Source organism: Eptatretus burgeri, chromosome 13 (genome assembly GCF_056783735.1).
Source record: "Eptatretus burgeri isolate ZD-2024b chromosome 13, Ebu_testis_v1, whole genome shotgun sequence".
NCBI classification, from domain to species: Eukaryota; Metazoa; Chordata; class Myxini; order Myxiniformes; family Myxinidae; genus Eptatretus; species Eptatretus burgeri.
This window is the reverse complement of record NC_140973.1, coordinates 70,541,670-70,685,848: the sequence shown is the minus strand read 5'-3', so window position 1 is coordinate 70,685,848 and position 144,179 is coordinate 70,541,670. Positions and strand designations below refer to the sequence as shown.

General features: G+C 43.1%; 4 protein-coding genes across 9 annotated transcripts; 2 read left to right on the top strand and 2 right to left on the bottom strand.

The window, feature by feature from the left end:
* Window positions 1-13,149: 13,149 nt before the first annotated feature.
* Window positions 13,150-20,359, top strand: LOC147014738 (epithelial cell adhesion molecule-like). The gene is made up of 9 exons (XM_085852929.1): window positions 13,150-13,445; window positions 13,617-13,754; window positions 15,101-15,356; window positions 16,628-16,696; window positions 16,814-16,877; window positions 17,486-17,578; window positions 17,847-18,029; window positions 18,319-18,369; window positions 18,621-20,359. Exons 1-9 carry the CDS (start codon window positions 13,376-13,378, stop codon window positions 18,651-18,653), a joined length of 957 nt encoding a protein of 318 aa, XP_085709055.1. The 5' UTR covers window positions 13,150-13,375; the 3' UTR covers window positions 18,654-20,359.
* A 5,997-nt stretch (window positions 20,360-26,356) lies between these two features.
* On the bottom strand, window positions 26,357-71,221 carry LOC147014737 (peptidoglycan-recognition protein SC2-like). Of its 2 annotated transcripts, none has more exons than XM_085852930.1 (6): window positions 71,069-71,221; window positions 41,272-41,431; window positions 41,078-41,141; window positions 37,631-37,832; window positions 32,229-32,347; window positions 26,357-27,031 (listed from the first exon to the last, which is right to left on the bottom strand). In XM_085852930.1, the coding sequence occupies exons 3-6, from the start codon at window positions 41,118-41,120 to the stop codon at window positions 26,847-26,849; spliced, it is 549 nt and encodes a 182-aa protein (XP_085709056.1). In that variant the 5' UTR covers window positions 41,121-41,141; window positions 41,272-41,431; window positions 71,069-71,221; the 3' UTR covers window positions 26,357-26,846. The 2 variants fall into 2 exon arrangements, with proteins under 2 accessions (XP_085709056.1, XP_085709057.1); XM_085852931.1 differs by lacking the exon at window positions 71,069-71,221 and adding an exon at window positions 65,715-65,788.
* Window positions 71,222-71,905: 684 nt separating this feature from the next.
* KICS2 (KICSTOR subunit 2) lies at window positions 71,906-93,449 on the bottom strand. Its single transcript, XM_085852928.1, has 5 exons — window positions 93,123-93,449; window positions 79,098-79,377; window positions 74,905-75,166; window positions 73,269-73,472; window positions 71,906-72,514 (listed from the first exon to the last, which is right to left on the bottom strand). Exons 1-5 carry the CDS (start codon window positions 93,340-93,342, stop codon window positions 72,158-72,160), a joined length of 1,323 nt encoding a protein of 440 aa, XP_085709054.1. The 5' UTR covers window positions 93,343-93,449; the 3' UTR covers window positions 71,906-72,157.
* A 321-nt stretch (window positions 93,450-93,770) lies between these two features.
* Window positions 93,771-124,586, top strand: THUMPD3 (THUMP domain 3 tRNA guanosine methyltransferase). 5 transcript variants are annotated; one of them, XM_085852923.1, is made up of 12 exons: window positions 93,771-93,889; window positions 94,428-94,566; window positions 103,598-103,738; window positions 103,880-103,957; window positions 107,550-107,730; window positions 109,042-109,283; window positions 113,351-113,481; window positions 113,918-113,987; window positions 114,084-114,199; window positions 114,498-114,602; window positions 123,869-123,992; window positions 124,101-124,586. In XM_085852923.1, the coding sequence occupies exons 2-12, from the start codon at window positions 94,480-94,482 to the stop codon at window positions 124,311-124,313; spliced, it is 1,488 nt and encodes a 495-aa protein (XP_085709049.1). In that variant the 5' UTR covers window positions 93,771-93,889; window positions 94,428-94,479; the 3' UTR covers window positions 124,314-124,586. The 5 variants fall into 5 exon arrangements, with proteins under 5 accessions (XP_085709049.1, XP_085709050.1, XP_085709047.1 ...); XM_085852924.1 differs by having other exon boundaries at window positions 93,772-93,889; window positions 94,428-94,527; XM_085852921.1 differs by having other exon boundaries at window positions 93,888-94,013; window positions 94,428-94,527.
* The last annotated feature ends 19,593 nt before the right edge of the window (window positions 124,587-144,179 follow it).

Below are 144,179 nucleotides of genomic sequence, written 5' to 3'. Positions count from 1 at the left end.
GCCTACTTTCCCACCACCAACAAAACGACCTCCATTTTTGTCAATTTGACTAACCCCCTAACTCACATTACTCTGACCCCAGGGTCCCTTGGGTGGGAATCACTCCTCCCCCCAATCACTTATCGCACCATGCATTCTACAATCACTCCATACACTCAGGCCCGCTGGCCTCACTCACTCATCATGTTTCCTTTCACAACTCGCAACTCACACATCGCTGATTTCTGCCATCCTGCTCACTACATCCCCTAACTACCTCGTGCTCCCACGTCGTCCCTTAAACTACAGCACGTTCCATTTAACCTACGTAGCTAAGCTACGTCTCCTCTACACATCCACCGTCTGTCTCTGTCCTCAAATAATTCCATTAAAAATCAATTCCCATATTCCATCCTAAATCTCAACTGCAATCCCTCTACCTAATCCATTCCACGGGCCCAGTGAGGACTTATCCCTGCCCCCATGAGACTGGTCGAGCTAAACTAACCCTTCCCCATAACTAGTGGTATCCTGTGCCCAAGCAAGGGGGTCTTCCACCCCCTGCCTGGGAATCCTGTTCACCCGAAGCGAGACTTGCTTTTTTTTTAATCGCGCAGCACCAGCGTGGCAACTCGCAACCTGCGCTCCTTCCCGTGCCGTCATGGCAGCTGTTCGTGCACCTCATCCCTTCTCGGACGGCACCATCCGGCAGGGATACCCCTCCTTCCTGATTCCAACCACACGTGCAGCCACGACGTCACCCTGCGCATTCAAAAGCAAGCCTCGCGTTTCGAGGGGTTCCCCACACGAACACATGTGCTCTGCCCGGTGGAGCTTCACATACACACACACACACACACACACACACACACACACACACACACACACACACACACACACACACACACACACACACACACACACACACACACACACACACACACACACACACACACACGCGCGCGGAGAACCCATCCATTCCGAATCCGTCTATCCAGCCTAGCTTTTGTCCGTCGCGGGATCGGCAACATTCACCGCGGCGTTTCCGGACTGGGCTTCACTCCCGCAAGCGCGCACGTGGCGGCCTCATGCGTACCACAGCACGGACCCCGCACGCGCTGCCGTGCAAACCCTGCACGGTCCCCAATGCAACTACGGCCGCTACTCGGCTTTTGTCCCTCTGTCGCAGTCGTCGTCTCCATTCCATCCACGCACTCCTGCGTGTTGCGACGCTCACGCACCATTCCATGATATTGTTGCGGATTTGCGCCCGCCGGCGTGTGGACGGCCACGTAACTCGAATCGCGGCACGTCGCCCACCGGACGGACAATCCCGTCGTGACCCTCTCGGACTAACGCCGGGAACTAGTCACGGGTGGGCCTTTCGGCCTCACCACGATCGTGCCAATCGGCCCCCCGCGTGGGATAGGGTTGCTCGCCAAATTCGACCTACCTAAGTACCCACACGGAGGGTAGACCGGGCGATCGCACCTCGCCGCAGGTCGACTTCGGACACGGGCCACTTTACGCGACCCGTTCCGTACTATCGGGATAACTGAGCGGTGTTATCGTCAACCTGGACGGTTCGATTAATTATCGGGCGTTTTAGCCCACGACCAACCCTTTACGTGAAGTAAGATGGAGATTCAATTAGAGAAAAGACGAAGCGAAACGGGAGAAACAGTTCAACATAGAGCACATTTATTTCGCGGCAAACGGAAAGCACACATATACAATTACACCAAAAGCAAATGTAAAAGAAGAAGAAACACACAATAATACACAAAAAGCAAATGTAAAAGCAAAACACAATGCAGATATACCACCGACTACCGAGCACACGGCAACACTTATACAGTTTTACTTCACAGACAGCGCCGACAACACATATACTCAAAGCAAAAGAAAAGGACCACCCTCAAGGATGAGGGGGGCAGGCGGGCCTGGGGCCGAGACCGCGTCGGGCCTACCCGTCTGGTGATGAGCCGCAAAATGGCGCTGGCGCCTCGACTCCGCGGGCCTCGCTGGGACTGCCTGGTATGGGGTGGGAACGGGGCCCCCTTCTCGCACTATCTCAGCGCGGGGGGAAACAGGAGGGGGTTGTTGATGCTCGGGGGAAGGAGGATATCTCCCTGTCTCGGGTCCCGCGACGAGCGTCTCCACCACGACCTTGGTCGCGTTGCTGGCCTCTCCCTCCGCAGCTCCCCGACTCTGACACGAGCACCCCCTCGACCGCCTTCGCCGCCGCCATCTCTCCAACTCTCCACAGCTCCGTCCAACCGCCTTCTCCGACTCCTCTCTTGACTGGCTCTTCCCAACTCAACTCCAAACTGAACTTGACTAACGAACGCGGCCCTTTATATCCCTCGTGGCCTCGCTCCTTCACCTTCGACCCTTTACCTTCGACCCTTCACCTCTGGCTGGCTCCCCATTGGACCGAGGAAAAGTGGGCGTGAATGCTTTTTGATCCATGAATTTGAATATAGCGATATTACTCCAACGCACCTGGAGGCGGGGCCAAATCGCCCCACGCTCGCCGATAGGACGGAACAGAAGTGGGCGTGAGTCGTTTTTGATCCGTTTTCTTCGGAAAGACTGTGATGTTTCTGCACACGCTGCTCGGTGCGCGCCCTGCACGAGTCCAGTATCGGTGCCCACAAGCGGCGCGGAAATGGCGGTGATGCGATGGTTGCGAGGGCGAGTTGTGACGGTAAAGGTCGTGGCTGTTGTTGTGAAGCGGCGTTGCGGTTGGTGGTTGTTGTGTGATGGCTGTTGAGACGTGGTTGGTGGTGGTAGTAATGGCGGCTGGTCCAAAATAAAGATAGTAAAAGAAAAACGGCTATCCAAAAGGGTCGCAGCCCGCATGAATGACATTTATTCCCTATAAACAACGGGTTTGGGCCTAACTACACATATACTTACAGAGATATCTCACCTAAGGGACCTGAATGGTGGTTTGCGAATTTCGTCAACCACAACACTACCCCCTCCCCTTTTTACAGACTCGTCCCGAGTCGTCAAATTTTCGTGTGCCATCATGTGTAGTTTTCCCCTAGTACATTTTACCTACGGATCCCTGAGTGCGACATTCATGGTATTCGTGTCCCCAAAATAAATAACCTGAGGGCTGAGTAACTACCTAAACAAACTCACTCACACGGACGACTTAAATAAAATTGCCGGCGCTAGGACAGACATGCCCGGGGCGCACTCATATTTACAGTACATCTTACCTTAACTTACAAATTTTACACTAAACCATGGCCCAGGATCAATGAACTCTGCAAAAAGAAAGCAGTCAGCAGGGAGCCAGGCTACTCGCATGCAGTCTCTGACTCAAACAATGCAGGTGACAGGGAACGTGGCCAGCTGCTCACACGCAGTCAAAGGCCTTCCCTTTTGAACTGAACGCAGTGAACCACAACGGTGCATGGGCTGCACAAACGCAGTCTCCGTGCCAGCTCAAGTGGCACACGCAATGAACACAACGAATGGATGGATGAATGGTTTGAACTTTACGCAAACACGGTGCACGGGCCGCCACTGCAGGCCCGTGTTGTAGCTGCCAACAGGGCAGTTCTCGCAGCTTGCAAACTGTTGCTTTCTGATCCTGGCGCACATGGAAATGAACAGGGGGGGGGGGCAAAGCAAAAATTGAACGTGGCTGGTGAACAGGGGCAGTGGGCATGGCATGGCAAAGGCAGCAGGCAAACACAGCCCGCAGAAGAAGGCCGCTGCAGGCAAACACAGCCGGCAGATGAACTGGCCTGGTGTAGGCCTTGAAGAAAAACAGCCAGCCGGCAGATGAAGTGGGCCGGCACAGGCCTTGCAGCAACACAGCCAGCAGATGAAGTGGCCGGCACAGGCCTTGAAGCAAAACACGGCCAGCCGATGGCACAGGCCTTGCAGAAAACAGCTTCAGATGAAGTGGGCCGGCCTTTGCCTTGCAGCAACGCAGCCAGCAGATGAAGCTGGCCAGCCTTTGCCGTTCAGTGGAGGTTGGTGGAGGGAGTGCCGTGGTGCTGGCCACTCGGAAGGCGGGCTCGGACCTACCCTACGGTCTCCCTCCCAACCTATCGCAACACTTATACTGTAAGTCTGTAAGTTCTACTTACAGACGGCGCCACACCATGCAAGCAAAAGTAAAAAGAAAAGAAAGGACCTCCCTTTCGTGGCCGTCCAGTCCCCCTCCCACGACCGTTAGCAGGGTCGCGCCTGGTTCCGACCTCCCACGCGGCCGGCGAACCCTCTACGGCACCCCTCGTCCAGACACGCAGGTCCACCACAGGCCGCACTGCGGTGCCTCCCGTCCGCGTCTCCACCAACAGGCCGCGCCAGGCCACGAGCGTGGGAACGAGCGAGGAGGAGGGAAGCGCGAGCCAAGTAGAGAGCATGAACCGTGAAGAGAGGAGGAGGCCCAACGTGAATCACCGAGAGCCCAAGCCTCGTGTCTGTTCGCCTTTTGTAAGGCGGGGCTCCGCCCTTCGCCCCTCCCCGTTTTCGGCTCCGTCTCCCTTTGAGAAGCTTCTTGAAAAGGGGCCTGCCCTCACTCCGACCGCCTCACGCCCCGTGTCCCACCAATGGGGAGCGAGCTGCCCCACCCCCCTTCCCTTCACACCAAGCGTGGGGAAAACAGGCGGGAAAACCTCACAGGCTTCACAAGAGCTTTTGTTCTGCCAATCCTTCTTGGACGGTTTCCGACACGGAAACCGTCTTACTGTGGTCTGCGGAGGATGGCATTCGTAAGCGGGCGAAGTGGCGAAGATGGTGGTGATTGTTGTGGGGGTGGTGTGAGAGTGGTGGGCGTTGTGGCGTAGTTGGTGGCAGTTGTTGTTTGCGTGAAGGTTTGTTGCAATGGTGGCTCAAAATAACGATAGATAAAGAAAAACGGCTATCTCAAAGAGTCGCAGCCCGGTGACACGAAGAAAGTCCTTGAAACAACGGTGGGGGTGGGGACCTATCTGAACACTCACTTACCGGCATAGCTAATCTAAGGAACCTTTACGGTGTATTGCGAATTTCCACAGCCGTAACAATATATAAATATAATTGAATGAACTCTCTGCGACACACAATACCGCCCGGCGCCCTGTTACATCGACTCAACCCTGTGGGGCTGGCCCAAGGCCACCCTGACGATGGAGAGTCCAGGGTTGCTCTTCCCAGACGAAGACGCCAAACGACTTGCAATGCGGCAAAGTCAATCCTCGCGCTGACTGGGTGCGCCTCAAGTGTCGATCAGCGCCGGTTCGACTGCCCAGTTGTCTGCTCCGCCGGCCGTATGTATGTAATGTCAGGCCATGGCTGACTGGCTATATATATATATATATATATATATATATATATATATATATATATATATATATATATATATATATATATATATATATATGAAGCTGTCTGAGGCAGGGTCAATGGCGTTCATTCGATGGGTCGATGCGCTGGCATTGCACAATGGTTAGTCCTCCCGCGGTGGCACTCCGGGTACAATCGGCCCATGATCGAAGTTGGTCCTCCCACACCGGCACTCTCTGCAAAACGTCGTTCGTGACCGTCGAAGACGAGCCATTTGTTGACACTTTCTCTCCATTTATCCCATCTTACAGGCCTACAGGGGTAAAACGTTTGACTTATTCGTTCGCTACATTGTCCTGGTGAATAATACACTGGGGAGCGTCCTCACTGACCATATTCATCAAAGATTACCGATAAATCGCAGACCAGCTGCCGGTGATTCCTCCCTGCAGAATGCTGCCATCTTGGACAACTTAGCTGGTCACATGACAGTCTGACGAAATTTGCATACAATGTCAGACGATCTATTGGCTGTCGAGGCGTCACGTGGCCCACACGTGATCCGAGTGGAGAAAATTCAAATGAAAGAGCGCGGGGAATGCATCGATTTTCAAGATGAAAATACACAATAACTGCAGCTATTTGAGTGGAGAACTTTTGCATACGTATGTATCTGGATATATACTATCATATCATCAAGGTTTTGTCTACCCCCCCCCCCCCGATGAGTGGAACGAAACTTGATTCTCAGGCACTTCCTGAGCCATGGCTGATGGCCGAAACCCCGAAGGGCCAGAATGTATGGCCATACAATTGGACCACTCAATAGGAGCGAGTCTCCATGATTTCAATGGAATGTCACCCTGAATTTCATCAGGATGGCATACTGAATTTAAATCGGAATTTCAAAGTTGAGAAAGACAGAATCGATTCCATTATAGTGGTCAGTAAACTTGGTCAATACGTCATTATGGCAAGATTCGCCGGCCATGAAATGAAAATGTTTATCACTGCTCTTGGGCCTTACTGGCCTTAAATGCAGTGAATGATAATAATAATAATACCGTGACCAAATTACCGCGCCCCGGATTGGATATATTGGGTGGATTGGATATATTGGGTGGATTGTGGATTGGTCATATTGGGTGGATTGGATATGTTGGGTGGATTGTGGATTGGTTATATTGGGTGGATTGTGGATTGGTTATATTGGGTGGATTGGATATGTTGGGTGGATTGTGGATTGGTTATATTGGGTGGATTGGATATGTTGGGTGGATTGTGGATTGGTTATATTGGGTGGATTGGATATGTTGGGTGGATTGGATATGTTGGGTGGATTGTGGATTGGTTATGTTGGGTGGATTGTGGATTGGTTATATTGGGTGGGTTATACAATGTGCACCAACTCATGCATCCAATGGACGGGACACGCAGTTGACATCGACGCCTCACCCTCCTTGCCCAACACCAGCAGTTGACAACACAATGGAAATCCTAACCCAGGCGAAGACGTTAAAAGTATGGACCACAACCATCTCGAAACCTCACAACCATGTCGCAACCTCCCAACCATGTCGCAACCTCACAACCATGTCGAAACCTCTCAACCATGTCGAAACCTCTCAACCATCTCGCAACCTCGCAACCATCTGGAAACCTCTCAACCATCTCGCAACCTCGCAACCATCTGGAAACCTCACAACCATCTCGCAACCTCACAACCATCTCGAAACCTCACAACCATGTCGCAACCTCTCAACCATCTGGAAACCTCACAACCATCTCGAAACCTCACAACCATCTCGAAACCTCACAACCATCTCGAAACCTCACAACCATCTCGAAACCTCTCAACCATCTCGAAACCACACAACCATCTCGAAACCTCACAACCATCTCGCAACCTCTCAACCATGTCGCAACCTCTCAACCATGTCGCAACCTCACAACCATGTCGCAACCTCACAACCATCTCGCAACCTCACAACCATCTCGCAACCTCTCAACCATGTCGCAACCTCACAACCATCTCGAAACCTCTCAACCATCTCGAAACCTCACAACCATCTCGAAACCTCACAACCATCTCGAAACCTCACAACCATCTCGCAACCTCTCAACCATCTCGCAACCTCTCAACCATCTCGCAACCTCACAACCATCTCGCAACCTCACAACAATCTCGCACCCTCACAACCATCTCGCAACCTCAAAACTTCACAACCACCTCGAAACCTCACAACCACCTTGCAACCTCACAACCATCTCGAAACCTCACAACCATCTCGCAACCTCACAACCATCTCGCAACCTCACAACCATCTCGAAACCTCATACCATCTCGCAACCTCACAACCATCTGGAAACCTCACAACCATCTCGCAACCTCACAACCATCTCGAAACCTCTCAACCATCTCGCAACCTCTCAACCATCTCGAAACCTCACAACCATCTCGAAACCTCACAACCATGTCGCAACCTCACAACCATCTCGCAACCTCACAACCATCTCGCAACCTCACAACCATCTCGCAACCTCACAACCATGTCGCAACCTCTCAACCATCTCGCAACCTCACAACCATCTCGAAACCTCACAACCATCTCGAAACCTCACAACCATCTCGCAACCTCTCAACCATCTCGCAACCTCACAACCATGTCGCAACCTCTCAACCATGTCGCAACCTCTCAACCATCTCGCAACCTCACAACCATCTCGCAACCTCACAACCATCTCGCAACCTCACAACCATCTCGCAACCTCACAACCATCTCGCAACCTCACAACCATCTCGCAACCTCACAACCATCTCGAAACCTCACAACCATCTCGCAACCTCACAACCATCTCGAAACCTCACAACCATCTCGCAACCTCAAAACCATCTCGAAACCTCACAACCATCTCGCAACCTCACAACCATCTCGCAACCTCACAACCATCTCGCAACCTCACAACCATCTCGAAACCTCACAACCATCTCGCAACCTCACAACCATCTCGCAACCTCACAACCATCTCGCAACCTCACAACCATCTCGAAACCTCACAACCATCTCGAAACCTCACAACCATCTCGAAACCTCACAACCATCTCGCAACCTCACAACCATCTCGAAACCTCACAACCATCTCGCAACCTCACAACCATCTCGCAACCTCTCAACCATCTCGCAACCTCTCAACCATCTCGCAACCTCACAACCATCTCGCAACCTCTCAACCATCTCGCAACCTCACAACCATCTCGCAACCTCTCAACCATGTCGCAACCTCACAACCATCTCGCAACCTCACAACCATCTCGCAACCTCACAACCATCTCGAAACCTCACAACCATCTCGAAACCTCACAACCATCTCGAAACCTCTCAACCATCTCGCAACCTCACAACCATCTCGCAACCTCTCAACCATGTCGCAACCTCTCAACCATGTCGCAACCTCTCAACCATGTCGCAACCTCTCAACCATCTCGCAACCTCTCAACCATCTCGCAACCTCACAACCATCTCGCAACCTCTCAACCATCTCGCAACCTCTCAACCATGTCGCAACCTCTCAACCATCTCGCAACCTCTCAACCATCTCGCAACCTCACAACCATCTCGAAACCTCACAACCATCTCGCAACCTCTCAACCATGTCGCAACCTCTCAACCATGTCGCAACCTCTCAACCATCTCGCAACCTCTCAACCATCTCGCAACCTCTCAACCATCTCGCAACCTCTCAACCATCTCGCAACCTCTCAACCATCTCGCAACCTCACAACCATCTCGCAACCTCACAACCATCTCGCAACCTCACAACCATCTCGCAACCTCACAACCATCTCGCAACCTCACAACCATCTCGCAACCTCACAACCATCTCGAAACCTCACAACCATCTCGAAACCTCACAACCATCTCGAAACCTCACAACCATCTCGCAACCTCACAACCATCTCGCAACCTCACAACCATCTCGAAACCTCACAACCATCTCGCAACCTCTCAACCATGTCGCAACCTCTCAACCATGTCGCAACCTCACAACCATCTCGCAACCTCACAACCATCTCGCAACCTCACAACCATCTCGAAACCTCACAACCATCTCGAAACCTCACAACCATCTCGAAACCTCACAACCATCTCGCAACCTCACAACCATCTCGCAACCTCTCAACCATGTCGCAACCTCACAACCATCTCGCAACCTCACAACCATGTCGCAACCTCACAACCATCTCGCAACCTCACAACCATCTCGCAACCTCACAACCATGTCGCAACCTCTCAACCTCACAACCATGGCGCAACCTCTCAACCATCTCGCAACCTCACAACCATCTCGAAACCTCACAACCATCTCGCAACCTCACAACCATCTCGCAACCTCACAACCATCTCGCAACCTCACAACCATCTCGCAACCTCACAACCATCTCGAAACCTCACAACCATCTCGCAACCTCACAACCATCTCGCAACCTCACAACCATCTCGCAACCTCACAACCTCACAACCATCTCGAAACCTCACAACCATCTCGCAACCTCACAACCATCTCGAAACCTCACAACCATCTCGAAACCTCACAACCATCTCGCAACCTCACAACCATCTCGCAACCTCACACCATCTCGAAACCTCATACCATCTCGAAACCTCATACCATCTCGAAACCTCATACCATCTCGCAACCTCACAACCATCTGGAAACCTCACAACCATCTCGCAACCTCACAACCATCTCGAAACCTCACAACCATCTCGCAACCTCACAACCATGTCGCAACCTCTCAATCATCTCGAAACCTCACAACCATCTCGAAACCTCTCAACCATCTCGCAACCTCTCAACCATCTCGCAACCTCTCAACCATGTCGCAACCTCTCAACCATGTCGCAACCATGGCGCAACCTCTCAACCATCTCGAAACCTCTCAACAATCTCGCACCCTCACAACCATCTGGAAACGTCACAACCATTTCGCAACCTCACAACCATGTCGCAACCTCTCAACCTCACAACCATGGCGCAACCTCTCAACCATCTCGAAACCTCTCAACAATCTCGAAACCTCATAACCATCTGGAAACCTCACAACCATTTCGCAACCTCACAACCATCTCGCAACCTCACAACCATCTCGAAACCTCACAACCATCTCGCAACCTCACAACCATCTGGAAACATCACAACCATCTCGCAACCTCACAACCATCTCGCAACCTCACAACCATCTCGAAACCTCACAACCATCTCGCAACCTCACAACCATCTCGCAACCTCACAACCATTTCGCAACCTCACAACCATCTCGCAACCTCACAACCATCTCGAAACCTCACAACCATCTCGCAACCTCACAACCATCTCGCAACCTCACAACCTCACAACCATCTCGAAACCTCACAACCATCTCGCAACCTCACAACCATCTCGAAACCTCACAACCATCTCGAAACCTCACAACCATCTCGAAACCTCACAACCATCTCGCAACCTCACAACCATCTCGAAACCTCACAACCATCTCGCAACCTCACAACCATCTCGAAACCTCACAACCATCTCGAAACCTCACAACCATCTCGAAACCTCACAACCATCTCGAAACCTCACAACCATCTCGAAACCTCACAACCATCTCGAAACCTCACAACCATCTCGAAACCTCACAACCATCTCGAAACCTCACAACCATCTCGCAACCTCACAACCATCTCGCAACCTCACAACCATCTCGCAACCTCACAACCATCTCGCAACCTCACAACCATCTCGCAACCTCACAACCATCTCGCAACCTCTCAACCATCTCGCAACCTCACAACCATCTCGCAACCTCACAACCATCTCGCAACCTCACAACCATCTCGCAACCTCACAACCATCTCGCAACCTCTCAACCATGTCGCAACCTCTCAACCATCTCGAAACCTCACAACCATCTCGAAACCTCACAACCATCTCGAAACCTCACAACCATCTCGAAACCTCACAACCATCTCGAAACCTCACAACCATCTCGAAACCTCACAACCATCTCGAAACCTCACAACCATCTCGAAACCTCACAACCATCTCGCAACCTCACAACCATCTCGCAACCTCACAACCATCTCGCAACCTCACAACCATCTCGCAACCTCTCAACCATCTCGCAACCTCTCAACCATCTCGCAACCTCTCAACCATCTCGCAACCTCACAACCATCTCGAAACCTCACAACCATCTCGAAACCTCACAACCATCTCGAAACCTCACAACCATCTCGAAACCTCTCAACCATATCGCAACCTCACAACCATCTTGCAACCTCACAACCATCTCGAAACCTCTCAACCATCTCGCAACCTCTCAACCATCTCGCAACCTCTCAACCATCTCGAAACCTCTCAACCATCTCGAAACCTCTCAACCATCTCGAAACCTCTCAACCATCTCGCAACCTCTCAACCATCTCGAAACCTCTCAACCATCTCGCAACCTCACAACCATCTCGAAACCTCACAACCATCTCGAAACCTCTCAACCATCTCGAAACCTCACAACCATCTCGAAACCTCACAACCATCTCGCAACCTCTCAACCATCTCGAAACCTCTCAACCATCTCGAAACCTCACAACCATCTCGAAACCTCACAACCATCTCGAAACCTCACAACCATCTCGAAACCTCACAACCATCTCGAAACCTCTCAACCATCTCGAAACCTCTCAACCATCTCGAAACCTCTCAACCATCTCGAAACCTCACAACCATCTCGAAACCTCACAACCATCTCGAAACCTCTCAACCATATCGCAACCTCACAACCATCTTGCAACCTCACAACCATCTCGAAACCTCTCAACCATCTCGCAACCTCTCAACCATCTCGCAACCTCTCAACCATCTCGAAACCTCTCAACCATCTCGAAACCTCTCAACCATCTCGAAACCTCTCAACCATCTCGCAACCTCTCAACCATCTCGAAACCTCACAACCATCTCGCAACCTCACAACCATCTCGAAACCTCACAACCATCTCGAAACCTCTCAACCATCTCGAAACCTCACAACCATCTCGAAACCTCACAACCATCTCGCAACCTCTCAACCATCTCGAAACCTCTCAACCATCTCGAAACCTCACAACCATCTCGAAACCTCACAACCATCTCGAAACCTCACAACCATCTCGAAACCTCACAACCATCTCGAAACCTCTCAACCATCTCGAAACCTCTCAACCATCTCGAAACCTCTCAACCATCTCGAAACCTCACAACCATCTCGAAACCTCACAACCATCTCGAAACCTCACAACCATCTCGCAACCTCTCAACCATCTCGAAACCTCACAATCATCTCGAAACCTCACAACCATCTCGAAACCTCTCAACCATCTCGCAACCTCTCAACCATCTCGAAACCTCTCAACCATCTCGCAACCTCTCAACCATCTCGAAACCTCACAACCATCTCGAAACCTCACAACCATCTCGAAACCTCACAACCATCTCGAAACCTCACAACCATCTCGCAACCTCTCAACCATCTCGCAACCTCACAACCATCTCGCAACCTCTCAACCATCTCGAAACCTCTCAACCATCTCGAAACCTCACAAACAAAGGAACAGGTATTTTTTTTTTACTGATGACTCATTGCCGTTTACTTCCGTTGAAAGTCAAACAAACAAACAGCTCAGGCGTATCGGAACTCTTGCCCAAATAAGGCGAAGAAGGTGTGCCGGATGTGATGTCATGAGTGAACGAAATTTATTCGTTAATGAGGGTTTGTGAATAGGTATTCGTCAATCGTTATCCCCCGTTACCTTCGTTCGATATAAAGCAACATTTGACGTTCGGATCCGGAATTTGCGCTCATTTTACCGCCCGAAAGGAAGAATTTGGCCACACGAGGGGCGGGGCGTGAGTGACGTCACGCATTACCTGTCGTGACGCTTCCCGGGTGTAACCTTATCGGGGGTTTTTTTTTGGCGGAGGTGACTTGGTTAACGAAGGTTTGCTTTGACTTGCGCCGCGTTCATCACTGTCGAAGGGAGTTTTTCCATCTGATTACGAAGTTTCTCTGTTTGTCGGAGCAATGGCCAAGCTGGTGGTGGTGGTCTTGAGTTGCCTTGTTTTCCTTGCGGTTTGGTCAACGGCGCAGTCTAGTGAGTTTTCAATATGGAGGAGATCGTCCCGACCGGGAAACGCCCTCATTTTGTGTTCTGTGTCCTTTGTCTCGTTTGTTTCCTCCTTGATGTTATTAGGTCTTCAAGGTGTTGGGGTCTTCACCCCCATTGTTGTTTTTTTTTTGGTTCCCATTGTTTGTTTTCCTTTAGATCCTTGTCCAGCTTGTACAGGAGACCCCTGTGAGAAGAAGTGTCCGTTCCACATCTTCAGCAGGTGCAGGGTTGATTGCGACGCCTGCGCTGCTGTCTGGGAAAACCCTTCGGGTGAAAAAGTGAATTGCAACGAACGTAAGACCTTTTGATCCAATGATCTCTCCGTCTGTTTGGCGCTCTGTCTCATCTTTGGCCAAATTCCATTCTGGATGACGTCATTACCTCGCCAATGACCTTTATTTATGTCCCAGGACGAGCATGCCAGTGAAATACACCTTTCAGGTGTACCTTGATCTCCGTTTTTTTTTTTTTTTTTTTTTTTTTTTTTTTTTTTTTTACGATTTTTCCCCCCCCCCCTTTTTTACTTCAGTACTATCTATAAAATTCCAGCAATCTCTGTGTGTGTCTGTCTGTCTGTGACCACTGTTTCTCGACAACCACTGGTCCAATCTAATTGAAACTTGCCAGGTATATTGCTGGGGACCTGAGTATGTGCCTTTTCAAAGTTTGATATCAATCGGACAAGTGGTTCCCAAGTTATGGCTATTTATTTACCAAACCAATGACAGGACACGGTGCTATGACGTCACGATTGACGTCACAAGTTTAAAAAAATGTTTTTTTGCACGTACTGGTATTCCAAATTTGCAATTTTAAAACTCATTCGCGACATGAATTGTAAACTAAATAAAATGCTAAGTCGTCATCGATAACACTGGGCTGCATTTGAAATATTTTTTTTCAGAAGTCTCGGTTTTCTCAACAGTTCATATGAGTTTTTTTTTGCATGCTGAATTCAGAAATGTATCTAATTTCACTCAATCAGGTCAAGTTTTTATGCTTTCTCAATTTTAAGGAAAAAAAATTTTTTTTTTATTTTATTCAAAATCAGACTTGCATTGACGGAAAATTTACAAACTATACATATAATGACACACAAGCACACTTAATGTGGAAGAAAGTGCCTTTTAAATTACTTTCATTTCAATTTCAGAAAAATATCGATAAATCGTTGTTTCTGGCAACACCCAACTTCAGTCGCTCCAGCAGTCGCTGTTTTCCTTCGTCCTTTTAATGTTTAATTTCACATTAACGGTACTTGTGCGTCATTTTATATATAGTTTGTACATTTTCTGTCAATGTAAGTCTGATTTTGAATAAAAAAAAAAACAAATTTTGATTATTTTTTTCTTTAAAATTGAGATAAAATTAAAACTTGACCTGATTGAGCAAAATGAGATATTTCTGAATTCAGCATGCAAAAAACATGTATGAACCGTTGAGAAAACCTAGACCTCTGAAATGACGCAGACCAGTGTAATGAGCTCATAAAACGAAATCTCGGCTTCCAAGGAATTTGTGTCTCGAGGTGTGTTCGTCTGGGTTTAAACCCAATTGTTTGACTCTTCCTTCCCCAATGTGACTTTTTTTTTTTGGCTGAGTTGTGACGTCAGTGCTAAGTGACGTCATATCGTTTGCAGTGTCACACCGTTGTAAGCTCATGCAACAGGAATGGGATATTCTGAACAAGAAGGGCAGTCGCAGCCTACCATCAGGTGGCCGGCGTGATACAGATGGCCTCTACAGGCCCGAATGCAACAATGATGGCACGTTCAAATCCAAGCAGTGCAATGAAACCCTAGACAAGTGCTGGTGTGTGAACAGTGCAGGTGTGCGGCGTACCGACAGGATCCGTACGGACGAGCACACTGGCTGCACCCGTCTTGTTAACTGCTTGTAAGTTATCAATATTTCATGTTCTCTTTGTCCTCTTTTTTTTCCCCCCCCACCCCCCTCCCATTCATTCCCTCAAATGCATTCTCTAATTTAATCTGATAGAATCAGAGGTTGAGCCTCATCCATTCCTGAAGGGATGGATGCATTTCTCCCTTTTTCATAGATCTACTTTAATGTAGACAGTCGGTCCTCAGATTTGTGTATGTGTGTATATATCACTCACACACACACACACACACACACACACACACACACACACACACACACACACACACACACACACACACACACACACACACACACACACACACACACACACACACACACACACACACACACACACACACACACACACACACACACACACACACACACACACACCAGTCATGCTCTGTATTGATGAACTTTTTGTTCCATTAACCATGTGCAGTTTGCATTTTATTTTGTCTGTGTATAAAAGTATTTTTGAGTTTCGGATGTACTTGTTAACAACTAAGATAAACACCATTTGGGACAAACACCACGTGACTGAAGAGACAGGCTTGTTTTAACTGGCGATAAGTATGTGAGTTGCCATGTTGTCATGATTTACACAAAGCAGAATTCAAACATTTATTTTGCAAATTTATCTGTAATATTTGTGGTCATACATTTTATAAGCAATTGAAGTTGAAGATTCAAGTGTTTAAAAGAAAAAGTAGATTTTTTTTTTCTTCAAAAAATACCCTTAGGACATCTATACACATGGGAGAGGTAGGTGAAGTTTGGTATGATTTCACAAAAGTTTGAGGGAGTAGTTCAGTGACAAGACAGACAGGTGTGTGTGTGTGTGTGTGTGTGTGTGTGTGTGTGTGTGTGTGTGTGTGTGTGTGTGTGTGTGTGTGTGTGTGTGTGTGTGTGTGTGTGTGTGTGTGTGTGTGTGTGTGTGTGTGTGTGTGTGTGTGTGTCAGTCATGCTCTGTATTGATGAACATTTTGTTCCATGTGCAGTTTGCATTTTTCTTTGGTCTGTGTATAAAAGTATTTTTGAGTTTTGGATGTACTTGTTAACAGCTAACATCAACACCATTTGGGAAGTGGCTTGATCACACACATCCATATCTGCACACCACTCATTGTTCTGTCAAAGTGTATGAAGAACTTGATGAGCCATCATTATGGATTTATCAACTTGTATGTTTTTATTTTTGTTTCTCCTTTACATTGTCTGTTCAATTTGAGAATGATTGGTTTCATGCCACAAAGCAATATTTCTCAATGTTTTGTTTGCAGCCAAATTGTGGTGGATTTCTTTTTGAATACGAAGCATTCTGCCGTCCAAAACAAAGAGAAGTTGAAAGAGTAAGTTTGGCTTTGACTTTGAAATTGTGTTTTACTTTTAATTTGATCCTTTGCACTTACCTGGCATCACCTGCACAAAGGTAAACTCGCATCGACACTGCTTTGCATTGCTTGCAGGGAAATAAAAGAATCTTTTACAAAAGGCTTCAAGGTGAAATCTGCCCAGGTTGAAAAGGTTTCGGTATGTTGGTGCACCCTTTCTGATTATTCTCGATTTATTATTATTATTATTATTATTATTATTATTATCATCATCACATTTTTCTTTTCAACAACTTTATGTACAAGTGCTCGAGCAGATTTGGGAGGGTTAAGTCTAGGTTCTAACGATGCTCATTTGTCTTAGCATGAGTTGTGTTGAAAATAACCATCTTTTGGTGATTTAAAGGTGGATTATTTTATTTTGTGTCTGTGTTAACTACTGATATTCACCTTGGATGGAGGAAGGAGATTGCTGGTTAAAGTGGCTGCCACCTTCAGGTAGGGAAAATGAAAGCGGCTTCATCTCGCCAAGGAGCCACAAACTTAACCAGGTATGTGCAAATCTAGACTTTGTGATCTGCATTGGTGGCCAGGTAGAGCAATGATGGAATCGACAAGACGTTGATTGAAGTCCACGACAACGTTTCGGGTGTTAACCCTTCATCAGATATTTTAGTGCCCCCAAAACGTCAGCTTCTCATTGGTTTCCACGGTGGTTAGCATTCTTCGATTGATGTCCCGTTGATCCTATGCAATATTTAAGGTGAGCATGTGATTATTTTTTGTTTTTCATAACTGTGTCCACAGATCTCTGATGAAGGCCGAGTGATGGTGACCATCAGTAATAAAACTGCAAATCCAACGGATCTTGGCACCGTGGCTTACTATGTGGAAAAACAGGTTTGTACGTCATCCATTATAGATCATCTAGTATGTATGGTATGCATGCTAACAGTCACAAGGTTATGTGTGAGCCAACTAGTTATTGATATAAACCCTAAGGCCAAAATTATATCTCCTAGATTTTGCTTTTTTTTTTGTTTGTTTTTTTCTGAGAGGAAATGTTTAGTTGTTGAAATCTTCCACCTTGCGTGGATTGTTTTGAAATTACCATTGCAGTCTTGATGAGACACTAAAATATGAATGTTGTGTACTCTTCATCTCCTAGTTCAAAAGTAAGAAGAAGTTGGAAGATTTCGATGAGGACATGTTTGATTTGGGGAAACGTGAGGCTTACGTGTGGTATTACGATGACGAGCCACCGACCATGAGCATGGAACGCATAACCCCCGGTATAATCGCCATCGTTGTCGTGGTCATCCTTGCACTCATCGCATGTATCATCGTGTCGGTGAGTTGTCCATTAAAAAAAATGTTTCCCCTCACTCGCACTATTAAACAATTATATGATATTCATTATAATTGGTTTTTTTCTTTCTTTCTTCATTTATTTATTTTTATTCCTCTCGTGACGCTAGTCAGTTGGTAAATTCCTTCTCCGTTCACATGAAGCAGTTTGGTTTTTTTGTTTGTTTGTTTGTTTTGTTTTCAAATTGTCTCCAAAGAAAGGTTAATGTACCATTTATTTGGGGACCTTTCGGATTTTGTTTTCTGATTTGTTATACCCGCTCCTTCCCAAGGTACTTGTGTACAAGCAATCCATGAAGAATAGGAAGGAAAATCCTTACGCTGTAAGTAACTTTTACCTGTACTTGTTCACCATAACAGCCAAATGTCACACTTGAGTTGTAGCGAGGTTAAACCTGTGCAAGATCACCCAGTTTTCCGAAAGATTCCAAAAATGTAACAAAAGGCTCGTTTCATCAGCGATTGCCTCAATAGTAAAGGTGTAATGCTTGCATGTAAACCCGTAAGTGGATTTTATAAAGGTAACACGATCGGCATTGCTGATCAATCTTGGACTCTTGTGTTGTACTTTCAGGGTCATGAGTTAAATGAGAAGTTAACAGCTTGAAGAACCAGGGTGAAGGGTGCTGGGGGAGAGAGGGCAGGTGGGGAAGACATGTACACAGTTTTTCTAATATTACCCTAGAGAGCTCCATTTTACTTTTTAACATTATAAATCCTTTTTGAAATTTTACACTTGCTGCTGATGATATTTACAAATTGCAGTCTTTTACTTTTCTTGGTTCTTTTGTTGATTTTTATTAATGAGGTTTCCTTTTGATTAAAATTAACTTTTTGTTTTATCAAAACGTGTAGAATGTTGTTGGGATTGATACGAGCGGGAACATTACTGATTATGTTGTACAGTTGAGTCTCGGATTGTAATTGGTTTAAAGTATTGCTTGTTGTGTATAAATTTGCTTGAGGTTTACCTTGTATGTTGACTTTTAACTTTTTTTGTTTGTTCGTTTGGCATGAAAACAAACTATCTTGATTTTGATCATTCGCTTTTGGTTGAACAATTTATGTCAATAGATTTCCAATCTGCTCTCACTTAATGTAAAAGTTAATTTAAGAGTTCAGCGCTGATCACCAGTCGATATTTGATTTGGATTGGTTTTTAGTTGTTGTACTGTTGCATGACATCACATTCCGGTTTGAAATTTGGTGATAAACTGGTTTTGTTTTGTGCTTGCAGATTTTGTACAATTTGATTTAACCTTTTTTTTTGTTTGTTTCCACAGGTAGAAAAAAAGGTAGAAAACCTTTTTTTATCTTTTTTTTTCCTACCTGTGGGTTTCCCACAGGTAGAAAAAAATGGAGAAAAAAGGTTTTCTACCTTTTTTTTTTTCTCCCACAAGTAGAAAACCTTTCTTTTTCTTTTTTTTCTACCTGTGGGAAACCCACAGGTAGGAAAAAAAGAAAAAGAAAGGTTTTCTACTTGTGGGAGAAAAAAAGGTAGAAAACCTTTTTTGCTCTTTTTTTTTTTTTTTTTTTTTTTTTTTTTTTCCTACCTGTGGGAGAAAAAAAAGGTTAAATCAAGTTGTACGAAATCTGCGAGCACAAAACAAAACCAGTTTATCACCAGATTGTACTTTATGTTTATGTTGATCTCACTTTATGTAAAAGTTAATTTAAGAGTTCAGCGCTGATCACCAGTCGACATTTGATTTGGATTGGTTTTTAGTTGTTGTACTGTTGCATGACATCACATTCCGGTTTGAAATTTGGTGATAAACTGGTTTTGTTTTGTGCTTGCAGATTTTGTACAATTTGATTTAACCTTTTTTTTTTTTTTTTTTTTTTTTTTTTTTTTTTCCACAGGTAGAAAAAAAGGTAGAAAACCTTTTTTTATCTTTTTTTTTCCTACCTGTGGGTTTCCCACAGGTAGAAAAAAATGGAGAAAAAAGGTTTTCTACCTTTTTTTTTTTCTCCCACAAGTAGAAAACCTTTCTTTTTCTTTTTTTTCTACCTGTGGGAAACCCACAGGTAGGAAAAAAAGAAAAAGAAAGGTTTTCTACTTGTGGGAGAAAAAAAGGTAGAAAACCTTTTTTGCTCTTTTTTTTTTTTTATTTTTTTTTTATTTTTTTTTTCCTACCTGTGGGAGAAAAAAAAGGTTAAATCAAGTTGTACGAAATCTGCGAGAACAAAACCAGTTTATCACCAGATTGTACTTTATGTTTATGTTGATCTCACTTTATGTAAAAGTTAATTTAAGAGTTCAGCGCTGATCACCAGTCGACATTTGATTTGGATTGGTTTTTAGTTGTTGTACTGTTGCATGACATCACATTCCGGTTTGAAATTTGGTGATAAACTGGTTTTGTTTTGTGCTCGCAGATTTTGTACAATTTGATTTAACCTTTTTTTTTTCTTTTTTGTTTCCACAGGTAGAAAAAAAGGTAGAAAACCTTTTTTTCTACCTGTGGGTTTCCCACAGGTAGAAAAAAAAACGAAAAAAGTTTTCTACCTTTTTTTTTTTTTTTTTTTCTCCCACAAATAGAAAACCTTTCTTTTTCTTTCTACCTGTGGGAAAGCCACAGGTAGGAAAAAAAGAAAAAGAAAGGTTTTCTACTTGTGGGAGAAAAAAAAGGTAGAAAACCTTTTTTTGCTATTTTTTTTTTTTTTTCTACCTGTGGGAGGAAAAAAAAAAGGTTAAATCAAGTTGCACAAAACAAAACCAGTTTATCACCAGATTGTAAAAGTAGATTTCAAACCGGAATGTGATGTCATGCAACAGTACAACAACTAAAAACAATCCAAATCAAATGTCGACTGGTGATCAGCGCTGAACTCTTAAACTAACTTTCAAGGAAACAAGGGAGCTTGTTTTTATTATTATTTTACAAAACTGGTTCAAGAGTACAGTTTCTGTGAGGATTGGAGGTTAGGCGTATGGAGGGGTTGCATTGCAATCTTGATTAAAGCAAACGACTCTTATAAACAATGTTTTCAAACACTCTTCTGGTATTTCTATTGCATTTGAATGAGAAGTTGTAAAACCTGAAATACAATTAAAAACGTTCTTCCAAATGTGTTGATGAGTTTGTAGTTTGTTTTTAAAGTTAATTTTTACTTGGGTTGGGAATTACCGTGTTTTGCCGTATTTGATGGTGAAGCATCACATTGTAAACGTGTCATCCAATGTGACGTGCATTCGGTTGATTGTTTGTTTGAATTTTTATTTGATTCGGAGCAATGTCCCCTATCTTTGTTTGGTAGATTATCCAAACCCATCTCTTAGCTGTCTAGCCTGGGTTTGAATCCTGACGAAGCTATAAACTATCATCCCAGTGTTTCATTGGTAGGGTGATTCAATAATGTGTGTGCCGTCCCTCAGATGGACGTTAAACTGAGCGTCCCATATACGGGTAATGGTGGACATTAAAGGTCCCATGTTGTCCTTCATGAAGAGTCAGCAAGTTATCGCCAGCACTCTGAAAAATTACAAGTTTGTTCCCAAACTTCTGCTGGTAGGCAATGGCAAATCACCCAGTGTAACCATTGGCAAGAAACTGCTTCAGTAGCAAACGCATCGGGTCGGAGTTGTATAACATATGGTTAACTAGAATGGTGCCGTTGTGTGGAGGGCATGCTGAACTCCACCAGACTGAACAGTTTTTGTATCCCACTGATAGACTGGATCTGCATCTGGACTTAAACCAAAATCTAATCAGCTTGTTCTTGTCACCTACCCAACTCATCCACCAAGTTTTGTCATAACTTGTCCACAACGTTTTGAAATATCATGCTTCACAGTATATCGGGTGTTTATTATTTATTTTTTGTCCCATCTCAATCATGAAGAATCATTTAAATTCATGTATCCTGATTGGGGTCTTTGTCAAAATGGCCAATTCTTTCTTGTCACACAAACAACCTGTCCACCAAGTTTAATCTGAATCTGTCCACAACTTGAGACATCCTGCTTACAAACAGACAGAGGTGAAAACACAATTTCTGTCCAACTTCAGTGGTCGAGTGGTGTAGAACAGCACTCAAGAGCATGTATCCACGCCAGGCTGAACAGTTTTTGTATCCCACTGATGGGCCGGATCTACATCTGGAGTTTAACCAAAATATAATCGGCTTATTCTTGTAACTTACCCAAGTCGTCCACCAGGTTTTCATTCTCCCTCCATAACTTTTTGAAATGTGTAATGTCATATTTTTGGCCCGATTGTATCTCAATGGTGGAGATTTACTTAAAATTCTCAGATCCGGATCTTCTCCGAAAACGAATTTGTCCTGGCCACACACTTAACCTGTTCATGAAGTCAGAATTCGTCCATAACTTTGAGATATTGTGCTATATGTTGGTTTTGGCCCCAACACTGATGAAGACTCACTTTAAAAAATACTCAAATAAATAAAAACTTGATGGCTTTATGGTGAGGGTGGCTGGCTTAGGGTCTTGAGTTCCAGCCCCGATTAAACCGTTGAATTAACACCAGGTGGGTTCACTCAGCCAGCCATCCTTCTTAAGTCTGAGTACCAGCCATCCTTCTTAAGATGAGTACCAGCATTCTTGTAACGGGGAATTGCATCGGTGGCGCAGACGTGCCACCAGAAAATGATGCAGCCACAGGCTGCATCCAAATAAATAACTTTATGAAAAACCAACAGGCTCAGTAGAGCGCATATCTCCACCAGGCTGCAGTTTACGTTTCGTACCTCACTGATACGTGGGAATTGAATTTGGACCTAAACCAAAATCTAATCTGATTGTTCTCGTCATCTAACCAAGTTGTCAGAATTCATCCACAATGTTTTGAAATCTGCAGTAGTTTTTGGCCCCATCCCAAAATTGTGAAGAATCGCTTCAAGAAATTAGATGGTACTGTCTTCATCGAATACTAACCCTGCACAGTCTTGAGAAGGATTTGGTGCGAGCCGACTCTTCTGACGGCAAATTTGTAATTGCATCTTTCCACACTTCTGAGATAATAATAAAAAAACATTCCTTGTGTGTCGTAAAGGCGCATGAGGCTGCCAAGGCAAGGAGTGCAGTCCTGGACGGGTCACCATCTGACACAGGTTACCCCGAATGGTTATTACCCGAGAACACTGGTATTCATTTCACCAATCTCCTAAGGATGACAAGCTGAGTCAAACCCACTTCGTCTTACTTCAACAGCCGACAGGGGCTCAAACTCAGGACCATTCGGTCCCAAGCCAGCCACCTTAACCACAAAGCACACTTCTGAGTTAATGTGTACAAATTATACTTTTAAGTCTGTTAACGAGTACATTCATAATCCTTTACAAAATCTATTTCATTCTCGTTCTCGAGTGTTTTAATAACTACCAAGGCTGATGAAGATGCCAAACGAGATCGCTAAAGTATAAATCAGGAGATAATTAAAACCGAATTGTACGCCATCATCTTTGCTTTTTCACCAGCCAACCACAATAAAGCTTGAAAGGATTTACACTGAGACAAATTTCCAATGGTTTTCGATGTACACTCAATCGGCGCGATATCAAATGGTCATGTAAAGTTTCAATTTCCTCCTTTGAAGGGTTTTTGATATTCACCCTTACCAAAATGAAGACGCGTACGTATGCGACCGATTCACTTAACCCTGCTTTTATAATACCTAATTAATAATACAGTAGTTATATTGTTACAGCTGTGGAAATTTGCAGAACACCATAAAGGACCTCAGATCAGTTATGATGCAAAGTTCATGTGCAGATAGGACCCCAACGTGGTTTTAAGAGTTTTGTTCGTGTTCGCCGGGCTGCGATCCTTTGAGATAGCCGTTTTTCTTTACCTGTCGTTATTTTGGAACAACCACGCCAACCATGCCATCCCAACAACCACGCCATCCACACCGAAACGCCAACCACGCCATCCACACCACAACGCCACTAAAGGAGCAACGAAACCAGCCCCACCCCAAATTCTCCTCCAGTAAACAAGTTTGACGGTTGGAAACCAGCCCCACCCCAATTTCTCCTCCGGTAAAAAAGTTTGGCGGTTGGAAACCAGCTCCCAATATCTCTGGAATGTTCCTCCCCCCACTCGCGCGCCGCGAAGGGTAGGGTGGGGCGGGGCGCAGGAGGAATAAAAGGGCATGGGGAGCACCTGGGAGAGAGAGCGGATAGCAGAGACTTGGGGCAATCGTGTGGAAGTCTTGGTCGTCGAGGTCGTGGTCCAAGTCTTCGTCGTAGACAGACTTGGGGCAGTCGGGTGGAAGTCTTGTCCTTGTGGCTGTGGGGAGAAGGCGTCACTACCTGCCCACCATTGCAAGGCCCGAGATCAGGCGCGGCTGTCCTCGTAGCCATGGGGAGAAGGCGTCCCGACCTGCCCACCGTTGCAAGGCCCGAGATCAGGCGCGGCTGTCCTCGTGGCCATGGGGAGAAGGCGTCACGACCTGCCCACCGTTGCAAGGCTCGAGATCAGGCGCGCCTACGCTAGTTGTCGTGGGGACGAGACGTCACGACCTGCGCACCGTCGCACCACGAGGATGCGGGTAAGACCCTTCGGTCTCGTGGGCCTTTTCGGCCATCCACGGCCCATGACCATAAAGGTCTACGGACCCCGTCTACCCCCTTGCCTGTGAGGGAGGTCTTTCTTTGTTTTTGTATGCATGCTGTGGAGCAGTGTCCTGCCAAGTAGAAACTGTGTAAGTGCTTGTAAATAATAATTAGTCGGTCGAATTGCTTTTGCATTCTATTTGTTGCTTGTATATTGCATGACTGCCCTTGCTTGTGTTGTGCTGTATAGTGAATAAATGTCCTTGTGTGAAATGTATCCCGTTCGTCGTGTCCTATTTCCCTTTTGAAAAGCCATCTTGCATCGTGGAACGAGTAGTGGGTTTTGAACGCCCGGTAAAGAGAATCGGATCGGTCGAGGTCGGCGATAACACCGCTCGGTTAGCACTGTGGAACGGACCGCTTAAGCGGTTCGTGTCCCTGGCCGACCTGCGGCGCGGTGCAGCCCCTCGGTAGGTTACCCGCGCGGGTATTTAGGTACATCGACATTCGGCGATTCACCCTATCTCGCGCGGGTAGAATGCGGACTGGGCTGTGGTGAGGTTAAACCCCACCCATGACTGGTTTCTGGCGGTAGTTCGAGAAGGGTCACGACTGAATTGTCCGTCCGGTGGGCGACGCGGCTGCTATTAGTTACGCGGCCGATCGCACGCCGGGCGGCCCAGAATTCGTAACAATATTATATGTAACTGTAATAGCCAGATCTTGAACTTCATCCAAATCAAATCAATTCATCTTTGGCACACAACTAACCTGGCCACCAAGTCTCGTCTGAATCTGTCCAGAACCGAGATATCATGCTCAAAGACAAACAAGAAAGATGTCGTGCAGCGCACGATACTTGCGAGATCCAAATCGTTGCCATGGAAACAGGTCAAATTTTCCAAATTACCAAAGTGCTATCAGGTGTTACATGATGGAATGTTGTGCATAACAAATTTGGTTGATACCTTTTTTAATTGTCATCTAAAAGGTGTTTTAAATGTTTTGGATGGCAATGACCTTGACCTTTCACGAATTTTGATCAGATTTTATACACATACACCACCTATGTGTACAATTAAGCTGTGAAAGTTTTGATCTGATATATTGAAAATTCCTGAGGTTTGGCAATAAAATCTCAAAAATATCCCATTTGATGATATAACAGGGGTGATATTGTCATGGACACCGTTTTCTCTTTGGGAAGTGGGACTTTTCCCTATGCCACGAACCAAGATGTACAAAACCTGAAAATAAAAGAAAATTAATTAAATTTTGCACCCTCTTAGCCTTACTGAGGTGGTTTACCAACGAGCGGGGAATTTGATTATGACTGGTAGGCTTCAGACAGGAGGTTGAAGGGGGTATTGAGGGTCTTAAGGTTATTAAGGGTCTCTGGGTTATTTGGGGTCTAAAAAGTCTGAGGCGTCACGGTCTTACAGTTGTAAATGTCTAAGGTATCTAAAAGGTATGTTTCAATAGTCCGTAATTAATAGACGTAGTCAAGGTCCAATAACAAGTAAATAGATGTACTCACGGTCCAACTCGCGTTCAAGCAGTATGTAATTAATAGACATACTCGCATGGGTCGACTAAGACTTCACCTTGACGAAGCTTCACCATCAACCCATGTTTTTTGGTTTTATATACAGTTTAGATATCGAGTGAATCGATTGAAAATTGTCTTGTGACCTTGATCTGTGACCTTTTGACCAACAATATGTCTCCAGGTGGTTAAGGATTGTGAAGATCAGAGTGTAAATGTGACCTACAGGTGATTGACAGACAGACCAGACCAACTAATATACTTGCAAATGTTCAATTTTTAAATGAACAAACAAGCGGGTGAAAGCATAACTTCTGTCCACTTTCAATGGCAGAGGTAAAAATTAAAAAAAATTCCATCCAGATCTTCACCAAAATAAAATCGAGTCGATTTGTCCTTGTCACACACCCATGTCCACCGAATTTCGTCCAAATCCGTCCATAAGTTTGAGATATCCTGCTCACAGGCAGACAGATAAACGGGGGTGAACACGTAATCTCTGTCCACCTTCGGTGATGGTGGAAATTAAACCGATAGAGAAAACATGGAGCAGCAGGTGATTTTTTTTTTGTGAAATGTATTTGCATTAAAGTTGGGTTAACTGAAATTTAATTAATTTTTCTAAAATTCAATTCAAAACATCATTAATCACAACGACAATCATAAACATCATGAGATAATTAAGCTTTCTTTAGAAACCAAAGTTTCAAACTTTGTTTTTTCCATTTCCTTTTAGGGGTTTTTGACCCAATTTGGCCATGTAGATATCTCACTGAAGAGAGCATCACCAGGACATTCAGTGCGCTTGGTCTGACGATGTCCAATGAGCTTGTAATTCATCTTCAACATATTGTGATTGATGGCATAACGGATCAACTCTTTGGCTGCAGTCAGAGCTTTCCAATTCGGTTTCTTGTCTGTGTGACAAAGGACAGGTTAATGACTGGTGAGCCTTCAGGATTGACCAAGATATCAGTGCTTTGAATTCATATCTGCCTGCCCATGTCCTTGTGTGAAGATCACTTTTTAAATAATTGCAAAAAGGCTAATTGGTATTTCATTCAGTTCCACTGATGCTACCTGACTTTAAAAAAATAAAAATAATAATAATACTAATAAAAGAGGGAAACCCTTTTACCTTCATGGGGCTCTGAATACCTGAGAGCATTTCTGAATAAGCAACTATCTCGATTAGTTTCATCATTCCTGTGACAAGTGAGGAATTCGGTCAGAGTATCGGCACATCGGAATATTCTGAGCATCCACAACCGAGATTGGTGGGATAGCTGGACTTGTGCATCCATCTGAGCCGTTAGCGCAGTGCCAGAATAGACTTTTTGAGTTAAGACCGGCCCAAGCAGCAGTCAATCTCAACCAAGGTTGCTCATTACCGACCAAGCAAAACCCTACATCACCGTTTGGCCACCTTGCCAAACCAGAATCAGACAAAAATCAGGCAATTATTTTGGTTAAAAGTTTAGGCTCATGGAAGAGCTCGTTGGAAGTAGCTCCACCACTTAGACCTCATGGGATTGTGCATGTACTTGTCTGATGAAAATATAATCGAAAACAGCTGGGCCAATCTCCACAAAATTTTGCATACGTGCTCAGGTTACCCAGGGTCACGTCATGGGCACAAAACAATCCCCTCCCCAACCCCCCCTTCCCCCCTCCCCTCACTCTCTCCTACCACCAGTAGGAATGGGGAGACTTGTGGTTCTCGCCTGTTCATGGAGAATAGTGTAAGTTGTTTAATCACCGACCACTGTCGAAGGAAGTGACTGTTGACACTTTTTTATTCCCAGAGGGAACAGGTGTTGCTATTACTAAAAGCAGAAGCATTTGTCCATCCATCATGCAAAGAAGAAGCAGGACCTCGAGCTTTGATGTAGTGCTTCCTGCTGTCATCGAATAATTAGAATGGTACCATTGGAAAGCTAATAATCTAATTTTGCATTCGTGCATGGGGTACCCAGGGTCAGGTTATGTGCATTAGATACATCACCCCCCCCTCCTCCTCCTCCTCTTCTCTTCTCCCCACAACCACAGATAACATACCATTAGAGAAACAAGAAGCAAACATCCTCATGGACCATTGCAGGCTGTCAGCCCAAACAACATCTCACACTTACATTTAAAACTCCTTGAACCATGCGGCAAATCAGCCCTTACAAATATAGCAACTTCGACAAACTCAGAAAAGTCATTACCTCCTTCAACCAAGCAATGCAGCCTCTTACAGACCAATCACATTACTTTGTGCACCCTCCAAAGTTATAGAACACCTTCTTTCATGTGGTGCCTCTGAGTTTCTAGTCTTAAACATGAAGTTTCCTGTTTTTAGACAGCCTCGGGCCCTTGTGGTCAAGTGCTGCAGTTCTTGCCATCCTCCTTCTAAGTGATGTATGGGGCAGTCTTGCACAACATGATCTTCAGTCTGGGGGAAGCCACACTCGCAGTTGGGTGAGTTAGCAAGATCCGAGGAGAACATGTGAAGGAGCGGCTGAAACTCGAATTCTATCCAGGTTCCTCCTGAAGACTCCATCTTTGCTCTTTACTTATTCGGGTTCCTTCTTGGTCTTCTGTTTGATGATGTGATGGAATCTGCCAACACCCGTTTGGAGCCAGTTAAGACAGCACCATTCTTTTCTAGATAGGTCACAACCAGGCGGATTGGTGGTAAAGTGGAGGTGGTGTAGGTGGCCACTGGGATGTGAGGGACACCATTGCTTCATCTGCCATGTGTGTTTTCTCAAGCCATCGTCTGCTGTGATATTGGTATGAGCGAGTCGAGTAAAGGGTTTGCGGCTCTTAAATATTTGGGGAGGGGTGAAGGGAGGGGGGAGGGAGTAGGCAGTAAATCTTCTGTTAGATTGTTGTGTGGGGGTGGTTGGGGTTCTGAGATGCATGGAGGATTGTCTCGTAAAAGCTGCTCATCTCATGTGATGGGGATGAATGCCCGCAATAAATGGGAGGTGATGGGTGTGAGTGTGGTGAAGGCATCCATTGATTACCTTTAAGGAATATTTTCGGTGCACATCTACCTTCGTGGTGTGGTGGCTCCTTCCCCGTGCACTAAGGCAAGTGTTGAGGTGTGTAAAGGCCCAGTCACACCTTGACGTTTTAGGCAGCTTATGCCGATTTTTGCAAAAATTTGTGTAAAACGCTGGTACACGTCGAATACGTTATGGGTACGTTTTGTATATGTTAAGACCATGCTGAAAAACACTGCCATAAGTGGTAGTATGCTGGCTTTAAACGTTGAACTTTTGGGTTTTCCTCAAATTTTTTCATGCTTGAAATTTTACGACATATGCCGGCGTATGACTCACACGTTCCGCTATGCTGGCCATAAGTTGTAGGCACGTTATGCGATCGTTGACACACGTTGAAACACGTTACTTGTAAGTTACTCATAAGTCGAAACACATGGAGGTAATGTTTAGCGTACCCGAAACTTATTTCTAATCTATGAGTAACGTTTTGTAAGCACGCTACACGAACGTTGTTCAAACTTTGCAACACGTTACTTGAAAGTACTACTAATACTACTACTACTACTACTACTACTACTACTACTACCAACATCGACATCACTAAATTCTCTCGAACAACTACTACTACTACTACTACTACCACCAACATCGACATGACTAAATTCTCTCGAACTACTCCTACTACCAACATCGACATCACGAAATTCTCTCGAACTGCTACTAGTACTACTACTACTACTAACATCGACATCACTAAATTATCTCGAACTACTACTACTACTACTAATAACATCGACATCACTAAATTCTCTCGAACTACTACTACTACTACTACTGCTACTGCTACTGCCAGTGACATTGACATCTACTCAACATGGAGTCAGGAACACTGACGGGTTCCTCTTATGAAGCCCATTTGTATATCGCAATTCCACTAAACGCTGCCAATACGCCATCATACGGTAGCTGTAAGTTAGAAACACGTTCAGTAAGTTCTGTGGTCGTCCGGAAGACGTCAATCAAATTCGTCTGCGTACGCCAATGTGCGTTTGAGATACGTTACACATAGGTTCAAAGCATGCTACTCATAGGTTCAAAGCAGGCTACTAATATGTTCAAAGCACGTTACTCGTTGGTTAAAAATTAAGTTTTGGGTATGCTAAACATTACCTCGACGTGTTTCGACTTGTAACGTGTGGCCGACGTGTGTAACTTACAAGTAACGTGTGGCCGACGTGTGTAAACGATTGCGGAGCGTGCCGAGAACTTACGCCAGCGTATGCGGAACTTGTGAGCCATACGTCGAGTACGTCGTAAAATTTTCAGCATGCTTGAAATTTCACGACGTACTAGACGCACCACGTAATATGCCAGCGTACTTCATTGTTTTTCATCGTGCTGCTCACGTATACACAACTTACCCATACCGTATTTGACGTGTCCCAGCGTTTTAGACACATTTTTCATAGGTCGGCATACGCTGGCTAAATCGTCAAGGTGTGACTGCGATGTTGACACTTCCAATTTTCAGGCGGTTATGATTTAAATCGGCGAGCGGCAGGTTTTTAACGGAGAATGCCACGAGTTCGTCGGCGATACGTGCAGCGCACTATGACTAAGTTAAACTATCGTTGGGCATAAGTTGTGAACGCTGACAACAGGCTGAGCATTCATTGGTATAAGTTATCTTTAACACAACGAAACGTTCTATGCCCGTTACTTATACGTTATGCATACGACCAACACGTTATGAATACGACCAAAACTTAAAAAAAACCTCAAAACTTCAGCGTACGCCAGCGTTTTACGTGCGTTTTTGTGCGTTGCCATTCCTGGCGAAAACGTCAAGGTGTGACTGGGCCTTAAGATAGTGAAATCAGCTCTACAGTCATGGTCAGCTCGTCTGTGGAAAAGATTCACTCGCGTCAACTGACTTTTGGACGGTGAGCTGAAGGTGCTATTGGTTGTAGTAGCAGTTCAGACAAGCAACGTCTACGCTGAGCATGACCTTCACCTCCTCAAAAGACTTGCTCAGATGCAGGGTCACAAGGTCATCAGCAGAGAAAAGTTTTGTACCTGTTGTCTCGGTTTGCCTAATAATTATACTGACAAACCCTCACACTACACTCTCGCACACTCTAACCCATGATCCAAAAATGGAGAAAAACCTCAATGTTTGTTTAGTACTCCAAGGGGTGTAAGACCTTGACCTTTAACCCGGAGAGGTATGATGTAAATGAAGCGTGAATGCGCCTTTCCCTAAGCTACGTCGAGAGGGCAACTTCATTCCGATTGGACAAACGTTAGTTGAGTTATGGTGAACAATGTTCAAATGTCTATAATTAGGTCATGGCCTTAAATTAGGTCAAGGTCCAAACATTAGGTCAACCCCACATTCTAGGTGCAAAATTTTATTCCAAAAGTCCCAGCCGGCTCTGAGATACAACTTAGAAATTTGGAATGTTGAGAGAAGAAAACAAAAATAGTAGTTTTCGAAGTTATGGTTTCATACTCATCAGGGTCAAAGAAACTCTGTGGTATCATTAAAACTTGGGGGTACCAATTGTCGAAGCAAACCCTACAACAGCAACAAGCCTTCCCCTATGATATAGGGGGAAAGCTTAATTACTTCCCAGGTCTGATCATGTTCACCTTTCACACCTCCACTGTGGACATCACCCACAGCTTTTACAGTCCAAACAGACTCGACGACACCACTGATGATGCCTGCAACCTCTGCCAGGCCACCCCACACGCAAGAAAAGACATCCTGGAAAACTGTGCGGCTCTGGCTCCATGATCGCAGAAGCACAATATCTTAGATGTGAGGGATGTCTGAGTCGCTCCGGGAAATCGATAGGCTATCATCGTGCTGTGGGCATGTTCGAGCAGAACTGACTCATGCTAGTCAACAACCGTTGACCCCTGCCAGAGAGAGGGCGGCATTGAGGGTGGGAAAGGATCGATGCCAATTCTGAAAACAAATCCCCTCGCTCCGAGAGGACGCGGGTATGATTAGTGTTCTAAATGAATACCCCAGAAGTCCTTGTGGATAAGTGAATCAAGCAAAGCAAGTATTGAAGAGTGTAAAGTCTATGGTTGGAAAGTAAGAACGTACTTGAGAAGTTTCCAATGAAACTCAAACCAATGCTCTTTCTATTGTAGCCTGGTGCATGGGCACCAACGGTTCTCCAACCACGACCTTCATAAACATTGCCATCTTCACCAACGAGGAAACTGCAGGCACACAAACAATGACTCCACACCAACTCACAAGTACTCGAGGTTCTGGCAACTTCACCAAGATCCGACGGGAGAGAGGTCAGTGTAATAAACGGAATAAAAGGAGAATAAGGGTGGAATTGCACATGAAGACTACATTTCTTCAAAGAAACCGACTTTATTACCCCACACACATAGTGCAAAGCGGTGTTAAGCAATAATTAGTTCACTCTGTCTGTCTATCAGTCTCTTTCTGTGGTTGAGGAACGACTCAATTTCAATCGAATGTTATAATTTGAACACTGTAGAACACAAATCGGAACATGAATCGTAACACGAACCTGTAGTTTAGCAGTACGTTAGCAATGAATTTGGCAAATTGTATGAAATCTCATCTAGAGTGTACAGAGAAGTAAGGTAATTGTTTTAGTCTCTTTGCCTGTCTGGTAGACACACACAATTGAAAATCATTCCAAACAGGAAAGAGTTTCAAAATCACTCCCGGTAATGTTAAATACGAAATAAACACTTCCTGTCATGAAAAAAAAATCACTTTCGGAAGTATAAAATTAACTTTGGGGAAAAAATAATTGAATAAATAAATAAATAAACACTTCCGGTCATGATCTCCCAGCATGCATCATTCCTCATGACAAAAACCGGAAGCAAAAGGGTCACAGCCGACGACACGGATTCCAAATTGCCAGGGTATTGTGTTGTTGTTGTTTCCTATTCTCCCAAGTACACGCGTTAAGTAATATGGAATTGACAAAGCCTAGAAGCGAATGAAAAATTCTTCTTACATTCACTTCTGACCTTACCTTTTTCTTGTTCACAACTGTATACTTGCCAACTATACCGTGGTACATGTAAGCGCCACACAGCTGATGATTTTGGCAGATCTGAGGTCAGTCAGGTGCATAGCAGACGATGCTGCAATTTCCAGTTACTTTGGCCTGGATTTGGGATCAGCGACCAAATAATGTAAATCACGATTAAAAATTATTTTTTGATGATGCGGGAGATATCTTTATTAAAATCAGTGGAGGAAATATACACCATGTCTGATATTTGGATTTTTCATGTCTCCGACGATGCCTTTACCTCCCGGGATGCATCATTCCACATGACAAAAACCGGAAGCAAAAGGGTCATCGCCGACGACACGGATTCCAAATTGCCAGGGTATTGTGTTGTTGTTGTTGTTGTTGTTGTTTCCTATTCTCTCATGTGCACGCATTGAGTAAAAAATAATTGAATAAATAAATAAATAAACAATCACTTCTGGTCAAGAATAAAAGAAATTAAAAGTTTCAAAATCACTCCCGGTAATGTTAAATACAAAATAAACACTTCCTGTCATGAAAAAAAATCACTTTCGGAAGTATAAAATTAACTTTGGGGGAAAAAGAATTGAATGAATACATAAATAAACACTTCCGGTAATGAAAAAAATAAATTAAAACTTCCGGAAAGAGTTTCAAAATCACTCGCGGTAATGTTAAATACTAAATAAAAATTTCCTGTCATGAAAAAAATCACTTTCGGAATGATAAAATTAACTTTGGGGAAAAAATAATTGAATAAATAAATGAATAAACACTTCCCGTCATGAATAAAAGAAATTAAAAGTTCTGGAAAGAGTTTCAAAATCACTCCCAGTAATGTTAAATCCTAAATAAACATTTCCTGTCATGAAAAAAATCACTTTCAGAAGTACAAAATTAACTTTGGGGAAAAAATAATTGAATAAATAAATAAATAAACACTTTCGGTCATGATCTCCCAGCATGCATCATTCCCCATGACAAAAACCGGAAGCAAAAGGGTCATAGCCGACGACATGGATTCCAAATTGCCAGGGTATTGTGTTGTTGTTGTTTCTGTTGTTTCCTATTCTCTCATGTGCACGCGTTGAGTAATATGGAATAGGCAAAGCCGACAAGCGAATGTGGAATTCTTTCATTCGATGCTGCAATTTCTGGTTACTTCGGCCTGGATTCGGGATCAGCGATCAAATAATGGAAATCACGATTAAAAATTATTTTTTGATGATGCGGGAGATATCTTAACTATAAAATTAGGTAGACTTAAAACTGCGAGAGTATTTACTCTCAAGTTTTGTTGTTAATTTTTTAGTCAAAAAGGTGTGATTGGGTATACTTTAGATCAAATTAATTATTTGTGCATTTCTATAACCGTGAAGACACTACAGCATATTACCTCAACATTACCTTCACAACAACAACTGCACCGCCTTGAACAGGATCTCATCTGAAAAAAAATAAATATTACTTAAACATTACCTTCACAACAACAACTACACCGCCTAGAACAGGATCTCATCTGAAAAAAAATCAATATTACCTAAACATTACCTTCACAACAACTACACCGCCGAGAACAGGATCTCATCTAAAAAAAATAAATATTACCTCAACATTACCTTCACAACTACAACTACGCCGAGAACAGGATCTCATCTAAAAAAATTAATATTACCTCAACATTCCCTTCACAACTACACCGCCTAGAACAGGATCTCATCTGAAAAAAATCAATATTACCTCAACATTACCTTCACAACGACAACTACGCCGAGAACAGGATCTCATCTAAAAAAATTAATATTACCTCAACATTCCCTTCACAACTACACCGCCTAGAACAGGATCTCATCTGAAAAAAATCAATATTACCTCAACATTACCTTCACAACGACAACTACGCCGAGAACAGGATCTCATCTAAAAAAATTAATATTACCTCAACATTCCCTTCACAACTACACCGCCTAGAACAGGATCTCATCTGAAAAAAATCAATATTACCTCAACATTACCTTCACAACGACAACTACGCCGAGAACAGGATCTCATCTAAAAAAATTAATATTACCGCAACATTCCCTTCACAACTACACCGCCTAGAACAGGATCTCATCTGAAAAAAATCAATATTACCTCAACATTACCTTCACAACGACAACTACGCCGAGAACAGGATCTTATCTAAAAAAATTAATATTACCTCAACATTCCCTTCACAACTACACCACCTAGAACAGGATCTCATCGACAAAAATAAATATTACCTCAACATTACCTTCACAACAACAACTACGCCGAGAACAGGATCTCATCTAAAAAAATTAATATTACCTCAACATTCCCTTCACAACTACACCGCCTAGAACAGGATCTCATCTGAAAAAAATCAATGTTACCTCAACATTACCTTCACAACGACAACTACGCCGAGAACAGGATCTCACTAAAAAAATTAATATTACCTCAACATTCCCTTCACAACTACACCGCCTAGAACAGGATCTCATCTGAAAAAAATCAATATGACCTCAACATTACCTTCACAACGACAACTACGCCGAGAATAGGATCTCATCTAAAAAAATTAATACTAGAAGCGAACGTAGAATTCTTCTTACATTCGCTTCTGACTTTACCTATAAATTGTTCACAACTGTATTCGCAATTTCCGGTTACTTCGGCCTGGATTCTGGATCAGCGATCAAATAATGTAAATCACGATAAAAAATTATTTTTTGATGATGCGGGAGATATCTTTATTAAAATCAGTGGAGGAAATATACACCATGTCAGATATTTGGGTCTTTCATGTCTCCGATGATGCCTTTATCTCCCAGCATGCATCATTCCCCATGACAAAAACCGGAAACAAAAAAAACCGGAATCAAAAAAAAACCGGAAGCAAAAGGGTCATAGCCAACGACACGGATTCACAATTGCCAGGGTATTGTGTTGTTGTTGTTTCCTATTCTCTCATGTGCACACATTAAGTCTGAAGCTCACGACCTTCTTTAATATGGAATAGGCAAAGCCGAGAAGCGAATGTAGAATTCTTCTTACATTCGCTTCTGACTTTACCTATAACTTGTTCACAACTGTAAACTTGCCAACTAGACCGTGGTACATGTAAGCGCCGCACAGCTGATGATTTTGACGCAATTTCCGGTTACTTCGGCCTGGATTCGGGATCAGCGATCAAATAATGTAAATCACGATTAAAAATTTTTTTTGATGATGCGGGAGACATCTTTATTAAAATTAACTTTGGGAAAAAAAATAATTGAATAAATAAATAAACAATCAGTTCTGGTCAAGAATAAAAGAAATTAAAAGTTCTGGAAAGAGTTTCAAAATCATTCCCGGTAATGTTAATATACAAAATAAACACTTCCTGTCATGAAAAAAATCACTTTCGGAAGTATAAAATTAACTTTGGGGAAAAATAATTGAATGAGTAAATAAAGAAACACTTCCGGTCATGATCTCCCGGCATGCATCATTCCCCATGACAAAAAACCGGAAGCAAAAGGGTCATAGCTGAGACACGGATTCCAAATTGCCAGGGTATTGTGTTGTTGTTGTTTCCTATTCTATCATGTGCACGCGTTGACTATGAAGCTCACTACGTTCGCTATAATTCTATTAAATTACTAGAAGGGGACTCGGTGGAGCGCATACCTCCGCTACGCAATGCCTGCCTGATCCATGAGAACATATCAGGCCCAACACATTTTTGAAATATCTTGCGATATATCGTTTTTGGCCCTATCTCTCAATGGTGAAGAATCATTTTTAAAATTCTAGTAGTTGGATTAGGATCTGGATCTTCACCAAAATCTAATCAGTTTGTCCTTGTCACTCACCCAACCTCTCCACCAAATTTCATCCGAATCCGTCCACAACTTTTTGAGATATCCTGCATCCAAACAAACAGACAGGTGTGAAAACTTCCTTCCACCTTCGGTGGTGGAGGTAAAAATAAAGATTGCAAAGGTCGTATGAATAAATTAATCCTGGAAATTGCCACCGTTGACACAGTGTCTATTGCATCACCCTATCCAACACATTACATGAGTTATTCGTGTCTGTCTGTTGTTTGTGTCCTTTATAACATCCTTAAAAACAGGAAGTTTCCTGTTTGGAATGATTTTCAATTTTGTTTGACTGCCAGGTAGGCAGGCAGATTAAAATAAATTATCACACTCCTCTCTGTGGATGTGTGATTGGGACGAATTCAGAGTAAAGTACTGCTAAACTGAAAGTTCGTTTTCCGATTTGTGTTCAAAATATAACATTTAATTAAAAAAGAAATTATTCCTCAATCATAAACCGACGTTTGTAGACAGACAGACAGATGGACGGACGTGAACCATTTGCTTAACCCCTCTTTTTTGCTTTGCGTACACGGGGTAATAAAGGATGAAGAGAACTAGATGCGTGATTTGTTGATCAATAGCCTATATCTCACTTGTAGCCGATATCTGACCATCCCCGACGTTTCATGTGGTCGTTCTGGATTGCCCGTACAATTCTACTGCACACACTTTTGGTGAAACATCTCCCACCAGCCGTGTGGTGGATGACGAAATATTTCACAGGCACGGACATGGATGATCTCCTTGTCGGGTCCTGTCCACCCCAATCCTCTCGCAAAATAGTCTCAAGATGAGCTGTGGTGAATTAAACATCATCATCATCATCATCATCATCATCATCATCATTGTGATTTAAGATACAACTTCAACAATTTATATGAGTAATCGCTGAAGCAATGTAATCCACATTGATCAATATAAAATTCCTCATGTAGATGCAATTGGACAATTAGGTTTTCTGACGTCATGCCTTTTTGGTGTGGATCGGGATCCATCATTCCTCGATGGTTTTCATCGGCCAAATCCCCATTGATCATGTGGTCACATGTGTGTGTCTTCTCACCCACAATGTAAATGGTCACGTTACATGTTAGCGACCAGACCTATATTAGCTGTGAGTTATCATACAACTATACTGCAAGCAACAATCATGGGAAAGCAGGACGATCTCAATATTAGGAAACATGATAATTTGAGTCGATGTAACAGATCTGCCACTCACTCACCTGACTAGTTGGCCTGAACAGAAATACCCATTGAGAAGGTCAAAAAAGTCTTCTTAAATGGCAAGAATTACAGAAAAGCAGCTTCAAATGAAGGGCATGATGGAATGGATCCCACAGACAGACATGGGCAACTCAAAATGAACAGACGTACAGGTACAGTGGAACAAACCATGAAAACCTTCAACGGTGGACATAAACACACCTGTTTCCACTCTAACAATGGGTCTGGAGCCACTGATAATGGGCTTTTGTAGCAGGTCACCTGTGCATTCGACCTCCTCTTCCCTCACCCACATCCTCTTCCTCAGTGCCTTTCCTCCTCCCCCACCTACCTCTTCTTCATCCTCTTCCTTTTACCAACTTTGATTGAGGACATCATAGTCATGACAACGGTATTGCATTTGTACCTCCATGCTCCAAAGTAAAGAGCTGGAAATCAAATTTTCGAGAAATGTCCAGAGAGGAAAAGTTGAGACACTTGCTGCAGTTGCCTTTTCAACATGATGATGAAATAATTTCTTAAGTATTCACCACTGTGGTGAAAGTCGAAAAGATGACTCAAAAGACGTATTTATCTTTGGAAAAGTTTCTCTTGTTGTAGATCGGAGAATCTTAAATGTTTGTGAAATTAATTTGCCCACATGACGTTCTTTGCCAACTTGGTGATGGGAATTTGGGAAAGCTCAGAGTTCCAGATTGGGGCCAAAGGCACGGCACTACTTAGCTGGGTTGAATGATCTTTGTAAGGGATGTTGAGCCAGCTGTGCTGTCTGCATCTCTCAAACTACACAGACCGTTGCAGGTTACAGGTTATGGGTTGGGATTTCGGGTTACGGTGAGGGATGATGTAAAGATTTCTCGTAAATGGGGTACGAGGTTCGCAAACATTCATCAAATTGTGAAAACATCAAACGAGAACAGCATTTGGTAGAGTGCATAGTCTCACCTCGCATGCTCATTCTGAACAAAAATACCATCATTTAACACGCCACTATTATGGCCCATATACCTACATCATCCATGCACCATATTATGTCACATACATTGTCATTATCCATAGCTTTCATGATCAATTATTAGGACATTTAATGACCACTTCTGTGCACATTAAGGCTAAATTGCATCAATGAAGGTGAACATGAAAAAAATTCAAACTATATTCCTCATGGCTAGTCGATCATATTTATGAAATTTCGCATCGATTTGTCAAGCGGTGCTGAGGAAGAAGATTTTAAAAACTTTTTTATTTTCAATCCAATATGGTCACCAGGCCACGTGACCGATGACATCATAAATTTAATTCTTCACTCACATCGGATCGCGGATCAGCCATGTGAAGTTTCAGATAAGCATTTTGATTCAAACAATTATGTCTGGGATACCAATTCACCAATGATGTCATCGTTATCACCCTGTATACCCCATGGGGGGTTGATGACATATGCTAAGTTTCAATTTTTTTCTGTTGAGTGGTTTTGGAGAAGATGATGTCCAAATTTTTTCCTTTAATTAAATATGACTGCCATACCATGTGGGATATGAGGTCAGAGTCATCAGTAAAATATTCTCCCTGGGGAGCCCCTCCTATGTTTAAAGTCTCGCATCAATCAGACAAGCAGTTGCAGAGAAAAATAATTAAAGTGAAAATATAAAGACATGGAGCCGTGGATACGCACACGCACATGAACACACCAACGGAGGTGGATACTTTGAGACCTGCTAGGTCCCCGTTCTATCTCCTGAAACCCACCCACGTGTGGAAATAATAGCAGCCAACAACAATAACTTGCGCGCACACACACACACACACACACACACACACACACACACACACACACACACACACACACACACACACACACACACACACACACACACACTCATATATGCACGCACACACGAAGGTAGATAATGTGAGGCCTGGAGATATGTTAGTTCCCCTTTCCGAAATAGTTCCACTTTCTGAAACCTGTATATGGAGATAACAACCAACACAAATACACACTGCAAGTTTTGCAATCCCTTCAGGGCAACATTCACTGGAAAGACGAGGTTGAGTGCAAAATTCCACCAGGCTGAACAGTTTACATTTTGTACCCACTGATAGGCCAGATATGTATCTCGACCTGAACCAAAATCTAATGGGCTTGTTCTTGTTACTGAACCAACTCATCCACTAACTTTCCTCTGAATCAGTCCAAAACTTCCTTTTGGAAACAGGTGTGTTATGTCCACCGTTGAACTAGAAGGGCACTCACTCGAGCGCATTCCTCCACCATGCCTGATCCACAAGAACAAATCAAGCCCAATGCATTTTTGAAATATCATGCTGTAAACCGTTTTTGGCCCCATCTCTCAATAGTGAAGAATCACTTAAAAAATTAAATAATTAGAATATCCAGAACTGGATTCATATCTTCACCAAAATTGAATCAATTCATCCTTGTCACCACCCAACCTGTCCACCAAGTTTTGTCAGAATCCGTCCACAACTTTTTGAAATATCGTGCTATATAATTGGTTTTGCCCGACCTCTCAATGGTGAAAGAATCACTTAAAAAATTATCAGATCCGGATCCGGATTCGGATCTTCACCAAAATTGAACCAATTTTTGCTCGTCACACACCGAAAGTGTCCAAGTTTCATTCGAATCGGTCCATAACTTTACGAGATATCCTGCACACAGAGAGACACAGGTGAAAACAACCCCCCTCCACCTTGGGTGGTGGATATTAAAATAGGTAACCCCACACAGAGTAAAAGCACACCTTACAGTACCCACAGGTAAACCAAATTATTGAGGAATCTCTCACCGAATGGCAGAAAGAAAACAGAGAGGACGATCATCAAAATCATTTTAACTTCGTGGATTTAATCCTGAAATGAGAAAAATAAATAATTATTTAACCACATTCCTTATATCCATTCATTGATAAGAACAAATGTACTTCCAGTTCATGTACAATTTGTCAATGTTGAATCATAAGAGTGATGAGGGATTGTTTACCTGTACGTTGGTCTGCCAAAGAGTATTCGCTCTGCGTCGCGGTGTTCGGTTTATATACCATGAGTCATGGGTCCCAAGTTTGTCAATCCACCGTGAAGGAGGGTCCACCCACTGGGTGGTCCTGAGGTTGGCCTCGTGGCGTGCCTTCGGATCCACTGAACTGAAAACAGATGGAATCCTCATTGCCATTCACAACACACATTCCACGGTGTTGCTACCGGGCGCCATCTTGGTTGGCACTCGATGCTGGGTGAAGGTGATCTTTTTGCTAACAGCTTGGTTTTCCACCTTTTCTGTGATACTTTTTCAATGGTAAACGTAGCATAGTAACTAGAACACTTTCCGTTATCCTTTGCTTTTCACAATAAAGTTCGAGAACATTGATATTGTTAATTTGGGAACGTGAAGAACTCGGACCGGGTTAGTGAAACTTACCAATAATCAAATCTGTCTTATTTCACAATGATTGTTTTGTTGTTTTTCACAGATTGTTTTGTTGATTTTCACAATGATTGTTTTGTTGTTTTTCACAATGATTGTTTCGTTGTTTTTCACAATGATTGTTTTGTTGTTTTTCACAATGATTGTTTTGTTGTATTTCACAATGATTGTTTTGTTGTTTTTCACAATGATTGTTTTGTTGTTTTTCACAATGATTGTTTCGTTGTTTTTCACAATGATTGTGTTGTTTTTCACAATGATTGTTTTGTTGTTTTTCACAATGATTGTTTTGTTGTATTTCACAATGATTGTTTTGTTGTTTTTCACAATGATTGTTTCGTTGTTTTTCACAATAATTGTTTTGTTGTATTTCACAATGATTGTTTTGTTGTTTTTCACAATGATTGTTTTGTTGTTTTTCACAATGATTGTTTTGTTGTTTTTCACAATGATTTTGGGGGTCCCGTCGCACACTCGCCTCAAAGCTGTCTATCCTGGGTTCGATTCCCGACCCAGCTATAAACTGCCATCCTGGTGTTTGACAGACAGATTGATTGATCAATGTGTGTGTCGTCCCTCGGATGGACGATAAACTGGCATTTTCACATTTATTTGGCTTTTTCAATCTCCATCGTTCAAAAAAAAACGCAGACATTGCAGTCCCTCTCCAGGACTTGTTTTGTGTGGTGTTTGTGCACTGCTGTGTTACATAATTAATTAGAGACACAACTAAAACTGTCACTTTATAACTGCTGGCAGTGATGACCGGGTACCAAAATGTCCCGCTTTGATGCAACCCCACTTTGATCAGACACCTGACCTTGACCCATGACGTTTTAAAAAATTATTATTCAATGAATTTAGAATGAAATTAAAATAAATTCAATTCAAATCAATTGGAAGACCAAATATGTACAGTCGTGCAATTAGAAAAATCAGAAGGAACCCGACCGAACAAGCAAAAAGTAAAGATGAAGTCATCAGGGGAAACCTGAATAGGATTTGCATTTCAGCTGCTACACCCTCAAACCCATCCAGGCACAGCCAAGTGAGCCTTATTCAAAAAAAGAAGAAAAAAAAAGAACCCACATCAAAAATTTTAATAATTCTGGCTGCCAGACCATGTGTCCGATCAAGTTGAAATTTAAAACGTATGTTCCCCATCACGACTAGATCATTGATGTGAAGTTTCACATTGATTGATTAAGTGGTTCCAGAGAAAATGTGATTTAATCTTTTTCTTCAATCCAATATGGCTGCCAAAACCATGTGACCTATCAATTTTTCCTCAGCAAGCGTGTACACCCAAGGCTTGGGAAACATTTGTGTGAAGTTTCCCTTCGATCTGTCCAGCCATTCTGGGGAAGATTTTTTTTATATGTTTGAGGGTAAATCCAATGTGGCTGCAAACCATGTGACCTATGATGTCATATCTGTGAACATTTTGTTCCTCATGGATAGGTGGTCATACTTGTAAAATTTGGCCTCAATCAGTTCAGCCACTTAAGAAAAGAAGATTTTTGAAGGTTTAAATAATAAGAATAATATGGCTGCCGAATCGCATGAGTGATGATGTCATCATTTTTTTTTCTGTGGACCATTTCAGATGTTGCTCAAAAATTTTCATACTGATCAGATGTAGCATTCTACATATGCAATTATGACGTCATAACGAAGCCATCTATGACGTCATAAAAATCACACTCATACCCCATGAGGAGTACGTGCCATGTGCCAAGTTTAAATTTTTTCCTTGGTGTGGTTTTAGATACAGGTCCAAAGTTTTTCCAACATGGCTGCCACACAACATGACCTATGATGTCAAAATTATCATTAAAACATTCTACATGAGTAATCAGTCGCTCCTCTGGTGAAAATTTCATCTTAATCCGCCAAGTGGTGCGGAGAAAAACACCAAAGTTCTGTGCGGACAAACAAACAGACATACAAACAAACAACCAGACGTAACTGCAATACCCTCTCCTTCGGTGAGGGAAATGAGATCCACGACATGAGTCAGCCAAGTAGTTTTAACCAAGATGGTGTTGGTCATGTGACCTCGAGATCACAGTGGCTGCATTGTTTCACAAGTTATGAGCATTCTTTGTGCTGTATTTTCAGTTCAGTGGTTGCGAGTCAGCCAAGTCGTGCTCACCAAGATACCGCCGGTCATGTGACCTCGAGCTCATGGCTGTGACACTTTTCACAGGTTATGAGCATTCTATATATTTTCAGTTCAGTGGTCGTGAGTCAGCTATGCAGTGCTACCCAAGATGGTGCCGGTTACATGACCACGAGATCCTGGTGGCGACACGTTTCATAGGTTATGAGCATTGTATGTGTTTTCAGTGGTCGTGAGTCAGCCAAGTAGTGCTAACCATGATGGTGCTGGTCACATGACCTAGAAATCACGGCGGTGACACTTTTCATGGGTTATGAGCATTCTATCATGGAGTACAATGGTACTCCATATAGAGGGATGATATGGGGGAAAATGGCCGCCCATTCAAATGTGTACACAATGATATGCTTATAAACTACCGCAGAGTGAAGTCAGAAGCATTTGAAAGCCGTAACTTTTATTCTCAAGCGTTTTCTGAACTACCAAGACTTAAAAAGATGCCAGAATACATCGCTAAATCACCATTTTGTACTTTTTCTTCTTCTTCTTCTTCCCTTCTCAAAACAATGTTAAACTGTAGCCCCTCCTACCTCAATAACTGCTGAAGCTATGATGGTGATTCCAACGTGAGGAAGTTACTTTGTCTCTGGGCTTGTGCACGCAACCCAAATTTTAAATATATATCAAACATTAATCGTTTCATTAGGAAAATAAATTGAACATAAATGTGGACTCAACCAAAGCAGGCCAGGATCGTGGGCGGGGGGGGGGGGAATGGACAGAGGACAGAACCATTCCAAAAGCGATACATATCCAACCAAACAATCACCCAAATCAACCAAAACAAGTATTAAAACAATTTAATAACATAGATGGATTTAATACATTCCAAAATAACAAAATATAGAAACATTTAGCATTTTATTACTTAAAAAAAACTTCAGAAACAAAAAAAAATTTTCATGTAAAAACAGAGGGATGAAATCTCAATAAAAAACAACGTAACAAGGTAGGAATGACACCACATCACGATGCCACAATACAACACCCCAATCCTTTTATTGATTACCATCACGACATCTTTTGCCATTTTACTTTTGTTGTGGGATTATGATGGAACAACGTCAAAAGATGTCGTGATAGTAATCCAAAAGAGGATTGTGGTGTCATATTGGGTCATTGTAATGTGGAGTAATTCCTTCCTTGTTTGGTTGTTTTTTTGAGATTTTATTCCTGTTTTTACATTTTTTTAAATGTTTTTTTTCTTGTGTATTTGCAGTTTTGTGGTCATGTCACGAAAGGTGGGGTTCGTGAATCAGGACCCCAATACCTCCTCGGGGTTTAGGTGCTCTTTTCTGCGCATTCTCAGTTGTTTTGAGGAATTATTTTTAAACTGATACAGTCCGTGTTTTCCCCTAATAAATTATTTTAATACTCGTGTGTTTAAGCCACATCGGTTTTGCTGTTTGTGGAGAAAAATACAAAAACTCAGTCACACGGTTCTTCTCGAGACTAATTATTTAATAAATAAGTAAGGATAACTCCACGTGATGGTATGAGTAATCACTTTCGATTAATCTCTCCCCTTCATTGGTCTGCTCACCAAGCATTGTGCATTGTGCGATGGCTGTGTAGTCCAATGCAGACCAACCACTAAGTATTGTGCATTGTGCGATGGCTGTGTAATCCAATACAGACCAACAGCGCCTACTGCAAAAATCGCAGGTATAGGCTGTTCCTTGCGGAGATGGACATTGGAAGTTTTTCTTTTCTTGCCTCCGCTGTCTCTTGATAGCAAGTCTCCCACATTCAAAGTGGTCCAGGCCTTTGTGGCAAATGTTATGCCAAGCTGACGTGTTTGTGGCCTGATGTTCCCAGGTGGCGACTGGAATGGCATAAGACTTGAGGGTAGACTTAAGGACATCTTTATAACACTTCCTTTGTCCACCACGTGACTGTTGACCAAACTTAAGTTGGCCGTAGAAAAGCGCTTTCGGGATTCTATGGTCTTCCATACGTGTGAGGTGTCCTGACCAGTGAAGCTGGGCTTGCATCAGGATATACTCAATTCCTTGGATGCGACAGTGGTCTTGGATTGAGGTGTTAGGTATTGTCTCGCCAGGTGATGCCAAGAATCTTATGAAAGCATCGCATATGGAATTGATCAAGGCGTTTGATGCAACAACGATAGGGTGTCCAAGATTCTCATCTGAACACAAGGACAACGGCACGATAGACACTAATCCTGGTGTCCAGGCGAATGCCACATTCATGCCAAAGGCGATGCGTCAGTCTTCCAAAGAGCACCCAAAGAACAAGACTACATCTTGATGTTACTTCGTCATCAATCATTGCATTATGAGAGAGGACACCTCCAAGGTAGCAGAACTTATCTACAACTTTGAGTGGCGTGTCGTCGATGATAATGTGTGGGACAGTATATGCACCTTCTGGTCTCCGTTGAAGCATAGCCTCGGTCTTTTTGAAACTAATCGTAAGGCCATAGCGATGAGCAGATTGTGCAAAGGAGTTGACAATAAATTGCACCTCTTCAAGATTATGACTGAAGAGTGTGCAGTCAACAGCGAAAAGTAGATAATGGAGCAACATTTCCGTGATTCCAGACTTGACCTTCGGATGCTGAAAATAAAAGACCACCATCGGTGCGAAACTCGATCATCACTCCCCGGGTGCAATCTTAATCTTCAAAAGTATCATGAAGCATAGAGGAAAACACAACGTTAAATAATAGGGGAGCGAGGACACAGCCTTGCTTTGTGCCATTGGTAACAGGAAATGGCCTAAGTAGGGTAAGAATACTGATTCTGGCTCACTTTTCCCCATGTAAATGAATGGGGGATTTTCAGCGATTCCCTTTTTTTTCTCTAAAAATAAACCCCCTTTTTATCCCAAGGTATATTTATTTGTCTCCCCTTTTAACTTGGAGGTTGAACCTCATTGAATTGAACACCTGGGGGTTGAACAGCTCACTCATTGAACCTATAAAGATTTGTTCATTCTCAAATTCCTTCAATAGTTTAATTTTCTTTGCACAATAATCCCCATCTAAAATATTGACAAACAAAACATTTGAATCTTTATATTTTTGAAGATACCCCTTTTGTGCCATTACGAAATGATAAACTTCTCTTAATGCTCTTGTTTGACCACCTCCTGAGCCACAGGTTATTTTTTTGTTAAGCCCCGCCCACTTTTCTTTAAGCCCGCCCACTTTTGCTAAGCCCCGCCCACTTTCCACAAGGTATTTAATAAGCCCCGCCCACTTTTGCTAAGCTCCACCCACTTTTTGTGAGGAATTTTTTCTAAGCCACGCCCACTTTTTCTAAGCCCCGCTCACTTTGCTAAGCTCCGCCCACTTTTCATGAGGTATTTTTTCTAAGCCACGCCCACTTTCCCTAAGCCCCGCCTACTTTTGCTAAGCCCCGCCCACTCTTACATCATTTCCAGTTCATCTCTGACTCACAAAGAAATCACTAGAAAATTACAGGATGTTATGGTTTTGAAAAATTTCCCAATGAAGGCTTGCCTAGGCTTGCCCAGGGAATTTCCAAAGGAAACCACACCCACCAGTCTTTCTCTATAAAAGCTTCAAACCCAGGCTCCATTTTAAACATTTGTTTTTGCTGGCAATGGTGTGCTGTGTGCTTGCCTGAAACTCTGTCTTGTATGGAACTAAACCTTCAAGTTGATGAACTGGATTCAAACCTCTTATCTGTTGAGGTAAGATTTTTATTTTCCTATTTTCAAACTTTGATTGAAGCATACTCATTTAATAATTAAATAACTTAATTAATACATTATTATTTTCTCTCACAGGAAATTGTGTCTGAAATACGAAATGAAAATACTGCTTTTGCTACAACTTGGAGCGAAATTGTTGACTTGGTTGAAGACCTTGTGAGCGACCAAGACCTACAGAACGAGCAAGACCTTGAGTGGGATGACTTTGGGGTTCCTTGGAACTCTCTGTCTTGTATGGAACTAAACCTTCAAGTTGATGAACTGGATTCAAACCTCTTATCTGTTGAGGTAAGATTTTTATTTTCCTATTTTCAAACTTTGATTGAAGCATACTCATTTAATAATTACATAACTTAATTAATACATTATTATTTTCTCTCACAGGAAATTGTATCTGAAATACAAAATGAAAATACTGCTTTTGCTACAACTTGGGGGGAAATTGTTGGCTTGGTTGAAGACCTTATGAGCGACCAAGACCCACAGAACGAGTTCGTCCTTGATGACCCAACCAAAGAGTTATACCTTGGAGACCAGCAAAATCCTAAAAAAGAGTTTTACAGCAATAGTACTCATTGTGAGTTATCAAGACAATACCCACTGAACAAGTTATACGTTGATGAGCCAGAATACAAGTTTTACCTTGGAGACTCACAAATTTTGAAAAAATCAGTAAATGAGTTCTGCCTTGATGGTTTAAATAACTACCTTGGAGACTCAGGAAAAGGGTTCTGCCAAGATGGTTCTAAATATGGGAACTACCTTGGAGACTCACAAATTTTGAAAAAATCAGTAAATGAGTTCTGCCTTGATGGTTTAAATAACTACCTTGGAGACTTGGAAAGTTGGGTTTATTTTGAAGACTTGAAATGCTACCACTCTTTGGGATTTAAACCTATCAAGAAAGTTCTTACTCCCTCTTTCTATGTTATCAAACCTGAAAGCCTTAAAAGACAGAATTGGAAGAAGAGAAAAAAAAAAAAACGTAATATATATATAAATATATATATATATATATATATATATATATATATATATATATACATATATTTATATATATATATATATATATATATATATATATATATATATATATATATATATATATATAGGTGGAAATCTCATTTTGAAAAAGACATTGTGTTGGGTGAGGATTGAGTTGGGGTTGAGATTTTGAATGTGAGGGTTGGGACACACACACACACATACACATCAACAAACAAAAGTTAAGCCTTGACTATTCAGTTGAGGATTCTGTGTTTGGGGTTCACAGATCTAAGAACGTCCACCCCTTGACACACATTATATACTGTTATACACCTCGGACTTGGCCCTCGAGTGTCCACAACGGTGTATAGTAGGAGGGAGTGAAGCGCCAACCTATTGCTCCCATTGCACACACACACACACAAACAAAAGTTAAACCTTGACTATTCAGTTGAGGATTCTGTGTTTGGGGTTCAGAGATCTAAGAACGTCCCCCTTGACACACATTATATACTGTAATACACCTCGGACTTGTCCCTCTAGTGTCCACAAAGGTGTATTATCTGCTTAGTTTTGTCTTTTGTAATTCCTGTGAATAAAATGAACCTAAAATCTCTTCCCCTTCCAAATCATATATTTTAAAAGTCCAAGGAACCGTATCTATTACATCAACAATTTTAAAAAGTTCTTTCGTCCATCGTTCAGTAAAACCCTTTTCAAAATGAGATTTCCACCTATATATTCTTACGATATCACCAACTTTGAACTTAGGTTTTCTGACATTAATCTCTTTTTCATATTTTAATTTTGTAAATGTTTCTGATGGTTTCATATTTGTTGACGTGTGAATCGTGTCATTATACTTATCCACAATATCCTGAATAAAAGATGACCATTGTTGTGAACCGAGTTGTGTGAATTTTTTATATAGTCTCTCTTTTAAGGTACGATTAAAACGTTCAACAACAACTGCCTTCCCTTCATTAAAGGTACTGTATAATGTAATACTGTTATTTTTTAGAAAATTCATAAATGTCTTGTTATAAAACTCTCTACCCTCATCAGTCCACAATTTTTTAGGTTTTCTCTTACTTTTATTAAATATCTGTTGAAAAGCTAACATAAGAGTATTACCTGTTTTGTTTTTTAAAGGGACAACCCACGCATATCTACTCCTCAAATCAATAACGGTTAAAGCATACTTGTACCCCTTATCATTATTGAGTTCATTCAAATCAGCAGACCAGATATAATCAACTTCCTTGGAATAAACTTTCCTTCTCTGAAACTTTGTGAATATTGGTTTATGTAATTCATCAGCTAATTGCTCTTCAGTCTTAATGGCATCATTAGAGCCTATAAGTTTTTTGAATTTCCAAGTCCAAGTTTCAATTTAGCACTAATCATCTTCTTCACGATGAACCTATCAACTTTTTCTCTCAAGGTTGGATTTTGTATCAGAGACAAATTATACAACATTTCTCTATCGGCTTCATGCTTTTCTTCCAACGTTGTGGTATTCCCATAATCAATATCGTGTCTCATGCACACTTCATCAACTCTATTGATTGGTTTACTCCAGGATTTAGGATTGTCTGCCTCATCTAATCTTTTATCCAAGTTTGTGCCTGGACCACAGAAAGAATACCCTGGAAGATGTAATTCCCCTGGTATTCCAGTAGTTGTAAATTTACTTCCTGATAAAAACTTTTATATATCTCCTCCGAGTTTGTGTTTGGAGATAAATTGATTTTTTTTTGAACCACACACCGAACATATACCTTTTTGTATAACCCTGTTATTTTTACTTTTAATATATGAAATATTTTTAGTATTAGTTTTCTTTTTACATTTGAGACAATAACTCATTTATTTATGAGAAAAATTCCTGCAGAGTGCAAAAACCTTTTTAGTTTCCAACATGCACATTTGAATCTTAATTTTTAAAACATAAAGAATCCTAAGAAATGCCTTCACTCTCTCCTCCATTTATTTAAGAAAAAACTTGAATTAAAATGAAGAGCTTGACGATGCCAATAGTTTTGTCAAAAGTATTGCAAATAGACTTGTTAATTCTTTGTATTCCTCCTCGGTGGGTTGAGTTATTTTCTGTAATACCTCTATTCTTTTTTGAATCTCACTGGTTTCCATACTATAATATTTATTTATTCTCTCTCTTTCCTCCCTCTCTCTCTTCTCCTTTTCCTCCTTCTCCTTTTCCTCCTCTTCCCTCTCTTCTTCAACTCCTTCCTCATCCCTTACTATCCTTGAATCGCTTACACCCCATAGAATATTATACATATATTCATCAGGATTTCTTGTTATTCCTGTATCCAAAATATTTTTTTTTACAACAGGAAACCAATAAAATTTCTTTTGAATTTCTAAAAGAGCCTTACCTTTTCTTAACCTTATAATTTTTTCATTATTTAACATTCTAATTAAATCTAAAGTTGTCGGTTTATCAACATCAGCATAATGCCAATCTTTTATTGAAAATACCTCATTCTTATGTTGTAGAACATATTTATTAAAATAACGAATACCCTTTTCTTGAAGGTATGCTTGGACACAGAAATGATAATTTTCTTGAAGCCTTCTTGCTGTCATTTATGTATTAGAAATATATGTTAGAATAATATTATGGCACGAAACACCTCCCCATCTTCCCAGAGTTAAATCATTTTGTATTTCCTTACTTATAATATATAATCCTGTTTTTTCTGTTTTCATGAGATAAACAAGGGCAAAACCATTATTATATTTACCCTTATTAAATTCTTTTATTTGTTGTTTACTAATCGTGGCTCCACAAAACTCATTCTCGATACCAAGTGCATAATATTCTTCCTTACGAGACTGATTTAATTGTTCCAGGTCTTCGAGGTTAATTTTAAATGACCAATTATACCCTAAATCATTCATATCATACCCCCATTGTTCTATTCTCATACAAACGATACGCCCTTCTTTATAAAAATTTATTTTAATTCGAACTGTGAATTCTGTATGACCTGGAGATAATATCAACACTTCTGTATCTTTGGAATACACAGCCGTTTTATTTAAGTATATATATTGTGATAAATCGCTTAATCTCACCAAGTCATTCGCGTCAGTCGGGCTTGGATAATTTTTTAATTTATAAGCATTTTTCATGTTAATATTTTTGTTTATATTATATTTATGTCGTTCAGCCTGTGCCTTTGTATAATAATTTGATAAATCAATATCCAGTTCTTGAGATACACCAAAGATAGAACCATCTTTACCAACATAAGTCATTTATATTAGATTAAAAATAATATCATAAAATTTTTTATTTTTGTTGAGTTGAAATAACACATATAGACATAATTGACCACAACACTTGGAATTTAATTCTTGGACTTGAAATGTATGATAAACACCATTCTGTAAGAATTTTATGACTTCAACAGGTGGTGGAAGACCAAAACTATCAAAATAATATTTGTCTTGACTATTAAAAATACAAACCCAATGAGAACCGTTCCCATCATTATCTTCTAAGTTCATAATAATATTCTTTGTATGTTTCGGCACATTTGTTAATTCATCTCTCATACAAATAACCACATTATGAATTTTTAATTTCTTACAATATTTGGCAAGTTGTAAATTTGATGTTGTATTCTTTCCAAATTCTTTCAACCACTCATCAATGCTCATTTATTTATTAGAAAGATATAATCCATTACCTCTTTTCGTTAATTTTACACCTGCTTGTGCTATAGAAGAAAGCATATCTCCAACTAACAATCTCGCTTTATCAGGCAGACCTTCAAGTTTTTCAGCAAAATCTACAATTACACCACTTCCACTAATTTGTTTCTCCAACTCTTTGTTATGTCTTTCCAATTCTTTTTGAGCCTGGAGTTGAGCCTTCCTTTCGTTGGCAGTTTTCACCGCTGTTGAAATACCACCCGTCAATGCTCCAACCGCACTTAAACCAGCAAATAAAGGAATTAGAAATGGGAGAAATCCTCCACTCGTCTCTCTTATTGAATATTTTTTCAACATTGGTTTTGTCATTTTAATTTTAAGTGAGCCAGTGTCATTCAAGATTTTAACCTGTTCTCTTGTGAGCAAAACATCAATTCTTACTGCTCCTTTTCTCTGAATTGTATTAACGTTAATCGTACAAGGCTTTTGATTTTGAACACAAGATGATAGTTTATGAAGATTGATTTGATTAACATATACCCCAGTTGGTACTTTGCCACTCATTTATTTGACAAAAAATTATGTGAGACTAATCATCACACCATTATCTGTATTAATCTGCAATTCTGTTTCTTCCAAAAGCAAACAATATGTATCAACTTCTTCACTCTCTCCTCTTTCAATGTATAGGGAAGTATCCACTCGATTAGACTTTATAGTTTCCTTTTGAGCGCTCAGGTCAAACGCATAGATTGTATACAAACTTTTAAATGCTGTCATATCCAAAATAGGTTCTTTATTTCCATTACTTTCACACACCTTTTGGTAAGACTTGTATGCTTCAGCAAAATCATTTTTTCCCAATTAATTTCCAATCTATCTCATGGATAAAATGTTCCATCTAGAGAAACGCGAAGTTGTTTCACCTTAGCATTATCACTCAATGCATTATTCTTATCAGTCGCAGTATCACCATCTGGCTTTTTAAAAATCATCCACAGATATCGTGGCTTTCCTTCCAGAACACCTAAATTCCACGTGTAAGTAGTTTGGTTGAGTTTAACGTGTTGACATCTTCTTTTGAGGTATGATACACTGAGTGGTTTCTTTGAGTTAAGTCTTCGATTCAACATCTCTTCTGTTTTAAGATTAGGAGTATATTCACTGATATACCAACTCATCTCCTCAATTACAAATTTATTCTGTTCACCAAAAGCACTACCAATACCAAAAAGCAATCGATTTTCATTATCATTCCTTTGTAGTTGAAATCTAATTTTAAGACCATACAGAACTTTATCATAATCACAAAATCCAAATATACCTTTAAGAGGAACTGCCACAGTAAAACTATTTTCTGCTTTTGTATCATCATTATACATTCCTTTCCTTTGAATATATCCAGGGTCTGTGTTTGTTCCCGTTGACATATCAGGAATAAAACCTTCGACAGACCCCTTTCCCATTCTATCACTGAATGTATAGAGTGTAAATTTCATCATTTCAGAAACAGCAGAGACATAATCAACCGCTTCAACTTCTTGTGTTCCAATATACAATCGCACACTATCAAACATTTTCCAGAAGAAATCATTTACAAGTGTAGCGTTTGTGTTATTCCCAGTCTTAGTGAATTTAAATTTACACAACAAGAAACTTTCGGAGAGATTCAAATAGGTTTGTTGATTATTTATTTCAAAACTTTTTGTACCATTTGTATTCCAGTCTGTTCCAGTTATTGCATTTACCTTGAAGTAATCTTCTTTTTTAGTGGAGTTTGAGATAATAATAGTATCATCCAAATCATAGATACTATCAATTGCTTCCATACTTGTATTTATTTAGGAAAAAAGATGTTAAAACTTTTGAAACCCTGATCCAAGTATTTGAATTATTTTCTGTCGTTCTTGGCGGGACAACTGAGTTTTACCTTTCTTAATTTCTTTTATTGCTTGTAATTTATGAGATTCCTTCTGAGCATCTTTTATACTCTTTACAGCACCTGCTACATTTCCCACAGCAGAAGCAGTTGAACCAATTAGGTCTTTATGTTTAAGAATAGTTGAACCAATACCCATGAGAGTATCAATTATCCCATCTTCTCTAAATTGATGTCCGACACCCCTTTGTCTCTTAGGTTTATAGTATCCTCTACCAAGATACATACCTTCACCCTTGTAGTACGGGGAAAGGAACATCCCATCCCCTGTAATTATTTTATATTTTCCCAACTCGTGTTTCCTCACAATAACCATCGTATTTATTTATTGGAAAACTTCACGTAGGTGAATTCTGATGGATATAACTTCTCCATTAAAAGAAATCACACGATTATCTTGGTCGGTTATCCTAAAATTTACTCTGTGTATGGTTTTTCCTGACACAGGTAGATAAACCAAATTTTTAGGTTCCATATTGAATTATAACCAATTGGGGTTGAGTATGCGCTGAATGAAAATATTGTATTTGTTTTTTTTCCATCATTATAAGCACCATCAATCAAATCACAGTGAATTAACACCGAATTTATTCCTGAGGATATTTGAATGACATTATCACTGTAAAACGTCCCATCAGTTTCAATCTTTTTTGAGGAGAAACCCAATAACTCTCTAAATGAATTATCAATTGTGAAATCAACCTTGTAGTTATTTTTAACTTTAATCGTTGATTTTGAAGTATGTTTTTGAATGTTTATAACAATATTTTTTGGTTCATCACCCTGTTCTTTCATAAGACGAGCAATTTCGGAAGATATTTGAGAAATCTCGTATGCTCCGGGTGAGACTGTTATCGTTTTGTATCCACTTCCCGGATTATAACTAAACTTGTCATTTTTCTCGGTTATATTAAATAAGGTATTATAAGTTTCCATGGACAATAAAGATGCCTCATATTCTTTTGTTGTGTCAAGTTGTAGTGGGTATGGGAATGAAGATGTGTGGTCGCTTGTTGTGAAATTAAAACTCAGGATTGTGCTTCTCATCTTATTTAATATGAGATAAAATGTCTTTATATTGAGATTTATTAATTATTTTCATGTTCATCAACTGGTCTAAAATGGCTGATGCTTCATTAAAACAATTGTTATTTCCAGCCTTCTTACTGCCTAACAACAATAACAGTCTATTAACTAATTGCGATGGGTCATTTGGAAGAAAACTAATACCTGAACCAAGGATACTTAAAGCCTGAATAATGTGTTTCTCCTTCTCATTCTTCCTACTTTTACCAGAAAGAATAACCTTATAATTTAGAGTGTTCAGCAAATCAATATATACTCTATCATCATTATTTTCCATATCCAATGGTTTATCAATATACTTTGATTCATCCCTCACAGTTGAACCTTGTCTTCCATCTTTTGTGAGAAGAAACATTAATCTCGGAGTTAGTTTAACAGGGGTTGAGCAGAACTTAAGAACCTTAATTCATCATTAAATATCAATACCTTTTCTTGAACAAGATGAAATATTGCTGGTTGTTCTGTTGGAATGAGTCCTGCTTTGGTTTTTGAATCCGCTGAATATTCATTGTTTTGAACAGCATTCACAATATAATCAGGGGGTTGATTAATCTCTTCCAGTTGTTGAAATAAACCTTCATCATCATATTCTAATTCTCCTAAATGCTCTAATTCTTCCTCCGTCATTTGACTGAAATCTTTTAACATTTGAAGCTTTCTGGGAGTATATTCTACTGTGGGAACTGTGGAAACATCTTTCATTTTTTCTTGGGAAGTTTTTAAAAGTGGTTTAAAAAATTTCTCTTGTTTTCTTTCAAATGCTTCTTCGCCCGTTAGTTTCTGTCTGCGTTTCTTCTTTATGTCTTCCTGTTGTTTTACAACTTTTGAAACCAACTCTTGATGTTCCTTAAATCTTCTTGCTCTTTCTTTTGTATCCATTTATTTATTGTAAAATATCATTTAATGAATTGTAAAGATTAACAGGGAAATTTTCCTTTTCTTCATCATTCAAGTAGATGTGTTCAAATAAATCCTTTTCTTTAAATATTTCATCAAATTCTTTATTAACATTAATGCGAGTTGTAATTTCTTCTTCACTAATACTTGCATCTCTGCTTTTCATACGTTTGCATTGAGTTTCTTCATCAACATCAAAACCGAATGATAAAATCTTCACTCCGCTCAGATATTTAATAATTTGTCTCGTTCCTTCTGGATTAGTTTCTAATATCCCAACACCACCAGATTTTAGTTTCCTTAACTCACTCTTACAATGTGAATATTTTGTTGTACCAAGAGAAACCTCCTCAAATATTTGTCCTTCATTCCTCAATCGCATATGTTCCTCCACTGAAATATAGTGATAATCTTCACCTTTTACTTCTCCAGGTCTTATTGCTCTAGTTGTTGTTGATACAATGCGTATCACGGGGTGTTTTTTAAGTAAATTTACAATATTCTCATTTGTACTACACAAGAACCTTGATTTATGAAAGTTTTTTCCAGAAGCTGATTTACCCACAAGATTTATAATAATAGTTGTCATTTATATATGTAATTGTTTATAAAACAAAAAATATATCCCTTAATATCTCATCTTGTTTCACAACAATATATTTATATTTTTCAGTCGTGTGCTTCATGTAATCCTCAAATTTCTTTTTACGACATAATGTAGAACAATTATCTCTCCAAAAATTATTGATATCTATTGAATTTAACTTGAATAAAATAAAAGTATTAGCATTGTTTCTGATGGAACGACGAGGAAGTTGAAAGTACGATTGACTAAGATAAATACAATTACAAGAAGAATGTCTCCCTCTTGTGTAGTAGCTGTCCATTACCGTTTGGTTTCTCTCATTAACACAATCATCAAAGATAACGAGGTTCTTTTTTGATTTATCCAAATCTTGGGGAGACGGTATATCATCCGTATTATCACTAAGAATACAAGTTATAGGATTTGATTTCTTTTTACATCTCTGTGTATCACAAAATAGTTGAATTATATCTTCAATGTTATAATCATTTAGGTTTTTTTGACGTTTAAATAAACCGATTATATCTTCTTTTTGAAGACCAGCATTAAAACCTTGTGAAAGTAGTTGATACTCTGGTTGAAAACTCGACTTTGTGAAAATTATTAAATTATCATAATCTAAAAAGTTGGGAGTGAGGAGCATTTTTAAAAGTAAGCAGGTTTTTCCACATCCACTTGAACCAACTATGAGACATCTTAATGAATTTGGGAGATTTTTATGTTTGTTAAATTTTATCTTATTTTCCCAAATAGGTAAAAAATCATTCATTTATATATTTAGAAAACAAGTTATTTAATTTATTATTGGCTTTTTTAGAAACTCTATATTTTATCCTAAGTTCAGGTTTAATTTCAAGATAATCCATTATTTTATTTTTACAATATCTTGTGTTGATATTTCCCTGAAAATTACATCCATGAATAATATATAACAACAATCCTTTGAACATTTCTCTTATACGTTCAGTTTCTTCCCTTGTAAGGAAAGGTGTGTTATCATCCTCATACTTTACATTCATTTCTCTAATCAATCTTGTAAAGTAATTCATTTTTGGTGTAAATCTAAAAGAATTATTTTCCTTTTTATATTTTTTATTATCATTAATTAGAAGATAATCACAGAATATACATTGTTTATAGGCTTTTGACTCTGTGTTTAATCCCCGTCTTTCACACGCAGGACAATTCTCAAATTTGTCATATGGAGAATCAGGAAAGTCTAGCATATTTATAAAGTAAAACTTTACTTAAACTGAAATTCATCTATACTTTCAGTTGTATATTACCATCGATATCGATATACTTTTTTTCATTATCAGATTCAACGACAACATTTTTTATATTAAAGGTAATTTTAAAATTATCGTTAACTACTATTGAACGAAATGTCATTTCACCTGATATATTAACATCCTTTATTTCATCAGGATTTACATCTTTAGGGTTGTTGAAAAAAATACAAATTTCTCCTTGCATATTACAGATGGTCTTATCTTTTCTTTCTAAAGCTTCATCCATAAGGTTTTTGTTCTTTGATACTTTTTCTTGTTTCATTGCTTTTTCTAGTTTTGAATATATTACTAGAAGGAGAGGAGAAACTTTTGTTAGAGATACTTTAATTGATGTTCTACCAGGTATACTAAAAGCCCTTCCACTGAAGGAAATTGAAGAACTCATATTATTTACCATAATAGTTTTTATCCAATAGTTGTTATATTTATCTTTGTTCAATTTTACATCCTTGACATATTTCTCAGTATCTTTAACAGATGAAGAGATTGATTGAAACTTGTCTTTTGTGTCTTGAAACATTGTATTTATTAAGTGAAAAAGTTGGAGGATAAAATGTTTTTAAGCACAGATTCACCTATAAATTAAACGAAATTTTCATCAATAAAATTTTAGTTTAAGCAAAGTTTTATTCTATAAATATGGTGAATACAACGTACTGCGATGTTTGTAATCACGAATATAAACATTATAGAAAACACCTCCGAACCAACAAACACACATTTAATCTATTTCATCAAATATCTCCTCTTGAGTTGGAAAGAAAACATTGTGATATCTGTTCAAAGGATGTTTTGAAGAGTAGTTATAATAAACATCTTCAATCACAAAAACACAAGAAAAATGAGTTTAAAATAAAGGGAGACTATTATATTGAAAACACTGATGGGGCATTTAAAGGGCATATAAAAATAAGGATTTTTCAATTTGGAGAACCCGGTCCATCATCAATAGCTGAATCAATTGAAATAGTGAAACCCGATGTTGAAAAATTTATTAAAAAGACATTAAAAGAAATGAAAACTTTAAAGTTTTATATGGGAGTGAAAATGAATATGAAAAGACAAGATGAAGAACATACTCCTTAAATGAGAACAGGTCTTCATTTTATAACATCATTTCAAGATTTTTTGAATAGTGGGGTTTATGAAGAACTATCAAGACAAGAGGAGGATGTTGATAATACAGTGGTAGGAAGTGGATTCAATATTAAAAAAATCATCTTTTTAGATATACACATTCTAAAATCAAACCCTCTTAAAGCTTCTTCTTACATTGAATTACCAAAAGAAATAAAACTAAAGAAGGCAGTTGTTAATATTAAGAACAATGATAATAAATGTTTTCTCTGGTCTGTTCTTGCTCACTTTCATCCACCAAAATGTAATTCAGAAAGAGTAAAACAATATATGAAATATGAGAATACCTTAGACATTAAAGATTTTAAATTCCCAATGCCACTAACAGATATTCCTAAATTTGAGAAAAAGAATAATCTTTCTATTAATGTATATGGATTAACGGATACAAACAAAGTTCAAAAATTAAAAATTTCAAACAACTATAAAAATGAAGAAACACACATTGACCTTTTATATTTTAGTGTTGGAAAGAATTCACATTACACATACATCAATAATTTATCAAGATTAATCTCTTCTCAGGTATTCAGAACAGCAAACAAAATATATCCTTGTAAGCGATGTCTTAATTCATTTCATACAAAAGAACGATTAGAACAACATTCAAAATATTGTAGTAATCATAAATCAGCTGTAATTACAATGCCTAAACCTGGTGAAAAGATTTCTTTTGAAGATTATAATAAATCTATCATGCACCCATTTGTGATATACGCTGATTTTGAATGTATCCTTAAAAAGATAAATACTGCTTCTCCTAATCCAAAAGAACCATATACAAATAAATATCAAAAACATATTCCTTGTGGTTTCTGTTATTATATCAAATCATCTGTTGGAGAAAAGTATAACAAACTTGAACATTATCGTGGAAAAAATGCTTCACAAGAGTTTGTAAAACGATTAGAAAAGGATTGTATAAGACTCACTAAATTAATGAAAGAAACAAATGAACCGATGAAATTAACCAACGAAGAAAAATTAGAATTTAGAATGAACAATATCTGTCATATTTGTGAGGGGGAAATTAAGGAGTCTAAAGTTAGAGACCATTGTCATCTTACTGGTAAATATAGAGGTCCCGCTCATTCCTGTTGTAATCTTAATTATAAATTACCTTCTTTTATTCCAGTCTTTCTTCACAACAGTGCCAACTATGATACACATCTATTTATAAATGAACTTTCAAAAACACCAGGGAATATTTCTGCCATAACAAACACAAGTCAAAAGTATATTTCATTTTCAAAAATGATATTCACAAAACCTTTAACTCGTATTAGGTTTCTAGATTCTTACAAGTTTATGGGAACACCACTAGCCTACCTCGCATCAAATCTAAGCTCCACGGACTCTTTTCCAAATCTTAATTCATTCTTTCCAAAAGAGGAAATTCTCACTAAAGAGGAAATTCAGATTAAAGAGAGAATTCAAAGTAAAGAGGAAACTCTAATTAATGAAGAAATTCTAACTGAAGATGAAATTCTAATTATAAAGAAAATTCGAACTAAAGAGGAAATTCAGATTAAAGATGAAATTCTGATTAAAGAAGGAATTCTTACGAGAGAGGAAATTCAAACAAGGAATGAAATTCAAAGTAAAGAGAAAATTCTTACAAGTAAGGGAATTTATCCTTATGATTATATGGATTCATTTATGAGATTTAAAGAAACACAACTTCCTTCAAAAGAAAGTTTCTATAATAACCTTTATGAAGAAGAGATAAGTGATAAGGAATATAAACACGCACAAGAAATATGGAAAATATTTAAGATAAAGAACCTTGGAGAATATCATGATTTATATCTAAAAACAGATGTTTTATTGTTAGCTGATGTGTTTGAGGCTTTTAGAACACTCTGTCATAATAAAAATTGTTATGGATTAGACCCTGCCCACTATTTCACAGCTCCTGGTTTAGCTTGGAGTGCAATGTTGAAAATGACAAAACAAGATATAGATTTAATCAGTGATGTTGATATGCTTTTGATGATTGAGAAGTCCAAGAGAGGTGGAATATCACAAGTATGTTCAAAAAGATATGCGAAAGCAAATAATAAATATCTCCCAAATTATGATAGTGAAAAAGATAGTAATTATTTGATGTATTTTGATGCTAATAATTTGTATGGATGGGCAATGTCTCAATCTCTACCTTATGGTAAATTAGAGTGGGTGGAAGAAAAGGATTATGAAAAGGCTTTGATGAATATTGTTATTTCTTCTCAAGAGGAATTGAATGACGAAGAAGAAGGTTATTATTTTGAAGTTGATTTGAGGTACCCGAGTGTTCTTCATAATAAGCATAAAGACCTTCCTTTTGCATGTGAGAAAGAAACCCCAAAGAAAGAATAGTTCAGTGATTATCATAAAAGTTTTAATATTAAAGGCAAATCAACAGAAAAGTTATTAACAACATTCTATGATAAAGAGGGATATGTTTTACATCAGAGAAGCTTAAAACAGTTTTTGAGAGAAGGATTGAGAGTAGCTAAAATTCATAGAGTTTTAAAATTTAAACAAAGTCCTTGGGTGAAAAAGTATATTCAATTCAATACAGATATGAGAGCAAATACAAAAGTAAAATTTGAAGGGGACTTTTATAAATTAATGAATAATGCTGTATTTGGAAAGACTATGGAAAATGTTAGAAACAGGCAAAACATTAGATTCGCAACATCTTGAAAAGAAGCTTCGAGATTGATAAATAAACCAAGTTTTGAGAGAGAAGAGGTTTTTTCAGAGAACTTTTCTGCAATTCATATGAAAAAGGAAAGTATTGTAATGGATAAACCAATTTATATTGGAACAGCAGTTCTTGATTTATCAAAGATATTGATGTATAATTATTTGTATAATGACTTAAAGAAAGAGTATGGTGAAAATGTTTCATTGTTGTATATGGACACTGATAGTTTTATCCTAGATATAAAAACTGATGATGTTTATGAAGATATGAAGAAAAATATTGGAGTATATGATACAAGTAATTTCAGCAAGAAGAGTGAGTTATTTTCCAAAAAGAATGAAAAGGTTATTGGTAAGTTTAAGGATGAGTTGGGTGGAAAAGTAATGAGTGAGTTTATTGGATTGAGAGCAAAGGCATATGCTTATAAGTATGGTGAACAGATTGATAAGAGGTTAAAGGGAATAAAGAAATATGTAATAAAGAAATCAATAACTTTTAGAAATTATTATAATTGTTTGATGAATAAGAAAGAAGAATATAGGAAAATGAATACAATAAGAAGTTATAAACATAACATATATAGTGAAGAAGTAAATAAAAAGGCATTAGGAGCCTTTGATGATAAGAGATTTATTTTAGATAATGGAATAGATTGTGTTCCATATGGATATTGTATGATAGAGTGAATAGAATAGATTGTGTTTTAACGATGGGAAGATGGGTTAGGGATTTGAAGGGCTACCGCCGCGTTTTTTAACAATATATAAATGGTTAAACCAAGTATTAATCAAACTAAAGAGTGGAGAAAATCTCAGTCTTGGTATATAAATGGAAAACATAATGAATGTGAAAAATATCAAATAAGTCTTATTGAAAAAATAACTAAAACAAAGGTAAATAAAACAAATAAGCGAATTAATTTAAAAACTAGTAAGTTAGAGGATGTAAAGAAAAAAATGAATATCCTTGAATGGACTGAAAACTTTGATGGTTATCAATTGAACAATGAAAAAACAATTTACTATAATCTCAAAATGATATGTGGCTCAGGAGGTGGCCAGATGAGAGCATTAAGAGAAGTTTATCATTTCGTAATGGCACAAAAGGGGTATCTTCAAAAATATAAAGATTCAAATGTTTTGTTTGTCAATATTTTAGATGGGGATTATTGTGCAAAGAAAATTGAACTATTGAAGGAATTTGAGAATGAACAAATCTTTATAGGTTCAATGAGTGAGCTGTTCAACCCCCAGGTGTTCAATTCAATGAGGTTCAACCTCCAAGTTAAAAGGGGAGACAAATAAATATACCTTGGGATAAAAAGGGGGTTTATTTTTAGGGAAAAAAAGAGGGAATCGCTGAAAATCCCCCATTCATTTACATGGGGAAAAGTGAGCCAGAATCAGTATTCTTACCCTACTGGCCTATAAGTGCATCCACTGTCCCTCACACGACAACCATGCCATCATGGAAGGATCTGATGATATTAACCAACTTAACGGGGCAACCAACTTTGTACAGTAGCTTCTACAAGCCTTGTCTACTGACCAGATCAAACGCTTTCATGAGGTCGACAAAGACCACGTATAAGTGTCGCAATATTGTTCTCCATTCTTTTCTTGGAGTTGACGAACAGAGAACATCATATCGGTCGTTCCATGTCCAGCACAAAAGCCACATTGGCTTTCTGGGGTGATGTTGACAATTGTTGAAAACATCTGATCAATAATGATGCGGGCAAGTATTTTCCCAGCAATGCATAGTCGGGCCACGTCACGGTCGTTGTTGACACACGTCCTATCACCTTTGCACTTGCACAGGGGAACAATCATGGCATCTTTGAAGACCTGGGTTAATGACTCCTCACTCCACATGGTAATGTAGAGGTGGGTCAGTCGGGTGAGTCGGTTGGCACCACCAAACTTGAAACCTTCAGAAGAGATACCATCTTTGCCAGGGGCCTTTCCAGATGACATCTCATTGATAGCTCTGGTGACCTCTATTTTAGTTGGAGGATGGACAAGGTCTTCTTATATAGGCCACTGGGGGAGAGAGTCAATGGTCACGTCCGAGATGGAGGAGGGGCAATTATAAGGACACCATTAACGTGTTCAGCGTAGTGCTCCAATATTTTGGTTGGATCTGTGATTTGGTGCTGGCCGTCTGAGCTACAGAGTGCGGCGATACCGTGAGAAGAGGGACCATAGACTGCCTTTAGACCAGCATACAAGCGTTTGTGATTATTTGTATCAGGTGCCTCCTGGATTTCTTCCACTCTTGCTGCCCACCAGCTGTCTTTCATGGAACCTAATCTTGACTGTATGAATCTTCTAAGTTGCAGGTAAGATGAGTGTTTACTCGCTGAGCCTCTGTCATCAATCCAGCAAAGATTAGCTGCATGCATGGAGTTAAAGTAAACTTTTGATCTGGGAGACGTTCTTGTCAAACCAGTCTTTGCGACTATACTTAACAGAACCAAGAACGTCAGCAGCTGCCCTGAAGGTGATGTCTTGTAACATGGCGCATCCCACTTTAGCGTTGATAGTAGGTAGATCCAATTGTTCCAAGGTGGCATTGAGATGATGCTGAAGCTGTGATTGCACATCGTTGGGTGTTTTAGCTGTTGGGTGTTAAGCTTTGAAGCAAGCTTAAGACGTCACCTTTTCAGAGGAGACTTGATCTTGAGTGACATTTTACTCCGACCAAGTCTGTGGTCTGACCAACAGTCAGAGCCTTTCATGATGCGCGTGTGCTTAACATCATACCAGTCGCGTTGCCGGACGATGACTAAGTCAAAAAATGAGGTGCCAATGTTTAGAAGGGGGATGCATCCATGTAGCTTTATATTTATCAGTTTGTTGGAACAAGGAGTTTGTGATGAGTTAATTAGTTCAACATAACGTCAGCTGTTAGGGTTAGTGTTCGGGTTGGGTTAGGACTAGGTAGGGTTAGGGTTAGAGTTAGGGTTCTCTATGCCAATGGCGTGGTGCCCGATCACCTTTTTCCACACAGCATAATCACATATGCCTGGTGTTGGCTTAATGGTTCGGATGGTGGGCTTGGGATCCTTCGGTCCTGAGTTCAAATCCTGCCGCCATTGAATTAATTCCAGGTGGGGTTGACTCAGCCTGTCATCCTTCTGAGGTCGGCAAAACGAGTTGCAGCGAGCTGGGATGATTGAGCCATTTGAGTATCCTGTGTCGGAGTGGCGACCTGTCCAGAATTGTGCACAATAGCCCAGGAGACTGCTTCGGCAGGCGATGAGTACAAACCAACACCGACAGAGCGACTCGCACTTCATGGCTTGCCACTCCAGCAGAACTTTAAAAGCCAGAGCCTCGTCCCTCGAGATGGGATACACCAGGTAAACGAGTCTCACCGAGTGCTGCAATATCTATCCCATATCGTTCCAGTTCACGGCCAAGAACGGCCGTTCGACGTTCGAGGGGGCTGCCGTTGTCTTGCAGCATGTGCACATTGCAGGCACAGAAATTTAACGTCTTGATGTTACATTAATTATGTAATAAATTCGCGAGGATAACTCCACATGTGGGAATTATGACGATTGTGTTAGTTTAAGCTTTACTCCCCATACAAGTGGAGGAATCTGACTTTCACAAGGTAAGGTATCCATAAAATTCATCTTTATCAGAAGTGTTAATAATTTGGTAATAGCTATAATATGCACGTGCTGAAGACTTTGCCTTCCTGAGAGTCTCGCTGGGAACAAAAACTCTTCTCCAGAAGGTAAAGTCCAAAGCTGGTGTTACACATAAAATAATTAAATAAACCAATGTCACCCGCAGGGTGACCCGTACCTTGCCAAAAGGTGACCACGTGTGACTTCTTTAAGGTCACACTGAGGTGAACAGAGGAGCGACTCCTTGAGGATTTTCTGCCTACGAGAGATTCCGATGAGAATCGTTCTACAGAGTAACAATGAAAAATATGCTTTTGCCTCATAACCTCACCAAATGACGTCATAATGTCTCAAGCTTGACATATCTAGAAAGCACTCATCGAGGTGTTCAATTTGAGGTACCACACGATATGGTTCCTAAAACTTGAAAATTTAACCTTGGGGTCAAATGTTTGACCTCAGGCGCTAACCATGAAGGTCAAGGCCAATCGCCACCAAAAATTAATCAGCTGAGCGCCAGACCATGAACTATATTCCCATGAAGTTTGAAGACGATCCGATCAAAATTACTCAAAAAATAAGGGTTTCGTCGACTCCCCTGATTTGCGACAAAGTGACCTTGACCTTTGACCTTGACCTTCAAAATTCTGTGCACTGAAAGGGACCTCTATAGGCCTCTGATATGCGAAGTTACAAAAATTTCCAATAATAACTGTGCTCTGCAGAATTTTTTATACGTGATTACAGACAAAAAAAAAAACATACAACCTGACTAACATATCTTGCAAAAACTTCGTTTTGGCAAGATAACAAAAAGCATCGTAATATCATAATTTCTGAACAAAACAAAACAAAAAAAAAGGTTGCACAAGACTCATCAACATCACCACAACCACAACCAACACCATATCATCATCATCCATACTCTATGTGCTGCCAAAGCGGTTACGAAGCTGCAATCCTGGTTGGCTCAGGAACTTAGAGCAGGAATTTGTGATTTGTTCAGGATGACAGCGATAGCTCGCCTACTCTTCACGAAGGACATCATGGGATCTTTAACACCCACTAACTAATGCCGACAGACGGTACACCAGTTTAACGTCCATCCGAGGGATGGCACACACATTGATGAATCGCTCTGCCTGTGAAACACCGGGATGACAGTTTATAGCTGGGTCGGGATTCCAACCCATGCTGGACAGTTTAGAGGCGAGTGTGGGTACCTCTACTGGTCTTGGCCATCCTGCCAGCTCTACATGAGACCACCATGATATGAAATTCATGAAAACTATTAAAAGTACATTTCGTTTTGTTCAATTTCCAATATGATGTCCGACTTGTGTGCGGAATATCCGAACTCGGTCCCAAACACAAGTGGTGCTCACCGACTACCGCACACAATACCTTCTTACTATCCTTGTTTACCGGTTGGAAATTAATAAATTATTTCCCACTTTTTTAGGTGGAGTCACCAGCAAATTCGATCCTTCGTCACTCGAAATTGAAGCCATTACGATCGATAGGAAAAAAAATCGAAGGAAGAGGCCACGGAATGAGAAATGCTGCTGCAATGGTGTTAAACCGTGAGGTTAATTGATGTGGAGAATGGTTAATTCCAGAAAGGTAGTGGCAGTGGGGGAAGTGGAATGGTTTACATGCCAGAAATTATACAGGTATACCTGGATGCCTTGCAGAAAGAGGAACGTGTGTGTGAGTGAGTGTTTTCACTGTCACAATATGCCTGAAAGCCTGCGCTATTATTACTAACCGATGGTTGTTTGTCCGTGCTCTATCCTTTTTATTAAATACTGAACATCAAGCAAGGAGGCAGCACAAACCAGTCTTAAGTACGACTCGGCCAGGGTTTGAACCTCTGATCTCCCAAACTCAGAGTGGACGCTGAAACCATTACAACACCAAGGATGCTGAATCGTTCCGATTGGCTGTTAAACGGTGTTCACCTGTTTGGCAACGCAACGTTCTTTGTAAATCGAATGCGGGTTCATTGCAGCATCAGCAGTTCAGTGGGTTTGGAAGTGAAAATGCGGGCAAAACCTGCCGGATGCAGGTTATTAGGACCATTGCAATATTCGGGTGGTTGCGTTGCTGCATCGGTGCGTTGCGGTGAAACGTGGCCTCTGCAACATCTGATACAGGATGTTTGTTGGACAGGAATGTAAAAAGATAGTGGGTGTTGGGAAACACAAGCACAAAGACATATCACGAGTGTTGTACATGTTGGATGATATTCAAAACTGAAGGCACCACCAAAGTTCCCCAATAAGCAAGACCCAGGCCCTCGTGGGAAGGTAGTTGTACTCACAGGTGTGCCTTTCTGTTTTTACTGAAACTATCATATTACCCGTATGGTGATGCTGTCACCCCTTACAGTGACACACACACACACACACACACACACACACACACACACACACACACACACACACACACACACACACACACACACACACACACACACACACACACACACACACACGTGACCAATTACATTTTTACTATGAGTAAATTTACACATGTAATTCTGACAACTCAACCCCCCACCCACACCAAAAGTCCTCTTCCCCTCCAAAGCTTCAACCCCCCTCCCAACTCCATCCCATCTTGCCTCCCCCCCAACCCAAAGTTCTCACCCTCCCCCTTCAACTCTATAGGATCAATCCTCTCCTCATTTTAATCCTTCAAACCCCTTCCCTACCATTAGAACTCTTCAACCTCTCCTCCATCCCCCACCCAATCCTGATCTCAAAAAGTACTGCTCTCCCGGTGACAATCCAACATAGGGGGGGGAGGTGTGTGTGTGTGTGTGTGTGTGTGTGTGTGTGTGTGTGTGTGTGTGTGTGTGTGTGTGTGTGTGTGTGTGTGTGTGTGTGTGTGTGTGTGTGTGTGTGTGTGTGTGTGTGTGTGTGTGTGTGTGGGGGGGGGGAAGAGAGAGAGGGAAGATATATATATATATATATATATATATATATATATATATATATATATATATATATATATATATATATATATATATATATATATATATATTGTTGTGGTTACCAAATTCGCAAACCACCATTCAGGTCCCTTAGGTGAGATATCTCCATAAGTATATGTGTAGTTAGGCCCAAACCCGTTGTCTAGTGGGAATAAATGTTATTCATGCGTGCTGCGACTCTTCAGGATAGCCGTTTTTCTTTCACTATCTTTATTTTGGACCAACCGCCATTGTTACCACCACCAACCACAACATCAACCACCCACCGCGGCGCCGCTTCACGTCACACCTCGCAACCGTCGCATCGCCACCGTTCATGCGCCGCTTGTGGGTACCGGTGTTGGACTCGTGCAGGGCGCGCGCCGAACAGCGTGTACAAAACCACGGATTTTCCACTTCAAAAACGGATCAAAAACGACACACGCCCACTTTTGTTCCGTCCAATCGGTGAGCGAGGGGCGATTTGGCCCCACCTCCAGGGCGTTGGAGGGCGATCGCTATATGCAAATTTATGGATCAAAAAGCATTCACGCCCACTTTTTCTCGGGCCAATGGGGAGCGAGGTGAAAGGTCGAAGGCAGGGGGTCAAAGATGAGAGAGCGAAGCCACGGGGCTTATATAAGCGACCGCGTTCGTCAGTAGGATAGAGAGTTAAGACTTCGCGGGCGGTGGAGTTGGGAAGAAGAAGCAAGAAGGAGTTGGTCGTCGTCGTGTGCGTTGGAGTCGGAGCAAAAGGAGACGGAGCTGTGGAGAGGCGGCGAGGGCGGACGAGGGGGTGCTCGCGTCGTGCAGGGAGCTGCACACCAGGGAGGCCGACGGCGCGACCTGGCCGAGGTGGAGACGCTCGTCGCGGGACTCGAGGCAGAGTAGAAATCCTCTATACCCCGAGCATCAGCAACCCCCTCCTGTTTCCCCCCGCGCTGAGATAGTGCGACCAAGGGGGCCCCCTTTTCCCACCCCCTACCAGACACTGTCCGCGAGGCCCGCGGAGTTGAGGCACCATCGCCGCTCCGCGTCTCATCACCAGACGGGTAGGCCCGACCTGGTCTCGGCCTCAGGCCCGCCTCATCTTTGAGGGTGTTCTTTTCCTTGGTTTTGGGTATGTGTTGTCGGCGCCGTCTGTGAAGTAAAATTGTATAAGTGTTGCCGTGTGCTCGCGTAATCGGTATTAGATCTGCATTGTCGCATTTGCTTTTTGTGTAAAATTGCATTGTGTTTCTTTTCCTTTTCTATGTGCTTTTGGTGGAATTGAATATGTGTGCTTTCCGTTCATCGCGAATAAATGTGCTTTGTGTTGAACTGTTTCCCGCTTCGCTTCGTCATTTCTTTCATTGAATCCTCATCTTGCTTCACGTAAAGGGTTGGTAGTGGGCTGAATACGCCCGATAATTAATCGAACCGTCGAGGTCGACGAATAACACCGCTCGGTTATCCCGATAGTACGGAACGGGTCGCTTAAGTGGCCCGTGTCCGAAGTCGACCTGCGGTGAGGTGCGATCGCCCGGTCTACCCTCCGTGTGGGTACTTAGGTAGGTCGAATTTGGCGAGCAACCCTATCCCACGCGGGGGCTGATTGGCTCGATCGCGGTGAGACCGAAAGGTCCACCCGTGACTGGTTCCCGGCGTTAGGGTCACGACTGGATTGTCCGTCCGGTGGGCGACGTGCCGCGATTCGAGTTACGTGGCCGTCAGCACGCCGGCGGGCGCGAATCCGCAACAATATATATATATACGAGATGTAGGTATCACTATTTAACATCATGGTGAAAACAGGCAATGATCTTATCTGGTAAGTCCTTATTACTTGGAACTTGGAGTATTTGAATGACATCAATCAGTGACTGCCAAAGCTGGAATACAGTACTCTACTATCACTACTCCTTCAGCAGTTCCCATGAATCTGACCATTCTTGTGGGGCCAGCCACAGGAGAGAGCTGAACAATGTCTTCTCAGACCAAGATGGCCAGGCTTTATATTCAACTACACCCAATTCAGGCAATAATTAATAATTTGTTCAGGGTGCCGGAGATAACTCGCCTGCTCTTCATGAAGAACACTGGGATCTTTAACATTCAAAAACTTATGCGAGAAGAAGGCACACCTAGCGTAATGTCCATGCGAGGGATGCCGCACTCAGTGATGCAACCTCGTCTGCAAAGCACCCAGCCGACAGGTTTTCGTCAGGTCAGGATTCAAACCCAGGCTAAGTGTGCTTAGTTTGGAACAACACCCTGTTGGTGAAGTTGTATCTGGACCTTAAAGAGAGCCGTGTGTGCGTGTGTTGCCATTTTTTCTCAGATAAGCTGAATTGATCTTCATCAAACCTTTCGTGATTCATCAGTGAATGCCAGAGAGTGTTTGAGGCAAAAACAATTATTTTTTGGAAAAATTTGAACAAAAAAAAGTTCGATTTTATTTATTTTAAAATCGCTGTATAGTGCCGAAGCCTTTTTGATTAATTGCCGTGATATTCATGTACACATACGTATAAATAAATACAAAACAATTAACAGACATTGAAATACAAAGATACCTCTTCCAGAAGCGGTCAAAGTTCGTGGTACAACTTCTTCATCCTGAAAGTCACCATATTTATATATCGGGGGGCAAACTTGATCCAGAAACAACGGTACATTCACGAGCATCCATTCGACAAATAAAATCAAATTCCACTTAAAGGCAACACCTTTACAATGCCTCTCAGCCAATAATCTACAAGGTGTTTACAAATTCCTGTTACCCCTCCACAGAACCTGATAAATAAATATAATGAACACAGAAGAGGTATAAATGTAAACTATGAATACACAGAACTTTTATTCTCATAAAAAAGCAAAATATTAACATGAACATACATTATATATATGTAGATATTTGTATATGCGAAACGTACCAGGGCAGATGATGATGGGCGAAGGGGAGGGTGAGCGGACTTTGTGACCACCTTGAAGGGTACAGTACATATCTCTAAGTGCGAAGTCGATTTAGCAATCTCTTGGTTTCAGGTCTCATGGTCATGGTCACTTGACAGTTGCAATTCCACGGGATTTCCGCAAATCTAACGGGATTGTGAGTTGGACAGGTGACTGTGACAAGCCATTTTAATATTGCTGTATAGTGCCTCAGACTTTGTAGCGACGTGAAAGGTAATATTAAATGATCCCCGAGCCCATTCCTTTGAGGGTGTAGGAAAGAGTTTTCAGCCCCCACAAAAAAATATACCAGGCAATGCCAGGTACCCCTGCTTGTTGCCAATGACAGCAAGATATCATGATTGTATGAAGGATGGTAAATTTAACAAAACCTATCAATAAGTAATGCTGAGGGTGCAGGAACATCACGTGTGAAGAGAAGGAAGGAATCGAGCCTGCAGTGTTTTACACATTTACTGTAAACAAACATGGATACAAACTGAAACACGAAGAAAACAATTACTTATCAGCAACCCAATGATGCCAAGCAGAATGGAGAACACATCCTACAATGATTCACAGCAATGCGAGTTCAAGGTTTCAACACTCAAGCCAAATAATTATTTTTATCAGCTGCAAAAGTATTGAAAAAAAAAAAGAAGTCAAGGCTCATGGAAAGACCTTCAGAGTTTGCCATTTCAACGCACTGCTTAATGCTTGGACCCGGGCTTAATGCTCGCGTAAGGTTTGCACGGACGAAGAGACGCACACATTTCCAGAAGAAACGTTTGCACGTGAGAATCTCTTTCAAGCTTCCGGCTCTCGAAAATGGCGGCAATGGTGAATCGAGGTTCGGGCCGCACGAGGTAATAGCAGCTCTGGGTGGTCTCATTGTAAGTAAAAATAACTCTTTCTAACGATGCTAATTCTTTCGCTCGCTCTACCAGGATTGTGCAAACCGTTGCCCAGTGGGGGGATGAACGCTCCGTCGGGAGCGAGACCACAGTGAAGCAGCTCTCAGATGCACCCTTGTTGCCCACCGAGTTGGGATGGTGGTAGCCATGGCCCTAAGATTTGAGAGACACAAAGTAGAAAATAAATTTATGGATCAGGTGTGCAAGCAAATAATTTTTCCCAAATTCTGCTCAAAAAAAATATTTGTTTTATATTTCAATGAGTTGGCTTCAAGTCAATAACAACAATGATAATAACAAAAACACATCATTAGTACTTATCTAGGGCTGACAGGATAGCCGAGAGGTACACACACATCTCTGAACTGTCTCGCCAAGGTTTGAATCTCAACCCAACTATAAACTAGTATCCTGGTGCTTCGCAAGCAGATTCATCAATGTGTGTGCCGTCCCTCGGTTAGACGTTAAACTGCAAGTCCCATCTGCCGGCTTTAGTTGGTGGACGTTAAAGATCTCACGGTGGTGTCCTTCCTGAAGACAGCCATCTATCACTGGCATTTGCTGGCAAGCTATTGCCGGCACCACAACCAGATTACAATTTCCTGCTCTCACCTACAGGGGGGCACTGCATCAGAAGCATAGCGACACTCTCAGCAATGATGCAAAGCTGCAGCCACCTGCTACGTGTGAAAGAATATAACAGTGCCTCTCATCAGGGCCTGGTAGATACTGCCGACTGAAAATGAATCGACACTGTCCCCATTTGAGAAGAATATTTTGAAACTTTGAGTTTTGGTCACTTAACAGGGAAAACATTCATCTGAGCATTTTTACACGTGAAATATTTCATCAGCATGACAGAATCATTTTAAAATAGAGACTGTGGGCACTCAGATTAAAGTTATACCTTGAAGATCTCCTGTGGGCCTCTGACGTCCAGAATAAGCAAGACGTTGACAGCGTCAGTTTTTTTAATAAAGCTGCAGGTTTTGCCGTAGAGGTCAGGGGTGACCTTTGCTGTGAGTGTCTTCATCTCCGATGTTGTTTGTTGGCTCAATATCTCATGGAAGTAGAATGTAAACTTGGCCAAAAGGATCATCTTAAATTTGCTCTGCATTCGGTACAATCAGATAGGAAGAGTGAAAGCAAAACCTCTATTTCCATTGGTTATTAACTACAAGAATTCTGGATATTTGCTTGATCTGACCAATGAATAAATGAACAATTATTTTTAAAAACTAACGTACAAAAAGCGACAAACTCACAAACTTTGTTTTTTTACTGTACACTATCAATTACATAGAAGAGTTAAGATGAGATTGATATATCAAAATGCTGCTACACATGTCGTAAACCAGAGATGAGAGTTTGGTCATGTAAAGAACCAACATGCTCTATACGGAGGATCAGTTCCACTGAAGCATTTTCTTGGCTGGGGTTCACAATCCTGGACATGTCGCCACTCTGACCCAGGATATTCAACCCAGTGTGACAGGAATTTGTGTGCGTGTGTCGTCCCTTGGGTCAAGCGATACATCAATATACCGGTTATGTTGGTATAATTTCTCATATTCATACACCAACATTTGAAATTTGAACACACCGATATATCGAAAAATTCAGCAAACAATATATATATATATATAATTTTTTTTTAAATGGTCATGTGAAAAGCAAGTTTTATACAAAATGCAGTGCAGGGAGTCATTGGTTTCGCAAAAGAAACCGGACCAAATTTGACAGGTATATTCTTGAGGTCACTCTGCAGGCATTAACTGAGCCCAAAGTGAGATTATTGCCCTTTGGGCCGACAAACGGCCCTCTTGGCCCGTTTGAAAAAAAAATTGCTATTTCTCAGTTGTTCGTAAACGGAACTGAACCAAACTTGACAGGTATATTCGAGACCATTCCCCAGGCAATAACTGAGCCCAAAGTGAGATTTCGGCCCTTCGGGCCGAGAAACGGCCTTTCAGCCCATTTTCTTAAAATTGTTGTTTAAAAAAATTAATTAATTAAATGCGCTGGGCGATGCCCAACGCAAAATTAAGTCGCAAATGATATGACACGAGCCTCACTCTTGTGAGGTGTTCTGGTTTCTTTTTCTGATGTGATGAAAATCTTACCAAATTTCAAAACTATCTGTCATCCGTGCTATCGGTCACCTGAGAGTTGTACGAATGAACTCCCACGGGGTATGTTCACAATTCGAACTTGTTTAAATTGATTCTTCACCATTGAGAGAGAGGGCAAAACCGATATATAGCAAGATCTCAAAAAGTTGTGGACGGATTCGGATGAAATTTGGACAGGTTGGGTGTGTGACAAGGAAGAATTGATTCGATTTTGGTGAAGATCTGAATCTGGATCCAGATATGAGAATTATTTCATATTTAAAGTGATTCTTCACCATTGAGAGATAGGGCCAAAAACAATACAAAGCATATTTCAAAAATGTATTGGGCCCGATATGTTCTCGTGGTACAAGCATTGCATGGCAGAGGTATGCGCTCTACTGAGTGCCCTTCTAGTTTATTTTGTTTTACCAGCCACTGATGGAGGTGTGGTGGTTGCAAACTACGCTGTGTTGAACCTCCAAACAGGGGTTTGCGTTGAACCGCTTCACGCGCGTGCTCCGTGCCTTGTGCAGTCCACTTGGCAAGCTTTGTGTGTGATGCATGCAGGTTCATGAGGGAGGGGAAGAAGAACCAAGAGGAGATCTGAAGTTGGGCTTGTAAAAGGTGGGCCAGTATCTCCACCTCAAGTTGAAAGCTACTACTCAATCCACTCAGTGTTGGGTGATGAAACCTGGTAAGGCAGGAGGAATTGGCAATACCATTAAAAAATAAATTGCAGGCTTTGTAATTTTACTCACCAAGTTGGACGAATGTAAAATTGGTACTTTAGAACTTCACAAGTTCTTTCCAACCCACAATCCAAGCCAAAAACTAAACTAGAGAGTTCATAGAACACCTTACCCCATGCAGAGTTCGAGTATATAATTTCATTGAAATAAATAATGATTTTAAAGGTCGTCTTAAAAAAAATATTTCTGGAGGTTTAGCACCGTTGATGCAGTCTTATACACCACCATATGCAACATGTTACACGAGTTCTTCGTGTCTGTTTGTGTCCTTTGTGACATCCTTAAAAACAGTAAGTTTCTTGTTTGGAATGATTTTCAATTTCATTTGACTGCCAGACAGGCAGACAGCATGAAAAAACGATCTCACTCCTCTCTGCGGATGTGCGATCAGGACGAATTCAGAGCCAGGGTACTGCCACATTACAGGTTTGTTTTCCGATTCATGGTCTGATTAGTGTTCAAAATATAACATTCAAGTGAAATCAAGTTGTTGTTTGATCATAAACTGAAGTTTGTGGACAGAAAGACAGACAGAAGTGAACCAATTGCTTAACCCCACTTTTCGATTCACATGCTAATTGACTCGCACAGAGGTTAACCATCAATTCTCTGAAGGAACAAGCATGGACCCACAGGACATCTACGCAATGTAAAATGTGACTTCAAGTCCTCAACTCCCCTTCTCCCAAACCTCAGTCATCAAAGAATTTGCTGTCATGATGTAGATGTTGGTTAAATTAGCTATCTTTGCAAGATCAGTCAATCTACGATTTACAAGCTATTATTGCTTTGTTTGGTGAGGCCCTCAGTTTCAGAATCCACACAAGAGTAGAGTAAACCCTCAAATATCACGGGTTTCAACCAATCGCAGGCAACCTATTGTGTTCTGATTTAGTTATTGCGGTATTTCATTTCGGGAGTCATTGTTGCATTCGTGTGTGCAATTACCTCCCATTACGAGCCTTTTGTTGTTTCCCGCACACCGTTAATTGTAGTAATCAGACCAGCATATGGGAATGAAACTAAGTTTAATAACGAGTAGTCATTGACCAGGAAATGACATACGGAAATCCTGTCATGACAGATCTACAAGAACTATTAACCACACAAAAGTTAATAATGGTGCCAAACGTAAAATTATGGACACAATTAATCTTATTAAAAAAATTAAAATAATTAATTAAAATTAATTAATTATGGACAAAAAAAAAGAAAGGTTATAACATTGTGCGAAAAAAAAAATGGAGTTGTTAAATACACTGGCAAGAGGTGAAAGTGCGGTATCTGTGGGCCGCCATTACGGGATCGATGGATCGACTGTGCGGTAAACGCGAGTCAAATATCCGTGCAAGTATTCCTGGCAGCCGAGCGCAAAAGTCTCATTCCAATCCAGTGATCCTCTTCTTGAAAGGAGGGAAAAAGTGCTTCATGTTTAGATTGATAACCAAACACAGAAAAAGGTGCTTTTGAGTGGATCGGTGAACAAAAGAAACCATTGCGGATTTACTCCTTTGAGTGGACCAGTGAGATGGGAGAAATCATTGCAGATTAACCAACGTTTCCACGAGGCACCCCGGGGCCGAAGGCTCCAGTTCAACCATGGTAGACCATGATGCTGCGCAAAACTACCCACCGCAGCTTATGGAACGAATCAAGGTCAAGGGATTTATGCCGGAGCAGGTTTTTAACACTGAAGACACAGGATTCTTTTGGAAGAGGATGCCATCTCGTACTTTCCTGTCCAAACAGGAAAGATCTGCTCTGGGGTTCAAGATGGCTAAGGATAGTCTTACCCTTCTTTGATGTGGCAATGCAGAAGGTGACTTTGTCGTGCTCTTGATGACCCAACAGCCATCGCAAGCTCAACATCCACATCTTTCTAACCTTCACCCTCACCCCTCTCGCAGCATCATCATCTTCCTCAGCTTAGTCTTGTGATTACTATTTACGACAGAGAACGTTATATCTTTATCATCACCCACACTGCTGCTTTGTAAAAATCACCTCATTGTTTTGGAATAAAATAAAAAGGTTAAATTCTTGTGTTTATGCTCATTACCTCTTCCACCGAAGGTGAAGGAGGTTATGTTTTCACTCCTCTCTGTTTGTTTGTTTGTCTGTCTGTGTGCAGGATATCTCAAAAAGTTATGGACGGATCTGGATGAAATATGGTGGGCAGGTTGGGTGTGTGACACGGACGAACCGATTAGATTTTGGTGAAGATCCGGATCAACTATGAGAATTTTTGGTGCGATTCTTCACCATTGAGAGATGGGGCTAAAAACGATAAATAGCATGATATTTCAAAAATGGATTGGGCCCGATATGTTCTCGTGGATCAAGCTTTGTGTGGCGGAAGTATGCACTCTACCGAGTGCCTTTCTAGTTACCTCTGACACCGAAGGTGAAGGAGGTTATGTTTTCACCCCTCTCTGTCTGTCTGTTGTTTGTTACTTGCCAAACCAAATATTTTTAAAGTATATTGATCAGTCGATTTTGTTATTCTGTCCGTTTATCTGTTTATTGCCTACAGGTCTCAATTTTAAACCGATCTTCACGAAACTTCACCACATGGAAGAGTTTATCAAAAGGAAGAAACCTATTGTTTCTGAGGTCAAAAGGTTAAAATAGGCCAAAGGTCAACAACTTTGGTGAGATTTCTAAATTCCTCAATTTTCGTCCGATTGACTTGAAATTTGAAGAGGATTTACATTTCAGATCACTGAATTCAACTCGCAAATTATTTTTGAGGTTAACATCGATCAAAAGGTCAACATAGGCCTGAGGTCAACAGCTAAGTCGGTATTTCTAAAATCCTCAATTTTCGTCCGATTGACTTGAAATTTGAAGAGGATTTATATTTCAGATCACTGAATTGAACCAGCAAATTATTTTGTCGGTCCACATTGGCCAAAAGGTCAACATAGGCCGGATTTTGAAAATTGTCAATTTTCATCCGATTCACCTGAAATTTGAAGGAGTTGCACATTTGATCATTGAATTGAACCACCAATTTTTTTTTCAGTCAAATAAATTTTATAGATCTTGCAAGTATCGTGCTCAGCACGTCATCTTCTTGTTTGGTTGTTTGTGAGCAGGATATCTCAAAAAATTGTGGACGGATTTGGACGAAACTTGGTGGACAAGTTGGATGTATGACAAGGAAGAATTGATTCAATTTTGATAAAGATTCGAATCTGGATCCGATAATTCTTCAAGTGATTCTTCACCATTGAGAGATAGGGCTAAACTAATATATAGCAAGATATCTCAAAAAGTTGTGGACTGATTCGGATGAAATTTGGTGGACAGGTTGGGTGTGCGACAAGGAAGGATTCGATTTTGGTGAAGATCCGAATCTGGATCTGGATGCAAGAGTTATTTAATTTTTAAAGTGATTCTTCACCATTGATAGGGCCAAAAACGATATATTAGTATGATATTTCAAAAATGTATTGGGCCCGATACGTTCTCGTGAATCAGGCATTACGTGGCGGAGGTACGTGCTCTACCGAGCGCCCTTATAATTTTATTCGATATTTATTTCATTTATATGTTTATTTCAATTGTAATGTGTTATTTCTGGCTGCCACCCATCTTCCTCAATATTTCCTCGAAGCCCAGGAATCTCACCCCCCCCCCCCCCATTTTCCAATTGGCCCTTTGTTTCCACTATCACGGTTTAACTATCGCGGCATTTTCCAGGAACATAACCACTGCAATATTTGAAGGTTTACTCTCTTCCAATTGAAATGTCCTTAGTTGATTTGCATGGCAATGCAGTACAGTTACATAAGAGAGTGTAATAACACCGTTTAGGTAAAACTCCAGCACGCTCACCCTCAATACCAAAAGGGGTTATGGATTGATCACCTGGATGAAACTTTCTGGACTATGGCATCCAGAGCAGAAGGAAGACCTTCTAGTGAACAGTTTCGACCCAGGCTCAAGCTGTACAGCCGTTCATAGAAATCTGCCATTTCCTGCCGGGCACGCACGAAGGCATCCAGTTGTCCGGCCAGGTGGGACAGCAGCTCCTCAAGAAGAGGGACTGCAGCACCTGAGCCCTGTGTGCTCAAACGGTTCAGGTCAGCAGCAAGAGTGCTATAGGAGTTCCGTACAGTGTCCTTTCGACCAAAAAACGATTGTCCACCTGTAAAAGCAACAAGCACCATATGAACCTGCTGCATGGTCTGTGGTATTTTGGGGTTCATTCATATTGTTATAGTTTCTCACCACTCCGGCGTGCGAGCGACCGCTTTTAACGAATCGCCGCCGCGTGCCCACCGGACGTGGCAAATCTAGTCGCAGCTTTCGGATCAACGCCGAAATCCAGCTACGGGTGTGTTTTTAATCACACCGTAAATCAGCCAACTATTCTGTGCACGCGCGACAGGGTCTGATCGCCGAATTGTCGATTTACCTAAGTATGCACGCAGACAGAAATGCCGGGGATTTACACCTCACCGGGACCTTCTTGGAAATGAGCCGCTTAAGCAGCTCGCTCCGTTTGCGATTTGCCGAGCGGTGTATATCGCCAAGCCCCGCCGGATGCGATTACTTTACCGGCTATTTAAAAGTCAGCTAATATCTCGAACGTAATAATGGCAGTCAATTGAGGGAAAGGACGCAACGAACAGGTGGATATTCAAACAATGACATTTATTTATACACACGTAAGCAGTCATACACGTATGCAATCATGTAGTCAATAAAGCAATGCAGGAACGAGCAAGACAAAGAACTACAACCGTTCTATTTATTAAGTACACTTATTACAATTCTACTTAAGGACATGGTGCCACAACATTCATTTTTTGTCAGGTCAGGTTCGATCTGTGACCTGCTACAGGTACCATGTAAACCTGTACTAACCTGTTCCATGGTCGGGTTGTCGGCGACTAAACCGTCTCCCCCACCAGGTTTTCTGGTGAGGGGGGTGTTTGGATATGGACACCCAGCAGGATTAAAAACAAAACTATCAAAGGGCAGAGGAGCTCCTTGTGAGCCAACGGCCATCCATATCTAGTGCCCAACTGTGTCTGCAGACGTCCTCCTGCAGTTGGGTTACTTCTTATTAGGAGGTTGGTGGCAGGATTTGCACTGCGGCCACCGTAAAACCCTTCATTCCGCAAAACGCAAAAACGCAAAAAAATCTGAAAACCCACTCCGTGGGAGTACCTCCTGTGCAGCTTCCCTTCGCAGGGCAGCTCACCGGATGACGGGATTTGGGCAAAGCCTTCGGGACCCCCAATCTTTGATAGGAGGGAAACCACGGGGTAACATCCCTGGGTCAGATTGCAGGAGAGTGTGTCGGAGTGGTGCTGAGGTGTCGTCCACCAGACGGCGGTCTCCTTGGGTTAACATGAGGCGGTCCCTTCGGGTGGGTGCCTGGAATGTCCTATCCCTAAGAGAGGATGATCACCTGTCTCTGTTATCATCTGAGCTCAAGCGTTTGGACATCGGGATTGCAGCTCTCTCTGAGGTTCGGAGACCGGATTGCGGCGAGATAATGGTGGGTGGTTACACCTACTATTGGTCTGGTCGCTTTGATGGTTACCATACCCAAGGAGTTGCTGTAGCTGTGTCCAATAAGCTGACCCCAATGATAATTGAGGTAACACCGGTCAACGAGCGTATTATGAGATTAAGGATTCGTCACTCCTTGGGTGTTATTTCCCTGGTCTCTGTTTATGCTCCGACTGAGGCGAGTGATCTCACCGTGAAGGATGCATTCTACGCCACGCTCGAGTCTGTGGTTGATCAGTGCCCCAGACGAGATACACTTCTAGTCTTGGGGGATTTCAATGCATCGACTGGAACTGATAGGGATGGTTATGAGGTGTGTGTTGGTCCCCATGGGTCAGGAACTATGAACCAGAATAGCACTAAGTTCCTTGACTTTGCAAGAAGTCATGGACTTAGGGTGGCTAGTTCATGGTTTCAGCGCCCACAAGCTCATCGCTGGACTTGGTATTCCAACGCTGGCGGTGTGGCAAAGGAGATTGACCATGTCCTCATTGACAGTCGTTGGAGGATGATCCAGAACTGCAGGGTCTACCGGAGTGCTCAGTTCCTCAATACTGACCACAGGCTTGTTGTAGCAACTCTAAAGCTGCACCTTAAATCCTGGAGAATGGTACCATCCCAGCCTAGGCTGGATGTTGCCAAGCTCAGGGATGAGAGAGTAGCTGAGGAGTTTGCGAACAGGCTGAGTGGACACTTGGGGGGTCTGGGTGCTTTGGGGGGACCTGAAGAGTTGTGGAGCGCCTTTAAGACCACCGTCCTTGATGTTGCCGGTGGATGTCTTGGAAATCACCGCAGGGCAAAGAAGAATTTTGTCTCTCAAGGGACACTGGATACCATTGACCAGAGTCGCAGGGCCAGGCTGAATGGCAGAGCTGAGCTGTTCAGGGAGCTGAGGCGTAAAACTGTACGTGCACTGAGGGTGGACAAGGAGGCCTATGTGCGAGGAATCTGTGAGGGGGTAGAGCATCACCTGTGGACAGGTGATTCTCGTCCCGCTTACAGGGGAATTCGCGCATTACGTTCATCCAAGCCCATCCCTCGGAGCACTGCAGTTCGAGCAGAGAGTGGTAGGCTCTTGACAGAGGAGTCTGAAGTGAAGGCCCGCTGGGCCGGTTACTTTGAGCGGTTGTACCAGGCTGATCCCCCAGCTGTCGAGTTGGACGTCAAGGGTGTTACAATCCCTGTTGCTGACCCTCGAATCAACTGTGGTCCACCTACGCTTGTGGAAACACGGGCTGCGGTGAACCAGTTGAAACGGGGAAAAGCTCCAGGGATCTGTGGCATCCATGCCGAACTTCTCAAGGCTGGTGGAAATGCTGCACTCGTGTCGTTGCATGCAGTTTTGTGCTCTGCCTGGAACACAGGCATCATCCCAACTGACTGGAAGAGGGGCCTTGTTGTCCCTCTCTGGAAAGGAAGGGTGATCGCCAAGACTGCAACAACTACCGAGGGGTGACGCTGCTCTCAGTGCCGGGCAAGGTCTTTGCTCGGATAATTCTCGATAGGGTTCGCCACCATCTGCTTGAGCACCAGCGTCCAGAGCAGTCAGGCTTTACACCAAAGAGGTCAACGATTGACCGTATCCTTGCACTTCGTGTCCTCGCCGAACGCAGACGAGAGTTTCGGCAGGGGCTGCTTGCAGCCTATGTTGATCTCTGTAAAGTGTTCGATTCAGTGAATCGGGATGTCCTCTGGAGGATTCTTGGTCTTCGTGGGGTGCCACCAAAACTGATCGATCTGATGTCTGAACTCTACTCTGGTTCTGAGAGTGCTGTGAAGTGTGGTGGTACCACCTCTGACTTATTTCCAGTTGTTACTGGAGTTCGTCACGGATGTGTACTTGCCCACACACTTTTCAGCACTTGTATGGACTGGATTTTAGGGAGGATGTCAGAGAGATCAAGTTGCGGTGCATCGTTTGGGAATGTCAAGATCTCGGACCTTGATTTTGCAGACGATGCAGTCATCTTTGCGGAGACTTTAGACATCCTTTTGGGGGCCCTCGAGGTGCTGAATGAGGAGTCGGAGCCGCTGGGATTACGGGTTTCTTTGGTCAAAACTAAGATCCAGGCTTTCGGTGACATCTTGGATGCTGTTGTCCTGTCTGTGTCTGTTTGTGGTGAGGATGTTGAGTTCGTGGAGAGATTCACTTACCTTGGCAGTGATATTCATGTCTCTGCTGGCTGCGAGTCAGAGGTCAATAGACGTCTGGGTCGGGCCTGGGAAGTCATGGATTCACTGGATCATGGGGAGTGGCGCTGCCGGTACCTGTGCGGAAGTCCGAGTCTTCAGGTCCTTGGTACTGCCAGTCTTGCTCTATGGGTGCGAGACTTGGACTCTGACCAAGGATCTGAGACGGAGACTTAATTCCTTTGGTACCAGGTGTCTTCGGAGAATCCTTGGCTATCGCTGGTCGGATTTTGTGTCCAACGAGCGGTTGCTGAGAGAGACTCGGATGAGATTTGTTACCTGCATAGTCCGTGAGCGTCAGTTGCGGCTGTATGGACATGTGGCTCGTTTTCCTGATGCTGATCCTGCTCACCAGATTCTCTCAGCGAGGGAGTCTCATGAGTGGAGGAGGCCAGTGGGCCGACCACGTGCCTCATGGTTGCAGCAAGTTGACCACCATCTCAAGGAGATGGGGATGGGCCTGGCATCTGCCTGGGGGATGGCCAGACGGAGGCCCCTGGAGTACCGACGGAAAGTGGACGCAGTGACGCGCTGTTCTGGCACATGCTCCCATACCTGACCCTAACCTGACCTGTTCATACAAAGAAAAACCCCAGGAACGAAAAGGGCAGAACTGGACCTCGTGGGCCTTTAATAGTTCACGGAGCTGTGGGGACCGCAAGAGCTCCGAGAGGCCGTGCTGGTTACCTGCCACCTTCGTGGTGACTCGCTGGTTGACCCTCGACGCTTCATCGACACGGCAGTTGGCGCTGCGCGACTTGCTTGGCCCAGGCCCCGCTGTGCGGTCTGGTGGTTCGGGCCTAGCTGACGACACCTCCGAGGAACGAACGGGCATTTGCTCTTTCGAGAGTTGATGCTCTTTTAAGAGCTCACCCGTTCCTCAGCGTTGGCGACCTCTCTCCGGCTTTCTCCACCTTCCCGCAGTTCTGCGTGGCACGGCAGGCTTGGCTGCGCTCCGACGACCCTGACTGCCCTCCACTGGACTTGAACCTTGGCAGGCTGCTGGCTTCCTCCAACTCAACGCCAGCTCGACTCCAGACTTCCACTCTCTGCAGCTCCCCGACAGACTGCTTGCTTGGCGTTCAGCGCTCCTGTATATGGGGTCCGTGGGTGAGGTCTGATCTCTCACCTCTCACCCCCCTGGCTCCGCCCCATTTGGGATTCTGATCCGATCTCTTCGCGAAACGCAGAGAGAGCGGACGTGGGTGAAATCATCAACCACGCGGACGTTGCAGGAATCATCGGCTCCCGCCCCAACGAGGGAGTCCCCGCGTCTGGTGGCAGAGGTGTTGTTCGTTGGGATTCGCCGTGGCTGGCGAAAAGATGGCGGCGTAATGGAGATGAAGGTGAGGCGATGTTGTGGTTGCTTTGTGGTGGGGATGGCGTGGTTGTTGAGAGGCGGTTGTGGTTGTTGAAGTCGTGGTTGTTCCAAAATAAAGAGAGCAAAAGAATAATGGCAGACTCAAAGATCACAGCCCGGTGACACGAATAATCCCTTTAGACATCCGGGGGGGGGGGGGGAAATCTAATCTGAACACACACTTATCGACATAACTGATCTTCGGGGAACCTGAATGGTGATCTGTGAATTTCCACAACCGTAACAACATTTTCTTCTCTTGAAGCAAAACTTTCAGGAGGGAATATAAATACTACACATGCAAAAAGAATCGATTCGATTTTGGTGAAGATCCGAATCCGGATCTGATAATTACCGCCACCACCGAAAGTGGAGGTTATGTTTTTGTGGTGTAGCGGGCCTGCGGGGGCAGGGCATGATGTGGGGGAGCGTGGTGGAGGAGTGGTTAGAGTGATCACGTGCTTGCGCGGGATATAGGAATGCGCGCCGCCTGAGGCGTCGTCGTAGTTGCTGTAGCCGTTGTGGCCTGGGAGCCTGTAAGTCGTGTGGCTTGTAGAGTGCATCGAGTACGTAATAAAGGGGAGTTACGGGCAACGTACGCTCACGCTCTCGCTCGTGCAATAAAGCAGGGTTGAACTGTTCCCCCGCTCGTGTCTGCCTTGGAGCACCTCTACCACGACACCACAGTTTGGTGACGAGGATGGGATCGGATCGGCGTGTGCAGGGTGGTTGGGTTCGGATCGGCAGCGAGTAACTCAGCGCACCCCGCGCGGTTCGAGGTCGACGCCGGGCGAAGGTCCCGGAGAAGCGCATCGCGAAGAGCGCATCGCAGGTTTCGCGCGCCACACGCACAGGCTCCGGGGCCAGGCGTCTCACCGGCACGGCCGGCTCAAGCATGACAGAAGGTCGCGTGCCCGTCTTTGTCGGGGATGATTCGAATTGTTTTCTGAACAGTTGGGCTGCTATTTCCACGCGAATGATGTGGATGATGAAGGCAAACGCAAGTCGATCTTGCTCGCCTCGCTGTCGACGGAGCATTACCGGCTGCTGAGTGATTTGGTAGCTCCAGATAAGCCCAGTGATGACGGGATGTCGTTTCAGGATATCGTGGAGAAGATGAAGACCCACATGTTGCCGGAGAAGTCATTGCAGCTCGCTCGGTACCAGTTCGATCACCTCGCGAAGGGTGCGGAGGAGCGCGTTGCAGATTTCGTGGCACGGGTGAAGCATTTGGCCGTGGCTTGCAAGTTTACGACAGAGGAGCGTCCGGCGCGACTCAGAGATCGTTTTATTTCGGGTCTGCAAGACGCGAAGATGGTGGCAGCCATTCTGCGGATGCGCGGTGTCGACGTTACATTCGACTCAGCGGTCAGGACTGCTTCGGCTGTCGAGCAGACGCTCACGGATGTCCGCGCCATCGCCGACCAGGACGTAATGAGTTGTTCCAGCTGGGGCATGTCGGCTGACCCCGGGGTCCACGCGATGACCCAGGTGCCCCAGGTCGCGCGCGCGTCTGGCGGTGCGAGCCGGGAGCGCGCGCCGCAGCGCGGCCGCACCGGGAGCGAGGTGGACTTCCAGGGGTGCTGTGGTCCACACCTGCGACGAGTGTGCCCGTATAAGAACACCGTGTGTTTGCATTGTCACAAGGTGGGACATTTGAAGCGTGTGTGTCGGATGGCGGGGGCCTCCATTAAGGTCTTGGATGGCGAGGTGCGGGACGACCCCAGTGACCTGGGGAGCGGCCTGCAGCCGGGGCATAGCGATGCTGGCGGGCCGGAGCAGGAGATGCAACCAATGTTGAGTCTGTTTTCGATTGGTCCGGAGGTGACAAGACCAATCACAGTGGAGGTCGAGGTGAATGGCGAGCCGATCATGTTTCACGTTGACACCGGGGCTGCAGTGTCGGTCATGGGCGAGCGGGCGGCTCGTAGTCTTCGCGGTGTCCGCCTGGTCAAGACGACCTTGTCGCTGTGCACGTACACCGGCGAAGCGATTGCACCGCTTGCGGTGGCAGACGTCTCGGTGGTCTACCGGGGTCAAAGCGCCCTACTCTCGGTGTTTGTGGTACGAGGGGAGGGCCCGCCCTTTTGGGCCGGGACTGGTTGGCGCACCTCGAGCTGGATCTCCAGTTCGTACCTCCAGGTGCGCCGGTGCCTACTTCGAGACCCGAGGGCGGGGTTCTGGCGGCAGGAGCCGCATCGATGCAACGGGAGCGGCCGTTCATTGCTTCCTGCGACGATGATGTACGGTTCGGGAGCAACGGGAGCCATGCCAGCCGCGATGAGCTCTCGCGCTTCAGCTGCGCTCATGGTGCAATGCGCGCCCGTGTCGTTCAGGTGATTTCAGCGGGGAATTGCAGCGAGCCCGTCGCGTTCAAGAAGTTCGCGGATAGTGACTGTCGACGACAAGCAGGTCATCGCTACGTCACGACGACAACCGAGAGACGGACACGTGATGTGGTTAATGGGTTGCTGTTCGTTGCGTATTTGATTTTCATTGCTCAAGTGATGCAGTTTAACGTTGTTGAAATAAATGCCGACAGTTCGTGTGTGAGAATATGTTTGGCTGGGATCAGTCAATGGGATTTTCGTTATGACCGATGTGATATGAAGGCTTTGGGGGCGATCGTGGCAAATAAAGAGGTTTTATTGACCTCCCGCTGCGTGGGCGGGCCACGGGTTGTTACTCTATCATATGTGGGGATTATTTTGGGAGAACGCGCTGCACGAAAAAAGAAGTTTGCAATTGCGCAGACGATGTTGTTGTTGATTTATGACATGACTGGATTTGATGTGTGGTTTGTATGGGATTGCTGCCATCCAATTGCCGTGTGGATCTCAGAGATCGACTCAGAGCCGGGGCTGGTTCGCTGTTCAGCGTTACCCCCACCTCTGGTTTCGGCAAGGTCAGACGTGCCTGGCGCCTGGGGCGAAACTCTCTGTTCTCGCCCGAGGCCGTTTGGGCGTACGTTGGAATCTCAGCTGATTGTAATGCGTGGGTTGTTATGGGGTTGTTGGTGCACCCAGCCGACGGCGCTGTTCAGCGTCCCCGCCCAAGGCCAGTCGGGTTTTGCGCTGGCGCCACGGCTTGCAGACAGCGGGCTTCCGGGCTCGGAATGTTTATCTGATTCGGGTCTGGCTGGGGGAGATGTGCCGCCTTGTCGGCCGGGGGCGTTTGATGGTGCCGGGGGAGGTTCGCTCAGGAGGTCGCCGCGACCTCGCCGGAAGGCGTGTAAGCATTATCCGCCTGGGGGCGCTTCTGGAAGCATGAGCCGCCTGGGGGCGCTTCTGCTGCGTAGTGATGCTGTGCTTCCCGCCTTGCTTCTTGATATCTGTGACGCAGTCAGGGTTTTTGTGGGTTCGTTGTGCAACTCAGTCTTCGGAACCTGTCCATTGCAGCTCCACTCACTCGCATCGACACGTTATATGGTGTGATTACCTATGCTTTTTCTTTTTGGGGTTATTATCGTTTTTGTACCTTATCTGCTTTTATTTCATGGTATCCTATGCTGATTATGCTTATTATGATGATGGTCATTTAATAATCATGGTTTTAGGAGGGAGGAGTGCGGTGTAGCGGGCCTGCGGGGGCAGGGCATGATGTGGGGGAGCGTGCTGGAGGAGTGGTTAGAGTGATCACTGAAATGAGAGCGAGAGATGAACCTTCAGAGTTTAGGCTTTATTCCATTTGATTGGAGCCGCTTCTGTGGGCACACCAGGAAATACAGGTTCAGCTAGGAGTACATAAGCAGAAACGTATACATGTGCAGTTAACCATTGCAGACTAAATCCGCGTAAGCACGGAGTTCGATATAATCTCCATTCTCACCAGTCAATGAGCACCTTCAGTTAACGAGCATCAAGTGGACAGCCGATGTCAATAGCAATGCCCCGGGGACAATCACTCGTGCCGCAGAGAGACCTCCCCTTATACGCGAGACGCACAACATGTGATCCCGCGTCATGTCCCTCGATTCACGTTAATTCACCACATTCTCCCCACCTTTAAAATGTAACTAGGGGCCCATCTTACACACCATGATTGCTTTAGCACTATAGGAGTATACATTTCAAGCAACGCGGACTAATTGATCTACAGGAGCATACATGCCAAGCAGTGATTATTTTGAGTTGTAGGAGCATGGAAATGAGCATCGATATATGATATAATGGGCATATAGGAGCATGAGCAGCGAGAATGCCGATAATCTCCTTTACAGATTGAGTCGTCGAGGGGGCCTTATTCGTCGACCTCTCCGGGAGTAAACGGCAGTTTCACTTGAGGGAGACTCCCGATCCTCTTGGTGAGCCTCGACTTGTGCCGGGGATGACTCCTCGATCGCTCTCGGGTGGAACGCGGCAGCCCCGTCGCCTGGCGGAGTTCCTGGGGGGGAAATGTCAGAAGGAGGAGTGCCAGGAGGGGAGCCAGTACCTGAGGGAGCCAGATGGCGAACCGACACAGTGGTCTCCCTGCCATGAGCATACTCTGGATTAGTGTCAATGAGTTCGACCCCCTCCACCAGCGGTTCATACTTGCTTTGTCGTACCGGGCGTTTCATGAACACTGTACCGGGGTGGGTCAGCCAGTTGGGCACCGTTTGACTGTCAACATAACGTCGTTGGTGAGTAAACATACGTTCGTGAGGAGTGGCATTTGTGGACGTGCAGAGCAAAGAGCGTATGGAATTCATTGCGTCAGGAAGAGCAACCTCCCATCGCTCGGGGCCCAGTCCTCTCGATTTCAGCGCCAGAGTTACGGCTTTCCAAATTACTCCATTATACCGTTCCACCTGCCCGTTTCCCTGTGGGTTGTAACCCGTCGTTCGACTAGTTGCTATGCCGTGCTCTAATAGGAATTGTTTTAGCCCGGCCGACATGAAACACGGCCCTCTGTCTGAATGTATGTACGAAGGTCTCCCAAACATAGCGAAGAGGTCAGAGAGACATTTTACGACAGTGCCCGAGGTCATATCCGAGCACGGAAACGCGAAAGGGAACCTTGAATATTCATCAACAACGGTGAATATGTATCTGTTGTCTGTTTCGGTCGGTAGGGGCCCTTTGAAGTCGATGTTTAGTCTCTCGAAGGGGGAAGTAGCCTTGATCAGTCTGCCAGATGCCGCGCCAAAGAATCTGGGTTTTAGTTCAGCACAAACAGGGCATGAAGCATTCATTTGTTTAATATCTTCAACAGAATAGGGAAGATTTTGTCTGCGTACGAAATGTGCCATCCTGGTTACCCCTGGGTGGCACAGAGACACATGGAGGTCTTGCAAAGCCTGACTGATTGTTGCCGAACTGTAGACCCGGGAGAAGGTATCTGCAGCAGGGTTTTCCTTCCCGGGCCGGTAAACAATGTCGTACCTGTAGCAGGCTAGGTCTATCCGCCATCTCATAATTTTTTCATTCTTAATTTTCCCGTTATTTTTCCCATCAAACATGAAAGCCACGGATCGTTGGTCCGTAACGAGCGTGAAGTGGTTTCCCAGTAAATAATGTCTCCATTTCCGCAGCGCTTCAACGATGGCGTACGCCTCCTTCTCTATTGCCGAGTGTCTCTGCTCGCTTCTAGAGAGAGTTCTCGAGAAGAAAGCGACCGGCCGCCCAGACTGATTAAGTGTTGCAGCTATGGCGTGATTTGAAGCGTCGGTCTCCACCACGAAGGGCACCGAGCTGTCGATCGATAAAACCACGGACTTACTGATATCATCCTTGAGATCGTGGAAAGCTTTCACGACAGCGGCATCTGGTGGAAAGTTTTTGCAATGCACTAGGGGATGTATTTTCTCGGAGTATTGCGAAATCCATCTTGCATAGTAAGCGAACATCCCGATCACCCGGCGCATTGTTTGCAAGTCCTGAGGTGGTGGAAGCTCACGGAGCGGGCGCAATCGCTCAGGATCAGGCTTAATTGTGCCGTCGGCTATCGTGTAGCCGAGAAGGTCAATTGACCTTGCCGAGAATACGCATTTCTCGTAGTTGAGAGTCAGATTATATTTTCCAGCAATGCTCAAGAATCTGTCCAGATTCCTATCATGTTCCCTCTGATCCCTACCGCACACTGTGACATTATCCACGTAAACAAAAGTGTCTTCGAGGTTTTCATCTGAGATGATGTCGTCCATAACCCGTTGGAAGCAAGCTACTCCATTCGTGACACCGAATGGTATCCTTCTGAACTGGTAGAGGCGCCGCCCTGCCTGGAATGCAGTGTACGGTTTGTCTTCCTCTCGGATGGGAATTTGATGATAGGCGCTTCGCAAGTCGATGGTACTGAATACCTTATAATTGGCCACGCGTTTGACCATCTCATCTATGCGCGGCAGGGGGTAGGCGTCGAGTTGGGTGAAGCGATTGACCGTTTGGGAATAATCGACAACCATCCGTCTCTTATGGTTCTGACTGCTGGTTACTAACACCTGTGCGCGCCATGGCGAATCGCTCGGTTCTATAATTCCCTCCTCCAGTAATCGCTTGGTTTCTGAAGTGATGAAATTCATGTCAGCAGTGGTATATCGCCGCGATTTGATCGCTATCGGTTTGCAGACCGGCGACAAGTTAGCGAACAGCTGGGGGTACGTCACCTCCGCGGTGGTCAGCGCATTTAAAATTAGACGAGGCTTGCTTCCTCCAAAGGGTATTTCGACGCTCGTGTGCTGCTTGAGGACATTATGACCCAGAATTACGTCTGCGCACAAATCACGAAGCACCAGCACCTTTACATCCCGATGCGTGTACCCTTTTACGTCCAATTCAACATTGCAGTACCCTCGTACGCGGGATTGTAGTGAGGTGGCGGCCATGCATACCGTATTGTCAGTCGGGTGGATTACCCATTTCCTGCCCTTCACTAGCGAGCTGTTGACGAAACTTTCAGAGCTACCGGTATCAATCAGTGCCTCAGCCATATGCCCGTTAATTCGCACGTTGATGATAGCCTTGGATAGATTCCCCGGGGAGGCTGCAGTCAATTTATTTTGCGAGTAGAGAGCCGCAGAAGTGGGTTTATTCCTCCTTAGAGTAGATTTACATACCCTGGCATAATGCCCTTTCTTGTCGCAATTCATGCATGTGGCATCTCTGGCGGGACATTTTTGACGAGGATGCCTTTTGTACCCACAAAAGAAGCATTTACCGACCGGAGCAGTTGCTGAGGAGTTTGACGAGGTCTGGGTATCCGGCTCCTCGGGTGTTTCTCCATCCCTCATGTCTGGCTGTGTCTGTGCCAGTGGGGTTCCTTGGGTTCCCATCGTAGCAGCGTTCATGAGCAGCATCGGTGTCCCAAATGACTCAGATTGCTGCTGAGCCGTATCCATCGCTCGAGCCTGATCGACTACCTTGTCAAGAGTGGGTTGCGCTTTCTCTAGTAAGCGTTGCCGTATGTGGGCTGATCTGAGTCCTTGGATGAATGCCTCCCGTGTGGCTTCCTTTCGGTGTTCCTCGGCGCTTACCGCCCGGAAGCTGCAGTCTTTTCCCAGCTGATTCAGAGCTTGCAGGAACTGATCGATTGTCTCCCCGGCTGCTTGCTTGCGTGTGTTGAGAAGATGTCGTATGTATACCTCGTTCTTGGGCTTCACGTAGAGCGCCTGCAGCACGTCGATCGCTGCTTCGTAAGTGTCGCACCCCGAGAAGAGCCTGTACACGCCGGGCGAGACATGATTCACAAGAGCGGCAAATTTGTCAGCTCCCTCCGCGATGATGGTCAGATAGTGTGAGAAGGAGCAGAACCAATGTGACCATTTCATTTCTGCGTCAGTCGTGTTTGGGTCTGCGTCGAACCTCTCTGGTTTGTAGATCTTGTCCATCTTTGGTTGAGAGAGCCGAGAAAATTAAATGGAATAAATTGAAATGAGAGCGAGAGATGAACCTTCAGAGTTTAGGCTTTATTCCATTTGATTGGAGCCGCTTCTGTGGGCACACCAGGAAATACAGGTTCAGCTAGGAGTACATAAGCAGAAACGTATACATGTGCAGTTAACCATTGCAGACTAAATCCGCGTAAGCACGGAGTTCGATATAATCTCCATTCTCACCAGTCAATGAGCACCTTCAGTTAACGAGCATCAAGTGGACAGCCGATGTCAATAGCAATGCCCCGGGGACAATCACTCGTGCCGCAGAGAGACCTCCCCTTATACGCGAGACGCACAACATGTGATCCCGCGTCATGTCCCTCGATTCACGTTAATTCACCACAATCACGTGCTTGCGCGGGATATAGGAGTGCGCGCCGCCTGAGGCGTCGTCGTAGTTGCTGTAGCCGTTGTGGCCTGGGAGCCTGTAAGTCGTGTGGCTTGTAGAGTGCATCGAGTACGTAATAAAGGGGAGTTACGGGCAACGTACGCTCACGCTCTCGCTCGTGCAATAAAGCAGGGTTGAACTGTTCCCCCGCTCGTGTCTGCCTTGGAGCACCTCTACCACGACACCACAGTTTTCACCACTTTTTGCCTTTGTCTACAGGATATCTCAAAAAGTTGTGGACGGATTCGGACAAAAATTGGTGGACATGTTGAGTGTGTGACAAGGAAGAATCGATTCGATTTTGGTGTAGATCCGAATCCGGATCTGGATAAGAGAATTATTTAATTTTTAAAGTGATTCTTCACCATTGAGAGATGGGCCAAGTAATAACATGACGTTTCAAACATGTAATGGGCCCCATACGTTGTCATGGATCAGGTATTACGTGGTGAAGTCTGTGTTACACACTTTACCAACGAAAACACCGCGTGACGTCATCGAGAGAGTGGATCCCACTTCCCCACCTGTACGACACAGGTGACATACAGACCGTCCCTTCCGATGAATGCGGTAACATACCGGGTTTACTCCCCAGAAAGCCCATGGCATGATAGGCCTTCTCGGTCGCGGCCAGCTGCCCGAGCGCCGCCACAAAGGATGGCCACGAGCCGCCGACGTTGCGGCTGCTCTCTCGTTCCTTGTCGAGAAGTTCCCGACCCCGCTCGCTGGAGAAAGAGCCCACCTGTGTGAAGAACGCTTGCAGAAAGCGCAACTCGGGATTTTCCGCCGCCTCAGCCATGACCACGTGTTGTATAAACTGCGACTCAACAGGTTTTACTTGTCAAGTGAATTCACCATGACAACGCGACTTGTCAGCACTACGTTGTTGTTGCGCTTCCGGTTCACATCCTCAATGAATTATTTACATTATGCACACGCTCCTTTTGCCTTCAGGACCAGTGATGGTTTGGGAAATATTCTCGCAGTAAACAGACTTTTTAAGCTGCTTTTATGAATTCAAAATTAAAAGGGAATCGAGAAGCTCACGACGAGGTGCCCGATGCTAACTACTCCATCATGACGTCATGAAGCGTACAATTCATTAAAACAATCTCGAGCGCTGAAAACCTTTCTTTTTTTTCTTCCGTACTACTTTCACTAATCCAGCTGAGCATTACCTACCAAACCATGAATTACGTCACAACAAATAACTGAATACATTCAGAGCAATTATAAAACACTTTTTATTTTTATTATTATTATTATTTTTTTTAATGTTGCTGCTGAACGTGTACTTCCGAGTTAAACAAGTGTTTCGATGGCGTGTCACAATTGATACTTTTGAAGTAAGTTAATAATTTGTACATTTCCTGTGGAATATCTTTTCGTTTTCGAATGAAACGTTTTGTATGATGAGGTGAAAGGGCGAGTGAACATGAGTTCCGGTAGTTTGGCGGCTCAATTTGTGAGGTGATGCCCGTGCGCGCGGTTTTCGTGTGAAGTACAGTATGAAGTATTTATTAATAATAATAATTCTGTTTAAACATTATTTTATCGTCTTTATTATGAAAAGCTTCTCTTTCTGTGTAAACCGCATACACTGTCAACCCGCATCGCGTTCAATAACCCTCGCGGTGTGCTGCATCGCGGAGTACGTCGTTTTATTATTATGATTATTATTATTATTATTTGCACATACGGCCACGCACTAGTTTATTATAATTGATGGACCTCGATGTCTGTCTGCTCGTGTTATTGTCCCACCTGGTGGATTTATGAACAGGTAATTCATCTCGGTGTGGAATTGGAGTTGTCATTGGATGACTGCTTGTTTTGCTTGTGCAAAAAAAAATATCCTTGTGTACATGTGCTGTGTCTTTGAAGGCTTGGACAGGTGGCCTGCAATCGAGGGTTCGTCCTTGGCATTCGGCGGCCGATGCTGGATCCACCGATTATGGATACTATGAGTTCTGCAAACGCTGAGGTTGGTGGGATTTTGTTGGACTGCCGAGAGGGGAGAAAGGTGTGCTGATGGTGCTGTGAGAAAAAAAAAATGTGTATCGGAGATATCAAGGTCTTATCTTGCTTTTGTTGTGATGATGCCATTAAAATGTAAATATTCCATTCTTAGACCATTTGGAGTACCTGTGAGATGGCCAGCAGGTGGTACTTCATTTTGTAGTCCATCATTGTTATTATTATTATTATTATTATTATCATTATTATTATTATTACGAGTGCGTGGCCGTACGTACAAAAGAAAAAAAAAATAATTGTGACGTCATAGCACCGTGTCCTGTCATTTGTTTGGTAAATAAATGGCCATAACTTGGGAAGCACTTGTCCGATTAATATCAAACCTTGAAAAGGCACATACTCAGGTCTCCAGCAATATAACCTGGCAAGTTTCAATTCGATCGGACAAGTGGTTGTCGAGAAACAGCGGTCACACACACACACACACACGCACACGCACACGCACACGCACACGCACACGCACACGCACACACAAGCATTTCAAGGCCATTTTCCCTGCTAAAGTGGGGGTTAGCCTTGCGGGCCCCATGACAACCTTCTCCACTTTACCCTATTTTCTACATCTCCCTTTCTTAATCCCCTTGCCCACATTTCTTCTCCACCACCTTCAGCCAAGTTTTTCTCGGTCTTCACCGTCCTCTACTTCCTACTACACTCATTTCCAACACTCCTCTCACCCAGTCACTTTCATCCATCCTCATCAACACATGACCCAACCATCACAACCTCCATCACAGACTCTATTCCCATCATCTTCCGCAGGTCATTCTCTCTCTCTGTCTCTGTCTCTGTCTCTCTCTCCGATACTCCACACATCCATCGAACCATTCGCATTTCCACCCTTTCCAGCCTTTGTTGCTGCTCCATGTTCAGTACCCATGTCTCACTCCATGTTCAGTACCCATGTCTCACTCCCATAAGTCATCGTACTCCTCACACATGTAGCATACACCTTTTCCATTCAGCTTCAACGACACTCCCCTCTTCGTCAGCACGCCACTCGGTTCCCGAAACTTCTTCCATACACTTCTCACTCAAGCAACCGTCGAAGAGTCTGATCCACCTTCTCCATTCAGCATGTCTTCGAGAAAGCAAAATGTTTTCACCCCTTCCAGCTTCACACCATCTCCAAGATCCAACTCAACAATTCCTTCATCTGCTGCTCCCTCTATGCACACCTTACACTTGAATGTAGCTGCCACACTGGTTAATGACCCTCTCACCCCACTACATTTTCGATGAACCCATTCAGCACACATTGTACACTGAATGGAGTTCACTCCGACACCCTTCCTGCACACAGCACACGGCCACTTCCCAGTCCTTTCCACCTCACCACATGCTTTACCACTTGCCATCACCTTCGTCTTTCCGATATTCACCTTCAAACCTTTTGCTTCCATACATTCCTTCCACTTGTTCATCTTCTCCTTCAGTCTATCCATACTCTGCAATCAACACCAGATCATCTGCATACAGCAGCTCCCACGGTAAACCCTCCTTTACCCTCTCTGTTGATGCTTCCTTCACTGTCACCTCTTTCAACCTCCACACCTTCATCCTCAGTTGGTACTTCACCCACTGAATTCTCCTCGCACCTTTCACCCTGATATCGCAGACAACCAGGTGGTGCTGTGAAACAGTCTCCTCCCCTGGGATCACCTTTGTGTCCCGGAGGTTTCTCCTATCTCGCCGACGCACCATCAGGTAGTCAATGGTTGTCGTCAACCCACCTGACGTGTATGCAATCAGCTTATTATCCGCTTTCTGGAATTGAGTATTACAGATCAACAAATCGGCTCCATCAGCAAACTCCAAGATCCTTTCACCTTCTCCATTTCTCACACCATATCCATAACCCCCATGGACTCCCTCAAAACCGTCTATACTCCTTCCCACATGTCCATTCAAGTCTCCTCCTACCACAACAATTTCATCATCTTTCACATTTTCCATCAACTTCTCCATCGCACACCAGAACATGTTCTTCTCTTCATCGCTTCGACCGACCTGCGGGGCATATCCCGAGATGACGTTCACCAAGAGCTTTCCGATCACGATTCTCACCATCAACCTTTCACTCACTCTAGTCACACTCACTACGCTGTCTACAAACTCCTCAGAAAACATGACACCAACACCATGCACGCCTTCCGGGCACCCTTGCCACATAAACTTTTACTTCTGCCCCTGCCTTCCCTTCACCATTCTCACACCACTTCCCTTCCATCGTGTCTCCTGCACACGACATATGTCCACTCTTCTCCTGACCAATGTTTCAACCACTTCTCCAGATCTCCCTGTCATTGTCCCTACATTCCATGTACCAAACCTCAGTAACCGATCTCCACGTGGGGCATCAGACGATTAGTCATCATAAATGGAAAAATTTCCTCCCTTGCTTCGATCGGGTTCCCCACCTTGAGTTTTACCCCCACGGGGTACTTTGGGCTGTACCCTGCCCATCAGTTGTACTCATCATGGTTTCCTTTTGAGGCGATGTTTTTATGGCCGGATGCCCTTCCTGACGCCAACACTTTTAGTCGCCTCTTAAGACGCGCAGGTATACGGTGTACCTATTCTAACCGGGGCACACACCGGGAAGACAGACACACAGAGATTGCTGGAATTATAGACAGATTATTAATTTCAGCTATTTTTCCTCAAATTGCTAAAAGGACATTCGAACATGAATTTGCGTTTTTGCTCTCTGTGGCTGATTCAAACTTGTCGTTGTTTGAGCCGTCCGCCAGAGGGTGTTACTTCAAACTGGAAATGAGGATGGAGCACTGAGGTAGACTGCAAGACAGGTGTCCTGAGGCTGTGGGGGGGGGGGGTGCTGAGGGAGTCGTGTGCAGGTTTTGTAGTTTGTCCATCGAACAACTGCGAGGCACAGCAGCATACACTCATTCCTGCATTGAGGTTCAAGTGCTGGTTTTGGTTCAACAGCATTTGACTCTTCACGAGTCGGCACTTTTACAATCTCTCTGTGCTCTTCGGGCTCTTTCAACCTGTATCCTTAAAGGTTCTTTCACCTGAATTTATGAGATTGTGCCAACACTGGTGGAGTTTTGTGTCTGAGTCGTGAATGCGCTCTGGACTCCACACCTGGACTCGCTGCGCCAGCTTGTGCAATGTTGGCGCCTTCATTGCTCCTCGTTGTTCCTTCACTCGTAACTGCAAGACCGTGGCTGCTTGATGGTCTTTGGATTCTTCCACTGTGCCAAACGGCTCGTGTTTTGTCGCCGTGGCCCTGCAAGCAGCGTTTTCTAAAATGTTAATATGTATCTCCCTTTTGATCTGTTAGAATCCCAGCTCACTCTCTGTGTCCTGCTTTCAACATCCTCCCATCAGGTCTGGTTTTTTGTGGTTTTCTTTTCTCTTCGCTTTTTAAACTTTCCACAAGTTTGATTTTCATCCCTTCTTGTTCATTTTACCCTGTTGGTCCATCGCATTATGGTGGACCTTTCGACCCCTTTGTACGCACACCGCACAAGCATCTATGGAGTCCTCTTGCAGCGCACAGACTATTCTTTTTTTTCAGCAAGTAATGCACAATCTTGACTCACTGAGAGTGGGTACTCTGCTACATTGAACAGAATTTTCATAATTAGTCACCGAATTGGTTCACCGAAAATTAGAACGATCGATTTACCGTTTGGACATGTCAATGGTTGCCATGACCACAAATTCACCCCATTATATTGAAATGGGACTTTTTGTGAATTTATTATTACCATACCTCAATTTTTCATGTACGTGTAGTACATGTAACGAGAATCTGGTCAAATGTAGTTTAAGGTCAAGGACAAGGCTATCTGAAATGTGTAAAACACCTATAAGGCTGCAATTATAAATTTTATCAACCAAATTTGTTGTGCCTCCATTCAATCATGGAAAACACTTGATAGGTCAAATTTTTTAAATTGTCAAATTGCTGTTTCCATGGCAGCTATTGTTTATTTGGATTTCAAATGCATCATGCTATGCGTGACATCTTTCTTGGTTGTTTTTTTCCTGCTTGTTAGATTTTTACTATATCACCTGTTTTTAATCAAGGTGATGTTACGAGTTACCTCCGCCACCGAAGGTGAACGAGGTTATATTTTCACCTCTTTCTGTCTGTCTGTGTACAGGATGTCTCAAAAAGTTGTTTTACGAATCCGGATGAAATTTTGTTGACGGGTTGGGTGTGTGACGAGGACGAACTGATTAGATTTTGGTGAAAATCCCGATCCGGATCTGACTACTAGAATTTTTAAGTGATTCTTCACCATTGAGAGATAGAGCCAAAAACGAGATATAGCACGATATCTCAAAAATGTAATGGGCCAGATATGTTCTCATGGATCAGGCATTACAGGGTTTAGGTATGCGCTCAACCGAGTGCCTTCTAGTTTAATTATTTGGTGCATTTAGGTTCAAGATTAAACATTTTGAGGGATAAAGAGAACGGGTATCCAATCAGCTGTTTGGGCTTGTAATTATTGGAGTGCCACTCTCGGGGTGTTTTAAACGATGTGAATACATATTTGGTTAATTCATTTATTTTCCTTTGTAAATGACGTTTGCCGTGTTTGATGCTTCCATATACGAGGGTCGGTATGAAAGTAATGCATCTTATTCTTCATTTCGTAACCAAAGCTTCCTCGGAAAGCAATGCCAGATCACAATGAAAGGTTTGTCTGTCCCGCCCATTTTAAGTTGAGCAGCACTGTGATCGGTCACATGACAACATCACACCACACCTTCAAAATGGCTGCTCTGCTAGGTCATGTGCGTATGAAGCGGAGAATATTTCTTTCTGCGGAAGAGGTTCCACCGATGGATATTTGTAGGCATTTAAAGAATGTGCACGGTGACACTACCATCGATGTGAGCGCTGTTAGACATTGAGTGAAGCATTTCAAGAACAGGAAACCGATATCGACCACAAGCCTCAGTGGTTGGCCTGCAACCGCAGTGACACCAGAAAGCAAGAGTCGGATTGATGCGCTCATTTAAGTGTATTGAAGTGCAACTTCATATTCTTATTCATTAAAGTGCAACTTCATATTGGCACATGTATGTATATTCCCTGTAATTACCCCATGCACACAAAACGCAAGGCTGGGTTAAGCAATTTGTTCATGCCTGTCTGTCTGTCGACCCGCCTGTCTTATCAGTTTATGATCGAGGAACAACCTATTTTGTTTGAATGTTATATTTTGAGCATGAATTGGAGGACAAGTCTGCCGTTTAACAGTACTTTGTCCCGATCACACGTGCACAGAGGAGTGAGATCATATTTTTTTACTGTCTGTCTGCCTGGCAATCAAACAGAATAGAAAATTATTCCAAATCGGAAAAGTACTGTTTTTAAGGACGTAAATAACTAATGTAATACGTTGGATTATAGGGTGGTGTCATCGACACTGGGTAAAACCGCAGTAAAACCCAGAATTCATTAATTTATATGCCTTTAAATTTCTTCAAACGTTTATTTGAATTGAACTAGCAAATTGCCCGTATGGGATACTAAATGAGGTAGGGATGGAGATGGCGTCTTCTGTCATCGAACCGGCAAGATGGGAGCAACAATTTGCATTTATTGGTACATCTGATGCATTTTAGATGCCATAATGGTGGCATGGTGCTCCATTTGAAACTGTTTTTTTAATGACATGTTTAGGCTCGTGCGAGAGCTAAAACACAGAACGTATAACACGGCAGGCGACAAAAAGGGTGGGAGAGGGAAGCACAAAACAATGGGGAACAGAGACGAGAGGTGATCTGTGGAAGGGAGAGGGATGGGGCAGGATATACGGGGGTAAACAAGATGGACACTGCAGGGACTTTCAGGAAGGAAAACAGGGAATTTGAAGGAGGTGGGTTTGGGGTGGATTAATGGGGGTAGAAAAGATCAATATTTTGGATGGGGGAAGATATGAGATGGTGGTGAACAGCTGTTTTGAAGACTTGAAGGGAGGAGTGGTGGTGGTAGTACAGCATGCACATGAGATTTTTTTTGTTTTTTTAATGTGCCTTATTTTCTATTGTCTTGCATTTTCCACAAGCCGTGGAATGTCCCTTCTTTTCTATTGTATGGCACATTCCATATAAAGGGAGCTTTTCTATGCCCCTGACATTTTCCCCAAGAATATCATGGGTGAATGAGGTTGTGGTCAAGTTTCATCAAAAGAGAAGAAAGCAAATAACTCCCCCCTCCTCCAATTGGAATTTTCAGTCCCTGTGTTAAAGTTGCACACAGAGAAACCATCCCATATAAAGGGAGGAGCACTTCATGCTTCCCTTGATTGCTGCAGGAGTCTCTGCTTCTAACAACACTGCCATTGCATACTTGTACTGCACAAGAACAGAACTCAAGCTAATAGCTAACGAGCAAAAACTATGGCACTTAGGTGGAAATTGTTTTGAAAGCCATTAATTAGATATATTATCCAATGTATATTCCAAGTTTCACCTAGTTTCAATGAATAGCCTTTGAGATATCAGCGCCAATACATTTTGGGTGGACGGACGGACAGAATAAGACACCAACGTGAATTTTGAGGGGTTTTTTTTGGTTAAAAACTCAAGGATACCGAAATGGACATTGCTGAAATTATGAACATATTTTCTCGACGTCAAAGGATTTACTTCTGAAATTTGCACCAACTTACGTCCAGTGGAAGCCGAGAAATTAATTTTCAGTCCATGCGTTAAAGTTGCATACAGAGAAACCGTCCCATATAAAGGGAGGGGCGCTTCGTGCCTCCCTTGATTTGTTTATTCGAAGACACTTGAACACTCTAGAACACTCTAGAACACTCTATAACACAAATTACCTTCATCATACAAACAAGAGCCTCCAGTTTTGTAGTACTCGGACGTGTTCTATCGGGTGGGGTACGTAATAGGAGCTGTGAAGCGCAGCCCCATGGCATGTGAGAGAGTGCAGTATCGAGGTGAAGAAGAGGTGGCCCTCGATATGGCTGTGTACAATGCCGATTGATGTGTTCCATGGTGATCAATAAAGTAGTGCCGGATTAAGCCTTGCCAGGGCTGGGGGCAAATAATAGTTTTGGGCCGGTCTCAACGTGAGTGTCACAACATGAGTGAGGTCAGTTCAGTAAAGAATCTCTCGTCTCTTTGGCTCGTTTAGATTTAGACTTGAAGGAGTTGTATTAATAAAATACGTCTTTTTATTTTATTTTCCTCATTTAATTGAAACCCACAAACAAAGAAAAGTATTAAACTTAAATACAATCATGAACCATCTCACTTTGAAAAAAAACTGCATCAGAAAACTCTCAAAGAAAACTCATAACTTGGACTAATACTGAAACAATATATAATGGACAAGCATTGTAATGGAATATAAAGAATTCCATGACGGTGTTTGTCTTATTGTTCAAGTCTTTCCACATATTCTCAATGGGATTCAAGTTTGGGCTTTGGCTGGGTCACGCAAGGACTTCCACATTCTTATTCTGAATCCATTCCAGTGTTGCTTTGGCTGTATGCTTGGGGTCCTTGTGCTGTTGGAATGTAAATCTTCACTGCACTCTGAAGCAGGTTCTCCTCAATGATTTGCCTGTATTTGGTTCCATTCATTGTTCCATTCCCCTGCCAAATCTCCCAGTCCCTGACACTGAAAAGCATCCCCATAGCCTGATGGTGCCGCCACCATGCTTAATGGAAGGCATGCTGTTAGATGGGTGATGAGCTGTGCTCGGTTTGCTGCCAGATGTAAAACTTTTAATTCACGCCAATGAGTTAAATTTTCGTCTCGTCAGACCACATAATCTTTTGTCTCATGCTCTCGGTTTTTCACGTGTCTTTTTGCAAACTCCATCCCGAAAGCCTAGATTTGTGAAGTGCTGCAGAGATTGTTGTCCTTCTGGCAGGTTCTCCCATCTCAGCCAAGGAACTCTAGTTCTGTCAGAGTGGTGATTGGATTCTTGGTCACCTCTCTGACCAAGGTCCTCTTTGCTCGGTTTGGTCGGACGTCCAGCTCTAGGAAGAGTCTGGGGAGTTCCATATTCTTTCCATTTCCTAATGATGGAGCTCACTGTGCTCTTGGGAACTTTCAACACTCCAGAAATTGTTTTATACCTTTCCCCAGATCAATACCTCCTCCAAATTCTATCTTGGAGTTCTACGATCAGTTCCTTGGACTTCATGGGAGAGTTTCTGCTCTGACATGCACTGTCAACTGTGGGACCTTATATAGAAAGGTGTGTTTCTTTCTAAATCACGTCCAATGAATGGAATTGGCTACAGGTGGACTTCAGTCAAGTTGTGGAGACATCTCAAGGATGATCAAAGGAAATTGGATGAACCTGAGCTCAATTTGGAGTGTCGTAGCAAAAGGGTTGAATACTTAGTGAGGCAAGACATTTCAGCTTTTCATTTTAATCACTTTGTAAAAATTTCTCAAAACATGTTTTCACTTTGTCATTATGGGGTATTTTGTGTAGGTCCATGACAAAAAAATTAAACTTAATCCATTTTAAATTCAGGCTGAAACACAACAAAATGTGAAAAAGTCAAGGGGTGTGAATACTTTCTGAAGGCATTGTCGACCCTTTAGATCCTCTTAGACTCCTTTCTACCTTTAGACCTTGGCACCTTTCAAACCCTTTAATACCCTGGAGACTCCTTTGACCTTGAGCCCCCTTTTATATATCTTAGACCTTAATTTACACCTTTTTTAAACCCCTTGGACGCTTCTCAGTCCTTTTTAGACCTTTCATTTGGAACATACTTCCATTTATTTGCCGCACAAAACAAGTCATGGTGAGAGTCTGCAATCTCTGATTGCTCTTTCTTGTTTTCATTGTAATTGTAATTATATTTAGTGAGAAATACAATAGAAGGCATTACTTTCGTATGGACTCTATATACAGGTGTGTTTTGCATTTGCTAGCATGTTCTAGGTAGTGTATTCCCTTGGGACTGTGTACAGGTTTTTTTGCACACCATGCTACTTGATAGTCTGATCTTTGAGCACATTTGGGTGTTTGGACCTGCAGATCATTATTGCCGCCACCGTACCGACCGGCTTCGAGTTGACTGCTGCTGATGAGGTGCATGAAAAGCTCGGTGTGTTGTCTGAAATCCGCCGAGACAGGGGACAGATTTCCTTCCCTGTTGACCTCAATAAATTGTGGCAGGTGAGGCCGAAACTTTTAATTGTTTTGTATTTTCCGGTCACCTCTTTGAAACCTGACAGTTATTGAGGTTTGGCTTTGCAGTGCTTGCGTTATTTTGATCACTTTGCCATTTGCAAGTTTACCTTGTAAATGTTACATCAGGTTCATCAACTCCGGTCAGTGGACAACTTATTCACCATCGTGAAGGATTTCCCAGTCTATGCTTTCAAGGATGACAAGGTACTTGCTTGAATGTGCAAACGAGTACGTAAACATTTATCGTCTCCATCGGTGAGTTTATCGAGACTGTCGTATAATCTGCTTATTTTTTTATTCTTAGTCTGAACTACAACGATTTAATGTTTTTTTTTCACTTTTCACCTTGTAACAGCAAGATTAGGTTCCTTGCCACTATGCTTCGAATGTGCGACGCTTCTTGAATGATGTCTTCCCAGACTTGGTGGATCGGTAGATGTGGATCAAATGCTTGGCCACCTCATTCACCTGATCTATCACCATTGGAGTACATTTTAATATGGGCTCGGTAAAACTGTTGTTTCCTCATCAAAAGATAATTCTTTAGATGAACTTGGAGCTACAATCACAAATGCAATTACTCGGCAGCAACTGGAGAATGTTTTGAACAAGTTGGAAAATCGCATTGAACGATGTATTGAGAAAGATGGTGGTTATGTTGAAGCCAAAAATTAGTGAACTTGATTATGCTTTCATGCACCATCTACAAGTTTGTTTCCATTATGCGAACATGAAAAGTTTTAAAAGTTCAAAGTTGCACAAGGACTTGATGGACATTGTACATAAAACCGAAAAACATGGTCTGAAGCCTCGGTTGCCCACAAACACTTGACGGTGTGGACCGTTTGACCCTGCTACCTCTTTATACCCCTTTGGAACCCACCAGACCCTTTGGAGTTTCGACCCTTCATTTGCACTCAATGACCTCTCATTTATTTGTAAATTAGATTATGTACTCTATCCCAAAACACAAAAGAATCTGCCAGACCAGGTTTTTACCCTGCGTACGCAAAGCGTAAAGCGGAGTTACACAATTGTCCATCCGTCAATATGTCCACAAGCATCAGTTTATGATTGAGGAGCAACTTCATTAAAAATGAATGTTGTATTTCAAACGTGAATTTGAAAATGAACCTGCCATTTAACAGGACTTGAATCAGTCCCGATCGCACGTGCGGAAATGGGAGGAAGACGATTTTGCCATTCTGTTTGCCTACCCTTTTCTCTTTGCGATGCTACCAACCAAGATAAGCAGAACCTGAAAAAAAGGCAGAGAAAATTAATTAATCAATTATATTTTGCACCTCGCCCCTCCCTCCCCACCCCCTTAGCTTCTTGGAACTGAGGTGATTTTACCAATGGGGGGCCTTTTGATTATGAATTGTGACCTTCAAGTATTACTGCAGAAGGTCCTCAGACAGAGGGCCTAATTGTTCTGATTGGGTCGAGAGGATCTACAGTGTCTTAGGGGGGCAAAGGGTCTTGGGGGTATGATGGGGTATTAGGGTCCCCTGGGGTCAGGAATGGGAGCATGCGCCAGAGCAGCGCGTCGCTGCATCCACTTTCCGCCAGTACTCCAGAGGCCTCCGTCTGGCCATCCCCCAGACAGATGCCTGTCCCATCCCCATCTCCTTGAGATGCTGATCAACCTGCTGCAACCACGAGGCATGTGGTCGGCCCATTGGCCTCCTCCACTCACGAGACTCCCTCACTGAGAGAATCTGGTGAGCGGGATGACCGTTAGGAAAACGAGCCACATGTCCATACAGCCGCAGCTGACGCTCACGGACTATGCAGGTAACAAATCTCATTTGAGTCTCTCAGCAACTGCTCATTGGACACAAAGTCTGACCTGCGATAGCCAAGCATTCTCCGAAGAGACCTGGTACCAAAGAAATTAAGTCTCCGTCTCAGATCCCTGGTCAGAGTCCAAGTCTCACATTCATAGAGCAAGACTGGAAGCACCAAGGACCTGAAGACTCGGACTTTCGTCCTCCCGCACAGGTACCAACAGCCCCACACCCCATGATCCAGTGAATCCATGACTCCACAGGCCTGACCCAGACATCTATTGACCTCTGACTCACAGCCAGCAGAGACATGAATATCACTGCCAAGGTAAGTGAATCTCTCCACGACCTCAACATCCTCACCACAAACGGGTACAGACAGGATAGGAGCATCCAAGATGTCATTGAAAGCCTGGATCTTAGTTTTGACCAATGAAACCCGTAATCCCAGCGGCTCTGACTCCTCATTCAGCACATCGAGGGCCCCCAAAAGGATATATGGAGTCTCTGCAAAGATGACTGCATCATCTGCAAAATCAAGGTCAGAGATCTTGACATTCCCAAACGATGCACCGCAGCTTGATCTCTGACATCCTCCCCAGAATCCAGTCCATACAAGTGCTGAAAAGTGTGAGGGCCAGTACACACCCCTGACTAACTCCAGTAAGAACTGGAAACAAGTCAGAGATGGTATTGCCACATCTCACAGCACTCTCAGTACCAGAGTATAGTTCAGGTATCAGATCGATCAGTTTTGGTGGCACCCCACAAAGACCAAGAATCCTCTAGAGGGCATCCTGATTCACTGAAACAAACGCTTTACAGAGATCAACATAGGCTGCAAGCATCCCCTGCCGAAACTCTCGTCTGCGTTTGGTGAGGAGCCAAAGAGCAAGGATACGGTAAATCGTTGACCTCTTTGGTGTAAAGCCTGACTGCTCTGGATGCTGGTGCTCAAGCAGATGGTAGCGAACCCTATCAAGAATTTTCCAAGCAAAGATCTTGCCCGGCACTGAGAGCAGCGACACCCCTCGGTCGTTGTTGCGGTCTTGGCGATCACCCTTCCCTTTCCAGAGAGGGACAACAAGGCCCCTCTTCCAGTCAGTTGGGATGATGCCTGTGTTCCAGGCAGAGCACAGAACTGCATGCAACGACACGAGTGCAGCATTTCCACCAGCTTTGAGAAGTTCAGCATGGATGCCACATATCCCTGGAGCTTTACCCCAACATATTCTCCTAAACTGCTGATGGGATTGTGACCAAACTTGGCTTAAATGATACTTGGTAGGTTGGAACTCAAGTTTGTTCACAGCATGAAAAAATTGGGGTGTAAGGGGGTCTACCGGGGTCAGTCTGACCAGGTTTGACCTCCTCCCCCCCAAAAAGTGTATTTGCTCTCTTCAATGAAACTTGACCACAACCTTCATCATCCGTGATTTACCGACGTTTGTTCACAGCATTATAAAAATTGGGGTCTTCGGAGGTTTCCAGGGGGGGTTGCTCCCCAAAATAGGTATTTTCTTTCTTCTCAGAAACTATATTTGCAATTCCAATAAAACTTGACCACAACCTTCATTACCCATGATGTACCAAAGTTTGTTTACGACATAAAAAAAAACAAAAAACATTAGGGCCTATCACGTTGGTTCATTGGTACATTTTGCTGATTCCGTCCCACATTGACTTCCTCCTCAGTATCATTATTCGACCAGATGAGTGCCCAGGGGCATTGCCCCTATTTTTTTTTTTTTACTCTGCAGGTGGTCAGGTTCGGAGCAGCTTTTTCACCGTGAATGATTTAATCATTTTCAATTTGATCACTGCACCCCATTTATTTTTCTTCAAGTCCTTCATTTACATTCGTGTATATTTCTTGTCTCTGCACTTTGTGTTTTATCAAGATGCCCTGATCTCTGTGCACCATATTTTGTCGTTGTATGCATCTTGCCTCATACACACTTTTAAGTAATACGCTTGATGTTAACTCTGTCCGATGCCCTCTGGAGGAGGAAGCTTTGGAGAACTTTCAGAAGCTCGTGAGCCAGTTTTCATGGGATGTGTCTTTGGGGGTCTGGAGACTCAATAACAGTGTAAAGCGCAAGAAGGGTGAGAATGTGACACGTGCCAAAGAAACTCGCTCGCTGGGTGACCCTCAAGTTCCAGCTGGGACGAACAATGAGCAGATTGGTATGACCAATCATTCCCTTTGTTTTTTTTTTAATCGTGATTATTTAATAATTGTTTGTTGTTTGCCCTTTTCTGTACAATATGTACATTTATTCTCGGTGAATTTAAACTTTTCATCCACTATGAGTTGTGTGTGTAATTTTTTGGATCAACTTAACATTGGTTTTTTTTTTGTGTGTGGGGTTGGGGGGGGTGAGGGTGTTCTCCCTGCTATTATTATAAGCCTATTTTGAATTGTATCTGCATTTGCTTTGTAACCTTTCATCGTCAAACTATTGCATCTCCTTTCACCACAATTTACTTGATTTCAAAACATTTAAACACTGGGCCAGATAGCCACCCAGTTGTGATTGAGAGTCCTAAAGTTGTCCTTGCAATCCATTTACCTGGTAGGTGAGGGAGGAAGGGGGGCATATAAATATACCCCCCTTGAAATTACTGGAAATTATTTTCTTCTAATTTCTCCTTGATCAGAAACCTGGCATCCTGCAATTTTTTTTATCGTTGATCGACGTTCCGAATGCACTGTTCTCTTAATGAATCAAAACCACATCGGATTCTCTGTTAATATAGTAGTGGATTAGTCTTTTATTTTCAATTCTCTTTTGGATCCTTTTCTGAGTGCATACCAAGAACCTTATTCTGAGTTATCCTGTTCATATTCCCATCTCAGCCCCTGGCTCATGATATGGGTAATCCCCCTGTTCAAGTCCCATGTACTGTATGTGAATGTCCATGTAAAGGTACACTGATATATATTATGTACAAATGTCTCTGTTCTGCATGCAATCTACTTGCAAGTTCCTCCATGATCGGATAAATGTTTTAAAAAAACAAACTCTTACAGATCATTAATCTAATTTTTCTTGGCATTTATTTATTTAATTGTATGCAGCCTGTGGCTACTTGGCTGCATCATTTCTTGGGGGCACAGCTGTGCCACTGATGCAGTGTCCCTGTTGCCAGCAAGTTGGTACTCATTTCACTGACCTCGGAAGGATGACAGGCTGAGTCGACCTGCCTTGTGTTAATTTAACGCCACGACAGAGGCTTGAACTCGAGACCCTAATATTTTACGTCAGCCACCCTAACTGTTAAGTCAACACCAGGCTATTTCTTGGCATGATGGGGAGGGTTGGTGGTATGTAATCCAATCTTGAATGGAGGATTGCAGAAAAACCCCAACAATAGTTTTTCTGCCTCGCTATATTTCCCAAAAATGTAATTATTCGCCAATTTAAAAGAAGCCTCGTTTTGGATTTTATTATTATTATTATTTTTTAATGGTAAAAACTTTATTTTATTTTGCAGAAACCAAAGAGGAACTGCCAAGTAGTCCCATTAAACTCACAGAGAGCTGTGAAGTTGACCAGGAAGGGACTTCATCTGTAGATCCTGCACATACTGACCCAAAGGCTGTCCGTTTTCGTGTGACGTGTAACCGCGTTGGGGAGCATCACTCATTTTCATCAATGGAGGCAGCGAGGGAATTTGGAGGAGCTGTGCAGGACCGATTTGGCTGGAAGGCAGACATGAAAAATTTTGATATTGAGGTGAGTGGATTTTTTTCTGTTTGGTGTTGGGGTCTACAGATGCACAAATTGCTAAATAACAGTTTATTTTATTATAATTTTTGTATTCTTTTCATTATTCAATTGCAATGTACTTGGGGTGTGTGGCAGTGGCCTTATAGGAAGGATATAGATTGTAAACTCAGATGTTGTGCAAAGGCCTTGGTGGATTCTGAGTTTCTAGGAACACGTAGTTTCAGTAGAATTCTCCGATTCTCTGGAAAATCCTCGATCTCTTTGCTGATAACTCCACCCTCTGCCGTATCATTTGTCATCCCTCAGACCGGCAAGCAGCAGCTTCTTCGCTCACTGCAGATCTGGATAAAATTACAAACTGGTCCAACATGTGGAACATGTCTTTCAATCCTGACAAATCTCACACTCTCACGATGTCTCTCTGAAAGGACCGTTTGGAACCCCCCCACCCCCCATCTATTTTCTCAACAATTCTCTCGAAGAAGCCCTTTCATTCAAGCTTCTGGGCCTTACTATCTGCCACGATCTTTCCTGGGAAAGCCACATTTCCAAGCTGGCCTCCAAAGCCAGTCGCCGACTGGGCATCCTCTGTCGTGCAAAGTCCTTCCTCAGCCCACCTGAACTCCTGACCACATACAAAGCTTCTATCCGCAGCCTGATGGAGTACTGCTCTCCCCTCTGGGCTGGTGCTCTCACCTTTCTCGGCTTCACACAGTGGAAACCAAGGCATTTAGGATCATTGGTATCTCCCGCGGGGAGGCTGAGTCTTTGGGCCTCTCACTCTGTCACAGCAGGCAGGTCGGTAGTCTTTCTGTCTTATACCATCTCCTCTCCGGTCTCGCCCCCCCTGCTCTCTCTGCGATATCCCCCCCCCCCCCCACATATTTACGCAGTGCGCTCAAGGTCCGGCAGCAACACCCTTCTGGCAAAACTACCAAAATCACGAATCGCTGCTCACCTTCACTCTTTCATTCCTCTTTTTTTCCCGCCTTTGGAATAAACTCCCACACTCTCTTCAATCCCATTCCTCCCTCCAGGTCTTCAAAACACCTGTTCATCACCACCTCCAATCTTCCCCCATCCAAAACTAGGATCATTTCTTCACCCGTTAATCCACCCCAAACCCACCTCCTTCAAATTCCCTGCTTTCATTCCCAAAAGTAACCTGTCGTGTAAGGTCCTGAAAGTCCCTGTAATGTCCATCTTGCATACCCTGTATACCCTACCCCATCCCTCTCCCTTCCACAGATCTAATGTCTGTTCCCCACTGTTTTGTCCTTCCCTCTCCCACCCCTCTTGTCTCTTGCCTCCCTTGCTGTACGTTGTGTGTTAGCTGAGGGTGTTTACGGAGCATGGTCAGGGGAGGTGTGGTGAGGGGTGCAGTGATTTTCAGGTGAAGTGTGGAGAGGAAGGTGTAAAGATGTGGATCTCGGCCAGTTGGAAATAAAGCAAAGAACGTGTGAGAAGATAGTCCTAAAGTGAAGTTTAAAGAGGTCTGTGAGTCTGTTGTCTAAAACTGTGCCTGGTCTGGCGTCTAACTCTTCCACTTGGTTGTGGACTCTGCTCCATTTGCTCAGCCAAGCCCCTGTTGTCCTCTGACGCATGACCACCAAAACTGACTGACTCATTTTCTCTGCGGAATTTGGCGTTTTATAATCCCCTGGCAGAGGGGTTTAACATCGGATCAAACGGGGCGATAGCCGTTTCCCAGTGACCCCCTAGCTCTGCCCATGTGAGTATTTGGCAGCAGAAATGGCCTCACTCGCCCTGCACTTCCCCACACGCTTGAGCTCTGAGATTAACATTATGCCAGGGTATTCGGTTGCACTCTCTGGCCACGAACACTCGCTGGACACCCAATGAGGGCCGTAATTGAGCGGAGCGCCAGGGCTATCCATATGACATTGAATGGAATTCAGCGCACAGCCTCAAGTTAATAACTACCTCAACTTGCATGCCAAAACATCACGATTCGAGTAACTACGATGGTGCGTTTCGCTCCCCCATCTCCTGCCGGTCCAGAGGGCAGTGGTGAACTTTGGTGGCGTGGATCAAGGGGGATTGGAGCAAAGGCAATGGTAGTGTAGTGTAGCATTTTGTAGTGTGGATCTACTGTGGTGCGTCAGGCTCCCCCATCTTCTGCCGGTCCCAAGGGTAGTGGTGACGGTGGTTGAGCAATGGCAGTGGTGGTGTGGCGTAGCATTTTTTAGTGTGGTGATTTGTGATGGATGTGGTTGGTCGCTCGTTGTGGCTGTTAATAGCGAAGGTAAGTGAGTTTGGGTTTTGGTCTGATGGTGTGGTGATTTTTTTATAAAAGGCATTGTGATGGTGTATGAAATGCTTCAAAGTTGGGGTTCGAGTTTGGTGAAGTCTGAGGTGGAACGTCTTCTGATTTATTTATTTATTTATTTTTGTATACATTGTTGAGGCTCGTATGAGAGCTAATGCACAACACACAGCAAGGGGGGCATGAGACAAGAGGGGTGCGAGAGGGAACAATAAAACAGTGGGGAACAGACATTAGGAGATCTGCGGAAGGGAGAGGGATGGGGCGGGGATCACGGGGTATACAAGATGGACACCACAGGGACTTTCAGGAAGGAAAGCAGGGTATTTGAAGGAGGTGGGTGTGGGGTGGATTAACGGGTAGAAAAGATTGTGGTTTTGGATAGGGGGAGATAAGAGGTGGTGGTGAACAGCTGTTTAGAAGGCCTGGAGGGAAGAATGGGATTGAAGAGAGTGTGGGAGTAAATTCCAAATGCGAGGAATGAAAGAGTGAAGGTGAACAGTGATTCGTGATTTTGGTAATATTACCAGAAGGGGGTTGTTGGCGGACCTTGAAAGTCCTGCAGAAATATTGGGAGGGGGGGCATATCACAGATAGAGCAGGAGGGGTGAGACCGGAGAGGAGACTGGAGAAGACAGAAAGACCACCGACCTCCCTGTGGTGAGAGAGTGAGAGGCCCAATGAGTCGGCCTTACCGCGGGAGATACCAATGATCCTAAATGCCTTGGTTTCCACGGCGTGAAGCCGAGAAAGGTGAGAGGCAGGAGCACCAGCTCCAGGGAAGAGCAGTACTCCATCAGGCTGCAGACGAAAAATAATGTTGGCACGGTTGGATAATGTCTGTTGGATAATGGCACGCAATTTGAATGTGAAATGGCGTGCGTATGCAAATGACTTGCCTCTGTTGCTGTGGTCTTTGGTGTGCATGCATGTGTGAAGAAAGGTCGTGGTACAGCAAAGCAAAATAATGTAAGGAATGGAAAGAAAAACACGACCTAAAGCCTACGCAATCCATGTTGTCCCATAAACTCACTACACGTAAGGGAAGGGCTATCTTGAACGAATACTAATGCAACAACAGTCTTGGGAAATGCTCTTTGTTGTGTGCCATTGCTTTGGGGAGTGACTGTTTCACAGAACCGAAACAATATGTTGAGGGTGTTGCAGGACTCCAATCAGTGGATTGAGCAGACAGGATAGCCAGAGGTACACACAAACCCCTCTGAGCTGTCTAGCCTTGGTATGAATCCTGACCCAGCTATAAGCTCTTATCCTGGTATTTTGCATGTCGGGTGAGGCATCAGTATGTGTGCTGTCAATCAAATAGATGTTCAAGCAGGTGTCACGTCTGCTAGCTTTAGTTGGTAGATGTGAAAGATGCCATGGTGTCTTGATGAAGAGTGGGTGAGTTATTGCCGTCACACTGAACAAATACAAAATTCCTGCCTGTACTCTGGGAAGCAAGTGGTCTGGTCTTCTTCGAGGTTCCTTGACACCAGGTTGCACTCCTTGGAATGTGGTTGAAACTGTCTGGGCATCATATTCTGCACTTTACGTAAAAATCAATCAGGTGGTTTAGTATGTTTCTGGGAATGGCCGATTTCAGATACGAAGATCAACTAACGCAATTATTGGGTTTTCTGGCAAGAAACCATGACTCTTAGTTGGGTTGGCTTACGTTGAAATTCCAGAACAGTTGGTTTTGGAACTTCCAATCATCGATTTGTGAACTAAACAATGTAAGAAAACTGTTTTGAATCCCCCCCCCACCTTTGATGTCGGTTAGATCTTGTTGAATATCCGTGAGAAAGAGATGTGTGTCGGCATTGCGCTGACGGAGGAGAGTTTGCACCGGAGAAACATCACTCATTTTGGCCCCACAACGTTGCGCTCCACATTGGCCTACGGGATGCTCCGGTAAGTGTTCCCTGTTCAAGAATCCCACACGACTTCTCTCCATTAGTTGTATGTTGTAACCTTCAGAGTTGCACGTTTTAAAGGTGGAATGAGGGATTTGAGGGTCTAAAGTATTTTTGTTTTGATATATATATATATATATATATATATATATATATATATATATATATATATATATATATATATATATATATATATATATGTATGTATATATGTATGTATATATGTATATATATATATATATTTCTATATATATATATATTTTTAATCTTATATAAATTATCCCCTCCTGCTCCCCCCTACTCCAAGTCCATGTTTCCTATTTGACCTGTCAAATTGATTTGTTGAAAGTAAGAATATGATGATCCATGTAAAGACAGAAAATTAGGCTACAAAAGTAACACATTGTGTGCTTTTTAACCCCTTGTGTGCACAGAATGTGCAATCTTGAACCAGCTGATGTCGTCATTGATCCTATGTGCGGGACGGGGGCAATTTCAGTCGAGGTATTCACAGCAAAGTCAGGATTTTGGAAGAGTATGTACAGGAGTAGTCAGACATTAGTTTTTCTTTCATGAGCCTTTTAACTTTCCCACAATTAGGGTGGCTTGGAGTGGCCTTGGTGCTTCCACATTGCTGGTGACAACTTTCCGATGGCAACTGATCGATCGAAGAATAATGTTGACATTTTGAGCAGACAGCACCTGGACATGGACAGGTGGGTTACTTGGAATGGGGATGAGAGGGGAGGGAGGGATTGAGATTTAAGAGTGGTGTAAACGAGGAGAGGGGGGCATTGTGAAGCACGTCATTTATTGGTGATATTAAGCTGGTCCTACCCCTCCTGCTTTCTCACTTGATGTCTATAAATATCTTGCTGTCTTGCACACAGTTATAGCCAAATATTATGATGTCATTGGGAACATCCAAAGAGTAAATACATTTTTTGGTATTATAACCCAATATTTGTTGTCTTTATTTGATTGATTTCATTTTATTTTACATTTTCTCGTCAGGAACCAGGTGCTCCCAGTAGACGTTATTCACTGGGATGCTTCTCGGTTGCCACTTAAAACTGGTTCAGTTGATGTCTGCATCACGGACATGCCTTTTGGGAAGAGGTAGGTGTGTTTTCTATGGTGGTATGTTTGCACAATTTGATTATTTATTTGTTTAATAGAAATGATCATCACGTGGGTCCATTGGCGACTTGTTGTTATGATGCCTCCTGCTTGTATGCCAAAGCCCAAATGACAGAGTTATTTTTATTTTTATATTGTTGCAGCCATCTGGTATAAGCCCGCAGATCGCGTCAAAGCGACCACAATGGTCAACCATTTTGAAAAACCCCCTGCCAGAATTGCATCCCAAACTTTGTTCCCATGCAGAATGGGGTTCCCATATCTGATGAGCGTCACCCCGATAGGTGTCACATGCCTTTATCTAATTAGGCCTAACAAACATAAGGGAATGTGACACGGTTATCTGATGGTGCAGAGACCATGCAACCAATTGATCCCCTTCACGGGTCTTTTAGAAGCCACCACATGAAGCCACCACCACAGCCAGAATTCACCCGAAACCAAGTGTATTTAAAATAAATGGCACGGGGAGGGAACAGAAGAAAACAATCAGAAATACAATCAGTTTGTAAAATGAACCCACTTTACCCTCTACCAGGATTCAAATCCACAAAAGAATGGCAGATCCTTAAATAAACTGTCTTTATCAGGCCCAATCGATTATTGCATGAGATATATATATATATATATATATATATATATATATATATATATATATATATATATATATATATATATATATATATATATATATATATATATATATATATATATATATATATATATGACAAGACGAGAAGAGAGCGTGGGCCAAAGCATGCAGGATGGACCCATAAGATTGCACAGTCCTGGTAGCCCTCACCAAAGCGCACGTTCTATGCCACTGTCAAGGAGAGAGGGGCGTGATTCGGCCGTGTGCTCGAACATTCTGGTGCTGCAGCCATCGCTAAGGTCAGGAAGAACTCCTCTTTTCCTGAGTCACCTCCACCCTTTATAGCCTCGAGTCTGAGCGTCACCGATGGTGTGCTACGCCCTCCCCACTCACTCACTATTGGCCCGATGGTCCCATATGATGGCAGAGGGCCACCGCTGGTCTGCAGGATGCCTTAGACTGCTTAGAGGGATAGTAACACTGTGACCTTTCCTGCCAGATAGCGCCTCGGCCAAATTAAACGCCATAAAGGACAGGTTCCAAAGGCTAGGACAATAAATGAAAGGTCAAAAATGTTGAAAATGTTACACACCTGAGGATGCGTTGGACGTCTCTATTACATAAGCGATGCATATCTAATATCACATTTAATTACTTTACACTTGTTCTAAACATTCAGTAAGAAAACTAGCAAGTTGCCCATACCCACATGGCGTTCTAAATGGGGTGGGGGTGGAGGAAGCAAAAATGCAAATGGTGTCTTCTGTGGTCAACTGGGGAGCAACAATTCACATTTATTGCCACATCTGATACAATTTAAATGCTCTAACGGTGGTGAGGTTCTCCATTCAAAACTGCTTGTTCGATATATGTAGTTTTTTGATACTTAGGGCCCGTAATAAAAACTTGTATTGGTGTCAAAGCCAGTGACCAATTGCAAATTAATGGTAGGGTAACTGTTCTACACTAAGGATTATTAACCCCTCGGAGTCATTTCCACAATAATGTGATTCGGGCATTTTGAAAAGCATAAGTCTTGGTGGTCTTCGAGCATCACATCAATCTTAGCGAATCAATCTTGTGTTCCAGGTTAGAATTCCCCACCGATGTATAACGGGATTTGTTCGTGTGCCGGGCTGTGAATCTTTGAGTTAGCCATTATTCTTTTCTATCTTTATTTTAAAACAAACACATCATCACAACAACGACAACCCACGGCCGCGTTTGACGGCGATTTCCAACACGGCCGTGTTTGACGGCAAGAACGGATCAAAAAGGCCTTACCATCGGAAGTGAAGGGGGCGGATCCAGCCTGGGTGAAGGTTCAAAGGTGAAAAGGGGGAGGGCGCTGATTTCGGGTGAAAAAGCCCACGGCGGCCCCTCCCCTTGGGGGCGATAAAAAGCCACGTTCGCTGGCCGAAAAGGCAGTTGGTGTGGGGCGTTCGGAGTCAGTGGGAGTTTGGAGTGGAGAGATGCCCCGTTGAGAGCTGGAGAGTTCGGAGTGTTGGAGTGCGGGCAGTTGGTTCGCTGGAAGGTTCGACGGCGCAACCAGGAAGCTGGGGTCAAGACCCGTTCACTCCTCCAGCGCGTTGTTGGCTAAGCCAGGCCACAGTGAAGGCCGGACGACCAAGGGAGCCAGTCGGAGCTCGGGGTCCGGGCAAAGACACCGAGGGTCGCCGAACAAGAGCCCATCGAGCCGCCAGGGGTGGCCAGGTAACCTGCCCCAGCCTCTCGGAGCCCCTTCTGTCATCCCGGCTCTGAGAAATAATAAAGGCTTACGAGCCTGTTCTTTCTTGGGTTTTGCATGAAAGTCTGTGGCGCCTTGTCCTTAAGTGGTGAATTGTGTAAGTGCATGTACATAATAAATACACATCGGCTGTAGGCTTTTTGCTCGTGTCCTGTCCCATTCCCCCATTCATTGCATTTGTGCATTTAAAATAAATGTCCCCATTGTTGAATTCAACCCGCTCGTTGCATCCCTTTCTCCATTAACTGCCATGATGATGCGTTCGGGAAATTAGCTGGCTGATTATCAAGCCGATAAAACGTACATCTGCTCCGACGGGACTTGGCGATATAAAACCGCTCGGCAATCGCATATGGAACGAGCTGCTTAAGCGGCTCGTTTTCGTGCAGGCCCCTTCGAGGTATAAACTCCTGGCATTTTTGTCCGCGCGAATAGTTAGGTATATCGACAATTCGGCGATTGACCCTGTAGCGCGTGGACAGAATAGTTGGCTGGTTTATGGTGTAATAAAAACACCCGTAGCTTGGTTTCGGCGTTGATCCGGAAGCTACGACTAGATTGCGCGTTCGGTGGGTGCGCGCGGCCACAATTGGGCTAAGGCGGTCATCCGCACGCCGAACGGGCGGAAATCTACAACAATATGTTTTAAGTATTGTGTATTGTAATTATGACCTTTTAATAAGACTGGACTTGCTATTCATATGGATGCAAAATGGAAGAAAGCATTTATTGCCTTTACTTGGACCAACTCATAAAAAAGGTAAACGCATTGTTATGAAGAAGTGAAGAGATAGAGTTTTGAAAAGGTCATGAAAATTAAATGCCCTTTGTTTGAAAAAATGGTCATACAATTAATGAGTAATAATAGCAATGACATTTGGCAGTGAAATATCATCTCTGACAAAGACGGAGTAAGAAATTGTTCACCATGCAGAGAGCGAAGGAAAGCTGCAGTGATATAAAAAGATTCAACAACATAATGGGAAACCATTTATTAAACAAGCTCAAATGAGTTAAGATCCTCGTCCTCTTAATGATGACGTCATAAAAACGAATATTACCTCATTGTGATGTATCAGGTTTGCGATAAATTATCTGTGCTAATGCCCGGCTTGATTCCCGCAAACAAAATTCAAACAGCTTGCCTAGTTTCGGAGATAACGGTATAGGCGATTTCCATTAGCGGCGATATTATGACGTCAACTTTTTTTCTCGGAAGAATTTCCAAAATCGGAGATGGTAACTGCCTGCGCGTGGGCTTTCTGCATATACATGGCAAGTTTCACGAAGATCCGATGAAAACTCTGGGTTGTGAAACAAGAAATGTTGAAAAATAGGAATGATGTCATAAAAATTGATATGACGTCATAGTGATGTATCATTTGTGCGGTAATTCATCTCTGCTAATGCCCTGTTCGATTCCCACAAACAGAATTCAAAAAGCTTGCCTAGTTTCGGAGATAATTTTTTAGGCGATTTTTTTCCATTAGCGGAGATATTTTGACGTCATAACTTTTTTCTTGGAGGAATTTTCAAAATCGGAGATGGTTACTGTCTGCGCAGGGTATTTTTACATATATACGCCAAGTTTCAGGAAGTTTCGATGAAAACTGAAGGCTGTGAAACAAAAAAGTCCACAAGAACAACAACGTGAGTAAGACTTAGAGATCCTCCACGAGGATCTAAAAACTGAAATGGAACTGGGCTGGAAATGTGACCAGAAGAATGGAGAGTCGATGGAAAACAAGAATTACAAACTGGCGACCTCGAAGTAACAGTGAAAGTAAAGATTTGACTGAGAGATTAATTTGAAAATTAATGAAACCACAAATGGCCCCAAATTGCAGAGAACATAAAACAAGGTCTTCAATGTAAACCTACCTGACCTGATCTTCAATGTGCAGTGAATTTGTTTGAATAAACACTAAAAGTCCCCATATCACAAAATTTTAACGTTTTCCTTTATTTTATAGTCAAGGTATTGGTATACTAATTTTTATTCATTTGGTACAAAAAAGTTCTTTTTTATTTGTATACAAAGTCGAGGCTCGTGGAGGATCAAGAACATCGAATGGATCAGGGCGCAACAGAACAAAAGGAACAGTGGAACGAGAGGGTGCAAGACCAGAAAGGAGATGGTAGAATACGGAGACCAGCGATCTGTATGCAATGTGAAAGTGATAGGCCTATGGATTTGGTTTCATTCCAGGAGATTCCAATGATTTTGAAGGACTTGGTTTCTGCAGTGTCAAGCTGAGCAAGGTGCGAGGCAGGGATGCCACCGCAAAGGGGAGAGCAGTACTCCAATCTGTGGATGAAGGCCTTGTAGGTGGATAAGAGTTCAGTTGTGCCAAGAAAGGACTTTGCACGATGCAGGATACCCAGTTGGCAACTGACTTTGGAGGACAACTTGGAATTGTCCTTTGCTCAAGAAGGATCATGGCTGATAATGAGACCCAAATGATTGAGTCACTGAACTTCTTCAAGAGGGTTGTTAAGAAAGTAGATTGCAGGGTTTGCCAGATGGTACTTGGCTATGTTAACCAAAAGCAGCGTTTCTCAACCTTTGATGCCCCATGCCCCCCCTACCGAGTCGCTTAACATTTGTGGTCCCTTGCCCTTCAATAAAAGATGCAGATTTCGTTTTATGAAATTTATTTACTCAGTCTTAAAAGATAAATCAAAGTAAACATTTTTCTAAGCAATACAATCAATGAGACACTTGCTGTTGGGCTTGTCTGACGAGGCCTCTTATGTCCGGCTCCGTCTTGGACACAGCAAGGCGAATATCGTTCCCAACGTCAAGACGGTTTCTGGACTTCGTTTTAATGGTCGCAAGGTCAGAAAATCCTGATTCGCAAAGATATGTTGTGGCGAATTGAATGAACATTACGGATGCCTTCTTGCTGAGTAGTGGATACGCATCCTGAACAGACAACCAGAAGGTGGAGTGGTCTTCTTTGTTGCTGAAGACCAGCTTCATTGCTTTTGAAACCTTCAACTCTGCCAGCTCCTCTGCTTCATCTTCAGTAGGTTCAATTTTGGTGTTAAACGGGTCTTTGTGCCACAGAACATCCAACGGTGCATCGTCGAAATACGATTTGAACTCAGCGGAGAGATTGTCGAGATGTCTAGTGATGCAATCTTTGATGCCGACGGGAAGCTCAATCCTCTGCGTCTGCAGGTGCTCGTCCAAGAAAGGAAACGAGGCTGTGGACCCGGCCTTGATTCGTGCCTGCCAGACTTCCATTCTAGCAGACAGTCCGGCAAGCTTGTCTTGAACTTCACTGACTGTCACATCATGGCCTTGCAAGGACTGGTTCATTTCGTTGAGTCGGCCGAATATATCGGCCAGGTAGGCGAGCATCATGACGAACTCTTCATTGTCGAAGTGGACATGGAGGTTGTTTTCGTTGTCTCGCAGGAAGATTTCCACCTCAACCCGGAGTTCATACAGCCGAGAGAGGCATTACCCCCTCGATAGCCAACGGACTTTGGTGTGGAACAGAAGTCCAACATGTTCCGCTCCCATTTCGTTGGCCAGGAGTTGGAAGAGCCGATGATTTTTGGCCTTCGCACGAATGAAGTTGATCACTTTGACCACGACGTCCATGACTTCCAGCAAATGAGGCGGAAGAGTATTTGACGCAAGAGCGTATCGGTGTAGCGAACAGTGGGAGGACGTCACATGGGGCCATTCGTTCTTCACAAGCGTGACGAACCCTCCTCTGACGCCGACCATCGCTGGGGCACCATCAGTACAAATGTGCTTGAAATTCTGCCAACCGAGTCCATTAGCTTCAAAAAAAAAAAGAGTCCACAATAGCTTTGATATCTGCCGCTGTTGTTGTGGTTGGTAGGGTATTGCAGAACAAGAACTCTTCCTTCATCTTTCCCTTTCTCTCGTAGCGAGCGAAGGCGATCAACTGGCTCTCCAGGGCGGTGTCGGTAGACGCGTTTAATTGAAGGCTAGCCTGGAGCGTGCTTTGTTTGATTTCGGAGCAAACTTCATGGCACACATCAACGGCCATGTCGTCAATCCGTCGTCGGATCGTGTCATTAGAGAGCGAAACTTGCTGGATCTTCTTTTTTCGCCTCTAGTCCGATCATCAATTCCACCATTTTCTCTGTACATGGCTTGATAAGGTCCTCAGCAATAGTGTGCGGCTTCTTGCACTTCGCAATTCGGTATGCCACTTCGTAGATGGATTGCAGAGCAGGTTTTTCTTCTGGCCGGAATCCAAATTTGGGAAGTGTCGCTTCACGGTCATATCATGATCGTTTCGCAGACAGAGCGTCGATATTATCTTCCTTCCTTCCGGGATGCATCTTGTCGCGATGGTTTGAAAGTTTGGAAGGACGTAGTGACGCATTTGACATCACGACCGAGCAGTGCAGACATTGTGCGCAGTCCACGCCATCTCGACTGACATTCGTGAATCCAAACTTGACATAGCTGTCATTCCATTTTCGAACCTTCGACATCTGAGAAAAAAATTGAAAAAAACAAAATTCTAACGTTTTTGTAAACATTGGTTTACTATGAATGCTCTGTGGGCTCCGCCTTCTCTTTTAAAATCGTGGTTAAACTCATCTACCCTTTTTACTTTGACACTATGACCAGAGACTCGTCACCTTAATTGTACATTACAAGCTTCTGCATTCTGAATCGCAGTTTTTCGGCGTCCGCTCATGGCCCCCCGGTCGAAGGCCGATGGCCTCCTTGGGGGGCCACGGGCTCCCGGTTGAGAAACGCTGTCCAAAAGCTTCATGAGTGTTGTTGCATGTGAAATCCTCTGCAGACAACTAGGAGATACCTTGTGAGTTTATAAGCTTTATCTTGGTACATTTTTTTTTTTTTTTTTAGGATTTGTGTTGTATTCAACATATGGAGTGTCCTTGCCATCCCTACGTGAAAAAGTTGTACCGACTTTCTGCTTCGCATTTGATTATGACATTTGTAGGTAAGTTTATATTTTGACATCTTAGTAGATCAACTCGAATTTAGGTTCTTGATCGAAATGAAATTGTTCTCGGTTGACATCCTTCCAAACGTTTTGGGAGTAAATTCTGCTCTCGCGCTTCATGGGCCTCGACCATGTGTACATAAATAAACTAGAATGGCACTCTGTTGAGTGCATACCTCTGCCAGGCTGAAGAATTTCCGTTTTGAAACCCACTGATGGGCCAGACTTGAACCAAACTCGAATCAGCTTGTTGTTGTCACCTACCCAACTCATCCACTTCGTTTTGTCAGAATCCATCCACATCTTTTTGCAAAATCAATACTGGATATTGTGACGTCCACGGGACTTGAACAGTCCCGCCAACGTAGAATGAGCCGAAACGATGGAGGCGGTTTATTTATTTATAACCCAAACATGGCGGTTCTAATCGCTCTACCGCAAACGGGACGAGGAAGGTGGCACGAGTCACTTTTCACTGAGTTGATGATGTTTATTTGTTTTTATTATTAACCAGAAATAACAAGACTCGGCAAGAAGAGGGATCCGGGGCGATTCGACGGGATGGTGTGGGATCGGGCGTGGGGAAAACACAGACAATTCCAATGAATATACAGATCTCAAACCCTCTCAGGCGCCAAGTACACACACACACACACACACACACACACACACACACACACACACACACACACACACACACACAATGTAGTTATTTCTGGTGGTCAGGCTGGACCGTGGTGTGGACGCAACTGTCCCTGGATTGGCGTCGGACGAGCTGGCCTTGCTCTCGTCAGGGGGGCAGGAGAAACCGTGGTGCTGTCGACCTCCTGGTCTTGGCCCAAGTCTGCTCACAGCCGCCAGGGAACCAGTTCTGGCGCCAAATTGCGAGCAGGAGAGGGAGGCAGGTCCGCCCGCCGTTCGACCCCGTACTTCGAGTCAGCAGAACCCCAGAGCCAACCAAGGTGAGGCACGAGGCTCAGCAAGGCTCCAAGACACGATGAAGAACACGATCGAATCAGCACAACAACAAGTACGCTTCCCGCGCAACAGCCTCCACACCAAAAAAACACTATCTTTTGTCCCGATCTTCTTCCTCTTCCTTTTCGACCCCGAACAGAACCTTTTTATCCTCCCGTCCTCGTCACTTCCAATCGAGCCGTTTTATTGGCCCACCGCCGTCGCCTTCCGCCAATCGTGATCACGGGGCGGAGCCATCCGCAGCCCTGTTCTGTGATGTCACGGCCAGCCTCCAGGGACTACTAAAAGGGGTTTACGCAGACACACTTACCCTATCCCGTGTCCCTATCTAATTATGTGGCAATTAGCATTTCCCCCTTGAAGAAATGAACATTTACTAGACAACTTATCACCACTGAATTGCTACTTATTACATCGAGATCCTGGTAAACTCGAACAGCATGGCATACCTAATTAAACATCCTAATTACCCTTTGAATGCATACCCCCCCCCCCCCTCAAACGTAACAATATCATGCTACATATCGTTTTTGGCCTTATCTCTCAATGGTGAAGAATCACTTGAAAAATGAAAAAAATATCTTATCTGGATCCAAAATTGAATCAATTATTCTTCCCCAAAATCTAATCATTTCATCCTTGTCACATACCCAATCTGTCCACCAAATTTTGTCTGAATCCGTCCACAACTTTTTGAGATATCCTGCTCACAGACAAACAGATAGACAGACAAAGGTGAAAACATAAAGTGGCAGAGGTAATAAATAAATAATTCCAGATGTTTAATAATATATATATATATATATATATATATATATATATATATATATATATATATTGTAGTTGCTTAATTTAGCCAAGTCGTGCGACGTACCAATTACTTTCATTATTTCCTCATGTTTTATTTAGTCATTTATTTTCATTCTTGAGTTTTATTTTGTACATTTGCTGTCCCTTTCAGAATAGGCTCGAAGAAACGAAACTGGGAGTTGTACCCCTCTTGCCTCCAAGAGATGGCCCGAGTGTGCAGGCCGGGCACGGGGCGTGCTGTTCTCCTCACCCATGACAAGAAGTGCATGGTTAAGGTAGTATGCTTAAATCGCCAAATAAGAATGGTGTAAACACTTATGCATCGCAAACTCTGAACTCTTTCTTCTGTACGTGCTGCGAAATGTGAATTTTCTTTTTCTCAGACTCTGAGCTTAGTGAATCACCTGTGGAAGAAGGTAAACATTGCCTGGGCCAATGTGGGAGGGTTGCACACTGGGGTGTTTGTTCTGCGCCGCACCCCCCTGGCACATGGTGCTGGAAAGGACGACATGCACTCCACGTCAGGCTGGCATCGTGCTGACAACATACCTGTGGCTTGCGAAGAAAGGGCTGAACTGAAATTGGCTACAGATTGATCCATGGGTTTCTGGTGAAAATTCCCTGTTTTTTTTTGTTTTTTTTTGTGACTCGAATATCTTTGGATTCGTACCATGAGGTCGTGAAGAAACCAGTTATGAAGTGTTCTTTTGTTGGTGTCAAGGCTGTGAAATGTTGCAAGGTCCTCTGTAACGCTTTAACGAGGTATGTACATCCATCATATTTGCATGAACTAATTTGATTCCATGCCTGAAGTTTTTGGTATTGTTTGTGCAAACTGATATCATATAAAGTTTACTGTTTGTACAAAATGGAATAGACTTTTATATTAAGTCAGAGTGTTTACACAGTGCTCAACGCTCACCTTTTTGGTGGGTTGCCCTGCATATAAAGGTTGCCATTTCAAAATTTTTGTTGCCCCCCCCCCCAATTATTTTTTCACTCTTTTTGTGAATACCTTTCACTGCAACAAATGGATAATTACACATGCCGATAGCTATGAAATGGGAGAGAGCTGGCAGTGTTCGTAGAAGCAGATAAACATGAGAATCCCCTTTAGCATCCTGTCTTTTGGCAGGAAGACTCTTCCCTCAATGAATGTTCAAGAAACGATAATGAAGTTGCCCTGGGCAACCATTAATGTTGAGCCTTGGCTTGCATATTGCTGAAAGCCAGAGCTATTTATTTATTTATTTGTTCATATGCAGCCTGTGCCTGCTTGGCTGCATCGTTTTTCTGGTGCCGTGGCTGTGTCGCTGATGCAATGCCCCGTTGCCACGAAGCTGATATACTCATTTTGCCGACGTCACAAGGATGACAGGCTGAGTCAACCCTCCTCGTGTTAATTCAACGGTTAAGCAGGGGCTTGAACTCAAGATCCTAATATCTTGAGCCGGCCACTTTTACCGTTAAGCCAACACCAGACCTGTCAGAGCTATGTTTGCTTGTCACCGAACTTGTCAACTACCAATCCGTTTTCAGAATATTAGGATTTGTCAATGACAAAAGCAAACTTGTGAATAACCCCCCAAATACGCTTTCCCCTGTGGTGAAGACTTTTTTTTTTCTTTTTAAACATAGTCCACTTGCACATCCACACACCTCTGCCACTGCTTCATAAGATTTTTGGATGTCTTCGTAAAATGAGGTTCCGATCCATTCTGGCAAAGCTACTTGGACCTCATCATCATCATCATCATTGCTGAAGTTCCAACCTTGAAGAGCTTGCTTCATCAGGCCAACAGATGCAAATTCAGACTGAAAGGTTGGTGGGTTAGCTCCTCGATATACCTTGCACTGTGGACACAAATTGTAACGTTGCATTCTGACACCGTTGGCTTTTGCATGTATTGCTCACTTCAATTTGTTTATCGAAGTAAAATGTTGTGCCACTTCACAGCAGCATGTTTCGCTGTTCAAGGTACGCATTGAAATGGGTGACAAGAACACCTTTCTGGTCCAAGAATATTATCACTCTCCTGACACTTGGACATGACTTGCACTTTATTGGTGTTAGTGACTGGGTGTTTCCATTTATGGATGCTCGTGTCTTCTCACATCCGTATTGCTGGCCAAATGTTTTGTCCATAGTGATGATAATGCGACAAATGTGCATCACCTTCTGCTTTGTATCGTTGAGAAGGCTCTGGTATATCCACAAATGTGTCTTTGTGTTCATCCGTGAGAATTTTGGGACCCACTCAGCACACACTTGGTTGAAACCCAGGTTTTTGTGGATTGTGTTGTGTATTATACCATGAGGCAGACATACGATGTCAGCTATGTCATCTATTGATAGATGCATATCCCCATGTACCAGTCCGTCAATCCTGGCCACATTATTTTCCATAGCAGCAGACTTTGGTTGCCTTGGTTGTTGTTCACTCATCTCTTCCGCTTATTCGTTCCCATTCCTCCTCCCCCCCCCCCATCCGTGGAAGCAATTTCTACATTCTCTTCAATCCCATTTTTCCCTCCAGGTTTTCAAGACAGTTGTTCACCAATATCTCAGATCATCCACAATCATGATCTTTTCTACCCTACCCCCAAGCCGACCTCTTTCCAACTTCCCTTATTTTTCCTTCCTGAAAGTTTGCTTCATTATCCATCTTCTCAACCCCCATGTTCTCCCTGAGTCCTCATTCTTACTCACATCCCTTATTTTTGAAGACTCTGTTTTGTCCCTCAACCCAGCTGTTATGTGTTTCCCTCCTCTCCTGCTGTTTGTTTTGTTCTGTTGTGTCCTGAACTGTTCTGTGTTCTAGCTCCTCCATGAGCCTCGACTCTGTATTTAGAAAATAAAAACACTCGGCCGTCCTTTTCTAAACCGTTCACAACATTCGTACACATTTTTCCTTGAAATATAGTTTGTAACATATTGTGCATTCACTCAAAGAATGACATGACGTTTGATACCTTCACTAAGCAAAAGCCTGATGACTCTTCGCATGATTATTCATGCCACACACAGAGAAGTCAGGTACTAAGTGGTCAACAAATGACTCGTACTTGGCCCTACAATAATGGCATATAATACATCTGTATCACACATATAATGCCTGGTGTTGGCTTAATGGTTAGGGTGCTGGGCTTGGGATCCGAGGATCCTGAGTTCAAATCCCACTCTGCTGTTGAATTAATACCAGGTGGTGTTGACTGCCTGTCATCCTTCCAAGGTCAGCAAAATGATTACCAGCTTACTGGTAACGGGCGTTGCATCAGCGGCACAGCTACGCCCCCTCAAAAATGATGCAGGCTGCAAACAAATAAATAAATGTGAGGTGCATACTGACTGAAACAAAGGTTTCTGAAGTTTTTCCTTGACACACATATACAAAGACCTGTTGACCATCCATGCTTTTGAGGGTTCCAAGTGACAAAATATTGCTCGAATTAGACTCGCTTTGCACCAAAGCATATTCTACCCTTACCTCTGGAAAAGATGTAAAAAGATTTTGACAAGTCCATTTATTTTAGGATTAAACGCATCTTAGATTAGATTGGATCTGAGCCTGGTGTTGGCGCAGTGGTTAGGGCAGCGGCTTGGGATCCAAAAGGTCCTGAGTTCAAGCCCCGTTGGGCCACTGAATAAATACACCAGGGGGTTGACTCAGCCTGTCATCCTTCCGAGGTCGGCGAAATGAGTACCAGTATACTGGGCCGGTGTATACCCCGGTTTAAATAGGTGTACTATATCCCTGTGTCGTAAGAGGCGACCAGGGTTGCGTCAGGAAGGGCATCCGGCGTAAAACATGTGCCAAATCACTATGCGGATCATACGGATGATCCGCTGTGGCGACCCCTAACGGGAGCAGCCGAAAGAAGAAGAAGAAGAGGAGGAGATTAGATTGGATCTGTTGCACTGATTGTGCAATGTTGCTGATTGGAGGAAAATTAATAAGGAAATATTTTATTCCTTCTAATTACAGGGTGGGGCAGAGAAACGGATTTTAAAACTGATCTCCGCGATGCCAACATGAACGCAACTTTTTTGACTGATAAATTAGCTACTAGGTTTCCTTAAGTTAATGAGGCCAGTCAGTTTCAACAAGATGACGCGATGTCTCATAGCGCCAGATTGTCAATGACCGCCATACAACTACTTTTTCATAACCACATCATCTGCAGGAATTAGTGACATTACTTGGTCTCCAAGGTCCCCAGATCTGAGAGCATGTGACTTTTTATGGGGGCACTTAAAAAGCAAAGTGTATGCTTGCTCATCGCCCACACAATATTGAAGAACTGAAAGAAAGACTTCGTTAAAAGATTGCCAGAATTTCTTTGGAGATGCTGTGCCACGTCATGGGAAACATGCGTGGAAGATCAGAGGAATGCCTGTGCAGAGACTGAGGTCACCTCGAGGATGTTATCTTCATGAAATGGATGGCATGCTATGTACTTTGAGGCGGCATATTTGTAATTTGGCAAATACAAAATGTTAATTTAATTACTGAGTTTTTATCTTGCCAAAAGAAAGTTTTTGCAAGATATGTTAGTCAGCTTGTATGTTTTATTTTTTTTTTGTCTGTAATCATGCATAAAAAATTCTGCAGAGCACAGTTATCATCAGAAATTTTTGTAACTTCGCATATCAGAGGCCTATAGAGATCCCTTTCAGTGCACAAAATTTTGAAGGTCAAGGTCACTTTGGCGCAAATCAGGGGAGTCGACGAAACCCTTATTTTTTGAGAAATTTTGATCGGATCGTCTTCAAACTTCATGGGGATATAGTTCATGGTCTGGCGCTCAGCTGATTAATTTTTGGTGGCGATTGACCTTGACCTTCATGGTTAGCGCCTCAGGTCAAACATATTTGACCCCAAGGTCAAATTTTCAAGTTTTAGGAACCATATCGTGTAGTACCTCAAATTGAACACCTCGATGAGTGCTTTCTAGATATGTCAAGCTTGAGACATTATGACGTCATTTGGTGACGTTATGAGGCAAAAACATATTTTTCATGGTTACTCTAGAACGATTCTCATCGGAATCTCGTAGGCAGATATTCCTCAAGGAGTCGCTCCTGGTGGATAGCAGCTCTGTTCACCTCAGTGTGACCTTAAAGAAGTCACACGTGGTCACCTTTTGGCAAGATACGGGTCACCCTGCGGGTCACATTGGTTTATTTTTTCTTTTTTTTGTTTTGTTTGTCTGTAATCACGTATCGATCACTCTGCAGAGCACAGTTATCATTGGAAATTTTTGTAACTTCGCATATCAGAGTCCTCTAGAGGTCCCTTTCAGCGCATAAAATTTTCAAGGTCAAAGGTCAAGGTCACTTTGTCACAAATCAGGGGAGTCGACGAAACCCTTATTTTTTGAGTAATTTTGATCGGATCGTCTTCAAACATCATGGGAATATAGTTCATGGTCTGGTGCTCAGCTGATTAATTTTTGGTGGCGATTGGCCTTGACCTTCATGGTTAGCGCTGGAGGTCAAAAGTTTTTGACCCCAAGGTCAAATTTTGAAACCTTAGATACCATATCGAGTAATACCTCATATGAAAGCGCTTGATAAGTGCTTTCCAGATCTGTCAAAAGTTTGACGCTATGACGTCATGACAAAAAACGGATTTTTCATGAAAATTTTATTTCCTCAGTTCTCATCAAAATCTCTTGATATTTCATGTACAACGGTCCTGGAGAGATACCATTAACCGTACGAAAATAAAAAGGTCAAGCATCAAGGTCGACGAAACACTTATTTTTTGAGTCACTTTAATCGAATAAATAAGTCACTCATGTTCACATTTTGGCAAGATACTGGTCACCTGTTTCTCTGGCACACCCTTATATGTTGAAAAATGTAAAAAAAAAATATGTTTATTGGACTATTGTGAGTCTTGTTCCAAGAACTTTTTTTTCTTTTTTTTAATCCTATGTTTTCTTTTCAAGAAAATACAAATAGCAGGAAATTGGAGACAGGAGGCCGTTTGACCCATCATGCCTGTGCTTGATCCACATCCACTTTGATCTGTCAGGCGATTCATCTGTGATATGAACCCATTCTACTTCTTCTTCTTCTTCTTCTTCTTTCGGCTGCTCCCATTAGGGGTCGCCACAGCGGATCATCCGTATGATCCGCATAGTGATTTGGCACATGTTTTACGCCGGATGCCCTTCCTGACGCAACCCTGGTCGCCTCTTACGACACAGGGACATGGTACACCTATTTTAACCGGGGTATACACCGGCCCAGTATACTGGTACTCATTTCGCCGACCTCGGAAGGATGACAGGCTGAGTCAACCCCCTGGTGTATTAATTCAGTGGCCCAACGGGGCTTGAAATCAGGACCTCTTGGATCCCAAGCCGCTGCCCTAACCACTGCGCCAACACCAGGCTATATGAACCCATTCTGCCTTTTACTTGATTTGATTGGGGGTGGGGGGCACAGGGGCATTAATGGATCGTTCACAAGTCTAGCCTATTCTTCTTCTTCGTTTGTATGCAGCACAAGGCTGTGGGGTCACATGATGCTGATGCAATGCCCTCTGCTGGTTAGGGCAGGAATTTGTTAAATGTTCATGATGCCGGTGATAGCTCGTCTACTTTTCGTGAAGGACACCATGGGAATCTTTAATGTCTACCAACGAATGCTGTCAGATGGGAAGCTTATTTAATGTCCATCCGAGGGACGGCAAACACTGATGAATCACCCTGCCTGTGAAACACCAGGATGGTAGTTTATGGATGGGTCTGGATTCAAACTCAGGTGAGGCAGCTTCAAGGCGAGTGTGCATACCTCTCGGCCATCCTGTCAGCCCTGTAGCTTCAATTGAATGACTGATTGTTCAAATAGCTGTTATTCTAAACAGTCCATTTGATAGCTTGGCCATGAACCTTTTTATTGCTTTTTAAAAAAAAAAATATTTTTTAAACACAGTTCAGGCTCATGGAGGAACTAGAACACAGAACAAACCAGTACATGACAGAATGAAAAGAACAGTAGAAATAGATGGGGGAGGACAGGGACAACAGCAGGGTAGAGGGCCAAAATAGAATGTATGAAGATTTATTTCTTTTTACTCTTTTGGCTTGTCCATACATGGCATCATAAAAAGTATTTCTAACCTAAGTGGACAGCTGTTTTAATCCTGCACTCTGTTTTGATCCATCAATATAGGTCTGTCGTTATCTCGTATATCGTATGAATCACTCTGCTGACACTTGGACAAGACATAGATAAGGAATGCTATTAAGGAGAAGCATTTGGAATTTATTACCGTCTAAAATAACAGGACTGGAGTTCGATTTATGTCAGTACTGGAGTAAGCAGAGGCAGATTAGGCAAATAACTCAGCAAGCCAAAACATAATATGAGAAGGACATGACTAAGAATATTAAGCATAACATCAAGGCATTCTTTTAGCCTGGTGTTGGCTTCGTGGTTAGGGTGGCTGCTTTGGGATCTTGGGGTTCTGAGTTTGAGCCCCCTGTTGGTCATTGAATAAACACCAGCTGGGGTTGACTCAGCCTGTCATCCTGAGGTTGGTGGAATGAGTACCAGTGTACTGGTAATAGGGGCATTGCATCAGTAGCACACGTGCCCACGGCCAATAATGCGATCCACAGCCTTGTGCTGCATACGAAGGAGGAGGAGGAGGCATTCTTGAAGTACATAAGGGGTAAAGAAAATGTTAGGATAAGTGTGAGCCCATTGAGGAATGGTACAGGGAAGAGTGGTTAGTTAGGAAAGTGAGATTGCTGGCTTATTAAACGGTTATTTTGCTTCCACTCAACATTTACACAAGGACAGTCAGGAGAATTGCCAATAGCTGAGAGTATCTATCAAGGAGGTGATGAAGGGCTTTTACAGAAGATCCAGGTTGGAGTGGAGGAAATAAAGGAACAGCGGGGAAATCTAAGAGAAGATTCTCCGGATCCAGATAATATTGTGACGTCCACGGGACTTAACCCTCTAAGGCGCCAGGTACACACACACACACACACACACACACACACACACACACACAACGTAGCTGGTCCTGGTGGTCAGGCTGGCCCGTGATGTGGATGCAACAGTCCCTGGATTGGCGCCGGACGAGCTGGCGTTACGCTCGTCAGGGGCAGGAGAGACCGTGGTGCTGTCGACCTCCTTGTGTCGGCGCAAGTCCGCTCACAGCCGCCAGGGAACCAGTTCTGGCGCCAAGTTGCGAGCAGGAGAGGGAGGCAGGTCTGCCCGCCGTTCGACCCCGTGCTCCGAGCCAGCAGAACCCCAGAACCAACCAAGGTGAGGCACGAGGCACAGCAAGGCCACAAGACACGATCAAATCCAGGATCGAATCAGCCCAACAAACAGCACGCTCCCAGCACAACAGCCTCCACCAGAACGGTTTTTCTGTTCCGATCTTCTTCCTCCTCGCCTTTTCCCCGAACAGAGCCTTTTTATCCTCGAGTCCTCGTCACTTCCAATCGAGCCGTTTATTGGCCCTCCGCAGTTGCCTTCCGCCAATCATGATCACGGGGCGGAGCCATCCGCAGCACTGTCCTGTGACGTCACGGCAAGCCTCCAGGGAATACTAAAAGGGGTTTACGCAGACACACCCTATCCCGTATCCCTATCTAATTACGTGACAATTATAATTTCCCCCTTGAAGAAATGGACATTTACTAGACAACTTATCACCACTGAATTGCTACTTATTACATCGAGATCCTGGTACACTCGAACAGCATGGCATACCTAATTAAACATCCTAATTACCCTTTGAATGCATACCCCCCCCCCCCCCCCCCCCGACGTAACAATATGCAATCGAGAGTATTGAGGGAGGTGGCTGAGCAGGTAAGCAAGAAATTGAGGGATATTTTTAATCGCTCACTGGAGTTAGAACAGGTACCGGAGGATTGGAGAATAGCAAATGTAACACCATTATTTAAGAAAGGATCCAGAGAAGAATTGGGGAACTATAGACCTGTTAGTTTGACTTCAGTTGTTGGAGACATTGAGGGGCTACATCTAGTTGGGCTAAATGAGGAACCATTTAAATAAATACAAACTAATTAATGGTTGTCAGCATTGGTCAACCAAAGGTAGGTCTTCTCTCACAAATCTTTTAGAGTTCTATGAAGCAGTTTCTGATTGGCTGGATGAGGGGAAGCCAATGGACATTGAATGTCGAGACTTTGAGAAGGCACTACAAAGGAGGTTGTTCGCCAAATGTTAAACCTGAAGTAGAATGTACTCAAATATGATATGATTCTTTTTAAGTTTGTATCCATTTGGAATTAACATAATTATATTTCTCCTCTGTATGGAAAGATCACCTGTATATTAAATGTGTAAACAGGTTGAACTTTGCCAGTAAGTTGAATATAAGAAGAATTGCCTATCATTTTAAAAGCTATCTCAAGGAATTTTTAAAACAGACACAAACAAGTTGGAATGTGGATTTGAGGTGTCCAGATGTATTCACGAAGCTCTGATCGCTTCAAGATAATATATTTTCCCAGTTTTGGGAGAAGCAGACTGATTTTTAACCTACATAAGATGGAAACTTGTTTTAATGGTCATTGGAGTTGGCGTTTGACATCATTCTTGCATTCTGTGCGATTAATATGTCTGGGTTTGAATATGTGTTCCAACCATTTAAGCAGGAGCTGTCAAAGAAAACTGAAGATAAGGTTCACCTGGAAATTGTCAAGACTGGGCGAACTGGCATCAGGGTCAGAAAATTTTAAAAACTGTCTTACTGGAAACGATATAAAGACGAAGATTCTCCGGTTATGTTGAGAGATCTGGAGTAAATTTGTCTGTCCAGGATCTCCTGTGCTGGCACATATAATCTGTTTGTTTGTTCAATGAATGTTTTAAAATTGTACTGACGTTGTGTATCTGTATCTACAAGGGTGAGGGTGCGTGGAGATGGAAGAGGGAGATTAAGACGTCTGGAAGGGAGGGGAGATTGAGTACCTTGGGTTTGGGGCAGTTGAGGACTTGAAGAAGAAAGTGGGAGGGGATAACAGGGTTGGCTTGGGAGAGGGAGGGCAGAGAAGGGACAGTTGGGATCGAGGATTTTAAACTTTAGAGGTGGGGGGGGGGGTGGAGTTGAGGACATTGAGTTGGGAGGGGTTTGAGGATTTGCAGAAAGGAGAGGCACCGAGTATGGGTGTGGTGGTTGGAGGGCAGAGAGAGGGCAGAGTTGGCAGGGAGGTTGAGGACTTGGGAGTGTGTGTGTGTCCGGCAGTGGGGGTGGCTTAGGGTCCAGAAGTAGCATTTTACATTATGCAGAATTTCCATGAGTCCCAGCTAGTCTTTTGGATCCTCCAGGTGTTTTGGGTTCTCTCGGTATTTTGTGTCTGCATAGTCTTTTAGGTCCTTGGGGTCTTCGGGGACATTTGTGTCCTCTTGTTATTGTGAGTTCTGGATTTCTTGGTCTTTTGGGTCCTCTGGATCTTTTCGGTGTTCGGGATCCTCAGAGTCTTTTGCATCCTTGGGGTCTTTTGGGCCCTTTGGGTATTTTAGGTCCTCGGGGTCTTTTCGTTACTTGGGGTCTTTTGGTTCCTCAGGGTCTTTTGGGTCCTTTTGTGTCTTGTGGGTCTTCGAGGTATTTTCAGTCTTTTGAGTCTTTTGGAGCTTTGGGGTCTTTTGGGTATTTCAAGGTCTTCTGAGTCTTCGGGGTCTCTTGTGGTCTTGGGGTTTTTTGGGTCCTCTGGGCACTTTAGGTTTAGTATTTCAGGATACAATTGTGGGTGACGTCAAGTCAGCTGTCCAATGGGTGAAGAGTATATATATATATATATATATATATATATATATATATATATATATATATATATATATATATATATATATATATATATATATATATATATATATATATATATATATATATATATATATATATATATATATCGAAAAAAAAAAAAAACTATAAATACATGCTAAAACAAATTTTGTGTGAGCAGCTTTAAATAACTATGTCTTGGAACTTCTGATTCACACTGGAGATTGGGCAAAAGAGTGGCAGATACAATTTAACCTGAGCAAGTGTAAGGTGTTGGGGATGTGAAAGAACAATGAAAATAGAGATTACAGGATGCAAGGGGTAATATTGGAGTGTGTCACACGGGAGAAGGATCTGGGGGTGGTAATAGATATGGGAGGTAAGCAGGCAACATAGTTCTTCTGTTCTTGTGTGTGGCAGCTTGGTTGCCAGGTAGCTATCATTTCTTGGAAGCATGACTGTGCTGCTGAGGCTGTGCTTCTCTACCAGTACACTGGTACTCTTTTCACCAACCTCAGAAGGATGACAGGCTAAGTAAAACTCACGTGGTGTTAATTCAGCAGCCAACAGGGCTCGAACTTAGGACCCGAAGATCCGAAACCAGCCACCCTAACCACCAAGCCAACACCAGGGTGGCATCGCAGTGTCAGGCAGGCCTAGGAAAAGCAAATAGGGCTTTTGGTTGTATTCATTGGAGTATCAATTATAAATAAAAAGAGGTGGCATTAATATTGTACAGGAATTTAGTGAGGGCCACATCCAGAATATTGTGTGCAGTTTTGGTCACCACAACTCAGGAAGGACATAACTGCCACAGAGAGGGTTCAGAACAGGGCTACTAGATTTATTCCGAGCCGAGTTAGACTCGGCTATGAGGAGCGGCTGAAGGATACTGAAGGCTGAAGGCGATTTTGGTGAAGATCCGAATCCTGATCTAGATACGAGATTTATTTAATTTTTAAAGTGATTGTTCACCATTGAGAGATACTGCCAAAACGATATCGTACTGTATAGCATGATATTTCAAAAATGTATTGGGCCTGATATGTTCTCGTGGATCAGGCATTACGTGTCGGAGGTATGCACTCTTCCGAGTGCGCTTCTAGTTTGTTTATAAATTTGTGTGGTGTTCATGTAGCGCAGGCTTTATGGGCCGAACGCCCTTCTCCTGCGTCTAATTTGATGTGCTAATGGTATTTGGTGACATTCTTCAACTATTTAATCTGTCATCTTGTCTGGCATTTGGCGGTGTTGAACTTCTTTCCGCAGGGCATCCCATCGTCCATGAAGAATCCATCTGGAAAGATCATAGGCCATGGAAGGATTTTAATACCATCTGTTTGGATACAACATCCAATTTAACTCTCTGCGGACATGCCTTGTCTCATTAGACAGAGTGATCAAGAAGTTCCTGTGCACCTGTAATACAGTTTATTTAGCCTTTTCTTTGGTATAGTATAGAGGGGTTTATAGCTGTTGTGGGGTTTGTTTCGACGATTAGTGTCCCAATTTTTAATGCTACTCCAGAGTTTATTGGACTCCTTGGAGTACTAAACCACCATTGAGGTTTTTTTAGATTCTCGTGAAGGATCTCTAAGTCTTACTCGCGTTGTTGTTCTTGTGGACTTTTTTGTTTCACAGCCTACAGTTTTCATCGAAACTTCCTGAAACTTGGCATATACGTGTAAAAATACCCTGCGCAGACAGTAACCATCTCCGATTTTGAAAATTCCTCCGAGAAAAATAGATATGACGTCAAAATATCTCCGCTAATTAAAATCGCCTAAAAAATTATCTCAAACTCGGCAAGCTTTTTGGATCCTGTTTGCGGGAATCGAACAGGGCATTAGCAGAGATGAATTACCGTGCATATGATGCATCACTATGACGTTATATCAATTTTTATGACGTCATTCCTATTTTTTTATTTCACAACCCAGAGTTTTCATCGGATCTTCGTGAAACTTGCCATGTATGAAATGAAATCCCACGCGCAGGCAGTAACCATCTCCGATTTTGGAAATTCTTCCTAGAAAAAAGTTGACGTCATATCGCCGCTAATGGAAATCACCTATACCATTATCTCCGAAACTAGGCAAGCTGTTTGAATTTTGTTTGCGGGAATCAAGCCGGGCATTAGCACAGATAATTTATCGCAAACCTGATACATCACAATGATGTCATATTCGTTTTTATGATGTCATCATTAAGAGGACGAGGATCTTAGCTCATTCGAGTTTGTTAAAAAAAATTTTCCTGCACTCACAATTTTTGAGCTGTATCTCAGAGCTCACTGGGACTTTGAGAATGTAATTTTGCAGCAATAATGTGAATAGAAAGTATGTGGGATTGACATAATTTATTTTGACTTTGACCTAATTTTAAGGTCATGACCTACTTATAGACCTTAACATTTTTCATTATCTCGACTAAGGCTTGTCCAATCGGAACTGAATTGCCCTCTCCAGATAGCCTAGCCCGAGAGCAAGGCACATTTACATCATGTCTCACCGAGTTAAAGGTCAAGGTCAAATGGTGGTCTGAAAAAAAAAAAAAAAAACTTTTTTGTCTTTGCACAATTTTGCCAAAGTGTATTCTCAAAGACCGCTTGACCTTCCAAGATGTCCTTGCATCATCATAATGTCTGCACTGAGTTTGTGCACCTGATTTTTGATCGGTGTGCTTGACCTACTTTTTAGGTCATCTCTAACGAGATGACCTCATAAAACCAGTCTCGATGTCCGTCCATACGTCCCCTTTTTTTGGGATTGTGACCTAATTAAAAAAAACACATCTTTGATCATAACTTGAATAATTTTCCTCCGATTTTCATGACGTTGAGTTTTATGGATACTTTGTAGATGGGTGCACAGTTTCTAAATTTACACTCTATCTTTAAATGTTGAAGGTCAAGGCCATATGGCAGTCCGAAAAAAAATATAGCCATCGTTGGATCGTGGGCCAAGGGTAAGTCGCAGGCAATCACAAAGGATAAGCTAGGGAAGGCTCCTCCTTGGCCATCGCTTTGTGATCGCAGATTTCTCGTTTAGTTTGTTCTGCTTACAGCAGATGTTGGAAATTGTCTCCACGAACTTGTGGACTTGTGTCCACTCTTATTTTGTTCCTAAAAACAGGGGCCAGTTCAAGTTGTGAGATATTGTGGATGACATTGATGATGGCTTCCCTTAGTTCCTCGAGAGTGTGGAGATTTTTTTTTTTGTTGTGCACTTCACATTTTAATGCTCACCACAAACAATAACAAGTTCCATTACTTGCTTCGAGAGTCGGAGACGTTTTCATCTGCGACTGAGTCGGTCTTGTGGGAATAGAAAAACATTAATGAATATCTTCAGGTGCACAAGGACTTTGATCATCCTGTAGAAAAGGAACTGTCTATTGCAGTGGTAGGCAGAAACATAGCCGTAACAAAATATGTGGGTAGCATATAACAGGAACATGTTCTCAAGTAGTAATGAGTTCAGTTCTTTCACGGAGAGTTTTACAAACCAATTTATTGGACCTTCGATAATGCACATATTGATCACGTGTTATTGGAATGTGCTTGTCTCTAGGACGTTTGTTGACTCCTTACCTGCCGTCTCTAAAGCATGAGTCACATTTGCTCTACGGCTAGGATACGGCGGCCGTACCCCCCCCCCCCTGAATTGACAGAAACATGCAGCGGCCGCAGAGTTTCTGAGGTGGCCTCAGGGTGGCCCTACGCCGTATAACTATCTTTTACAGGCCGTAGGGGTCTCCGTGGAATTAAAGCGCGGAGTTATAACTTTTTTCATTTCTGGGTTGGCCGTAGCAATTCGACAAGCCGTAGCCATGACGTAGATGTGTTCCACGTCGACCGTACGTAGGGCGTACGGTGTGCTTGCATTGTTCGTGCGTTTTCCGAAGGCTCTTATCAATGAAAAATGAATTTTGCCAACCCCCAAAAAATTACGGCGGCCGCACTATTTCCGCGGTCGCCTTGCGGGCACCTTGAGGCTACCTTGCGTCTGCCTTGAAAATTCTATGGCCGCTGCACGGACGCCCTAAGGTCACCGTGCGACATCAAATCAAAGACCGTACAGCACCCCCACGTTTTCGGTCTCCATAATTTCTAAATACCCCCTGCGGCTACCCAAAAAATAAAAACATATGTGACCGTGGAAATACTGCGACCGCCCTATAATTGCTTGTGGCCGTAGATTTTTTTTTAGACCCTACGGCCGCCGAGCCAAATGTGACTGAAGCATAAAGTCCAGGTTTAAATCTATTTCATCATAATACATTCCACAAGACTTAGTGGTCCACCACCCACAAATTGGACATCGTCCCATGGTGTTTGCTTGTGTGTTGCTGAAGACCTTGCATTATAATGGCTGTTGAGAAGTTCATTTAAATTAACAGCAAAATTGAACTCTAACTGCTGTCTTGTGCAGTGCCAGTTGGCATTTTCCTTCAGGTGTTCAAGATGAAATGGTATTGTTGTGGAAATAACTCCTCGAGGTTAATATTGATTGGTAATGTTGAGTTAGCTCCGTAATGGATCTCTTAGAGTAAGTATGAGTTAATTAAGCATTGTTCATATTTGATAGGTGTCGCCTTATGGAGAGACAGACGTCGTCCACCCTGCCTCATTTGTGTCTTAAAACCACTATCTCTTTAAAACCATTTTTTTTAATGTTTTACCCTCTATAATCTGTCTTTTACATTCTTTTGAAGCATCTGGGTGGGCCATCAGCCCCCAGTTTAGGTGGGAAAGCTGTGCTCCAGCAGGCCCAGGGCAAGGGGAGGACCATTCAAGTGACAAGTGGGAGGATTGGGGGGGCAGTCCTCCACCAATCAAACAGGGACCTCATCCAATAGCAAGTGAGAGGGGAGGGGTGAAGCACATCACGGCTCGAGGTGGAGAGCTGACGTTGTAAAAGCGTGCACAGTGGGCAGAAGTCAGGAGATGCCCAGAAAAGATCTCCTGGATAAATGATAGCCACTGGGAGTCTACTCAAGCCATCGTGCTGTGCCACGGCCCCATCCACCAACCAGCCACGTCTTTCATCCTCAGTACTCACAACGGGGTTGCCCACTTGCATGAAGAATGTGACTTTCTTGGCTGTTACGATCTGCAGCCAGGATATTTCTGTCTTGTGTGTGTCTTATCTGTTGTCTATCTCCTGTGGTATTACTAAGGCCTTAACCCTTTGAAACCCAGCAGCCCTTTTACAGCCGCTATTCAAACCTCCATTTACCCGAGCGGCCGGATTTTTCTCCAGGGAGCCTAGGGTGCGGGAGCTAAAAGTCGAAAGAGCTCAGGGTTCAAGGGTTGAGATGGATAATTAAAGATCCCATTCGTTGCTAGTTTCGGTCGTGGATAAGGGGGTTTGTTTTATTGACTCATCATTGTTGTTTTTTTCTTTTTGTATTCCTGCTCCCATGTACCATAGTTTATTTTTAAATATACCTGGTCTTGGGGTGAATTTGGGTCATTATGATCGTTCACTTGTTAATTAAGGAAAGTTTGTTGAGGACCAATTTACGGCTATTAACACTGTCAATCAAGACTGTGCCACACGTCTCTGATTTCACTCAGCCGTAATTAGAGATGAGGTGCATGGGAAACAATTAGCATAGCGCCTGCCTGATTCGACGGTCTCACCGGTGCAGTATCAGGGTAAAAATACCTGTATTTCGACCCGGGATGGCCGATCCATCTGGCCGTTAAGATCGTGTTGAAGCAACCTGCCAGATTCGTTCTGGGCAATTGGATCGAACCGTGCGGCTATAACAGTATATTTTAGAAGGGTATTTGCCACTTCAGCGTGGATGTCAACATTCTCTGGAAAAGTCGAGGTAGGGTTGACGATCTTGCTTCAAAATGACCCTTCATGGTGTATGGCATGTCCTACGGTGGCTTGACAATTGACTTGACCAGCCTATTTAATCTAATGAAGGATGAAGATGTCCCTCAACATGGTCCATTAAGTTTTATTCAATGCAATGTGAAGCCATTACACTCCAGTAAATGTTTCAATTTCATTTCCATTTCAACCTTGGAGATCTGGTGGAGATAAAATATACCAATGTACCTTATTTTAAGTATTTAACTTTTTGCATACCACACACCTCTATGGTGCCCAATACATTGTTGAATGGACAACTCCAACGCTCTTCTCAGCATGACAAACTTTATTTAAAAGATGATCTATCAGTGACATGAACTGTATTGTTTACCGATGGTCCTCACGATTGTGGACACAGAGTGGAAATATGTTGAAGTCCAATCATAGTGGTCACTCCATGGTCTGCACCCCAGCAGCGCCATTCTCATACTCCTCGGAAAGATGTCCAAATCCATGTTATGGCAGCTCGAGGTATCGTGGAGAGTGCGAATCCATTTGTAGCTGCTCGCTGTCTCCATGGTTCATTCTACAGACACACAGCAGCATATACTGTATGTGCCTATGAGAGCCCTCAGCAACAACCATCTCACTGTTTACTCAGTTAGTCACCAATGGTGAGAGCAACCCCTCTCCCCATCAAAAAAACTCTGAGACCCTCGCAGAGGTTTTAGCCACAGTGATTCGTCCTTACGATACTCACAGAGAGGCCACCATGCAGTGTCACTAGGAAATTTGATGCAGAAGGAGGTCATTTTGGTCCATCAAGCTTGAGCCCCATGGACGTGCTCATGAAGAACAGAATCCCATTTGACGCATGTAGCTATCAAGGCTCCCAAACCTCTTGTATATTAAATGAAGCTCTTATGCAGAAGACAGATCACGTGGGTATGATGTTCATATCTTCCATCAATTAATTATATATGACTCGGCCTGCAGACTGCTGGGAATTTTTCAAAAAAGTTCTATTGAACATTTGTGCACGGCATTGAGTTGATTAAAAAAGCAATTGTACATTTGAAAAGAATGTTCATTCATTCCAAAATGGTTCACTTTTGGAGGTGATTCATCTGCTGTTTTGATCGTTTCACTGTCACAAGAGCAAGCAGCCGTTTTGTTTGTGTCCTTATTGTCATCTCTTTCCCAATGTGTTCCAAAATGGCACGCGTGTCCCTCCTTTACAATGTGAACGCACGAGGAGATTTAATACGGCGACCTTTGTTTTGGATTTAAAGGGCTGCTTTGTTTTTGTTGATACTTTATTTACTTTTACAGAGAATATAAAGATTACAGGTCATGTATGGACTGAACGTGTTTAACGATACTTATGGGCATTTAAGAATAACATAGCTTGGCACTTGGCATGGGGATTGGCAAGCAAGTCTATTATTTGATTCCTGACTCGACTATAAACTGTCACCCCATTGCTTCACATGCCACCCTGATGGGTGCTTCACAGGACCTTCGGAGGGACTGTCAGGATGAGTTAGTGAACGTTAAAAAAAATTCCACGGTGTCTTTTGCAAACAGAAGGCCATTGTGTGTCAGTGCCCAAATTCCAAATTCCTCCTGCTTTATTGCTGGGAAGGCAATGGCAAACCACACTCTGTAGCCCTTACTTCGACACTGCATCAGTCGTCCCCCAAGCCTGATGAGAGTATGGACTTGCCATTGTAAACTTGTTTTGTGCTCGGACAAATCCACACCATGTATGACGGATAAGAATAAGGATGGCAAATGCACCAACAGGTGTGACTTATCAGGTGTAATGTGCCATTGTGGACTGCATGTTAAGTGATTTGGCTGGGATTTGACAAGACCCAATGTCAATGAAACATCACAAACTACCCAAAACAATTACACATTCAAAGGTAGTCACTTTGCTGATGGAATTAATCAAAAGACTGCATGTTGTACTTCACTAAATTTTCATTATAATTTGCCCGAGGTCATCTTCCATCTGCTTGGAAGTCGGCTACCATCACGTCCATCAACCATCCTTGCTTCTTAAATGTGGCATGAGCAAAAATCACTTCCGTTTTGCTGCGAAGCTTAGTGTTGGATGCTTTGGTTGGAACCTTCGCTTAAAATGAGTTAAATGAAACATTTTGAAAATTTCGAATTCTTCTCACTCAGATTTCAACATCACTGTAATTTCAACGTGGAGTGAATGTAGTATGTGATTGGAATCTGTAAAGAGTTGAGAAATGTTTGAGAGTGAGGTATGAAAATGAGGAAGGTAACAATGGGGGTGATGCTAACTACATTCACAATGCATCTTTCACAATGGGGGGGGGGGGGATAATTCAGCGAGAAAGAATTTCATTGAAGATATAACTATGTTGAAGATCCCTGATGTGTTTGCATGTGACTCCCCAGGGTCTCTGAAAACTGTAACAATACTTTCCCCTCTTGTATTTTTATAAGGAGATTGATCCATAAACCAAAATCGGTTTTACTCGCCCATTGAATATCGGTTTAACTATCCCGATAATAAATAAAAACTTTTTATTATATTTACTTATCTTTGGAAAAACAGAACAAACTTGGTGTGTCTTCGAGACTTAGACTATTGTGAGTATGTCATTCAATGAAAGTTATGAAAACCCATCTTAACTGCAATATTAATGATTGGAAAAAGTAACTCCTCCATCCTCTCCCACACCGCCTCCCTTCTTCCTTTCTTCCTGAGTCCTCCAATCTCTTGACAACAAATAAAACGAGAAAAAGAGCAATCAGCGATTGCAGACCCTCGCCAGGACTTATTTTGTGTGGTGTTTGTGTAGTTTTGTGTGGTATTTATGGACTGGTGTGTTATGTAATTAATAAGAGACATAACTAGAACTGCCACTTTCTAACTGCTGGCAGTGATGACCGGGTACCAAGACGTCCCACTTTGATGCAACCCCGCTTTGATTGGACACCTGACCCTGACCCATGACGTTTGTTTTTTTTATGATTCAATTGAATTCAGAATGGAATTAAAATAAATTTAATTCAAATCAAATGGAAGACGAAACCGGAACAATCCTGCAATGGAGTCAAGAGAAGGAACCAAAACAAGCAAAAAGAAAAGATGAAGTCATCGGGAGGAACCTGAATCGGATTCATATTTCAGCTGCTACTCCTTTACCTTCAAACCCATCCAGGCACAGCCAAATGAGCCTTATTAAAAAAAAAACTGCAGATCAAAAAAAATTAATAATTCTGGATGCCAGACCATGTGTCCGATCAAGTTGAAATTTAAAACGTGGATTCCCCATCATCATTGGATCATAATTTTGAAGTTTTATGTTGATTGATTAAGCAGTTTCAGAGAAAACGTTATTTAATATTTTTCTTAAGTCCAATATGGCTGCCAAAACATGTGACATCAATTATTCCTTAACAACCTTGGACACGCATGCCTTGGGGAACATTTGTGTGAAGTTTCACCTCGATCTGTCCAGCCGTTTTGGAGAAGAATATTTTTTATATGTGTTGGGGTAAATCCAATATGGCTGCCAAACCATGTGACATGTGATGTCATATGTGTGAACATTTTGTTCCTCGTGGATAAGCGGTCATGTATGTAAAGTTTTACCTTGATCTGCTCAGCCACTTCAGAGAAGAAGATTTTTGAAGGTTAAAAAAAAAACATATGGCTACCAAATCACATGACTGATGACGTCAACAAAAAATTTTGTGGACCATTTTATCCCCAGATTACCCTCAAATATTTTCATACTGATCGGATGTAGCGTTCTACATATGTTATTATGACGTCATAATGAAGGCACCTATG

What these genes read in the sequence shown, in the direction of transcription:
- LOC147014738 (XM_085852929.1), top strand. Translation starts at nt 13,376, where the DNA reads ATGGCCAAGCTGGTGGTGGTGGTCTTGAGTTGCCTTGTTTTCCTTGCG. An exon ending in AACAAAGAGAAGTTGAAAGA is followed by an intron (nt 16,697 to 16,813) that starts GTAAGTTTGGCT and finishes CATTGCTTGCAG; the next exon opens with GGAAATAAAAGAATCTTTTA. An exon ending in CCCAGGTTGAAAAGGTTTCG is followed by an intron (nt 16,878 to 17,485) that starts GTATGTTGGTGC and finishes CTGTGTCCACAG; the next exon opens with ATCTCTGATGAAGGCCGAGT.
- LOC147014737 (XM_085852930.1), bottom strand. Translation starts at nt 41,120, where the DNA reads ATGATTTTGATGATCGTCCTCTCTGTTTTCTTTCTGCCATTCG. An exon ending in TGGTCAGATATCGGCTACAA is followed by an intron (nt 32,348 to 37,630) that starts GTGAGATATAGG and finishes GTGTGCCTGCAG; the next exon opens with TTTCCTCGTTGGTGAAGATG. An exon ending in TTTCATTGGAAACTTCTCAA is followed by an intron (nt 27,032 to 32,228) that starts GTACGTTCTTAC and finishes TTTGTCACACAG; the next exon opens with ACAAGAAACCGAATTGGAAA.
- KICS2 (XM_085852928.1), bottom strand. Translation starts at nt 93,342, where the DNA reads ATGGCTGAGGCGGCGGAAAATCCCGAGTTGCGCTTTCTGCAAGCGTTC. An exon ending in CTTTCTGGGGAGTAAACCCG is followed by an intron (nt 79,378 to 93,122) that starts GTATGTTACCGC and finishes TTGCTTTTACAG; the next exon opens with GTGGACAATCGTTTTTTGGT. An exon ending in CACACCTCCATCAGTGGCTG is followed by an intron (nt 73,473 to 74,904) that starts GTAAAACAAAAT and finishes TACCGAATGCAG; the next exon opens with AGCAAATTTAAGATGATCCT.
- THUMPD3 (XM_085852920.1), top strand. Translation starts at nt 93,979, where the DNA reads ATGAGTTCCGGTAGTTTGGCGGCTCAATTTGTGAG. An exon ending in TTGGCCTACGGGATGCTCCG is followed by an intron (nt 113,482 to 113,917) that starts GTAAGTGTTCCC and finishes TTGTGTGCACAG; the next exon opens with AATGTGCAATCTTGAACCAG. An exon ending in GACATGCCTTTTGGGAAGAG is followed by an intron (nt 114,603 to 123,868) that starts GTAGGTGTGTTT and finishes TGTCCCTTTCAG; the next exon opens with AATAGGCTCGAAGAAACGAA.